This window comes from Colius striatus, chromosome 12, assembly GCF_028858725.1.
Source record: "Colius striatus isolate bColStr4 chromosome 12, bColStr4.1.hap1, whole genome shotgun sequence".
In the NCBI taxonomy this organism is placed as follows: Eukaryota; Metazoa; Chordata; class Aves; order Coliiformes; family Coliidae; genus Colius; species Colius striatus.
In genome coordinates, this window is record NC_084770.1 from 7,992,885 (window position 1) to 8,127,711 (window position 134,827).

At 44.2% G+C, this 134,827-nt stretch overlaps 3 protein-coding genes across 8 annotated transcripts; 2 read left to right on the forward strand and 1 right to left on the reverse strand.

Moving 5' to 3' along the window:
• Nucleotides 1-4,901: 4,901 nt before the first annotated feature.
• On the forward strand, nucleotides 4,902-11,616 carry CLDN16 (claudin 16). Its single transcript, XM_010210406.2, has 5 exons — nucleotides 4,902-5,021; nucleotides 9,373-9,475; nucleotides 9,728-9,892; nucleotides 10,957-11,148; nucleotides 11,477-11,616. The coding sequence occupies exons 1-5, from the start codon at nucleotides 4,908-4,910 to the stop codon at nucleotides 11,614-11,616; spliced, it is 714 nt and encodes a 237-aa protein (XP_010208708.2). The 5' UTR covers nucleotides 4,902-4,907.
• A 7,830-nt stretch (nucleotides 11,617-19,446) lies between these two features.
• On the reverse strand, nucleotides 19,447-23,490 carry TMEM207 (transmembrane protein 207). Its single transcript, XM_010210615.2, has 5 exons — nucleotides 23,398-23,490; nucleotides 21,579-21,616; nucleotides 21,126-21,170; nucleotides 20,536-20,678; nucleotides 19,447-19,595 (listed from the first exon to the last, which is right to left on the reverse strand). The coding sequence occupies exons 1-5, from the start codon at nucleotides 23,488-23,490 to the stop codon at nucleotides 19,447-19,449; spliced, it is 468 nt and encodes a 155-aa protein (XP_010208917.2).
• Nucleotides 23,491-47,781: 24,291 nt separating this feature from the next.
• Nucleotides 47,782-94,475, forward strand: IL1RAP (interleukin 1 receptor accessory protein). 6 transcript variants are annotated; one of them, XM_062005507.1, is made up of 11 exons: nucleotides 47,782-48,115; nucleotides 64,011-64,081; nucleotides 73,974-74,259; nucleotides 75,015-75,204; nucleotides 76,953-77,118; nucleotides 78,082-78,153; nucleotides 79,270-79,399; nucleotides 79,921-80,069; nucleotides 82,315-82,464; nucleotides 83,350-83,493; nucleotides 93,517-94,474. In XM_062005507.1, exons 2-11 carry the CDS (start codon nucleotides 64,015-64,017, stop codon nucleotides 94,245-94,247), a joined length of 2,085 nt encoding a protein of 694 aa, XP_061861491.1. In that variant the 5' UTR covers nucleotides 47,782-48,115; nucleotides 64,011-64,014; the 3' UTR covers nucleotides 94,248-94,474. The 6 variants fall into 6 exon arrangements, with proteins under 6 accessions (XP_061861491.1, XP_061861493.1, XP_061861496.1 ...); XM_062005509.1 differs by having other exon boundaries at nucleotides 64,014-64,081; XM_062005512.1 differs by lacking the exon at nucleotides 93,517-94,474 and adding an exon at nucleotides 86,105-90,562 and having other exon boundaries at nucleotides 47,795-48,115.
• Nucleotides 94,476-134,827: the final 40,352 nt, after the last annotated feature.

Sequence of the window (134,827 nt, forward strand, 5' to 3'; positions counted from 1 at the left end):
GTGTGGGACTGGTTGTGGGCAGGAGGGCAGACACTGATTTTAAGACAGATATTAGCCTCAGATTTCTGCAGCGAAACTCCCCACAGGTCCCTTACCCAAACCCAGCCCACACTCATCTAACCAGGCTCCAAAACTGTCCCATGCTCATGAACTGTGAATCACAGCAGCAACTGTTTTCTCTGAGCCTCAGCTCTTGCCTTCCTTCCCTTTTTATAGCAGGTCAAACATCCTGTTAACCAAGCTGCATTTCTAACCAGGTGGTTACTTTTATCCCGACTGGATGAGTCTCTTAGAGGGTCTTTCATCACTCTCTGATAAGCAGGTTGGTGAACAGGAACAAGGGGCACAGAGGTCTGAGGCAGATGTTTCTTGTGAAGTGAGTCACAGAGGGGCTGGATTTGGCCAGGAAAGCCTGCAGGGTGAAGCACACATACGATGGTCCCTTTTACTTAGGCTAAGCTGAGAAGCCACTGCCAGGGCACAGACATAATGCAAATGCCTTCCACCATGAGAACTCTTTTCCTTTGCTTTTCTGTGGAAAGAGAGAAATATTCACCCTGCTCTGCCTTCCATTCCTTCACCATTGCTATTAGTGGCACAGACCTTGTGCTTCTCTCGCCTTTAATCACCTTTGTGTCAGGGCACGGGAAAATTCAGGCTCATGCTGAGAAGCACACGCTTGGGTGACGATGACAGCATTGGGATGTGGCAGGGCATCAACAGCCCCGGGGTGCTTGGGGACGAGAGCTAGTCACTGGAACTCCTGACATGCCAAGGAAAGGTGTGTCTAGTCCATTGGCCGGCTCCTCTGCCCGTACACGCCTGCGTGAAGCTGGTATGCGGCTGCAGCACTGTGTGTTCTGGTCGCTGCTTTCAGGAAACCTGAGTGGTCACACACACGTTTGGGCTGATAAGGATCTTCCACACCCCATGCAGAGATTGCTGCCCCATGTTAAAGGGGAGCAGGGGCTGTGACTCCGTGCTCTGGATCTAAGGCACTTAGTCAGCACCTTGGTTTCCCCAGCTCGAAAATGGGGTTAGTAACACATCATTGGGATTATGTGTTTCTCAGGTGTGGGATTTCATAGGCAGCTATAAAACACAATTTATGGTACCAAAGAGAAGTTGCCCAGTACTTTGAGAGCCTGAAAAGACTGTATTGAAATGCTTATTTCATTTTTTTATTGCATTGGAGTGATTGAAGAAAGTGTTTTAAAAGAGTGTATGCAAACATCATAACTGTGTGTATTGTATCCATAAACACACACACACTCATACACAGAGCTTTTACTTGCCAATCCTTTAAGCTCATCTCTACTAGCAAGTGCTTTTGCTTTCCTATTTTCTTTTAATCCTATATATTGGCTGCTTGAAAAGTTACAGGTTTCTCAGAAGTCTTACTGTTTTCCTTGGGGATTCCAAGCTAACTCCAAGCTAAATCCCAGGGTTTTGTGCCCATATGAGTATGGCAGAAGTGGTACATTACAGCTGACACACACTGTTCAATAATTCATATGTATATGCATCCCATGTCCAAAGAGCACTGCTCTGGAGATGAAGACACTTAGGGCCCGTGAATGGTGTGTATGAATCTGGAAAATAGAGTGGGTACAGCCAGGAGGGAGGAGCGGGAAAAGCTGGGCAGTCAAGCTAATTGAGGCTTCCACAGAAGCAGAAGAGGTCTTAGGGAAACCCCTCCCAAAGCTCTCCATTACCTCTGACTCCAGAGCCATGCTCATTGGACAAGCCCTGAACAGGACAGTCCCCTCCCTGACTGCTTGCTTGCAGTTGGGTCCATATTTCATGCATCAATGCACAGCATCACCACTTCCCTCTTGCTCAAGGCCCTCTGCTACACTATATATTAGACACTGTGGAATTAGGAGGACACAACCCTTCCCTGCTCATGGGACTGCAACTTCATTGAGGTGTTGCTGCAAGAATAGTTTTGCACGTAGATGGATGAAAACCAGCTACAATCTTCCCAAGACTGGCAGTAGTTTCTATCACTCTCTGTAACATAATGGCTTGGCTTTAACAGAGAGCACAGACCACCTCGCGTTAATGAGTAATAAAAGCAATCGACCCATAGTGCTTTCGTCTCTTAGCTGAGAGTGTGTGTAGTTGAGGTGATAAGGCTGTTACATCAGCAAAGCTATGCTGCATTGATACCATGCAGTTTAAGAGCCCTACAAGGCCAAGCTCTGATAATTAGGATACCCTAATGCTTTTGTTAGTATAAAAGTACTGTAAATGTGAAGTTAGTCAAGAAGATAAGATACAGTTAGCATATATTGTGCACCCTACTAATCCAGTTGAAAGCAACACTGAGTCGTGTCAGCCAGGTTTTAGGCTACACAAAGATGTCCTGGGAGGTTATTTTGGGAGAGACGTTTTCTGAAGCTATGGGGACATCTGTTGTGCTAAGCCAGGAAAGCACAGTATGGTGAGAAACTGCTACAGACTTTGCCTCACAGACATGCTGCCTTGTTTTAAATAAAGTGTATTAAACACATACTCTGCCAGTTTCTACTGAATAAGAATATTATTTTATTTCTAGTAACTAGCAATTTCCATGGGACTGTTTGGAGACATGGACCTAAAGAAGGACCAGATATTGGATTGGCCTCTCTGTCAGGTGAAAATCACAAGCCATCTTCTGTGTGTTGCACACTCTGGTCCCTGGAAGATCCTGACCTACTCTGCTGCTGAAGCCAGGATGCTCCTGAGCATTGAACTAGATGTAAATGGCTGGTGTGAAGTCACTTCCCATCCCCTGGTGACTCAGGGTCAAGGAAGTGTTGGCATCCTGAGCTAGGAAGGGTCACTCACCTGCACTGCCCTGCAGGAAGGGTAACACAAGGAAGTGGACAGAGCAGGGACAGCAATACAAATCTCTGGGCATGTGCAAAATAAACAATGCCTTTGCCAGGACTGTCATGACACCTATGGAAAGATGAAGCCAAGCCCAGGCAGCATTGGCAACTGCACACATCAACTTCATCCCTTAGCAGAATTTGCTCCTTGGGCTGACGTATAGACATCTGATGTGCTAAGCTGGAAGAACGGAGCACGATGTGCCCGTTGCAAAAGCTTAGAAACACCACTGTGGCTATTACAGGGTCCTGCTGTTGCCCTAGGAGCTTTTTACACTCTACTTCAGTCATGCTTGTATTGGACACACTTTCACTGTGCACCAAATGAGGAAAAAGGGCCCTATTCTCCGCAGCTGAGCTTACTGTCTCTGAAAGAGACTTGCATCTGAGTGCAGGACAGAATGAGAAGGCAGAGACATCCCTTTGGCTTTAATACATTTTCTGACTAATTATCTGCTACAGTGAAATTCTGCTCTTGTTAATTCTAATGACTTAATTCTGTTTGTGGAAGGCTCTCACAGATTTTCCAGGTCTTTTCTGAGCCCAATAGACCACTTTTGCTGAGATACTGCTAATAACAACTGGCTTGGATGCCTTGTTTTGAAAACTGATGCAGCCATGGGTTAATTAACACAGTGCAAGCCAAGCACAGGAAAATGGTGCAGACTACCTGCCTCATATCAATGTAATCTGTATTTATGTGGCTAATGAAAGTCACTATGCTTTATAGGATCTGCATGGGCAGTTCCCTATTGGAAATATAACTCTGTCCTTGTCAAAGAAAGCCATTAATTGAAGTGTATAGGTTGTTTTGCCTTATATTTGTACTAGAGTACTAGAAATCTCAGCAGAAAGCATCATACCCACATAAACACATAAAAATTGGCATCTGTCAGAGAAAGAAGAAGAAAAGTTTCTCACTTGTCAGCTTCTAATAATGGAATTATAAAACAGGGAGCAGAAAAGCTAAAGCACTAGAAAGTCCTGCAGACCCCAGCCTTTTGCCTTGGGACTCCTGTACTCTGTGGCTCCCAAAGCATGTACTGAGGACCTCCTCTGCAGTGTGACCTGTAAGGAACACAGCAATCCCAGGATGAAGGCAAAAGACTCTGACAATAAAACTTTGGCATGAGGTTATGATGAGAATTAGACTAGCTAGATATCGTAAGAATCGTAAACTTACTGCTCTGGTTTTTGGAGGGAAATCTCGGGGAAGAGAAAGCAGGTCTGTAAAAGTACCAACTGGCTCCATCTGGAGGTGACAGCTGAGATGACAGCATCGGATCTGAAAAGCAGAGCAAGAATCTGCTCCTCAGCCCTGTCTTGAAGACTTGCCCACTAAAGATGCATCTCCAGTATTTTATGGCTTCTCTTTTCAAAAATAAACGTCACACTGAGGCTGTGATGGTTTCTGTTACATCCCTTTGGGATGGGAGGAATTTCTAGTCCCATTCCTGCTTGGTGTTCCTGGAAGGTGTCCTGGAGCCCAGATGAGTTTCTCAGGGCTATGTGAAAGGTGTTTTGTGAGAAATCTCTTTATAGAGGCCTCGTCCTCCTGTCCCTGGGAGCCTGGGACCGCTGCTCTTCTGAATGTCCCTTAGCAGTGCTCAAACCTGCTGCCTTGACAAACAAGCTTCTATCCTTTTCTTTAATTATTATTTCCTACTTTGCCAAAATCTGCAGTGATGTCTGTTTTTCTCGCAAGTCCAATACTCCAGTTACCTGCATATCACTTCTGCACAGCCCCATTTCTCTTCAGCCAGGCATGACAAGAGCTTTCCCTGTGCAGGGCGGATTGGCTGCAGCAGCTCCCGTGGGCACTCTCACCCTCCTCCTGGCCCCACTGCAGGGAGCATTGCTCCTGCTGCGGTCACTAAGGGATGGCATCTGCAGAGGTGAGAAGTTTCTGCTGTTCATGGTTGCTGGAAGAGGGGAGCAGTGACACTGACACTCTGCGTCTAAGCCAGCTCTAAGAAGAAGGGCTAGTCATTGCTTTTCTCAGCCCCCTGGTTGTGCTGATCACCTGCTGGCATGAGGTTTTTCCTCCAGTATGTGGGCTGTTTTTTTGCATTTTTCTCTACTGGGCTGTTGATAGTATCTACATGGACAGACTGCTGGATGGTGAATGCTGATGATTCCCTGGAGGTAAGGTCAGGGTGGGGAGAGCTTGATCTCTGAAGCAAACATCTCCTAGAGAGAGTTTGGTTACTGGTATCATTGTTCCACTCTCATGTGTTTTTTTTCCTGTTGTGATGGATGAAAGTGGGTGAAAATTAAATTAATGGCTGCTGTAAGAGTAGAAGAAATGTGGTATTTTGTATAATTATCTCTGCTTGACTTTGTTATCCAGGCTGTGCTCTTGCTTAGTAAGTTCAGGAAAAGTCTTCAGGCACTAGGTTTAAATGTACATGAACTTGAGTACTGTTATGCTGTCTCCAGCCTGCATGGATATTTTGGAAGTATTTCTGATTCTGTAGGTCATACTTCTTGGTGGAAAAGTCTAACGTGTACACCTGTGCTCTTCAAGTCCTTTTATTAACAGCCATTAAGGTACAGGCCAGCAGAAATCTAAGGGGAAGGTGGAAATTAATGTCAGATCCAGCACTCAAAAATATCTTCTTGTACTTGTGCAGACATTAGCACTCTCATGTTAGAGAAAGGTATTGGCAAAAGCAAATTGCAAACAACAAAGTAGCAGAATGCTGCCCCAAAGGTTTCAGAGCCCAAACCATCACCATTTCTTCAGCACTCAGTATGGCAAGTTTGTATTTTACTTCCCAGAGTAGCCAAGCACTTTCACTGAAGGGCTGCAGGTCCACACTGGGAGAATCTGCTCTCTAGTAAACTGGATACTTTATGCAGGGAAAGTGTTCACCTTCCAAGACAGTTTGCTGAAGATATCAAGAGGAAACTTTTTGCCCTGTGATCCAGCATGGGAAACCAAGAGAGCTCCTCTGCATACAGTGATTGCAATGGGACATTTAGCTGCACCACATCAAGTGATGAATTATCTGAAGAAAGAAAGATGAAAGTGGTTATAAGAAAAATACCTTTTTTTTTCCCCCTCTTCTCTATGCCACATAAAATCCTGACAATCTGAGTGCCAAATCCTACTCTGGGAGATGGCTGTAAATGCTGAAGTGGTCACTGCTATGAGGTTACTGAGGGTCAACATTTCTGCTTAATGAGCCACTCTTCAGGAAAAACAGTGTGCACTTGCTGGTGCTGGGTATATCACTCTCCATTTATCATCCTAATTTAGGAGATATTTTAGATTACTTTCAGGAAGCTGTGAATTGCCTGGAGTCAGATGAAGATATCAATAGATGCAGAAAAGCTAAATGGATCCTAGATAGTGCCATCATTTCTAAGAACAGAAGAGGGAAACCCAATTTCTGATCAAAGTGAGCCCAGGAAATATCCAGCCCTGAGGCTGTGTAACCTTCTCATCTTGGCACAAAGGCACCTGCACTGTGCTGTCACAAAGTGCTCCATTAACACCCAGTTTGGTTATTAGCAGCCACTACTCTCACATTCCTGCTCTGAGTGTGAATACTAAATAAGGGAGAAAAACGCCCCCAGCCTTAATACCTGACCACTGATCTCCTTAATGGCCCTAATGACTCACTGCCTCTCTAAACTGGGGAATGCAGGCAAATCATCCAAGGCCAGAGAGTTGCTAGTGACTCCTGTTTTCAATTGAAAAAAAAAAAGAGTAATTCAAGCAATTCTGACTGCAGGAGAAAGGATCTCCACACCTCTAGCACAGAAAGACCCTGGTCCCCAGCAACTTCTGGAGGGGCTGTGGAGACTTCGCCTCAGCTCTAAACAGTGCCTCACCTCCCTTTCAGAAAGAAGCATATTATGGCAACACAGAAAGTGTTTTAAGCTGGTGTGTTGGTTGTGAGCATCAAGACAAGCCTGGGTCATTTTTTTTTGCAATAGTCTGTGGTGGAAAAAACTCATAATCTGCTTCCCAACAAGCATGGTATTGTGTACACAGTCCCTCCCTGCTGCAGGCAGATTAAAAATATTACCAGCACTGTTAAACGCTGCCTGTTTTACTCTCGTGCTGGGCTTGTAATCATTGTGTCTTGGCACCTTTTTACAAGCACAGTAAACCACTCTGACTAACATCACTCATGTTTGTCTTCTGTGCTTTCCCCAGGAGGGGAAATGTGTGCTTGTTCTGTAATTTTTCTTTTGGTATTAGAATTATTTTAATATTAATTATACATTATGTATAGGATATAATTATCTATATTACAGTCATTATGTAGTTTATGTTTTACATGCATACTTGTGTTGGGGAAAGCAGGCTGTGGCTATGTGTTTTGCAATCAAAGTGGGAGATGAGGAGTTTGTGATGCTTGGCTTCTTGGGGAGTCCTTGGCTGGACCCAGGGAAGCTGAAGCAGATTTACTTGGGGGTTGGGGGTAATTAGTGTTACTAACAAAGTGAGTGGGTTTGGCCATGGGATGGAGAATCCATGCCCCTACATGACACACAAGCCAGCCCGGATCCCTCTCTCATTTTCAGCAGCAAGTTCCCTGTACCGGAGAGTCTGTGATGTCTGCAAAAGGGAAGATGCCCAAGGGTGGCCTGGGAGCAGGTTAACAACCAGAAGGAACACAGTGCACAAAGCAGAAGGGAGTAAGGGATGGCCAAGAAGCTTAAGAGGCAGATAACAGAAACCAGAATAGTTCAGCTATGGCTCAGGCCATCTCTCCCCTACTCACCCCCCCCACATCTGCATCCCCACCTCTACCCATGTTCAGCAGAAGCAGGAGTCAGTGACAGCTGACACATCCCAAGAAATACAAAATATCTATCAAGGTTTTTCTAGTCCAGGAAGAGGGTTGTTTCACAAGCTGGAGCATGTTCATAGCTGTTGTACCTTAAGCCTTCTGTTTTACTTAGAGGCTGACAAAGCCTGGAATCCTGTCAATCTCTTTATAAATAAATTAGACAAAGATGATGCACACAAGATTCAAAACCCAACACTAATGTGAGCAAGTGAGGACGTAACTGAGAGTACTGGCTGAATAAGCCTATGGTAGTTTGGGAGGAATATGAAATTATATAAATATGAGTGGAACAGAGTGTAGTTTAATAAAAATATGCTAATTTCAAGCCCAGCTTTAATTGTGTTGAGTTAAGACAAAGGTGAGCTGCAGCTAGATTGAGGGTGATGGTAAAAATATACATCTAATGTAAACATGGAAAATCATTTCATATGACATTCTCTTGAAAAATACAGAACTGATAAAATGGTTTCTTTTTTTTTGCCAGCCTGAAGTAGAGAGTCATTTTTGCTCACCTTTCACAGTGGGGTGTCACAGAGGCGTACAGTTTGACTTGGACATTGGATTGTGGAGAAAATCTTGCAGTTGGCTGCAGACTTCAACACATCCTGAAGGAGGCTTTATTAAGTGGCTGAGATATGTTATTATCTGCTTTGTGATTTACACAGTACAAGAAGAATGAATTTACTGCATCATCCAAGGAAGCCTGGTCCCCTTCTGCTGTGTGAACTCATTCTCTGAGAGTGTTTCTCTTTCCATTAACTGCAGTGAGTGTTGCTGGCAGAAATGGAGCAGGCTGGAGTCCAAAGCTGCACCGACATTAACTCTACCCCTTACATGAGCAATTCCAGGAATATTTTAGTGTTGCTTGTTGCCATATTTGCATTGGTAATGAGAATACCTCTCATATTAAAGGGATTTATGGAAGGCTGGTCTGGGAATCGTATCTATGGCTTCAAGAGAGTAGAGACAATTAGCCATGATGTTGCTGCAATGTCTGCCTGAATCTGGATGTCTCAGTGATGAGTGTGGCTCAGGCATGCATGATCCCATAGCCAACAGCACACTGGGAGCCCCAGGGCCAGGGTCAACGCTGTCTGCCTCTCAATTTCCAGCCAGTGTTTATGGATGAGTCATTTGGCCCTCCATACACCTCTAGAGAGGGTCTCAGATCCACATCTCCACTCCACAGCCAAGCCACAGCCACTTCCCAGTTCCTCATGCAACACCTTCCCTGCCAGTCACGCCCTGATCTGAGCTGCTCCTTCATGGCAGGAGGAAGGTGTAAGGGGAGCATGGACAGCAAAGTCTCAGGTTGTCTGGACAATAGCCCTGCCCAGCCAAGACAAACATTTGTCAAAGAGTGATCAAACCTGCTCTTAGATCTCTCCTGTCAGCCACCCTCCAGCTCCTCCCAGAAATTTCCTTTGGAATTTTTATCCTTACCAATAAGAAGGTTTCATTTTTCCCAATGGCTATTCTGAATGTCTTTTGCTCTAGTTTAAAACCACACTGCAACCACCACCCTTTTTTCTGCATCCTGCTGCTTCTTTTTTCTGCTTCAAGCTAAACAGCTCTGTTTTGTCATTGATGTAACTGGTCCAGGATTCCTGTTGAAGGACCTAGCTGACCATCCACTGTGTTGGCTGATATATTATCTTGCAATCTCCTTTCTCTTCTCAACCTCACAGGTGAGTACAAAATGCCGTGGCCTGTGGTGGGAATGTGTCACAAACGTTTTTGATGGGATCCAAACTTGTGATGAGTACGACTCCATCTTTGCTGAACATCCTGGTATGTAAGAGTCAAAGATGTTTCTACAAGTGAGACACTTGACTGTAGACAAAAAGAGCTGCTGTTCCACTCAGTGACAGATAATTTGGTGTTCATACATGTTAGAGCCATGTTTCATTTCTCAGTGAGGTATTGCTCCCAGGGCAAATAGGAGAAAGCTTTACCCCAGAAAAATATGTCCCCCTGGGATCTGATCCAGTTATGCACCTGCAGTTCTGTTCCTTGTGCACTAGAATGACTTTTGTCCTGCAGTGAAGCTGGTGCTGACCAGAGCCATGATGATCACAGCAGATATCCTGTCAGGATTTGGATTTCTCTTCCTTGTGCTGGGACTGGACTGCGTGAAATTCCTTCCCGATGAACCGCTCATCAAGCTGCGCATCTGCCTGGTGTCTGGAGTTATGTTGCTCATTGCAGGTATTCTGCTGCACCCCCATTCTGCAAGATATCCTTTGGCAAAGGGCAGAGCTTTTTAAAGCCTTCTCTTGTTTTGGGAAGAGGAGTTGGTGGTTTTCTAGAGGGTAAACATGGAGGAAAGATCTTTCTCTGCCTTATGTGTGGAATATGGCTTCCTCTGTTCCCTGCCTGCCTCTAACAGCACACAGTTGAGTTTATCTGCTTTCATTTCATGTGCTGACCATGTGACTTGGCTGTGAGTTGACTGATACCCATTTACTTCTGTTTTACCATGAAGAAGTCTGTGTTGTTTATAAGGCAAAGAGATTTAATGGCTTAAGGACTAGAAATGCTCCAGCATCCTGGTTTGGTTCCTGGCTTTGCCACAGTTTGTGTGACCTTGGGCAAGTCACTTATCTCAAAATTTCTGCAGCCAATCTCTAATTAAAGGATATTAACATACCTGTCCCTCCTAGGTGGTATGTACCCAACTGACTGAGGTACTTTGCTATTAGAACCAGTGTGAGAATTTAAAATGCAAAAATATATAGACTGACAACTGGGTACCAAGTAATTTCTTTTGTCTTTATGTCAATATTGAGCATCTACCTCTGCTTCAGCTTAAGCAGATTTAACACATAACTTGCCCCAGCACATGTAAAGTACTTTGAGAGGTTCTTTTAAACATCCTTCTTTCCCCTCCCAAAGTTCATCTGAAAAACAAAGTTCTGAAAGTTAAAACAGATTAGAAAATGAAATTCTTAAGTAACTTTCCAATAAGTTGATAAATGAGCTGAGAAGCGAGGAGCTTTCTGCCTTTTAGAGTGCTGCCAACTGACACTGATGGTGTCTGTGAGTGCCAAGCCATGAGGCACAACCTCTGCCTGACAGCCCCCTAGCTGATATCAGTATGAACCAGGATGGATTCACCAAAGTGACTGAGCAGAGAAAGAACAGGGGTCAAAACCTGTCCATCTTAAGGTCTGACCCATCAGACAAAAGGCTATAGCTCCAGATCTGCTGTTTGTCCATCTGCTTGTGGTCCATCTGGGAGCTGTGTGTGGCACCTGCCTCCTGTCCCACAGGTCTCCCAGGCATTACTGGCTCGGTGTGGTATGCTGTTGATGTCTACGTGGAGCGCTCCTCTCTGGTCTTCCACAACGTGTTTCTGGGCATCCAGTACAAGTTTGGCTGGTCGTGCTGGCTCGGCATGGCAGGGTCTCTTGGCTGTTTCTTGTCTGGGGCCCTGCTCACCTGCTGCATGTATCTCTTCAGAGGTGAGGAACCATGGCAGGGCTGAAACACAGGTCAGAGACAGAGCTGTTGCTTGGGGTCTGCTACAGGGACATAGGGTGGAGAAAGCTCTTCAGGACCATTCTTCAGGATGGTTGCTCATCTTATCAGTAAAATGGAAGCAGTGTTATTTCATCAGCTCTAGAAAGCACATCAGGGTGTTCGGGTGGGCGGTGAGGTATGTAAGTATGACATCAAATGTGTTGTTGTGTCGTATCTTGGAGTGCTGCTTTCTCTGCATTTTGAGACTTTTCAGCTGAAAGTCACCAAGCACTCATTAGCACATGCCATTTCTCTCCCTATGCTTCACAGAGACCAGCTCTGGAAGACTCCATTCCGCTTACTCCTTGAGGAAAGGCTATTCCTCTGCTGGAACAATTGTAACAAATGTGCATTTGCCATCGTCTCAAACAGCAACTGCCAAGATGTATGCAGTGGACACAAGAGTGTGAGCAGGAGGTAACTACTCCAGGAAGAGCTCTACTTCTACCTGTAGTGGATTGCACAGAGACTTAAGCTTCTGCGGTTGTGATACAGATGCAAAGCTAAATCTCAAGGATGGACTGTACTCTACAATGTTTGCACTGAGAGCTACAAAGAAAATCTTTGCCTTAAAGAAAGTGATTTCTGAAGAGATCTTGCTTTAGGGATTCCTGTTGTCTTGAGTGCTAAGCATGGACTGAAATAATCAACACAAACTCTTTCAGCGTTTGGCTCAGCATTATCAGCACAAGTGAGATAAATCAGCCACTCCTGCATCAGCACCCCGTGTTGGCAACATGTTGACAGAACAGACAAAGCAGAAAATGTGGGCAAAGAGAGGGACTGATCATGTGGCCAACATCTGGACCCTGTGCATCCAGCATGGAGGTCTGTGCTTCCTAAAGGCTGCTGGGGAGTTTAGCAGAAGATAAAGAGCTATGTTAAATGCCTGTCTCCTCTTTAGCTCACAAACCTCTGCACTGAGGAAACAGTGCCAATTCAGGTGCATTCTTCCCTGAAAATTACAGTCTTTTGCAGTAAGTGTTAAAATGTACATTACAGATGCTCCAGACTCACTGAGATCTGGAAACTGTCAGTTTCTTTTTGCTTAGTAAAACTTTTGCCTGGATAAAGTGAGTGAAGATCCAAGATCTGATCTTAAGCATGACAGTATGTTTATACCAGTTAGAAACTAGGATAAACAGTAGTAAAATCTATTATCACTTTCTATCAAAAGATATCTTGATCCAGTTAGAGACTGCTGTCCTCTGCTGCAATCCAGGCTGCCAGAGGCTGGATGAGGCTAAAGCATCAGCCATGTCTTCACTAGTGTGGCTAAAAAAATCCCAATGTGGTTCAACATGTTCCCTAAGGATGAATATGAAAGTTCTTCCATGCTTTTAACAGAAAGAGAAGCTGAGACACAGTTTTCTTAGGGTTAGTAGGGACTTCTCAGATCCATTCCTTTCTACCATGAACACCACATCATATGGTCATGAACACCAGGGACTGAGAAAAGCTTTCAGCACAGAGATATGCCTGATCATAAGCAGTGGAGAAACAGCAGTGGAGTCTCAGGAGGATGAGCCCAGCCATGGGTAGAGGCACCACCAGAGGAAGGTTTCCTCCACTGACTGCTGAGTGGGGAAACTGGATGGAGAGACTCCCTTTCTGCACCTAGGCAATAGGAAGTAAAGCCTTATGTTATGAGGGCCAGAGGGAGTTGGGATGGCTGCAGACACAGTGAGCTGTGTCCCAAGAAGCACCTCAGGTAGCCCCTACGATGGAAGATGAAGGGCTGAGACCTCTCTCAGATTATCCTGCAAGAATCATCTTGTGCTGCAGCACAGAACTGATCAGCAACATTGAAACATAACCCAATCCTGACACGGCTCCTAAACAAATAACACTCAGGCCCTGGGACAGACGGGACAACAGCAGGTCCATATGGCTTTGCTGTGGGCTCAAGTAACTCCACAAGGCTCAGATCATAATGCAACCATCTCAGCAAGAGCCCTTGCGGCAGCACTGCTGCCCAGGAGAGTGAGGCTTTGTGCCTGCAGAGCTCATGCTGCTTTGGTTGGCAGACATTTATGTTAGCCAAACTGAAAGCAACTTATTACCAACAGATGAGCTGTATTGAACAGATGTAAACACAGTAGGGGAAGCGACAGAGGCTTTTTTACAAAGTCCTAAGAGACAAGGAGCACAAGAGTTATGAGCCATGTGATGAATTCATGGATTATACCAAGAACGCACAAAGGGATCTGGAGGTGAGAGAAATTTTTGCCTGTTACTGCAGGAAGCTGTATCCAGGGCAAAAAAACCCCCAAAAAAAGCAAACACTTTTCTCATAGTCACATCAGAAACATGTATTTGCTGTGAGGCTTTGGGGGCAGAAGAAGTGGCTCTGGTACATCCTGCCAGGGCAGTGAAGCTCTGGAGACATTTTTGAGTCTGGTTCCTGGGCTATGCCCTTGCTCCCCTGCTTCTTCAGGGACATGCTGGGAAGGAGAGGGAGGGTGAACTCACAGCAGAGGCAGAGCTGTGCTCAGTGTCTGCTCCAGTGCCTGCCTCCCTGCTCCACCTCTGAGAGGCAAATGCCCCTTTGATCCCACTGAGGGAGGAGAGATGCCACAATGCTGCCTCACTTAGTGCAGAGACCTTCCCTGGGTGCCGGTATTGAGCAAAGACATCATCACTTGAATTAAATCCTGAATCAAATCTTTTGCAGGCTGTGCAGCCAGTGCATCAGCCCTCTCCACCAACACTCAGATACACCCACCAGCCTCTTGTTACTGTTTTCTGTAGCTTTTCCTGAGGCATAAAGATTACAGCTTGCTGGGAAGATTTATTTCTTGTTTAACAGAGAAGAAATAGTCTGGGATTGCCTGTTAATGTGGGTGTAATTGCAAATCTCTGATCATTGATTTCTCCTTTTCTCCAGTATGCTGTAGTTGAGGAGACTTCTGGGCCTTTGTCCTAATGGTCTTCAGCTTGTTTCAAGGTGGCAGGAGCTGCTTTGTTGCAATGTGGGTCACACCAAGCAGGGGCTCAGCAGGCACTTTGGGATTGAATATCTATGTCCTGATCAGGGATGAGTGTAAAAGTCTGGTCTCATTAGTCATTCCAGCCCTATGCTCCACCTGTGGGTACAGAAACAGGGCGCATGGATAGCCCAAATACTATGTTGACTCAGCATCCATCATCCCAAAGTACACTTTGCATGCAAAGAAGGTACGTACAAATACTCATTACATACAAAGAATGTTGCATAAACTTTTGTGAGCCTTTCTGTTCTTCATTCTCTATATAAGGGTTAATTCTTTAACCATACTCCTGTTCCAGCCATGTTGCACGACAGCTTTTGAGGAGCTATCTCCTGCACAAGAGGACTAGGAAAAGGTCATAGCAACCTTTAGGTTTGCTGGGTTAATGTTTTGTAACAACCAGTCCAGTATTTCATTGCTTCATTATTCAAATCCTGCTGACAGTCTATTTGATGTTTTGATCAGCTGTTAATATTTAGTTGTTAATCCACTGTTTGATTTGATCTCGACTCTGATTTCATGACTGCAGTGTTCACTTCTCATTAGCTCACTACCACACCACAATGCAGATCTATTCCAGCTTGTTGTTTATTAACAAGAAGCCTCCCAGGAAGTACACTGGACTTATTTTCTTCATTCAAAATCACAACCAGTCCCTAAGGCTAAATACATTGCAGGTGAGGTCAGATATTAAGGTATTTCCTTAATACCTACCTGCATCTTATTCAGCAGCAGCTCACTAGGAGTGACAGTGTGCTGACTTTGCCTTCCTGAGGGCCATTGATGTCTTACCAAGGCTCTTTGCTCAGTTGCAGTTTCCAACAGAGGCCCAACATTTAATCCTTCAGTGCCAACATCCTTTCACGCTTCTCTGGGTTTTCACAAACTTCCAAGGAGTACTTTTATATGTTTGGGCATCTCAGTCTCATTACTTCATTTCCTAGGGAATGGGCAGAGTCAGAGACTTAGCCAAGGGCTGGGAATCCCTCATTTCCTCACTGCTGTACCTGTCCCATTTTGTCTCCTTGAACTTGGGGCTCCCCATTGCCCTCTCCACTGACAGCATACAGCTTGGTGCAGTCTGCCAGGGGTCTGCCTGATTGCAAGTTATGGAAAACAGCAAACTCTTGTAGGTAACCTCTGTGCTAAGTTGATTTCATGCCTTACAAATGGGCATTGATTTCTCATTTTGATATACACAAGTAAGGGAATAAACCAACACCATCTGCAATGACTGCTCTCTTCTGCATACGTTCTACCTCGATCAGCCTTGTTCATAAGGGCTCTTAATAACACAGGCTTTAATTTGGACTCAGTCTTATTGGAACATTGTGAACTAGACTATCTCCTAACCCAGCTGCATGAATGTTTTCCAAAACATGAATTTTCATCTTTTTCACACAGGTTGCACAGTGATTTTTGTGTGAATTCAGTAGATCTGAACAATTATTTTCAGTAGATAACAATGTTACTTCAGAATTGTGTTTTCCTGAACTATTTTAACATTTGTGAGATATAATAAATGCAGTTGTCTTTGAGTGTGATGTTCTTCTAACACCACATCCAAGTTTTACCCAGAAAGGTGCTTTGTCAGGCCCAGACATTTGCTGGTACCTGCAGACTCCAGACCCCACTGCACAGCTGTAGCAATGGCTCTTCAACAGCTGGCAGACTTTATCCCTGGCTTAAGTACATCTACTTATAATCATTTTATAAAGTTTCAAAGAGAGTGAAATAAAATTCTACCAAGAAAACGAGGTTTTCTCCCTCATCTGGGACTGGACTCCTGTGACTTGCTTTTCTACATCTGTTAAATATTGTGGGCAAGCAATTAATAACAGAAATATTTTGTCCAAGCACTGTTACAAGGATTTGTGACATTTTTTTTCTGGTAGCCCTTGGATCCCTGCTGTAAGACGCCTTTGAGCAAGAAAATAAAGAGCCAGGCTTGTGCCATTTAGTGACCTGAAGAGAGGGAACATCCAGACTCTTCAGATGACAATAAAAACCAGATTAATGAGCATTTTTGTTATTTTCACATCTTTTGTGTGCAGCCCTCCTGGCAGCTGGGACCAATCCCCTGTTATGAGTCAGCTGCTTTTCATTTTGCTCTGTTTTGCCTGAGAACCAGTTTATGACTTTATTATTCAGCTCTTGACATGCGGAGGTGAAAGTCCAGCTGTGTGCCTCGCCACGTCCTCTTCATCTCTCGCCTCCAGATCATCACTAAGCAATTAGCTCCTCTACACTGCTCCTGTTTTTCCCTCTAAAGGCTTACTGACAACAGGTTCCTCCACAGATACAGGCAGATTGTTTTTCTGGAGCAGTTTGCCATTTCTTCTCAAAGTCATCGGGAAGTCTAAGTCAGAAGATGAGTGGCAGCCAGAAGGATACAGCAGAATAAGTGCTTTTCCAAAGTAAGCCTAATTCTCAAGGTGGTGAATCATATAGGAATGGCTCATCATTCCTTATAACTGTGAAAATATCAGCCAAACTACTTTATCTGCCCTCCTTAAGGGCTGAGTGCTCACAAAGTCATAACAAGTGAAATCTCTGCTTTTCCTAAGGATAGGAACACAGGTCTGGAGAAGCCTTGCCTCTTAGGCTGGAGCTCCTGAGAGTGAGTGGGCAGGCTGGGAGAAGCAGCTTTTGTAGGCAACAATTGGTTGGTAGAGCTGTCCCAAGTTCATTTGCAGAAGGGAGGAACCCATCCATTTCAATGATCAGGAAGCCAAAGACCAGGGCAGTGGCTACTGACCAATCTCTCTCAGGGTACTCTCCCATCCCACTTCAAGGCAGCAGCAATGTTAATTTATGCACCCTCCCAAGCAATCCTACACAAACTGATTTTTGCAGGTGGCTCCTGGCCATCAGCAGTTTTTGGAAGCTCCCATGGCTCCTGTCATGTTGCACAAGTCCCATAACTCTCAGATCCTCTCAGGCTGGTAACTCCAGCAGGATCCTAATTTTGTGCCAGCCATTAGCTTGCTTTACTAGAAGCCACTTGATGCAATTTTGACAGAATAATTCCCTTCCTTTTGTAAATAATCAAAGCATCTCAAAGCTGAACACACTTGAATGTACACTAGCAGCACAGAAACTTGTTCCTGGGAATGTTTGTGCAGGAGCAGCAGCCTCCTGGGCACGTTGCCGAAAGGCTCGCTTGCCCTCTGTTGGGGAAGGATTTACTGCCTCGCTAACGACTGTACCTTGTTAAAGAGGGATGCAGAGTGATGGAGGCATGGAAACCAAGAGCCGCCCTTGCTTGTTAGCCTCTCCAGCCATCTGATTAGAAGGTGTCGTTCAATGAAATTAAAGGCAGCTATTTATTTAGAGCCAGACAATTAATAAGGGGGAGATGGTAATTGTTTTCTGCAGCACACGGTGCAGACAATCCATGGAGTTCACTTCCACGAAGGGGTCACTGAAGCAAATGCAGAGTGTAGGTGGGAAGGAAGTGATGGCTGATTTAATGCCCACTAGCAGGCTATGCAGGCTGAAGTGACAAACTTAATCAAATCTCATGCTTCAGGGTATAAATTGAAGGGGTTGAGCAGTAGCAGCAGTTATGTATACAAAAGATCTGATCCTGAGAGGTGCTGCTTACCTGCAGTTCTTAGTAAGTTCATCCAGTGGAAGGACACTCAGGAATTTCTTGACTTCTCTGCTGGCTTGAGTCTGTACTTGCTAATTTTCCTTATTAATAAACCCTGTAATATTTTAGCCTGCTGGCACAAACATTCGTTTTGCTACAGTAACATTTATTTCCCTTCACACAAGAGTCAAACATTAAAGCTGCTTCTAAAATAAGATTTTATGGCGATAATTTGCGGTGGTGCTGGCAGAGAATTTGTCTCTCAAAATATGCTATAATTCTTTATCTAGTGAAGGTATTTATATAGCCTCATTATGAAAATATGTGAGCACTTTATAACCTTTAGTGGATTTATCTTCCCAGCTTCCTTCCTGAGCAGGGGAAGTGGTACTAATCCCACTCTACAGGTGGAGAGCTGCTCCCTGGAGCAAACTGTGGGCTTCCATTAATCTTTTGGGGTACTTAAGATGAACCCAGCTGCCCTCTTTTATTGTGAGCTTATGGTAGTAGGTGAGACATTTATCTCCTTCACTAAGAACGGTCTGATTGCAACCTCAAGCCCTTGCCACAGAGAGATTAGAGGTAGAGAGGTCAGGCAGGCTGAATCCAGCCTTCAGTGACCTGCCCATGACAAACAAAGGAAATCTTTGCTTTCATCTGGAATCCAGTTAAGGAGGAAAATCTGCATCTTTCCTCAGTAACTTGAGAACTAGGCAGGCTAATAACTCCTAGGAATGGCTTAGGTAGACCTGATCCTGCTTGGGTATAAGGCAGTTTGAGTGACTTCTTGAAGTCTTTTTCCATCCTATCTACAGTGGTCACCTTGAAGAAAATGACATTCTTTATCCTAATAAATTTCTATAGCTAAGCACTAAATTTGTAAGACTATAATTCACAACTGTGGGGAACTGCTGTGTGAGTCCTGGGCCATTCAGATCCTGAGGGTCTGCAATGCTAGGGCAGGAGTAGTTGGAGAGAGTCACCATGAAACTAAGGACAGCTCAAATGAGCAAACTCACTTTTTTTATGTATGTGCTCTGTAATCAGCTCCTTTCACTGCTACTCCCCCCCTAATCTTCATCTCTTGCTTTTCCTTCCCTGGCCATAAATTTACTGCCTTTTGCACTAGACAAATCTGATATGCTGTGCTAAATATTTTAGATGTGGCAAACGATCCTTCATCTCAGAGTGGCATGATTGCATTACAATGTATTAGAACAACATGACTTTGCCAGAGGGTGTTTGTTGGCACCGTGCCGAGTGAATGAGGCAGCCCAAGTTTGAGAAGTAACTATCAAGCCATTTGTCAACATTCAGTCCTAAAACACATGGGGTTGCACCAGCTTGAGCAGCCTTAGAGAGATAAATCTGGAGGCTGAGACTGAAACCCCAAATAGAGATAGACCTTTGAGGGCTGAAATCCAGAGACTTGACAAAATGACAAGCTGAGCTCCTGTGACATATCCAACATGTGATTTTGGCATTTATTCTGTTGCGTTTTATCTCCCCTTTTAGGTTCAGATTACGTGTGTGTTGTTTATCAGCCTCTTGGTCAACGTGTGGAAAGAGCTAATTTCATCTCACGCTACTGTAGCATAATTGGAAGACTTCTGATGAACCAAGTGGAATCTCAGAAAGGCAACATTATGTAGCATCTAGAGCTTGTTTTCCTTCATAATATCCTCATAGGATGGAGGCAACTCAGTTTCCCCAAGGCTGAACTGTGGGACAGCAGAAGAGGACATCTCTGCAGTCATGCAAGGGTTTGGAGAGCCAGAGAAAGGGTGCTGAGGCCCTTCACTTGCTGGAGAAAAAACAAAGCAAACCGTACAGCAGATAGCCATGAAGAACAAGTGTGGGGGTGAGAGGGGTTAGTCTGGGAGGAGCTGTCAAACCACTTGGAAACAAGAGAGGTGTGGATGTAATTTTTGAAGCATAGCATCACAAAGTCTCTCACCACAAACTCCAGATAAAAGAAGTGAGAACAGAGGAATTTGGGTGGGTTTGGTGTGGGTCCTCCCTTTGGAGACACTGCTCATGACCACTCAACTGACAATATCTTCTCTGGGAAGGGCTTAATCTGACAGAATTAACTTTATTCTTCTTGGAGGGACTGTTGCCTGGCCCAGCCTGCTGACGTTGCTGGCACTACTCCAGGTCAGTGCTGATGCCACACATAGTCACTGTACTCAAGTCCTCAGAAGTCCTGGGGGACTTTTGCTTCTGGGGGAATGCTGAAGGTGGCTAACCACATTGAACAGCTACCACCAAGGCAGCTTTTTGACAGACCCCAGGGTGTATCAGCCCGTTGAACTGTCTGCTGGGGTGGCTCAAGCAGACCAGTGCAGTCTTGCCTGAGTAACAAATGCAGGTCACATCTCGGGAAGGGCTGCCTGATGCAGGCAGTGCCTGTGGCTGCATATGTCGGGCACAGAGGAGAAGGTTTAGCACCTCTCCACTGTTAGTGTGCTAAGCCCCAGTTAGGCACATTTGGGACACATGGACACACAGGAACAGCACTGATTCATCTGAAGATTACTGGGGAAAGACAGATGTGGTTTGCTTAAGCCCTCCCATCCGTGGTCTAAACACCCTTGTAAACCATCTGAGTTTACACACCGTTCACCAGAAACACAGCACCCAGCTGCAGTCTGGCTCCCACTCAAGCCTGGCTGCTTCTTACTGGGCTATGGCTAGCCCACTGTGGCCAGCGGGACCTCGAGGCAGGTAGGGAGAGAACTAACCGCAGAAGTCATCGGAGCTGCTGAGCGCAAAGACAGCCAGGGTGCGTGGGTGGGGGAGGCAGTGCAGCCGCTTCAGCCAGCACTGCAGGCAGCAGCAGATCCCGCAGGACAGCAGCAAGGCCAGGAAAAACAACGTCAGGAACCTGAGGCAGAGGCAGCAGGGGAAGAACAGTACCATCACCATCTGTGGGCAGTGTGGACAGATGGCTGCATGTCTTCAAATTAACATATTCATTAACATCTTTTGCAAATAGCTGTTAAATGTTGCGGTTTCCCCATTAGCGTGCTGGACTTGAGCGAAGTCCCCGGAAACCAATGTCTCGGTGCTGAGCTCTCAGCGCCAAGCACTGGCTGGAAATTCAAACATTTCTCCCTAAAGTCATTCATTTTTTTTTCCCAGCTCAGTTGTCAGTGTACAGTGAGGAGGATATGGATAAATGATTCCCATTAGTTGGTAAAGACAGAACACAGGGACAGCCCAGGAGCAATGCTCTCTAGCTATCACTCTCTCTTAATGCCTTTGTCTCTGTGTATCCATCAAAGAATATTATTTGCCATTTTTTCCCCACTCAAACACATCTGAAACTTACCAAATATACCAGCTACTAAAGTTTTCATCACTCTGCCTGATGCACCTAACAATGTAAAAATAAAAGGAACTGTTAGTCCAACCATACTGGCTTCAATGCACATTTACCAACACAAAGAAAAGCACCGTCACTAAGGAGAAGGTTGAGAAGTTTTCCTCCATCAAGTGAACCCTATGGAAATTTTCTCTGTGTAGATAGGAGCAGATGTAGATGATGTACAAAGCAGTGTGCAACTGGTTTGCCTTTCAACGCTGGCACCCTCCACCAATGCTTTGATTGAAAACCCAAAGTGTTGTCAGCCTCCATTTCCTCTTTTGGAAGAAAAACTAAGCAGCCTTTTCACAGAATCTCTTGTTTCTCTGCCATACCAGTGTATTGGGCAGGAGCACAGCATCCCCCACAGAGCCCAGGGTGGGAGCAGCTGCAGGTGAGGAAATGGAGAGCCACACTCACCTCTCACCAAGCTCACAGTCCGACTCGGAGCCTGCTAACTGAACACACACATGTGAATCAGAGAGGTGACAAATATGTGTTGTTTTGGTTTGTTTTTCTTTTTTTAAATTCACCAGTATAATTACTGATCTTAGAGTGGGAAGTCAAACAGAAAGAGCCACACAGACGCTAGCTCCTGCAGGAATGAAAACCAGACCTCTCCCTAGAGACCAGAGGGCTGAGCTTTTGCCTCTGCATGTCTCTGGTCTGAGCTGTCTTGTATTGAAACCAGGGGATAACCTTGCAGAGAGCTCAAGAAATTCAATAGTTTGCAGATGAAAGCTAGGCCAGGGGGAAAGAATTTCTTTTGATGTGAAAGAGGTAAGGACAAAAGCAATGAGACATGAGCAGGTGTCAGAGACCTGTTTACACAACCAGACTTTGCTATTCAAAGATGTCTGCTGAAAATGTCCAGTGACCAAGTCCCTTTTCTGTAGTTCATTTTCCAGTAGCTAATTTTGAATGTAGCTGTAAATTGTAGCTGTTTTCACGAGACATGTGCTCAACCCAGTATTTTCCTGTTTTCAGATAGCAGTGGTGCATCATTCCCAGAGTCAGATTTCAGGTATTGCAAATATGTGAACCCGAAACTTGTTTTTCAGGTATATTTTCTTCTCTCTGCTCAAGCAAGTTTATTTTTGCAAGCCTTGTTAGTCTTAGCCTCCATTTCAGATTATCTGGGCAAAAAGTAACCAGAGTGGTTCATCAGTATGATTGAATCAAATTCAATACAATTTTTGTCTGACTCATGTTAGGTGTGTCATAACACTTGCCCAACTTTGCTACAAAAAACTGCAGATCGTGCATAGAAGTGCGATGACACTGGGAAGCTGAATGACCAAGATGAAAGAATTTGGATTTATTCCTTGGAGAAAGTTATTAGAATGTAATCTGTAAATCATTACTTTACTTTGGATTTCCTTAAGCTTATACCTAGAACATGTAGAGATTTCTGACACTTTTTGATCCAACATGGAAAACTCTGTTCTGTATTAGAAATTTATATCAAATCTATATAATGGACAGATCTCAGGACTTGTTGTGCAAAGCTTGTGTCACTGTATACAGCACAAAATCACCCCACAAATCTCTACAATGTGTCCGATCCAGTGCACATCTTGTCTTTTGGTCCCTAGTTTCATCAGAGGTGTTTAGGTATGATAAGTCTTTCCTATCAAACATTATCTACAAAATATCATAGGCAGTTGAAACCCAAATGAGGAACAGAGAAGATGACAGAAGCTTCAACTCTTCCAGACGTGTCCTTTTAAAACTGAGCTAATTTGCCATGTCACACATGCATCCTGGTGCAGAATATTTTTTGGTCTTTGACTGATTATTAGAATAGCAGGTCAAAATCAGACAGCTGATTGCTGCGATTACGTGTACCCTGAGTAATCTTCGTGGCTGAATAACAACCTCTGGACTCTCTTTTATCATCCCTCAAACTCCCTCAGCAGAGCTACCTTAGTGTAGTTAAACTGCAGCAAAATCCATCTGCTCTGAGGCAGTAATCTGTCAATGCAGGCAAACACCCACCTGTCCTGTTCCTGTGCTCTTCCATTTCAATAGCCATGGACAGAATAAAGGATTACAGTGGTCATGTTTTATCTGCATTAATTGGAATTGTTGTGAACATTCAATCCTTCCCAAATTCATCAAGTCCTCAGAAAAATCTTCTCCCCACAATAAAAAAGGCTGATGACTGAATTCTATAAAAGCTGAAATCTTCCCCCCACAAAATCCTTAAAATCAGCCTGGTCCCAGGTTGGTTTGTTACCTGGAAGAAGGTTAAACACAGAACTCCAGTTCCTATGATCCATGAAGTGAAACACAAAGCTCCAGGTCTCTGCATCACTAGGAGGAGAAACATGTAAAGAGCTTTGTTTGCTGCAGTGTTTTTACTCTGTAGTTTGGAGCTTTTAAAACTTCCCTGCACATCATGGCTTCAGCCAGAGGACACGTTACCCAATGGCTTCTTGCGCTTCAGAAACTACCACTAGCCAGGGAATGAATTTGCTTTTGCATGGACACACTCAAATGGCTGCTAGAAGTTAAAGGAAAGTTTAAGGTCAGCACCTTGCAGTTGTTTCGGCATTTTCATAGCTGTTCACAAATTCCTGTTGCTGAAGCTTAGTTCGGTATTAACCCACGGCTGTATTTAAGAGGACCTTCTACAAATAATCACTGGAGACCGTATTGTAAGGCCATGCTTTCATTACATGTTGCCTTCAACTGCAATTCTGGCATTACAGAAAAAGCAGAGCTACTCCCAGTCATCTCCTGTGCACTGTGCCTACCACCTCAAGCACATGCACCAAGGATAAAGGAAGCTCTTTCCAGTCTGAGACAACTACCACCAGCACCTCTAGTGCTGTTGCACAGCTGCCAGGGGTTGGTTTGCTAGGAAAATGTATCCAAAATCCCACACATGCCCTGTGATTCTCATAAGGGATACAAAATTCCATTGCACAATAGAAGGACTGATTTGATCCTAATGGATCAGGATCTGGATGATGTAGTTAAAGGGGGGTAGAAGATGGTTTTCACTGCAGCTCTGATCACTGCAGAACGGACCATCCCAGTTTGTTTGGAAGTATGTAATAGATTGTCACTGAAGTTTACAGCCCGTGGCTGAAATGCACCATTAACTATGGTTCTTCCAGATTTAACACAAAGGGTGTTGCTGTGAATATGTTTAGCCATCACTCCAGAAGTTAAGCATTATGTTGTGATGCCATTACTTCAGTAATGATTGACAAAGCTGAGCTGCTCTTGAGACAAACCTCCGTGGTTTTGTTCAACTAAAAGGTCAAAAAGTCTAACCAATTCTGATACACACGCTGAGCCCAGTCCAAACCCTGGTGTTCTCAAATGTTTACTTTCAGTTCTCTACTAACTACTGACAAGCCTCTGAAATTATGCCTTCTGAGAAGGCATCTCTCAAAATGGTGCTAATTTCATGTGCTACACAATATAAACAGTTTGAACACGTTGGTGTCCTGGTTCAGATCAATCCTTTTCAATTTTGTTCAACAGTAAATTGCTAAATCAGGTTCTTTGCTGTTTTCTTAAAAGAAAAAGCTCCTGCAGTATAAAAATGTGCACGGCCTTGCTGAGAACCTTGTGACTCTTACAATTTCAGGCTTCAAAGAGATCATCCATCAGTGAACTAATTTCGGATTTCTTCCTCTTACAATTACTTTCCTCATACCAGCACACAGGATACTTCCAATTTTGAGCTACCAAATGGATCATCCCCAGTATTTCGAGGGACAGGTATCACAATGAGCTCCTGGTAATGAAAAATAACACATAGTATCTGTTCTGGGTCTATTTCTAGAAGAAAAGGGGAAGAACTGAATTCTGCCACTGCTCAGCTTCCTGGCCTCAAGGCAAACTTTTAAGTTCTCTGCTGGTTGGTCCCATAGAGAGGTTTCAAGTGGTGGTGGCAATTTGTGGAGCCCACCTCTGTATTTTCAGTAACAATGTCAAGAAGAGAGTGTTGGCTAAGAGAGAGTCCACAAACAGCCTTGTCTTTTCTTTCAGGCATGATCCTGACACTGAAAAGATCTGCTGCTTCTGCAGGAAAGCTCTCCTTATCTGTGATCTGCTGAGCAGCTTGAATACATGAATGTTGAAAAGAGCCTCAGCACTTGCTCTAAAACAGCCAGGACCTGACACTGAAAACCCAGAAGAGCCCTGCACCGAAACCCCCGGCGGGCTGCAACCCCTCCTGCCCTGTCTGCCTACTGTGACACTGCTGCCTTCAGGGTTTTGCAATACTGAGAGGGTCACCTTCTGGTCAGCTCTCTGCCTAAGGTTTATCTCCAGTCTGAGGAATTTTTCTAGGCTTTTTGTCATTCCCTACATGAGGAGATACACGCACAAATATGTACATACGTACAAGAAACGTACTCCCTACTCCCTCCTTCTCCACTTACTGATAAAAAGTTCGGTATCTCTTGCCTCCTCAATCAATTATGTGGACTTGGGAGGCTGCTCTCTGATAGATGTTAAATCGTGGCCATTAGATTAAAAATTGGTTATTTCCTCATCACCGTATGTCGTTGCTAGGTGACAAATGCATCTCCCAGGCAGCAACGGGGACTACTGCAACATACAGCAATTTATGATTGTCCATTTTCTCTTTGCTTAAAGTGCCTGGTCCTCTTGATGGGAAGAAGATGTGCAGTTCTAGGATCATCCAAAGGGTGACTTTTAGAGTTACCACAGAAACCACCTCCACTGGAGGCTGGCTCTTGCTGGGCTTCACGAGAAAGGTTGCAAGACTGGGAGACAGAAAGAATTTGGGAAAAGCTGATCTAACTGTCAGGTCTGATAAGGCTGAGGTTGGATTAGGGATCTGAATTTCAGGAACTGAGCTCCTTCTTGTGTGTATGTGTGCTAGAAGTGATGGTCTTAGCTGGCTTGAGTATCATAAAATAATTTCCAGTCAAGCTTTTGGTTTGAGTCAGCATTTCAAGGAACACCCTGAGGACCTCTGGGTTATGGTGAATGTGAGAGGGAATTTCCTGGCAAACAGGAGACCACACAGAGCCTCTGACAGTTCATAAGCACAGTCAGCAGTTTAAACATGTTCAAAGCTCTTCCTTAGCTGCTTTCAGAGCATTTGGTGGCTGCTGGGGATGACTTTTGGGAAAGCAACCGCCTTACTAAGCTCTAACCATCCTTCCAGTACAGTCCAGGGAAGGGAAGAAGGAAGGAAGGAAGGAAGGAAGAAAGGAAGGAAGGAAGGAAGGAAGGAAGGAAGGAAGGAAGGAAGGAAGGAAGGAGAAGTGGAACAGACACAGGAAAGGGCATAGGACAGGATGAAGAGCACAGAGCTGTGAAGGGAGATAAGAACGGGCAGAGTAACCCTGTTTTCTACATTAAGGTTGTCCAACAAGAGTTAATTAAGCATGTGCTGACTTTGTGTCACAGTGTTTTCACATCATCACAATCAATTTTTCATCTAGCCCACGTCCAGTGGGAACCCTCTCCTCTCTGCTTGACTTCACCACCGTGACTGGCTCAGTCTTTTCTTTTACAGCTACATCCTCAGGGTCTGGGCTCAGCTAGGCTGTGATTATCCCTCCTGGCCTATCCTGGGAACACTCAGGGCAGGTAAACTGAGTTTAGCCAAAGAGAAGGGTAAAAGGGAAGACTGAAGACTGAACATTGCCTCTCTGCAACAGGACAACTAAAGCAACATCAGTCTCATCCCAGCAAAACGAAAGCTGTAAGGAGCCTCTTGCTCCCTACAGACAGATGAATAAATCCAGTGCCAGAGAGAGCTATTTAAACTAATGGCCAGTGCTGGCATGGAAGCAAATGGAAGCAAACTGGCCATGAATAAATTGAGGCTGGAAGTGAAAAAGAAGGGTCACCCCATCCAGAATGTGGACATGGAAACAAATGTTTCCTGGGTTGGAAGTCATTGAGCTCCCACCACAGGGTATGTAACTACTTCAGTGGGACTTACTGACCCAGGGAGTCCTTTCCTACTCCATGGAAACCACCCCAGTTGGTTCTTAGACCCTCAAACCCATCTGCATGTCCAGGAGTCAGCCAAGCCAACCCTGGGCTTGCATGAGCAAGGAAGGATGAACTCTTTTAAACAAGTCTTGGTAGAGCTGGCACAGCCTGTTGTCTTTCAAAAGGATTATAACTAGTCATTGCTCAGGGATGAATACAGCCCTTTGTGAGCTTGTGCAGGGGACGTGCTGCACAAGGGGAGGGAAAGACTCTGGCCACTGATTTAAATGAGTGCAAACAAGGGTGACATTGTTCTTCTGCATCTTCCCCAGGAATAAGGCTTTGCAGGTCACCCTTGGATCTGAGGCAACTGCAGCTACCTCTGCTGCTTCAGATGGTCCAGGGAGCCCTTTTATTTGTCTTGGTGTATCAGTGGGGAAAATCCAGTAGCAAATGGGGTCAGTGAAGCCTTTTGCCTGGCAGAAAGCTAAAAGAAAAGGAATCTCCTTTTAGGTTAGCTATTTGTAAAAGGGATTTCTCCTATATGTGTGTGCATATCCCAGACTGAGAACTACAGAAAACTTGTTTTCAATACATAGGTGTTCATGGAGTCCTCAAACCCTTAAATCACACATTCATGGGAAGGTAAAACTTTAAAACTACCCAAAGTATAAAGTACACTGAATTGTGAGAAACTGATGTGAGTTATCTCTGTTCCAACCCTACAATGGACACCTGAAATAGATACTGCAACAACTAAAATATTGAACATACATAAAAGGATTTAAGCAGGAGCTTGCTTGCTCTGGAATTCACAGGGGGAAACAGCTTTGAGAGGTGCATGTTTGCAGCAAGCATCTTATATACGCCTGCAACTCTGGTACTGACTCTGCTCTCACTGTCAAAAGCAGAAAACAGTGTGCAGCATTTTATAGAGGTCTGTGTTGAGGTGAGGCAATGGGAAGCTGAAAGAATTTAGAGAAGTGGACTGTTTGGGATTTTCTCCCATTCCTAAGTTGAATTTTGTTTTGAAAACTTAAGTTGGATCCTAAAGTGGCAAAATAACAGACTTTGGGCTAAGTCCTGCAGTTTGGTTTTACAGGAGCATTCAGAGCTGAGAATTACATTTTGAGACTTATTGCACTCAAAGAGTAAATGATAGTTTAGCTTCTCTTATTTCTGACTTGGACGTTAGGACTTGAGGTAATTCCCAGCTCTGCTGTTGGCTTCCCACATAGCCACAAACTTCTGTGTATTGCAGCCCATCTGGAAAAAGGGTATAACAGACCTTTCATCTCACAAGCTCTCCAGATAGTCGCTTCACTTCCCATAGAGTGTGTTGGAAATCAGTTCAAAGGGCTGGATATCCCTTGAGATTTCAGAAACAGAAAAGTAAAATTAAGGGTAAAGTTGATAAAATTAAAAGCAGCTTGAATAAAAAGAAAGTGAAAATATACCCGTTATACAGTCAAAGTGATCACCAGCAGAAATTTTCCCCTTTGGTTTTTTAATATGAGATTGAAGCTGATTACAGCTACTTGAATCCTGAAGCCTGCTGCTGGGGTTCGTTTTTGTGCACAAACAAGTCCTTCCTCTTGCTTTTAATCAGTTAAGATTGTATTTGTATTTTAATCATTAGAAATTATATTTGGGGTTTAATTATTTTTCTTCTTTTCTCTTTTTCAGTCCTTGGTTGCCACAAGCTAAGAAATTACAGTTAAAAAATTAAATGCCTTTTGTATTTTAATCCCTATAATTTACTTTGCTGCTGGATGTACAAAGACAAAAGGAGAATAAATTGCTTGAAAGCAGATAGAAGCTTCATTTTCCCCTGCCTTTGAGTTACAGATATCACATTGGACACCACATGGGAGGTTTTGGCTGAGAAATTAGCATGAGAATATCTGGCACATCCTGAAACACATTTTCAAGTCAATTTTCCAGCAGAACCACTTAGCAATGAATGCTGAAATACATCACACTGCTGGTCATTGTCAGCTGGTACATACATACTGCTTAGCCAAGAAATCCATCTCCTGCCCAGTCCTGAGGTTAGTTCTGCAAGAGGGGCCACATGGACACATACACATCTCTTAGTGCCTCCTGCAGCAGCCAGACCACAAACACCAAAAGCTTTATGTGCCGTGCCCTTAAGTGAAGGCACCTGCTGGTATTTCAGCCTAAGGCTTCTCCAGAATTTTCCAAACACTTCAGTTAATTGCTTATAGCCTTACCTTGCATTTTGAACTCTTGACAGTTGCCCTTTATATGGGCTTATTTTGAGTTATTGGTGGTCTTGGGTGCAGCCTGTCCGCTACCAAGCACCCCTAGCCCACATAAGCAGTGATTTCAGACACTCATTTCTTCCAGGTAGACTCAGGCTGGGCTGTAGCCACATTGAGTTCTGGACTCTTGGAATTACAGAAGGCTCACATCAGCACTTATTGATTCAAGAAAGATTGCAACAGCGGGCTGCTCTCCAACATTCCTCTGGTGACAGAGAAAAATTCAAATACTCTGCCTGGGAATGCAGTGAGCTGATGCTTAAGGTGAGATGTTGTATACCAACCTGCCTTGGCCTCCCCAGGCATGATGAAGCACTGTAGGTGGGATCAGGGTAGGGATGAGATGATGAGGCTCCTCTGGGTTTGCCCTCCCTCCACATCAGCCTCGAGAGCCCTGTATCACAGCCAGGCTGCCCTCAAGCTGCACTCTGGCCATCCAGCGTAGCTCACCTCCTCTGCAGACTGGTGCCAGGGTGAGAAACAGACTGGAAGACCAGATGGAGAGCTTGCATCTTCTTCCCTACTCTTCAGGAGTTTGCTGCCTTTATAAACAGACATAGATAAAGATGGAGGATTCTTCCAGGGCAGGTAGGGATTGCAAATGCCATGCAAGAGGGACACTTGGCATAGTCCTTTTCCCCCTTGACTTGCAAATCCCTCATCAAATGTACAGTTTCACCTAATCTCCCAGTTTTCTATATTCTCCCAGTACTATGTCGGAAGAGCACACTCCCATTTTAAAATCAAACATATTAAAATAGCAATGCTCTATACACTTCTTTTAACCCACCCCTTAAAACTCACTCTTTGACTTACTCCTGAATCCTGTTTCTGCTCCTCAATTTTTCTCTAGCCGAACACCATCTTCCTAGCAACATGCATCTTTGCAGGCTTCTCTCCTTTCCCTAGATATCTAGCTCAAACTCACCAGAAAGTCCTAGCTTGCTCTGGAGTGGGTTTACATAATGCCCTCATCTCCCACAGGTCTTTGCAGCTCTAAAAGCAAAAAGTGCACTCAGGGCTGCCCTTCAAGCAGGTGAGGGTGGTTATGTAGGACCCATTCAACAGGAGGGTAAAACAATCTCTCCCTTCTTTTCTCTGATGATAATCTCTTTCCTCTAGAGCACATGAACTACAGCTGGCTAGTTTTGTAAACTCCTTCCTTGTATTTGCAGCTTTATGGGTTTGGTGGATTTTTTTGTGTTGTAATAGCACTTGAATGGGCAGGGTGCTAGGGGCTGTATAAATGCAATACTCCTTGAAGACATGAGAGTCTGGATGAGAGAGAAATGATGTTCTTCTTAATTCCACCTGGACAGTAATCAGCATTAGATATGGATCTATTTTTTTTAAAACCTCTCCATTCCTACTTCTGCATCAGCTCTCTCCAGTGTGCTACAGACATTGATTAGCTCCAATTCTATGACAGAAGAAGAAAATGTTTAGCTTACATTGCCTCTTGGGATGCCTGGGCACAGTGTTTAAGTGACTGAATAGAGTCTTCCAGGGACTTGCTGGCAGCACTGATACTGGAACCCAGGAGTGCTGAGATTCAGCTTTGTTAAGAATCATAGCTTTCCCCATCTAAAAGTTGTTCCCAGGGAAGGCTTTTTAGAGGAATATCCTTGAAGCAACAGAGCAACACCAATATGAGCACTGAAAATCACAGCTCAAACATCCATCTCATCTCTTCTGTGCAGACCTCTTCTTCCTTGAGGTTCTCATCCACGTTCCTATGCTGCTCTTACTCTTGCAAGCCCTGGTGTCATGGACAGAAAGAATTTGCCTCATCCTGCAAGATGAAGAGTTCACACTGGATGCAGAGAGGGTGGATGGTGCTGGATCATCACAGGGGTGAAATCTGTGCAGTCTGCTCCTGCCAGAGAGGATGTTGCACCAGCAGCCCAACATTGCCCTGGCTACAGCCAGAGAGCAGAGTGGGCCCTGAATGGAGCACAACCATCTGTGAATTTACTATTCCTTCTCAAATGCTAATTAGTTATTTACATAAAACTTTGGAACATTTTAATTAGTTGCATTTATTTAGAATTCACAGAAAGAGAGCTAAAAAAGTCTATTATATGGGACGCTTATTCAAATGAAGCTTGAAATGGCACATGGTGATGTACTTGCAAATCTCCTGCCAACACTGTGAGAAAAAAAGAGGGTGGCCAGGCTCTGAGGGAGGCAGCAGGGACACTGACATTTCTACTTCCCTGGGTAAACCTGAGAAGCCAGTCCTGGTTAGGGAGATGGTCTTTTCCCACTCAAGTTCTCAGCTTCACAGCCTCAGACTCACATTGTCCCAATGTCATTGTATTTGACAAGTACTCATGCTCAGAGGACCATTAGCACTTCTCTCTTTTCCACAGCTATTTTCCCTAAACTTGTAGGAACTCACTATTATGTTTGTTATTTGAGATGATTCAAATCAGACTAAAAATGCTCAGCATTTTGTGGAGCCATGGGAATGGGTATCAAATATGCTGCACTGTTTCTTTAGGAGATTTGGTGATACAAATGCATTTCCAGTACAGACTTCTCAGGTGGGCTATAAGCTCCCTTGGACTGCTTCACAGGTCTCTGCCATTCAGCTCAAGCTACAAGGCAGTAAACTTCCCTTCTGCTCTGCATGGGCTGTGACAGCATGCCTGGACATCATTCCTTTGCCATCCCACCTGGGACTACTGCCTGAACTGGCAATAAAAGCAAAGTGTGGTTGCCTCAGTTGGACCTTTATTCCCAAGGCAGGTGGAGAGGACTTTCTTTCATCAAGTTCTTCCTAAATTCAATTAAAGCAGAGTTGCCTGTATGTGGCTAGACTGATAACTCCGTAAATCCACCTGCCTCAAGTTGTTACAGGGTCTAAATTACACTATCACCATTAATCCTGAGACAGAGAAATGCCCAAGCAGCCATATCAAATAAGAGACACTACCCTAATATTCCATCTGGCAGGGAAAATGATTTTCTATATAAAATACAACACGTTACCTCTTGAGGTTAAAGACTTGATTCAATAAATCTAGAATTACCCCAAGTGTACTTTTACTTGGAAACCATGGTTTCAGCATCACACTCCGTTGTGACAGAGCTGCTGTCTGCCTGAGGATCCTGAGGACAGTATGGAGCAAGGGAAACAAAATGCTATATCAAAAACACTACAAGCAAAATTCTCACATAGTGACATTAAAAGTAAGAGCCACAAACTCTTGTCTGCTCTATAACAAAATACCTGTTCTCTTGAGGCTCACAAGAGGTCCAGGAATATTTTAGTGTTGCTTTCTAAAAATCAACAGAACAGTAGGAACTTTGCATTGAACAGACTCACTCCATTAAAACCAGTTGCTAGTACAAAGCTACTTGTTTTATACCCTCCAGTTCCCTTTTCCTACTAGCAACTGGTTTTAATGGAGCTGGGCTTCCTGTACTACTTTGATGACCTGTAGTCTTGCATTTTTCAGGATGCTGGACAAATAATGCTAGAAAGACCACATTTTCAAACCAGAAAGAAGGGTTGGCTGCATAAAATCCATGGGCATCAATTACTCTGCACAGATATTGGAAAATGAAAGTCATTGTTCATAGCAGGGAAAGATCATAAAGGACTGTCCTGACAGGCAAAAGATCAGGAGCATATGACCTGTTCATTAGTCTCTGAGTTATGCTTGCAGAATAAGAAGCAGGGATAAATCCTACTATCACAGAATCACTGAAGGGTTGGAAGGGACCTTGAAAGATCATCTAGTCCAACCTCCCTGGACCTCCTAGCGTAGGCCACATAGGAACTGATCTGGGTGGGTTTTGAATGTCTCCAGAGAAGGAGACTCCACAACCCACCTGAGCAGCCTGTTCCAGTGCTCCCTCACAGGGAAGAAGTTTTTCCTTATGTTTCTTTGGGACCTCTTGTGTTCCAGCTTGTACCCATTGCCCCTTGTCCTGCCATTGGCCATCACTGAGAACAGTCTGTCTCCATCCTCCTGACACCCACCCTTTATGTATTTGTAAACATTAATGAGGTCACCCCTCAGACTCCTCCAGGCTAAAGAGCCCCAGCTCCCTCAGCCTTTCATCATAAGGGAGATGCTCCACTATAAAACCTGTTAAGAACGGGAGTGGAGAACACATTATAAAAGTCAGCTTTATGCCGTCTGGGAAAGCAGATGGACCACTTAACCTAAGGATAGACTGGATCACCTGGAGATGGAATAACTAACCTGAAGGTGTCTGCTTCCATCTCTGATGTCTTTGACTTCAGGGGAAAGACTGGTGCATAGCTCCAGACTGTGCAGTCCCATGGGAGTAGATGTGTTGATTTGATGGAGGCCAGCCTGGGACTGTTGTTTCACTCTATCGAAGATGAAGAGCCTGAAGATATTTCGAGAATCACTGCCACCATCAAGGCAAATTGGAAATATTTTCTGGGCAAGAGTTTGCTTGATAGCAACAACAGAAGGGAATGAAGCTAGAAGGCATTGGCAGCCAACTTGCAGGCAGTTCATGGGTGTCAGATCCTTTAATCCAACCTTTTAAAGCCCATCAAAAGGTTTTACAGCCAGTATATGAATACCCTGTGAAATACAAGGCTGCTGGAAATTATTGAGGACAAGAGCCAAGCATAATTTAGAAAGAAATTGGACATCACCATGGAAAAGGAGAATTTGCAGAACAATGAAGTATTTTTTGGAAAGCCTTTCCATTTTGATGCATAAACTAGATTCATACTAACAGAGGTGCAGAACAAACATAACTCATAATTACTCTCTTCCTTTCCTCTGGCCATAGCTGGAGCCAGGACACCAGAACTGTGCTCAGCAGAGCAATCCCTATTTCCAATTTTGGGCTCTGGCTGTTTATCCAGAGCTTGCCCATTGACCCATCTTCCTGTCACAAACTGATTAAGTGCACATGTCAGAAAGACTGCCTGCAATATAAAGCAATCAATGAGAAGGAAAAGGGAACTGGAGGGTATAAAACAAGTAGCTTTCTACTAGCAACTTCACTTTGAAGGAGCTGGAAGTCACGATGGGGCAGTGGCACATATCAGGATGGTCCAAAGGAAAGCCATGGAAACAATTAGGGAGCTCAGCCCAGAAAAAGCACCTGCAGCCTTGTCTTGGCCTGAGTATTGATCCTTTTCTCCAGGTATATAGTGGCAGGCTCTCAGGGTGGGCTTGGAGCAGTAAGCATAGCATCACCTCACTGTGCATGTCCACCCCAAACCTCCTTCCTACTGCCACTACCTGTGTTTCTTGATATGAAAGCCTAAACAGAGGACCAGCTTGCAGGAGGGTGGGATATGCCACCTGCACCTCTGCGTGGAGGCAGCAAGGCCTCTCTCATCACCAAAAAAAGGATAGGCTTGGTCTCAGGTGCTGGATACAAACTGTGGTATTAATTAAGCTGAGGAGGAAAGGACAGATGAGGAATGCTAAAATGGGCTTCAGGGTGTGGAGGTTGTGGTTTTGTTTTGTTTATAAGTTCAGTACCATGTGAAGAAAAGTGGAACAACAGCAGAAACTGATGCTGGAGAGCATTGGTTCATAGCATGAGAGTCAGTGGTGTTAGGAGACAACATCCCAGCACCCGACAGCTGGCACGTGCCTCGGGTGACAGCTTTGCCATCTCCCCAGCTGCCCAGAACTCCCAAGGACTGCAGCCAGGGTGAGGGGAAGAGCTTGAACAAAAGGGCATATATTTCCTCACCAGCTGAGAAGGCTAAGTAGATCTAACTTTACACTTCATCAGAAAACAGTTTCGCAAAGCTTGTGTACTCAGGTGGTGAAGAATTGCACTTGGCAGATAGCAAATCACATCCCATCCCATAAATCTTTCCTAAAAGGGCATCACAAATTAATCTCTCTGCTGGAGTTCTTATTTTTTTTTTTTAAGAGCATCATTTATCACTTTAATTTAACATTACTTGAGTTGCTAAGGAGCTGTGATTGGAAACCTCCACCAAAATGATTTCAACTCTAATACCTGGTCATCTAATTGGAAAATATTTGTAAAATATCAAGATAAAGTCTACCCTCTCCAGCCCCACTGCACACAGAAACATGGAAATGTTCTCTGTTATATATAATAACACTGTTTATTAGTCAAGAGTTGTAATTATTGGAGAGAAGAGCAAAATCACAAAAGGTTCAATAAAAGTCATTTGGAAATGAATCTCTTTATGCTTGAAATGGAACCGCTTTCCATGCTTATGGCAGAGATACTGAAATTTCCTGTGCCTCTGTATTGCATTTCATATCATGATGTTTCTGCTTTGCACAATACTGCAGTAAGTCTCCATCAGGCCAGGGACAGGAAGGGGTGTGCTTATGTAGTGATGTGTGAAATGATGAATAAAACTTTGGGAAATGTTTCGGGGAGAGGGCAGTGAGGAGAGAGCTTTATTACATTATCAGGTCAGCATCAGCTCCAGAAATCCATACATTTTGCACATCTTTCAAATAATGAGCATCAAAGGGGAGGAAAAAAGGAAAGGTTCAATGCTGGTTCAAATTTCAGCACATCTGAAAATGTTTCTTCATTTCAATTAAATCCTGACCTATTTTTAATCAAAAGAGCTCGCTGTGTGTTGCTACCTCAGAAGACTGGCATCACCAGCAGGATGCTGAAATCTTGGGTCCCGGCTTGCTGGGATAGAGGCTCTCCTTGGGGCAGCATGGTGTCAGCACAGCACACAGGCAGCTCTGCCTCTGTGGGGGGCCATAGACTGCATCCCATAGGTGTCTGAGACTCACCACCAGCACCACAGGGGAGGGCTAGAGAAGACACAAGAAATGAAACATCTTACCCAATGTTGTACAGCAGGTCTCTGATGTGCCAGCAACTGGAACCATGAGAATGAATCAGGTCCTCCAGCTCTCAGCTGGCGTGGGCTGGGGCAGCACACTGAAGCCCACTATGGGGTCATCAAAAAGGGACTAGAGCTGTCATTGAAAGGGACAAGATGGAGAGAAAGGTCAGTAATTTATCTAGATGAGTATTTTCAAAGGAAAAGATAGAATGATACTTTGAACAAGCTCCTCCAGCATAAGAAACAACTAAGCAAAATAATATCTATATACAGACATACAGACATATACACATTCATTACAAAGAGCTCTTCTCCACTCATTAATTCCCTGTGGAGTTAGAAAGTCACAGCTGAAAACAGCCATTTGTATGAAGAGTTAGACAGAATTTTCTGCTTTTTACTAAGACAGAACTTGTTGGGGAAAAAAAATAATTGAGCCATACTCAATAATTTGTCTAAAAAGTAGCAAAAGAAGTATTTTCAAAAAGTGAAGAAAGAAAAAAGCTGATTGGTTTTTATAGTTGCAAGTTCATAAGCTTTAATTTTGCAACACTGTTCTCAAGACCTGACCAGTTCAACCCTTTCGTAAGTCTTCTAAAAACCTGTGTGTCACCCTGGGAGCAGTCCTGTATGTAATGGGAGTAGGGAGTACTCACCAGGGAAAAGAAAGGCAAAACTCCCCAGATGCTTCCACTTTTTGGATTCATTTTCAAAGCCCCCAAATTTCCAGTTCTCCCAGGCATACATGTGTGTCTGGCAACCGGTCAGGAGGGCCATGACCCATCATCTCTGCTTGCTCCTCACATTCCCTGCTCTCTAAACTGGCAACAGTGGACACAGGCAGTTCCATTTTTGCTCCAGCACTCCCACTTGTGTGTTACATCTTCAGGCCACAAGGCACAAATCCTTGAGCAATAGTATTTGACATGTATAACCTGCTGAGCATACAAAAATCAGGAAGACCAGAATAATGTCTACCAGCAGAATGAGTTTGATGATACCAACTAATTAAGAAAATGACATTATTAAAAAATTAAATGTTTTCCCTGGGCATCAGGAGGATGAGATGCTCCCTAACACTTGAATTACTCTCAAACAACATTTCTCTCTGTTTTCCTGGCTTTCTGCAGCATCCCTTGACTTTATTTCTGATCTTAAATGCCGAGGATTTAGTCACTCATTGTTCCCTTGCTTTTGGAATCAGAGTAGCTGGAAGCACTTGTATTTACTGAATGTCATTAGGTCACAGTGATGAAGTAACTGTGCCTGTTTCCTTAATCCACTCCTTATTACAAAGCAACATAAAATAGAGCTGTCTTTGCCTGGTAGCACTTTACCAAGTAAAGCCCCAGATACTGTATCAAAGCACAATGGTGGGAGGGAGGAAAGGACTGATCTTTCACATTTCCCTAGGCTAATCTTAAAGGTTAATGGAAAGAGGACAACACATTCCTTGTGAATTATTGCTTTGCATATGAAACCTTGTTTCTTGTGTTGAATGCAAGGCTGGGGCATTCCTTATTCTGTTACAGAAACTAGTAGTAGTTGATTTTATCCGTAGTGCCACCAAATTTTATCTACCTCACGCCTGGAGAATTGTTTCAGGAAGAGATGACAGATGCTACCAGCAATAATAAAAGCACATGCCCTTTGGATATATAACTGAGATGCAAAGGACTCACCTAGCTACTTGCAGAAGTACAAGCAGACCTGGCTACAGCAGGAGGGGAAAATAGAGAGCTGCTCCCTGGGGATTTGCCATAGTTTCTTTGCTCTGCAGACAGGCACATAGGAGGCCTGTGTGATTCACCAGCTTTGCTGCACTGGGTGCACATACTGCTGCTTTAGGCAAGTCTCTAGCAATACATTTTGCTTGTTTTTTCACTGTCTAGAACAAGACTCGGTGAGGACTTTTATGACAGTTTTTCCAGAGACTCCATTCTACAGCTGCAAAACTTTATGGTGCCAACACCCCCTTATTAGGGCTCATCTGGAGTTAAACTAACAATAAGATGTGTCACAGGAGCTGGCATGTGCCTTGTGTGACAGCCTGTGTTCTTGCCATGGGTTGCTCTGGTCTGGCACCCTTCCTTCCTTCCTCCTTCTCTGACTGTGGGGCCCACATGGTTGCCTCTATCTTGTACAACTCCTCCACCTCCTCTTCTGCTGCAGGTTTTCCTCCTTAAGAAATCATGGCAGAGGTGCCAGATTCACCTGATGGGACCAAAGGTGGGTCCACCTCAGAGCTGGGGGATGTTTTGAGAACTGCTTATGAGGAATAGCACGATAGCCCCCTCCCCATGTTACCAAGCAAAAGGTGGCTCCAAACAAACCCAGGACCAGGTGTCAGCCCAGGGTCACTTAGAGTCCAAACCACAGGAGTTCTTTCACAAGAAGATGCAACATCTCTGAGCTGTTTTGCCTCAAACATCTGGAACATTTGTTTTGCTTGGGTAAGTAATCAAATAGGTGTTACCCTTGCTATATGTAAAAGAGCATTGAAGCTTGTCTTTAATTTGCAGGGTAGTACTTAAGGTTAAACTTGTGTTTAAACAACAAGCAATGTTTTTCTTTTAATTAAGATTTATACAGGTTTCCATATGTAGACTAAGCAATGAAGTCCTAATGAGCAGAAAGTCTAATTATGATAATTCTGTAATTGAAATAATAGTGTGCTTCAGAATAAGACTATTATGTTGCCAGATAATGGACTAATGAGCTCTAAAGCAGGACTAGAAAAGGTCTGCAAAAGAACCCTGCAGTTCTTATGAGGACATGCCTACTTGTGAACATCTCTGTGTAGCGTTCCAATATGTGTAATGTAGTATACAGTGTGACATGTCCTAAGATTTATAGCAAGGTGTTGGTAATGACTGAAGGTCAAGGGCATGAGAAAAGCAATGGAATAACTTATTAATGCAAATTAGAGAAGAATAAGCCAGAGAAGGATGCATGAAGCGATGTACGAGACCGTATAAAAAGGGAAGTCAGGAGGAGTCAACACTGGGAAAACAATCACATCAGCCACAATATTGGTCCCATCAGCTGAAACTAGCTCTCTCCACACTCTGATTGATGAAATACACTTGAGTGTGATATTTTTTTCTTGCCTAAATGACCAGCTCTAATCACAAGCTCCACACATTGCTGCTTCCTTCATCGTTCAGCTGGTCAGGAAAGAAAAGATAATTATACAATGTTTGTTTAGTAATTGTCTGGTACTATTTTGGAGTTTGCTTCTGGTGCTTACAAATATGACTTCATTATGTCATTTATCATGTGAACAGTCAGGTTGAGGAACATTTTATATCAGGAACTATTTTGGTTTGCATGAGAAATAACCCCACAGAACGAATGACAACACGTGTGAGCAGAATTCCATGCTTGAAAATGATAGGTTAGGTGATTTCACTGGATAAAAAGCTGAAGGAAATCTCTTTTGAACAGCAGAGGAGAGTGTTCATGGGAAAGGGAAGAGTTGCAGACCCATATTTATCCTCACAAGGAAGTCCAGGTTACAAGTTATTTGCTATAAGACATTTGCTTTCAGTTACCTTTTCCACTACCACCCACTGCAAGGGAGAATTTTTATTTAGATCTTGAATGTGCTAAAAATTATACTCTAGACCTGACTTAAGTATAGATGACATAGGTTGTAATTATATCTCAGGTGTAGCAAGGGTGGGAAAATGGATCTAAAGGTAGGCACTAGCCAGACATTATGCACAGACACATCTGGAAAATGATGAGGAGTCACAGCTCTTGTCTAAACAACTCCCTCATTTGCACTAGAAATGTTAAATTCCTCATGTTCTACTGTAGCACCAGGCATACAACTTTTTCCTGACTTAATATGGCACAACAACACTGTACATGTCCATTATGGAGAGAACTCACATAGATCCCCTGTCCTATGGACAAATGTTCTTGGTGAAACTGAGCATTGTGATATGGGCTCAGCCGAGAGAAAGGCAACTGGAAGTACACAGAACCAACTGGAAATTTCTTCTGAGGGTATTTTCAACCTCAAAATAGTTTGCTAACTGATTACACAACTGTGGATTGAGAAACCTGTTTGACTGGTCAAAGAAAAAAAAATATTCATTTAACAAAGTGCCCTCCCAGTCATAGTGGAACAGAAGTTGTTTGACAATACTTTGGTTAATATCTTGAAGATTGTAGGTGACTAATAATAGCAACTCCTTTTTTTCCCAGAAATGTGAAAGTCATAAAAATGATGGTTTAGTGGGACCAAAACTATTTATAAACTGAAGAATTCAGTGAAGAGTTTTGACTAAAAAGGAGTGGAGGGGAGAATTTTAATGTGCTTGAAATAGAAGTCAAATTCTTAAAGAAAAAAAAAATGCAAATCTGAAGTATTTTAAATGGTTTTGAAAAAAGTCGAGTGGCTCAAACATGAAAGGACATCTTTTATTTCAGATTAGATGAAGAATGTATGTTTACCAGGGTGAGTAACCTTGCTTTGAAATGTCCTCTAACTTCAAGCCTTCTGAGGATGGGCAGATGACTTCAATTCACCCAGACTCTTTCATCCATGCCATATACAGAGAAATAATAATACAGAGAAATTTAACTGCAAAAACAATAAAAGTTCCCAGGAGCATTGACTTCCATCATAGGGTTTATTATTCATTTCCTCTTGGCCAATTACTCTCTTCAGAAGTTTCTCTGGCATATTATGAAGACTAAGTGTTAAACCTGGGAGGTCGTTTAACTTGCAGCCTGTCGAGCACATCTTTACATCGCTGGTTAACGACTTGTGAACTTCATTGTCAGATGCTGCTCTGCGTCTTTGCATCTCCCAGCTGATGGCTCTCTGCCATGAGCCGAGCAACTGCCAGGGTTGGAGGGTGCCTCTCGCCCTTGTGAAATTCAAGTTCATTCTTTTTCTGCTCCCCTCGCTTTCTCCCTGCAAATTTATGACTTGCTAACAAATGTGTTGTTCTTGATTCCCTCCTCTTCAGTGATCTTTAAGATCTCTCGTTTCATAAGGAAGAGGCAGGTGGGTGATCTGCTTCCAAAAAAAAGAGTTTCCGTAAGTGTGGCTTGTGTCTTGAGGCTGCTATACATCTGTCCAACTTCCATTGACTTCAGTTGGTATTTTTTTGTCAAATTGCATACCCGTAATTAACTGTCCTAACGAAAACATCTTCCTCGAGGTGCCAGCATTCCTGTGAGAGTTGTGGGTTGTTGTACCCACACATGCAGGCAGCATCCTTTCATCATCCTTCATACAAATTGAATACACCCTCTGTTGATCTTTACAGCTGTTCTCTGAATACCATCCATGGTTAATGAAATACTCCTGTGGCTCACTCATTCCTTTAAAAACCTTTGTCCAAGCCTCTTATGTCCTAAGAGGATAATAACATTTATTGCACCTTTGCAATTTTTGCCTTTATTCTCCTTCCTGCTACAGGAAAAAAAAAGAAGAAAGAAAGGGTTTAAGGGCTTCTGATTTTCCCTTGAAGATAGATGTGGAAACCCAGAGCTAGAAGTGACAAGGAGCATCCTTGAGTCCTGCCCTCTGCTTTCACAGAGCTCCCGATGCCATTTATGATCATACCAACAACCATTCTGAAAATTGATCAGTCTGTTATATTAGCCTCCCAGCATCTTCCAGGACACTGCTCCAGAAACTTTCCGACCTGGTGCTTCAGGAGGCAATGATAAAGTGGTTGGTCTTCAACAGAAGCCATCCACATCCAATCAGCATCATCTCTGTGATGCAGTGCCAGCAAGACTAGGACATTCCGCTTCTCTTCTAGTACATATCCCCGTTCCTCCAGCATATCCCCCTGCTCTTCCAGCACATCCCTGTTCCTCCAGCATATCTCCCTGCTTCTGTCACCAGAGTTGGTCCATTGCAGCTGGATGGGGCTGCATTGCGCTGATCAGGCACCCAGGAAATCAATAGCAGTTGGGGTGGGAGGAAATACAGCACATTCCTAGTAATTGTGCAAATGCAAATTTATTACTTCAAAGTCTTCTCTAATGTAAATCCAGTGAGGTCAATGGAGTTAGAGCAAAACTGGCCATTTCTCTTCATCTGTTATGCTCATTTTTATAATGATGGATAGCAGCTATTAAGAGAAAGGAACTTTCAAATGCCTGGAAATACACTATCCTGGGAAATGAGCTGCAAGGATGCCAGGAATCACTCTTTGTGCAGATGAGTGTTCTGCTTAACCACATTGCCAAAAACCTCCACCAGCATGAACTGCTACAGCTCCGTCCATGCAGTGCCAATTAACAGGGGCAGAGAGTCTTTCCCTTGGTTAAAACACGCCAGCCTGCTATGGAGGAATTCCCAGTTTTGGCAAGTAACAGCATCTCCCTGCATCAGGACCTTGCTAACCTGCAGCTGCCCTCTCCAGGGATTGTGTAAGGTTTTCTGCAGTTTCTTGAGCTTGCTCCTAAGATCTTCCGTTGCTTGTGTAACCTTTCTAAGAAATATACAAAAGGGTTGTTTTCCTTAAGAAATCCTTAACTTATGCACAGATAAACTGAGAGTCTAAAGGTTAATGTTGCCTCATCACTGCCAAAGTGAAATCAAAGATTCAAAAGGCCATTCTGCAGAATGCTCTTGCATTTCTAGGGAAAAATTAAACTGTTATTGATTATAATAATAAGCTTTTGGAGTGTGGTAATGGGGTTTTTTTTTTGTTCAACAAATATGATGCTCTCTTTTTTTTCCCCCCTGTAACTACTGCAGCTCATCCTTGGCCAGCTACTCAGAAAAGCTGAGTTTTGTTCAGAAAAAAGACTATTAAAGCACTAAAACATCTGTATAAACTGCTGTAAATACAGGAAGAGCTTTTATAATTTTAGGTAGAATAAAAACATGATGCACTAAGGCTTTTCCTGGTTTCTTAATAACATTTAATTGGCTCCATTCACCTAGGAAAGACAGTGTATTACTTCAGTGCCTTTTCCCTTTTGCAATGGTGTCAGCAAACCATCAGTCGGAGAAGCAAGGTGACTGGAAACAACTCTAGAGACCACTCTGTGTAGAAATAGCCAGCAGTAAGCAATTGCCTAGATGACTAGTGCTGTATTCAGACTATTTAGGTTTATTAATCTGCTGCCAGCCTGCCACTTCTCACTGGCATCAGTGAGCAAGAGAGGTGAGCTGCAGCTAATTAATGCCCAGGCTAGATGCTTTCTTCAAAGACTGTTTGAGTCAGATGCTGGTCTTTCCCAACTGAAACACCAACCCATTTTAACTGTCCCTTCAAATCCCAGAGTCAGGCAATTTATACAAATTTGGTATGTTTGAGCGTGCTGTGCAGAAGGATATTCAGGCATCCTAAACAAAAAGCACACCCAACATACTTGTGGGTCAGATACCTGCCAAAAGGTGAAACCTTTAACAGGATGAGAAGATATTCCTCTCTGATGTTGACTTGAAATAGTTTTAGCTTGTATGAAAAACAGACTCATAGGACTGGAAAATATCTCTGGCCTTAGGCTGTATCAAAACACTTGTGACAGAGATTTGAATGGACTTAGGTGCAAGTCATGTAAGGTCAAGTTTCCATTTGAGAACCGTTTGCATTAGCAGCCTTACCACCATGGTAACACAGAGAAGAGACACTAACAGTATTTAGCACATGAACATGGACAGAAGCTATTTGCTACATCCTCGGGAATAAACGTAGATGAAATTGTAACAAAGCTGTTCTTCCAAACCCTTCTCATTGTGCAGGGTTTTTATAGAGGTTCACACAATGTGCCTCACTGGGGAGTGAGATAATCTGAGATCTAGTTTGGATGTTGTCAATATGGCAAGGAACACATGATCTGTGTTGGTCAAGCTCACCTCATGCAGCACAATTGCAGCTCCTGGTGCATTTTGGTGAATGAGCAGTGCATACCTGTGTGAAAGCTATATGTGCCTAAGCAGCCAGGCACAGGTTCCTCACTGGAAAATGGTCTCAGCAGAAAATATCCAACCCTTACACCCCTATGTGGCTTCTTTGACAGAAGCAGATGGGAAGTCCATGTGCTGCTATGTTAGAAATGTCTATCATTCTCCCATTTCTTCTATGTCCCTTGTCTTAGGTTATCAGGCGTGCTCTTCTCAATGGCAGTTAAAATGTAGGTGTAAAACACAGAAGGCACGTTCATTTATAACTATACAGACTATAATTACATGTAGTCTAGGGCTTGTTTCCTGAACTGGGAAGGAGGAAAAATGGGTTAAGTGGGTGTGAGTAAAGTAACAAGAAAGAACATGTCTTTTAGAGGTTATGAAACCACCTTGAACACCCCGTATCAGAAATGCTAGTTAAGAACAAATCAGAAAACTGTATGCAGGCTGAGAGTTGGGACAAATACAAGGGAACTGGGGACTGACAAGGGAATAGTAACAAGTTTCTGATCCAGTCTGAGAACTTAGAATTGCAAGCAAAAGTGGAGGAGAAATATGACGTCACCACTATAGCTTATTTGAGGAAAGCTAAATGCAAGCTTCCCATTACCAGGTGAGATGTTTCAGTGAGAAGTGGGGACTTTAATGTCATTGTATGAAGCATCAGTGAGACCTCCTCCCATTTAATACTATAACTGCATTCAGTTGTTCATATGCACTTTAAGATTAATTGAAACTAGAGCAGATGGATAGAAGAGGTCTGAAGTGAATTGAGAGTCATCTAGGAAAGACTGAAAAGCCATTCCTGTGTAGCTTGGGAGTAAAAGGGAGGCAAGAACCATCTCCATAAAAATACCTGAATAAGGAGTGGTGAACAAAGCAGCTACTGAAAAGAGAGCTGATGCTGGTGCCAGAATACATGGCAATAAACCAGTGATGGCAATAATACAAAGGCTCCTGACCATCAGGGATGTGGACAGTCTGGGATAATCTCCCAGAAGGAGTAACATGCAGAAAACACAAACTTGTTTTAAGTCAGATTATGGTCCTTTCAAGTGAAGGACCAGAACCAACATTGTGCCTAATATGGCAGAGAACTAGGCTGTTGTGATCCAGGCTCCTCCCGTGCTTCTAGCTCTAAACTGCCAAATGGGAACAAAACAGCAGCAAACCAAGGCCTTTGGCCACTTGTTAGTGGAGATCTGTGGAACATTTTCTCTGCAGCCACAATGCCAGCAGCTCCAGTATCCTGGCTAAACACCAATACGTTCCTCTGCTACTTAAGTCCCCCCCGTGGTTTCACTTAGTAATGCTACTCTTTGTTCCCTGCCCAAAAGTTGCAGCAAAATGCTGGGGTTTTTGTCCTTAAAAAAATGTTCTCTATTTACTGAATTGTTCTTCAAACTGTAGTATAATTCACTCTGGGGTGTAACTGTGTTGCATTTTAACCTGCACAGAAATAGCATGTGCAAGTGTGGAGAGAGGATGAGAGAAAAATAGCAATGCAAAAATAATCCTTATGACAGCATTGAGCCCAAGTGAGCAATATTACTCTTATTTTACAGTAGGAAATTGTTGATTCTTTTAATTTATAAGCAAAAAGAGTTTGAAATCTTTCCCATGAAAACACAATAAGCAGGTATGCTTTGGGTTATTGCTGTCAGCTGTAGCCTTAAAACAATCTCTGGAAGCTTGGTCTTGAACCTCAATTCATGAGTCTTTCAATGAAATCTGAAGTTGAATTCTGATTTTCCATCAAAATCAGAGAAAACTAATGACACTGGCCTAAAGACTCTAATTTGCACTGGCAGGCTAGAATTTTGGAACAGTATGAATTCCCAGGGTGTATATGTCAATGACTGTTCACCCGCATTACCAGTGTTGCAACAGTGTCTGGATCCTCACAAACAAGAATAATGACATGTCCTGGCCCAGATCTGTATCTGTGGATGGCAGATATTACACAGAACAAGGTATCATTATTATTATTGTTATTTAATTCTTGTAACAGTCACCCAAGCAGATGAGCTACTCCCACAGCTGCATTAAATATCAAGACTAAAATATGCAATCCTTTTGTTATTTCATCTTCTGTGAGAAAAGTGGACTGTCGTGTTTCAACAGAAGATTTTAAGCACGTATTTCTCCCCAAGTATGCTGGAAAATGCAGCTTATAAAATGTGCCTTGCTATTCCAGTTTTGCCTATATTCGGTAACACAGCCAAGTACATGGATACCTCAAGCAGCTCCAGACAAGATAGCCTGCATCCTGGAGCTATGCAGGTAGCATGGAGAAAAAAAGTGGACTAATCTGCCCTAAGAATGACGTAAATTTGTCTACACAGAGTTCTGCCTTAACAAGTTGCTTTAATACTTGGCTGGATTTGGGTTAGAGATGGCTTGAGTAGAGCTGACTCTAAGCACAAGCCAAGTAGGCAGATTTTCAAGGGCATTCACCACCAGGACATGAAAACTGCTGAGATAAGAAACATTGTGCCTAATTTTGCTGTGCCAGAGACACAGGAAGGGAAGAGGAGAGGGGTGCAGGAGGTAGAACCATTTCTGCCAATGCAGCAGGATCTGTGCTGGCCTCCCATCACAGCTCCCTCACACCCTGGGGCATAGCCAGGCCTCAGCCACTCTTCCTTGGAGTGGGAGGCGTGCCCACTTTGATGTGCTGGGGTGGGCTGACAAGGGAAAGGACTCTTTTCACAGCAGCAGCGTATGTGCAGTGCTGCCTCACGTGCCCTTGCAGAGATGTAATGTGTGCTGGTGGTGGCTGTGAGAAGTTGTGCCAGGTGCCCTTGTCAGGCCCTGCTCTTCAGGACAGGTTTGCTGCAGAGGATCTTCATGGGGTGGAGTGAAATTTGGTCTCCTAGATATCCTGGAGTCAACCTCCTGGGGATAACAACTGAAATACTGAACTCAGTCCAAGTCTTGTAGTCAATAGTGCTAAGAAGTGCTGCAGCACTTCGAAGTGACAGGAGTTTCCTTAGCACTAAAGGCTTTGTGTCCAGCCATATGGCTTTGCTGTCAGGCTGCCAAGAGGTGACAAAAGAATGAATAAGCCCAGGTCACTCACTGCCAGGAGGGAAGAGTCTCCTGGACAACCTGAGAGCAGAGAGAGCTTTCCTTCCTGACCAGGGGTAGGGCACTCCTGCACCAGGGGCTGCACTGATTATCGCTGGTCACGTTCTCCAGGAGAAGGTCCTAGCCCACATCTCTGCAGATTCCTCTTCTGCCCCCCAGCCTTACTATTTTTTGTCTTGGAATCTGTTTCAAGCGTCCACTCCTCATCCTTCAACAAATTCAGCCTTATCTGGGCTGCATCTGTGGCAGCGACACAGCCAAAAGGTGCCACTTCTCTGGGATGAGGTGGCATCATCCATGCCTCCTAGCACACCATGGAGGGGGGAAAATCTGCTCTCCTGGGGGGCAAATGAGCTGCGGAGCGCTGAGGGGTCCGCAGCATCATTTACGGCTGCACCGGCCAGTCTGCTTTACCGAGACAGGCAGCGGGCTGGCTCCAAAGGCTCCCGAAGTCCCGCCGTGTGGAGGAGGACGGGGCCCTGACTTGAGGCATCCGCCTGCCAGCGCCAGCAGCTCCGGGCCAGCTCAGCCAGGAGAGGGAGCCGTGGGCCCGCACGCCGCCCAACCCGCCTCCTCCCCGCCGGACCCCGCAAACTGCCGGAGGGACAGCGCGGCAGCCTCCTCCTCACAAACCGCCGCTGCTAGCTCGGCTATCCCCCGCACACCGGCTGCTGCAGGGTGACACTCCCCCCTTCCCAATCCCCATCTCTGCGCGGGGCTCGAGGCCGCGCTGCGGGCCGTCAACGCTCCTCGTCGCTGCGCGTAAGGAGCGCGGCCGGCGGCGAAAGGGGCGGCCGGTGAGCGCGGCGCGGGGCGGAGCGGAGCAGGGACGACGAGGAGGAGGAGGAGAAGGAAGGAGGAGGAAGACGAAGAAGAAGGAGGAGGAGGAGAGGAGAGCGCGCGGCACGCGGGACGTGTCTGCGCGCACCCTCCGCGTTCTCAGGTGAGGGGTGCGCGCGCGTTTCCGCGGGCGCGGGCGGCGGGGAGAAGCGCGGGGGAGCGACTCGGGGCGGCCCGGCCCGGCCGTGAACTTCCCAGCACGCAGAGGGAAAGTTTTTTTGGCGGAGGAGGCGGTTTCTAGCCGCGGCCGCGCGGGGAGGATAAAAGGAAAGAGAGAAGAATCGTGGGACGGAGGCGGCTCTGCCCGCTGAGAGCGAACGTGCGCGGCCGGGGGTAACGGGAGCAAGGGGCGAGCGGCGGCCGTGCCGCTGCCGGAGCCGGAGACCCCTCGGCTGTCCGTCGGGAAGGGGTGAAGGTGAGCCTGAGCAAAGCCGCAGGACCTCAGGTGCGTGTCTCCGCCGCTTCTGCAGCCGGGTTTGGCCGTGTCGCCGGTCCCAGACACGCAGAGTGGTTTCCTTAAATGCCCCGTTTCGGGCGGAGGACATCTGGATGTTCCTCGCCAGGGCGCGACACGCACTGACGAACGCAACTTTAATTCTCGTCCGCGTTGCAAATGCGTGAGCCCCTCATACCTGTTTTCTTCTGCTATCAAAAAGACCTTTGAAATGGAAGGGAGGAAGAGAAAAGGGGTCAGATTTGAGCCGCAGCACGAAAATAAAGTGGAAGAGACACGTCCAAGAAAAACCGTCTGGACGCGATTTGATGCTGGCAGTGCTGTGGGTTTGCTGGGGGCAGCAGCCCCCTCGTGCGAAGCTTTCTGGTGGGATTCTGGATGCTTTGATGGGAATTCTTTCCTGGAAAGGAAGCGAGGGGGAGGGCGTGTGGGAAGAGACAGTCAGGGCTCCAGTGCTTCAGGCGGCCTTTTTCTGTGCCAGTGTCACATCCTTCCCTTACAGTGGCAGTGCTTGTTCCTCAGCCTGGGCTCGTGTCTGTACAGGGCTTGGCACAACGGGATCCTGATCTCAGGGCCTTAGGATGCTACTGTAAACTGGATTATAGATACACTCTCACACTCACACTCTCTCTTTCCATCTAGCCTTCTGCTTTGTGAATAGCTGGTTCTAATGCTTGGATAAAATCCTGGCTTTCTTTACAGATTTTCTTCTCTTATAAAATGGTGGGGTTTGGTCTATGTATTTGGGGTTTTTTTTTTGTCCTAGGAAAAGCTTTTTACTTATGGATGTGGGAGATTGCAGCAAACAACTAATCTTTTCTTTTTTTTAATGAAAAAGTCCTGTTTTCCTGACACTTCAGTTTTAACTACAGCCCCTCTTGGATAAGCAGAACTGTCACTGAACTTACACTTCCATACACAGAAGGATTGTGGACTGTTATTTATTAACTCTGCTGTGGAGAGTCCATATCTCATAACTTAGAGGGCCATTTATAACAGGTTGCTTTGGCAGCTCTAGAAGATTTACTTGCTGTCTTGTGTTTCTTGCAGGAGAAGCCTCTCCTGTTTGCATGGAGAGCATCACTTCAGCCTAAGGACTTTCTGGTGGGAGGGCTTGATGCTGGGAAGGTTTCTTCTTTCTACTTCCATTGCCTGCCTGTAGTGAGTGAGGAAGGGCAAGCAGAGAGGACTAAGCTCTGACACCCAGATACTCTCCTTCCCTGGAAGCAGGTATGGAGTTGTTACTGTCACTGGGAACACCTTCTCTGTAAGAGCAGTTAAGGATGCAGGATAATGATGGACGCGGAATGTAAGGCTGTGAGGACTTGAGGTGGTGGAAGTGTGCAGGGCACTGAAACAATCAGGAGACAATAAGCTCAGGAGGTGGGAGCTGATGCATGGAGGTGAAGCAGGGGGCTGCAGGGTAAAAGGTTCTGTTCCTAGTGCAATGCCTCTGTGCGATGGAGAGGGCAAGTCTGCACGTACATAGCCCTCTGACTCTCTTTCCATGTCTCTGGATGTAGTTTGTGTTCACAGTGTCTGCATGTTACATAGGAAGAGCTCAAGTTTGCTCTTGCTCAAATTTGCTCATGCCTGGTCCTTCCAGAGGCTGTAAAGAAATGCCTGTGTCTGAACAGCTCTGGGGCTCTGAGCAGGTATCCTGCGCCTGAGCATTAGCTGTGTGCCGTGGGGATGAGCACTGTGCTGGTCCAGGACTGAGCAGGCTCTTAGCCTGGGTTGGGTAGTACTCAGGAACAGACAGGTTAGAGAGACTTCAGAGGGTTAGAGTGGTGTAGCAGCAGGTTGGATGGAGGTATGGGAAATGCCTTTTTGCTGTCCCTGGTGCTGTAAATTTAAACCTTGAAGTATACATATAGGAAGGAGGAGGCAGAGAGAGTTTGTCCCAGCTTTACTCCTTCAAGACCTTCATGTGCCAGATGCACTAGGGAAGAGGCATTTCACTCCTGCAGAATTAGAGGACAGAACGTGTTCTTTTATTCCTTTCTCATGTATTGTTCTGTTTGGATTTTTATATTGGTTATTTTGGCAGGCACATGATTCATATTCCTTTCCCCATCTGTCCTGGGTCCCCCACTGTTGTCAGATGTCTTCACATTTCAGCAAAACTGACTTGCAAAAACTTGCCGTGAAGATAACCCTTGCAGCTGGTGGTGTGGGAGAGGTGTCCCAGAGCACAGGTTGCATTGGCAAGGTGGGCAGTTAAGAAGATTATAACCAGCATGTGAATACTTTCATGTATCTGTGAGCATCCGTGCTGTCCAAGCTCTCTTTTCATCATACAGCAACGGGGAATGCTTTGGGAATAAAAATAGCTATATGGAAAAGCCTGCATGAGCTGAAATCTGTGAACAGCACCATGTTATCTGGGAACTCAAACACGTTCTACAGTGGAGCTCACAGTTCAGACATTGCCTGCTCTCCTCCTCCCTGCCTCTCCTCCTGCCTTTCTCTTGACACAGCTGATGGGTTTCACTGTCCCCATAAACTGAGCCAAGAGCTGTCTCCTCTGTGCCTGGTGGGTGAGAGCTGGTGCTCCTCTGCTGGACCAGATGCGGAGGGAGAAGGAAAGTAAAGCTGTACATCATTTTTGCCACACTTGAGCCGCCCCTCTCTCCTGCACCAGCTCTGCAGCCTGGGTGTAGCTCAGGGGCCTGCATGCAGGTGGGTTTCTTTCTCTTCATGTTTTGTAACCTCTTTGTTGTGCTCCTCCATCAGCAAAATGTATTGCTGAGATTTGGTCACTGCTAAATTAGAACAAAACGGCTGCTTCTTTTGGGGAGTGTTTTGGGGTTTCTCCTGCCATCCTAATGTCTTTGCAAAGCAGAAGGATAATCTTGTGTTTCTCAGCCTTGGTGTTGTTATATGTAGGGCTTTTGCCTGTGACTGAGCCATATCTAGGCTCAGAGAGTGTGCAAAGAGGAGGCTGATTTGGGGAAATTAGTTCAAATGGTGCCTACACTTTTGTGAATTTCGGTCTTGGCCACTAAACCTGCTACCTGCAGCCTCAGAGGTCCCAATGAGACATGTGCATAGACTATAATATTCATAAATTCAGACAGAAAATAAAGGAACATAACTGCACAAGCACACACATTTTGTTACGGGGTTCCTTAAAAATAGGTGCTGATATAACAAGATTTCTACTACAAGGAGAGAATCGTATCTTTAGTCAGCCCTTTGTTAATTTAGCAACTCTCAGTTTCGTCACATGGGGGTTAGATCCCCAGGAATTCCTCTGACACAGGTTTCCCCTGAGTCTGGATGATTATCCAATTACAGTTTTAAGAAAATTACAGCAAGGATAACTGGCTAAAGATAGAAGTCTCTAAGAGTGTTAGGGAAAGAGAAGGAAAACATGTGAGAGAGCTTGAGCTTCACTTTCTTGCACAAGTGAAATGAGAAGAATTATACCAGTCCTTAATTTTTGCAGGGAGTGGAGTTGAAGTCCCTGGTGTTGGGTTTGGACCTTCTTGCTCGCTTTCTTTCTTCTATTTAACTCTCTTTTGCTATGTGCTAACTCTATATTTATACGAGAAAGTTCTATTGGTTCTTATGGAACCATTTTAGATTTACATGTGTTAACATAAAGGGACCATTAACGTAAGAGCTCTGTTTGGCACAGAGAATAAGAGGTTGCTGTGAATCCTGGGCTGAATCAGGGAAGTGGTAGGTGCCTTCTTGCCCTGGGGACCCCAGGGAGGTGCCAGAGAGCCATTACCTTGCAAATCGCACCCAGAGCAGGGTCAGCAAGTTTCCTGGAGAGTGTATTATCATGCCTGGACAGAGAGCTGGATGGTCACACTCTCCCATCCCATGTCCATTCTCAGTATTGGGATGCTTGAACTGGTATGGGAGAGTGTCCAGTTGATTCAGAAGCGTTTGTGACCGCCCTTTTACTCTATTGCTAACAACTCACTGGGGCATGGCTGGGCAGGTTTTACTATATGACCCTTGCAGCTTTGGATCTGGCCTGCTTCAGCCAGCATGGCCGTGGCTCAGTGGGTTGGCTGGGTGCAAGCTGGTAGCACCACGTTGCAGCCTGGGAGTACCACAGTACAAGGCTCATTGGTAGCCTCACTTGAAGCTCCTTTGACAGCTCTGTTGGGTGTCTGAAAGGCAAAGACACAACATGAATCGTGCACTCACACAAATACTTTAAGAAGCCTCTTCATCTTTACTAAGCCAAGGTGTTATCAGAATTAGAAGAGGACCTTAAAGAAAGGGGGAAAAAAAAGAGTAAGTTTTAATACCTCTCTGTCTCTTTAACTAGAAAAGCTGCTGTGTGTTGTTTTGGTTTCTTTGATGTTTTTTTCCCCTCCCAGTTTTGCTTAATCCTTTGCATGACTTAAAGAAGTGTAATGGAATATCCTGGCTCTTTCAGGCCTCATCCTGTCCACTCATCAGGATGTGATATGGTCATATGTTCAGAGGATGATTATTATATATTCAATCAGCTTGTGTGTAAAAGCTTGCAGAACTGTGACCTAAATGTTTATCCTTAGTGCAAACAAGATGCCGTGGAGCTCTTTAACAATTATGCTGCTTGGTGAGAAAGATATGATGTGCTCTTCTCAGAGGGAATTTTTGCTTGTTTTCTATGTGTGATTTCTATGTGTTATAGTTGCTTTTCTTTATCAATTTACCTTTTATCTTAGATGTAAATAAAGTGCTAATTACAGTACTAATCTCAGTGCAAGGGAATAAAATTTTTAAAGACTGAAAAATAACTCCCATCTGTTAGACTTTCAGTAGTGTTTTGGGGTTTGCCTTCTACTTGGAAGGAAGCCAAACCTTATCTTGCTTGATTTAAAGTTTTCCTTGCAGTATTTAAACTGGGGTTTTAGTCATTTAAAAAACAAACAAAAGTGGAAATAGCTTTTCAAATTCTCTTTGGCCGTTTTCTTAACGTGCTGGTTGCTAAAATCTGAATAGTTCTGTCATATTCCTACTGAGATGAGTTGATAGCCCACTACCAAATTCTATAGAAACAGGTGTGAGACCTTATTATGGAAAAGCATCTATTTTTCATAGTAGCATATTGCATTTCTCTGGTTTTGTTTTCTGTGCCTCAAAATGAATTGTTTCAAGGGAACTACTGCTTAAGTAGTTCTTATTTAAGACAGACTCTGAACCCAAGTGTTCAGTGGTAGATATGTGGTACTTTTAGCTCCATCAGCTCCAGTGACTGCTGGGTATTAATCTATACATTGCACTTGTATGTTATCTTTCATCTCAGTGTATCTAAGCACTTTAGAGACATTAAGATGCACAGCTGTGGTGTGAAGTGGGGAGAGGCTAGAAATGGCTAGGGAAACGGAGGCACAGGTTTCAGAAGCCTTTACTAATGTGCTTACTTCAGGGGACAGCTATTTATAAGCTCTCTGATGCCTGATTGTCAGGGAAACACTATAATTTTTCATGCACTACAACTGGGGATTGATGCCTCTGTAGGTTTCATGTAGATTAACCAGAAACTCATGTTGCTACCTTAACTAATAGACTGCTTTAAAATCTTCAACCTCAGAGACCTACAGGAGCATAGTAAGTGGCAGTGGCAAGAACCCAAATTCCTGGTGCTGTTTGGTTTTTTTTTCCTGAGGTTGGCTCTATTGCAAAAAGCAAGGTCCACAAGGAACCAAAAGTAAAGCAACCTCACCTCCACCCTACTATGGTAACATCCAGGGCCCCACCTACCTAAATTTATTAGCTATCTGTTGATTCAAAGCTCTGGAATCTGTAGAAAATACTTACTCTGACAGTAAGAGCCATGCAAATTCACTCTAATACAAATAATTGGATTTGTTCTGTTGAGAAATAGCAGCCTTCCCCCCTTCTTTCTTCAAGCACCAACACATCCCAGCCCTTGTTTATAAGGAGGCATTGGATAACGGGAGGAGGATGTATGTGTTGCAGCCCAGTGTGATAACACCAGCAGGCTGTGAAGGGCTTGTAGGACACCCAGTCTGTTTGAACCAGCACAAATGTGTTGCTCTAGCAAATTGTGTTGGTTGCAGTTGAGCTGGACAGTGATAATCTTTGGGGTGACTGAAGGACACAGTAAAACACACAGTCTGATGGGCTATTGTCCCCACGGTCTGGTTGGTCTTTTCCCTCCTCTGTCCTCCTGCAAAAATAGTTGCAGCCTTGATGCACTTGCCTTTCTTCACCTTCCTCATTCTCTTGTGTTGCTGTGTGGACTTTAGACACACTATGTTTAATTCTGGTTCACTGGGAGGTTTTGCACACACAGACACCCCTGGTCCCAGGCCATGGACAGGTGGAAATTATTTTCTTCAGGCTCACTGTGTCCTCCCCTTCTGTTCCACAAGGGAGCTGTATCTTGGTCTTTTTGCCCTGTTGAAGTTCTCTGGCATCTGGCTACCCAGGAAGGCAATATTTTCCCCTTCCTCAGCTTTTTTTCTTTCCCCCCCTGCCCTTGTCTATCACATGCAATGATTCTGTACTTCTGTATGAAGTATCAAAGAGTGAGAGCAAAAACTCAACCCAACTTTCCAGAGACACTTTGTGATTGCTTTCAATGTGAAGAGGTGAGACAGCCCAGGGCCAGGGTCAGTGAGGACTGGAGAATATAAAGGCATCCATTTCTTGGAATTGAAAGTGCTTAGAAATGGAAATTTTGGAGACTTTTCAGATTTTTGTCCCTTTGTATCAGAGTTTTAAGACATAGTGGTATTGCCTCCTGCAACTGTTCCTTGTAGCCTTTGGAAATGTCAGCAGTGCATATATTGCCTTTTGTTTGTCATTCAGATGGAGTAATGAATTCACTGCCTTAGTGAGATCAATCATATTCTCCCCAAATAATTAATATTGATAACAATCACTGCATACTGCTGCCTGCAGCTGCCTCTCAACCTTTGCACTGTGTGGGGTCACAGAGCAGACCTTCTTGTAGGAGGCTCTCAGCCTTCCAAATTCAGGGTGCCATTGGTTAAAGGTTGAATTTAGAGCTGCACTGGAGGGGTCCTTGCAGTCAGAGCCCTCAGCAAGTTCCCTCTGATGGTGCAACCCAATATTTGCAGAAGGAAGTGCTAGAGACATGGGGAACAAATGTGATGCAGCGCTGGAAGGATTATCTTGTTCTGTTTATCTTTTCCTCTTTTGTTTTTTTCTATCTGTACCAATTTTGTAATGCCCTTTGCAGAGCATGACTGTACTATGCTGTCCAGGAAGGGGCTGGCACAGAAAAAAGTTGCCCTGATAGTCAAGTGGGTGGGTCGGGAAGATGGAGGCCCTTGGGAGGGCTGAAGGACCTCCGGAGAGCTTCTTGTAGGTGGAGTGTTGTCCTGGGGGAGGCAGGTGGCTCCTGGGCTTTCAGTGCCTTTGCTGTTCCTTTGTCTATTGATTTAAATGTTGGTATGGATTGGTGTGTAAAATAGACTTACAGAGCAGCCTGTCTGAGCTGGAGGAGAGGGAATGAGGCATCTTCAAGCCTTGTTCTTGTTTGCTTTTCTCTTATAAAGCTAAATGTGATTAAATTAATGTGATTAATACATGCCAGGTGTGGAAACACTGTGTGACCCAAATTTGTAAAGAAAAACTCATCTGGCTTGCTTTTACCCTTGAATATGTTGCTCATCCCAGGATACTTGGAGTCACTTGAGGAAATCCTTCCCTTATCCTGTAGGCAGAATTGGAGATGAGGTCTTCACTGCTGGCAGCTGTGTGGGTAAACCCACTAGCAACTCTGGGGACATTGCAGTCTGCCTGGGCTTTTTGTGGCAATGGCCCAGTAAAAGAGATGCTTGGAAAGGGGAATGAAACACAGTGACGTTGTGCTGTGGAGCATGGTGATGCTTGGAGGCTTTCTGCCTTCTACGTCCCTCTCTGGAGGAGTAAGAAGGGGAAGATGTTGGCTGAATATAGAGCAGCCATCCTGGGGATCTGTTCTGCGAGCACTGAGGGCTATGAGGAAAGATGAGCTGAAAGACCAGGTATGTTGCTGGCAGCAAAGGCTTGAACTTAAGAAAAAAAAGTCTTGGAGCATTTTTGGAGACTGGGGGCCTATTGCAACTAGTGCTCAGCAGGGCTGGGAGCAGCCTCTGTTATGATGGTCAGGATATACAGTGGGGCTGCAGAGCAGGGCTGTGCCAGGCTGGGCTTCCAAGGAGACACCTCTCCTGAGAAAGCTGCTCTGGGGCTCAAGAGTGCCAGGCTGGTCCTTCGAAAGGGAGGAAGGCCAGCTGATAAACCTGCTTGTCTGCATTGTGTTCTCTGGATTTAGCAACTTGGGCTGATGCTAGCTTGGAGTTGCCGCTGTGCAATCTGTTGCACTATGAGGATGTGCTGCAATGTCCACAGGGAACAACCTCTGAGGGAGAGCAGTGGAGTTGCTTACATCTACAAGGAGGCAGAATGCATAAATTAAATGCCCATTCTCAGATGTCTCCAGGTACTCCACGAGAGCTAATCTCTTCCAGAAAAGGGGAAATATCACTCTGGATTCCTTAAGGCTCCTCAGGTCTTTGAGGCACAGTGGTTGCAGATTTCTTTTTTTCCTATGCACAGATTACTTTGTCACTTCATTGTCCTGTAGCACAAGATGTGGGTATTTCTCTGAGTTCTCCTTTCACTGTAACATCGTTGTCCAAAATAGAAGCATTGTGTCTGACTTCACGGAAGGTCTCAGCTCTCCTTGAAGCTCTGTTGGAAGCTTTTCATTCCCTGGCTATTCAGACTTTAAAAAGTAGACTATCTTGGCTGGATACCTTTTGCTGGAGCACAGAAGTGCTCTTGTAGTTCGGTGTTTGAACTGCTCAGTGGCCAGCGTGTATGCATTTGTAATCCATGCTGTTTGATTTCATAGCTGTGGCTCAATCTGCCCCTCTTCAGCCCACTCCACAGATCTCTCTGATAGCCCCAGCTGTTTATTTGTCCTGTCCAGGTGTGCATATATTTCAGAGAGGTGACAGATCATTGAGCTAGTTTATTTTAGATGTATGAAATGCAGCGTGCTCTGCCTGCTAAGCAGCTGCCAGCGTATAATCAGTGGCACCCTGGGCTCCAGCAGAGCAATGTGCAAGATCTGTAGCATTTCTGCTTTGCCAAGCCCTGAGAGAACCCCAGGAGAACTGAAAGGGAAGGAGAGGATACCGACTTTCTTCAGATATATTTTCAAGCCCCCCTCTCGTCTTCCCACGTGTCCATATTGCACTTTTTTCCTTTTCTCTTGGGGAGGAGGGGGGTTGGAAGGGAAAATAGCTTCTTCCTCTGAATTCTGATTATTAGTGTTAGACCTGTTAAGCCAAAAGGATGCCAGGAAATGGTATCTAAATGCCATTAGCAGATCACGAAACCCCTGCCTGGCAGTCGCCTCCATTTCCCAAACATTGGCACTGGCAGAGGCAGATCTTGAACTACAAAGGAAGCTCCCAGAAATGACTCACTGTAGATGAATGTCTCTCCACTATTTCTCCAAGCCTCTGAGCTCAAGGTGGGGTGATTGCCTGCTCTGCCTAAGGGAGCTCTTGGTGTTCCTCAAAGATCAGCGCTGCTTCTGCAATTTGTGCTGCTGTGTTGAATGAGAAGTGGCTTGGAACCGCCTCCTGGGGTGACCTCAGAGTGCCACACTGCAAAATTTTTTCCCCCCCATGTTGGGGATTCAGTAAAAAGTAATTATTAAAGAAACAGCAGACTGTAGCCCTTGGCCTGGATGTGCAGTGCAGAAGGCCACGGAAGTGGGGCCACCTCAAATGCCTGGTGTCATGTCCTCAGCTGGCAAAGAGCTGGCTGAGCCCCTGGCCAAGAGGAATGTTTACAGATTTGGGAGGGCTTTTTTTCTCTTATGTACTTGGTAGACCAGGGTGTAAAGCTGTGTGTGAGCACTGCAGCTCCTCAGTGCTGGAATCCAGTACTTCCAGGTCCTGTGTGATGGTGGCCAGCTCTGGCCAAGGAAGATGTTTCGTGCTAGTGTCAGAAGAAACTTCTCACCAGGGCAGCTTTCCATCATCTGACTCCCACTTAGTTTTTGGTTTTTTGGGTCTTTGAATTCCCTTCTACAAGAGCAAGTGTTTAACATCTGCTGTGGTTCTAGCTGGTGAAAAGTATCGGTCTGTTTCCTTTGGTTCTGATGATGTAAGTTGCTTTTGTAATGGAAACATTTCAGAAGAAATTCCTTTCAGCCTGCTCTCTTTGTCAGGCATGTGATAGCCTGGTGACTACAGCCACCCTGGCAAAAGTGGGACTTGAACATCGATGTTGGAGGTCCCTGCCTTGATGTGTCACCATTAAATGCACTGATTGGGTCACACTTATGGCTCCAGCTATAGCCTCGATTACAGGCCAGGCTTCAGCCCTGGCTGACTCCTGCTGAAATATGCCTGTCTGTTAGGGAGCTGCTGCCAAGATAAATTGGGCTCCTTGCCCTTAGGAGAGATGTTAATGTTTTTTTCCCAGAGGACAGAATTTGGGAGCCCTTTCTCGGTCAGTCTGCCTGTGTTTGAAGTGAAGAGTGTGGTGTGGTGTGCAGGAGAGCAGGGAAAGTGCTCTGAGCACCTCATGGCATTTGTCATCATGCTGATGCTGGTTTCCTCACCATTTGGTTCCTGGAAGCTGCCTGGGAAGGAAAATTGTAATGAACGTATCAATTCCTCCTGGGGAGGAAAGGCTGGACTTCCAAAACTGTCACCTGGCTTTCAGCCCTCATCTCCAGAGATGTCAGTGTGAGGTTAGGCTGCTTGGATGGGCTGTCCAGGCTGGACTGATTGGCTGCTGCAGGAGAAGCTCTGCTTGGGGCCAGTGGAGGGGAGTGGAAGTGCTGATCCTGTAGTAAAGGGCTGTGTATGCGGTGCCCAAATGGCCTGGGGAGCGGAGGCAGGATCAGAAGGACACAGCGCAAAGCCCAGCTAAGTGGCACCAAGATGGTTTATGCTACAGTAATTCCTCCCTTTGTCTGGCTTATTCCTGCACATACTAAAAAGCAAAAGTGTTTCCTGGAGGGCTGAAGGGCCTTTTCGCACTTTCCATTAGTGTTTTTGCTATTGCTTTTCTGCAGCTGCTTTTGCAGGCTGCCCTTTGTCTGCCTTTTGGATTCTTTGAATTGGACTGTATGTCTGTTTTCTCCATAAGAAAACTCAGCAAACTCACTAAGCAGCCTTCTTCAGTGCTGCTGTGTGATTGATACAGGGACCCAGGGCTCTTGGGCATGCAGTGATGTGAGAGCAGACGAGCTATGCAGCTCTCCTGAGTGCCAGCCCCACTCTGCAGCCCATCAGCCTTCAGCTGCACATCTACATGGTACAGAGCAAAGCATTTCCCAAGCTATTCTGGCCTGGTTTTTGCTAGCCTTTCTGTGTCTGCATCCCTTTTCCTGAGGTCAGTTCTGCACTCTTGAGTGCTTTTGACTCACAGGTGCTTGGGACAGAATTACAGAAAGCAAATCATATGTAAAACCTGCTCTGCCCCATGTTATTTTTTTGTCCCCTTTCTGGAACTGTTTTATTTTAAATGCCCTTTCAGCACTAGCACTGTGGCAAGGTTTTGAAGGGTGCTTTTGTTCTGTGTGCAGTAGTGTGACTTCTCAGTGAAAAGCAACAAACCTGTCAGCTCTCCCTGTGTGCCTGTGGTTAGGAAGGACAAAGGCATTTTCTTGGAAAATGCTGCATTGTTCTGTAGAATTGGTACAGTGTCTTTGAGAATAGGCTACAGGAGCTACTTTGAGTGCAGCTCTCTTCATAATTATTTGACATCTGTCTTGGGTTTTATAATCACTTGGAAAGCGCGTGGGCTTTGCAGGGGCCGTGCTGCTAAAGGCAGGAGTGAACGATTCCTTGCCTAAGTCTGTTTGGGAAGGGTGTCTTATGAAAAAAGTGGTTTATATGAAAATATTATTAGTAGGGTTTTTTTTCTTCTGTCATAAAAGCCACTTCTGACCAGTATGAAATTAAAAACCAAACCTTCCCACCACATCTACTTCTGAGAACAGGAGACGCTTCCCTAATTGTGTTTCCCTCACCTGGCTTTTCTTTGCCTCCCAGTGGATGGAAGGTCAAAGTTTGAAAAGGAAAACACTCAGAAATGAAAAGGAAACTATTTCTGATATGAAATGAAATGAACATCGCAGATAAGTTCCTTAAAAAAGAGAATTTCTAGCAACAGCAGTTATATACAACTGCTGTATGAATTATTATTATTAAACTGTTTCTTTATGGAGACATTAAAAATACCTCAGATTATGTTGGTCTCATGGGAAGTTCCTGGAGTGCTGAGGATGTATCTGTTGGAGCTCTCCAACTGCTTTCTGGGCTGCTTCTCCTGCCTGCTTTCTAGCTGTGGTGTGATTGCTGAGCTGGTGTGCTCTTCTGCTCATTGGTTTTATTCCTGCCTCCCTTTAGTGTTTGCTTTTTATTTTATTTGCTTGTATACACAGAGGTGAGGTCTGTGACCTTTTTGGGTGGATGTAAATGGTGAACCTCTCCACTGCAGCCTAGGGTTTGCGCTGTCTAACCCCTGGCTCCGTTCGTTGCAGACAGAGATGCTGGTGTTTCAGTGGTGCAGTGGTATTGAGTTGTGCAAGAAGTTATTCAGACACCCACTGGAATGGCATCATACACAAGCAAAATGTCATCATACTTTCTCATGTAATGAAACAAAGCAGCAGGTTGCAGGAAAAGGCTGAGAGAACTCTTCTGTTCCTGGCAAGACCAGGGTGGGTTGTAGTCCTGTGGTATTGGGTTCTTACAGCATTGCAAAACACACGCTCTCTGCAACTGAGTGGATACAATGCTTTTTTCCTTGTGTTGCTGGTAGAATCACAATGATGACGTTGTGCAACCACAGGACTGCTGTGGAAAGATCTTTCTCCTTGGGGCATATCGCAGATTTTAGGCCATTTGAAGAAAAGCAACACAGTGGAGCAGTACTAGGAGTGGATCCTGTGCTATATTAGTAGTGCAAACCATCACATCCTGTGGCAGTAGAAATTTTTTTGAATAAGCATGTGCTAGAGGAATGGAGCTGGACTGCAGAAGCCATCCTGCCCTAGTCACCTTTATCTTCATTGCATGTGTGAGCTTTCCATTTCTTTACTGAAGGTGGAGAATCCTGTTCCTTCATCTCAGTTGGCAAATGCTGGCATGGTCAGGCTATCCAGGAGGTTGTAATGGCTCCCCTTGACCAGCCCTTGACACTGTGCATGAGCCTTCCACAGCCCCTTGTATTTTGTGTAGTGTGAGGGCAGCCAGGGCTGTGGTCAACCGAGTCCCTTTGCCGTAATGGAGAAATTGCTGTAATCTGACAGACTCTGTGTCCATCTGTCTCCACTGATAAGATCTCTGGAGAGTCTGGAATGAACCAGAAGTAAATCATACTGTGTAGGGCTTCTGATTTTATAGCTGGGTAGAGCAAGAAACAAGATTTTTCCTACTAGGAGGCAGTGCAGGGAAGTCTGAGATACCTTACTCATGGGAACAGAGACCCGGTGGCTCTTTGAGACAGTTGAAAGCGTGTTCCTGTGAGCATAGGTAATGAATGTAAATATTGGCTCCCTGCAGAGTTCATGTATCACTGAGTGAAACATGGTAGTTTATTTTGGCCTCAGGCCACATAAACGGCCTTGCTCCAAATGAGAGAAACTCATCCAAAGTCAGTAGTTGTTCCTGCTTGCTTCAGGGCTGAATTCAGTCTGATCAGTGCAAAATGCAGGAGAGAATCACTGGAAAATAAGGGTGAGTTAGGACACGCTGTGTATTTATCTAATGACAAATGGAGGGGGAACTGAGAGGGATCTTTACTATGGGAGTGATCCACACCTCCCCCCTCCTCAATTTACACTCCCTCTCTTCCAGCATCTGAATTCCCTGAAGTTCCTAAATTGCTACCAGAAGTGCAGCATGATGGTTCTCTCAGTTCAATCTGGTGGCTTATAGATACTTTATCTTTCTTCACCATTTCCAGAGGGTAGAAGTACTTAATTTTGTTTCCTCCCTATGGAATCATAGTAATATTGGGAGCTGGCTGTAGATGGCAATAGAAAAGGGTTTGATTAGCAGGTGGCATTTCAGTTTGGATGAAGGAGGTAGGGGACAATTAGCTCTCTCAGCTGGACCCCAGGGAAGAAATCTCACATTCTTCCTGGCTCCTTGCCTGTTTCTGAAGGCCTTATGGCTTCCGAGGCAGCCTGCAGCTCTTTGCACGGGCTGTGCAGGGGAGAGCAGGCTTGCCCTGAATTTCCTTTTGTCTCTTCGAGATGAGCCCAGCAGAGAGAAAGCATCATACAAAGGCTTTTCAGATGCAAGCATTGTAAAGGAAGGATTCAATATCCGCTGCTGGATTTCGAGTAGTACAGTTCACACGTCCTGTTCTTGTTATCTCTGCAATCTTAGGTGCTCTCTGCTTTCGTGCAGACCCTTTCTGTGTCATGCGTGTATTATGGACAGGTTTATGAGGGATGTGTTTAAGGGAGCTCTGTGGCTGCTCTCCCCACCCTTTTAGCCCACCCTGATGGAGCAGATTTCTCTGTCATCTTATGAGCACACTCCTGACAGTATCACCATGCTCATTACTGCATCTGCCTGGCAGAGCTGAGATGCTTTGATGAAGTTCAGCCTTTTAACCATCTCTTCTCCCTTTGTGATCTGACAGCACTCAGGAATATCAAATGCAACCTTTGCCCCTTTAATGAGAGCATCTAGTAAATGTCAGCTTTCGTGACTACCAGCTTCTAAGTTGCATCCTGGAAAACCTTAGAAACATGGGGAAATTCAATTCCAGTGAGTGAACAGCTCTGAGAGCTGAATGCCAGACACCAGAGCGAGCACGTTTCTCTCAAATTACAGGAAATTGTGCTCTGTAGCAGGAACAGAGAAGTCTGGGAATGTTTTTTACCTATCAGTCTTGCCTTGAAAGTACAAACCTCAGTTCAGATCATTTCCAAAAAGTGTACAAACTTGGTGCTCCTTTGCTCCTGAGAGGTGGCTGTTCTGAGGAGAGTTTGACACGAAACAGCAGCTGGAGCCTTGTCCTGCCTTGACCTACCTGCAAGAAGGGGGTGAAGCAGTCAGGACTCTGGCAGGCAGCCACTTCCCAGGTCACCAGCAGCAGACCTTGCAAATTCCAGCATGGTTGTCACACAGAGCTGTCAGGTGCATTTTCAATGCAAATGTGCTTCAGTCCCATTCTTGGGAATGAGCTTTTGGTTAAGAACCTTGGTGCTTGGAGTCAAAACTTGGCAATTTTTAGCATTCAAACATCTATCTTACTCCTTGTGCTCACAAGGAGCTCACACTGTGCTAGTGACTTAATGAGCTGGGCTGTCCCTTTCTGAGCGAGCCATCACCTCGCAGGCTCAGGGAGCTCATGCAGCAGCCTGCAGGCAGAGAAGTGCTGCTGTACAGATGCTGTTCTTAAGGATTGGTAACCAAGTAAAAAAAGAACATACCAGAATTGAAGGATCACTGGGTGGGTGGAGGAATAAACACATAACACTCAGAGTTTAAAAAAAACAAACTTGTCTGCAGTGATGAAATGGTGTAAAATAACCAGAGCCTCTGTGTGTGCTTTATCTCAGCAGGATGAAGATGGTCGGTGCCCTACTGATTGCACTCTGGCTGGGGTTGGTCACCCTTGGCAGGGGCTCAGGTAAGGACATGGCATGTGGTGAGTCTGCCCACTTATCACAGGAAGAGATGATCTGAGGCCAGAGGAAGGAAACTGACTGCAGTGATTTTTAAGCATGTACAGTTTAGCGAAAGGCAGGAATGTGATGTCAGCTCGGTGTGGGTGTTGTATAATGCTCACATCTGGAGACTACGAATATTAGAATCATTACAGTTGGAAAAGACCTTTAAGGTCATTGAGCCCAACCACTAACCTCACACTGCCAAGCCCAGCATGAAACTAAACCTACTCCATATGACTATGATGTAAATGGATGCATAAACAAAAAACAATGGGAGCCACCTCAGCCTAAAAGGGCTTTGCAAGTTCAAGCTGCCCACTTAGTATGGTTATTCCTCTTCTGTGAGGGCTGCAGCCAGGGCACATGGCATTGACTTGTCAATGAGTTGCAAGTGGGACCTGAGCTTGAACCTGAACTTCACGGTTCCTGGTTAGATCTAGAGGGGGTTGAAATTCCAGCTCTCGGATTCTGACTCATGCCTCAGCAATGCAAGGGAAGAGGGGAACTTCTGGAGTAAGAGAAGCTCTCATACCCATCTCACTGAGTCACTTTCCTGACAGGAAATATGTTGTCATGCTCGCAGCTCCTCTGGCACGCATTCAGCCCAGCTCTTGTGAAGAGGCAGATTGTGTGTGTCTCGGCTCCGGACTTCCTATTTGGGGGTGGAAGGAGACAGCATGATTTGCAGGAGGCGAATGGAAAGAGGGAGGGAGGAAAGAACAGATGCTGGCTTTATAGGGGGGAAATGTTCAGAAAAAAAGGGGGGTTGACAAGTCCCCAATGAGCCCTTGCCCCTCTGTAGTGCTGGGAAACAAGCAGTTATAATACCCTGAGCAGAACAACAGCTCTTGTATCATCATCTCTTGGACCACGCTGAACTGTTGGGGCCATGGATCCCAGCAAGGTTCATCTTGGTGCAGGGTTCATAGCAGAGGCTGAAGGCTGGGAGGTGTTTCTCCTTAGGTGGCTCAAGGGCTTCGGGCATTCACAGTAGGCTGTAGCCTTCAGTAGGGGATCCAGTGCCATCCTGGCTAACAGGGGCCTTGTGGAAGAGGTGAGCAATGGGAAAACAGCAAAGGAGAAAGAACATATGGCCCTGGACTTCTCCACTAAGCCGTAGGTAGTAGGAGTGCCTGGGGGAGGAGGGACCCAGTGATGTGGATTGCTGCTGCTCGCTGGGAAAATCCCCGCTTTGCGTGTGCTTCTGGACGTGCTGTTCTGCTCTCCACCAACGCAATATCCTCCTCCTGCTGAGGCAGCATTACGACACCCCACGTGCACTCAGCTTGGGCTTTTTCAGAAACGGGAGGTAGATGCAGTTGAATCAGAATTGCCCAGGAAGTGTGAGAGCAACTCTAAAAGCTGAGACTGTCAGCTGAGAGCGGTGATACCACAGCGTTTGGGTCATGTCAATTGATCTGGCAGAACCCTCCATGCATTTCTGCAAGGTATTTAGTACTTTAGGAATAGTCCTCCTTTAGCAGAGGCTTTCTGTTCAAGATGGTTAGAGTGCTTATAGAGTGCTGCGAGAACATAAGTGTCAAAGAGTGATGCATGGGATACGTGACCAGTTAAAGTACGTTTCTTCTGTAACCCCCATGTAGTGTATGTGTTTAATTTTCTGACAGATCCACTCTTAAGTTCAGAGCTCTCTGTTCTGTGGACATCATAAACTACTTTGGGCTGTCAAAACGACTTCTGTTATTCATGAAGGGCTTGGATGGCTGTTTGTACTTGGATAGAGGGACAGCCGTCTGTGCAGCCCTCTGTTACACTGTGGGGTTTCCTGGGACTGGCACCAAAAGGCAACTGGAGCTTGTTTCACCATTGCAAAGTCGTGAATATAGAGCAGTGTGGGATACCAGACATGCTCTGATAATATGACAGCATTTGAGTTTGCATTTTCTTCTTGGTGGGGGGTGCAGAGCAGAGGTTATCTGGAGTGAATGCAGAAGGGCTGTGCCCAGGCTGCAGCTGCCCCAGTGAGACACCATGGGGATGAGAAGCTTACACCAGAGAACCTGGCTCCTGGGATAATTGAGATGTGTAACTTTGTAGGGATTTGCCATTTCAGCTGGAACTTTTTCTGTGCTTTGCTCTTGTAGTCATGTAATGCTGTATTGTTGGGGCCAGCTGTCTCCAGCCCAGGCTGGCAGGGGACTGGGGGAAGGCTGGAGGCAGGGGCAGGAGTCCTATCATGGTTTACTGCCACTTTTCATGCCTGCCTCTGCAGTCCTTCCCTGGGGAGCAGTGTGGTCAGCAGCTCTGACCAGGGACTGCCCAACCCAGGGGTACCAGCTCTGCTGAATCCCAAGCTCTCAGGGCTCACAGAAGGGATGAGGAACCAGCACTTAGTAAATTTCAAGTGTAAAACACCAGCCCTGCTCTGGCTATCATGCAGGTGGCCTTTCCATGTAGTTCAGCCAGTATGGCTGACAGTCTCCCTGGCAGTGTGTCAGAAAGCTTCAGCATTGTGCGTTACTTGACTTAACTAGTAAGATGAATCTGCAAACTTTATTTTCTTCCCCAATTTTGCCGATAGCACTGTGGCTCTAAACATCTGTTCTTCGAGCTCTGTTGTTTCTTCTATGTATGAAGGCTGGTGCTGAAAGAAAATAATTTCCTGAAAGGGAACCGTATGCTGCAAGAGGAAAGAAATGTGATCAGAGTAGCACAGAGTAAAAGACTTGGAGTCCGAGGCTGAATTCACTCCTGAGTCTGCTACTCATTCATACTGTATGTGTGGGCAAATCTCTTCTGGTCTTGAGAACATACATGATCTGCAGTGCCTGGGTTTGAGTTCTTTACTCATGACCTTTGGGACCTTGTTTGCAATGGTACTCAGAGCCTTCTGCTTTTGTTGCCTCAGCTAAGCCATCCTTAAGATGGAAATAAGGCTTAGATGTCTGCACTTCTGTTGTAGAATGCTTAATGAGCCCAGATGTCCTGACATCCAGAGGGGGACAGCAAAACCCAGTAAAACCCAGTGAACCCACTCTTGGTCTTAAAGTGATTTGATTTACACTGTCAAGGTCACACTGGTTTAAGAGACATGAAAACCAGTTGGACAAAGAACATAACAGCCAGTATGAGTAGGGAGTAATGTTATCTTCTTGTTTCCAGACAAAGCTGGCTTATTTACTTACCAGCAGAAGGTGCAGCTGTAGTTGTGCTTCTTGTTCCATTTTTCACTCTCTGCTAACCAGGCTGCTCTCACCTGTCCAAGTGTTCCCAGCTATTCACAGGGCTGGAGAAAGGGTCACAGTTAGGTGTATTGTCTTGGGGAATGAGAAAAGCAGAAGAATATTACTGCCAGGAGAAGGAGGAGCAGGCTCATTCTGATTATTTGAAAAACCCATCTCGTGTAAACAGGTAAGTGCTGTGTGTAAATGGTGAGATGGAGCATCATGTTTGCGTAGGAAGGTCCTCTGACAGCTGCTTTGGGGGCTATCAGACAGGCTGTGTGGTAGGATGAGCCCAGGACTGGGGCCAGCTTCTGTCCAGACTGACACCCCAGCATGGCAGGCAGTGACTATAAGGCAGCCAAGAGCCTTTGTCCTAGGAGTTTTATTTTGGTCTTTTCTGGATTTTGAGCGTATCTCTTATACTCCCTCATACCAAAAGCTCTCAGGCACCAGTTTAGTCAACACTGAAGTTGGCTTCAAAGTGCCAGATGTTGCCACTGCTTATGAATTCAGCTGGTGGCTGCAGCTGTGAAGTTCTGACTCCAGTGAGCCAGAAGCTGAGGTCCAGCTCCAGAGGTCAGAGCTGCTGGTCAAGAGTTGCTCCCTGCATCGTCTCTCCCCAGTGCCAGTCTGTGCTGCCTGTCTCTCTCGTGCTCAGCAGAGAGGCAGAGCAGTTGCTTATGGCCAGGGGAAATTTGCAGATTAATAAATTACTGTCTGTAAACCACTTTGAAGATGGAAAGCCCTGTGCAGCTCCTCAGGATTATTACTATATGGCTCTTATTCTACTGACAGGGTTCCAGTGGCCTTATTTTCCTTATGATTTGTGACAGCCCCAGAAGCTGAGAAGCTTATTTTAGTGTGTAAAGTCAAAAGAAAAATAGATTAAACTGCATTATTGTTTTTCTAAGGAGACTAAATCCCTCCCCCATCATCTTCTCCTGGGATTTCCTGACTTCCTCCTACTCTTCCAATCTCGGCTTCTTGCTGTCCTAATTTAGGACATGATTTTATAACCACCCATACCCATCTGTGAGTTACTGCGGTTGTAGAAGTTTATGGAGCTTAGGGACATGAAGTTATTCAGCACTGAGGGTATTGAAAGGTGCATAGCCTTGAAGTGGATGGAAATAAAACCTCCAGAGCAGAGCTAGCCTGGGTGCAGATGTGTAACTGCAGCTGCCAGCCTCCCTCCACACCATCCAGAGTCATGCCTGCTGAGGAAATAAGACCTCGCTTCTGCTTCTTGTCAGCTGAGGAACAGGGTGTGAGGAGTGAGTTCTGTGCAGGTGTCAATGTGAGCTGACCCATCTGCATTGATATGCAGAAAGGTGTGGAGGAAAACAGCCCATTTTGGGTGTGTTGCTGACGTGATATTGGAAGTTCATTTTTGCTTCTCAGTGTGTGTCAAAAATAGAGTATCAGGGGACCCGTCTCCTACTCTCCTTATCCATTGTGTCCCCCTGCTGCAGCTGCACATTTGTACTCTTGGTCTCATAGGCTTTATTGCACACAGGTGACTTTTGCCAGGCTTGTAGAACTTTATGGTGCATTTTACTGCCTGCTGCATTTTTTTTTGGCTCCCATCCTCATCCAACACAGCTGCTTCAATGGGGATTTTGATGTGGATGTTTCTGTGGGTGTTTGTGAGCAGTGCCGACCTGTTGACTCTATTTTAAATCAAGCAATAGAGAGCCCGGCTAAGTGCAATGACTAGTGTTTAACTAAACAAGCCTGTGGCAGAGCCAGGAGTTGAGCTTGGACCTTGTCAAGTCCCAGGCACATAGCAGAGCCCTGCCAGCTTTTTGTGCCTCTCCTACAGATGATTTTGCAACAGGTCGTTCCATTTCCTCTCTCTGTCTCTCTTCCTCACATGCTGCTCTGCTTTGCTTCATGCAGCAATTTCCTCAATGAAGTGGGATGGAAAGTAGCTATTTGGCGCTTTTCTGCCTCAGGCTTTGAAGCAGTTCATACCCTTACCTTTATCATTTTGATCTAGATTTTTTTAAAAAGCCCCCAAGAAGATATGTCAAGCTTGCTGGAGAAAACGAAATGCTTTGCTTTTTTTTTTTTGGCCCAGTTGCTGGAGGTAACCAATATACTCTGTGCCACATACAGTAAACACAGCTTTATGCACAGATAGTGAAGGCATGGAAGGAGTTTTAAAAGATTTAAATAACAATTCCCCTTCTTTACAGGCTGCACTTGATAAGGAGCTCTGCACTCTGAATCAGGAGCTATGAGCTCCATTACAGAATCATTGGTTTTTGGATGATGTGCGTTGGCTGCTTTCTCTGAAGTCAACAGAAGTTTACACAGTCACTTGTTATTCATGAATTTGGCAGAGAGGCAGACCACCCCACCTAGATGGGATGGTTTAAACTAGACTTTCAGGATCTGAAGTTAAACCACCACAACGTATGCGTGGTTTTGGAAATAATGAGACATTCTGCAGTAGAAGGTCCTTTTGCTTCTGCCTTTGTTGTCTTATCTTTTCAAATGATAAAAGCAACTGGGGAAAGAGAGAGACTCCAGCCTCTTGTGAGGCAGCCAGTGGAGCTGTTTCCATGGGGGCATCACAGCTCAGTGGCAACACAGGATAAATATGGCAAGACATGAGAGAAATGTAGAACCACATTGCCACTGTCACTGCAGCAGAAACACACGGGTGGGGCTGTGCTGTGTGTGTTGGGCTGTGTGTGCCAGGACCACTTCCACTTACTTTGCTCTATTGGAGAAGCTGTGGGAGGAAGGCAACAAGGTTATGACAGGCCTTTTTTGATGTGTTTCCAGACTGTAAATTCCTGGAGAGTTCATACAGCTCCCAGGCTGAGCCTTCAAGGCAGTGCTGAGCTATGACCAGTTCTTAGGCATTCTCTGACCACCATCACTGCTGCAGAGATAGTGGGAGCAAATGGTGAGAGCTAGCCTAAATTCTAACCTAAGTTTTCTGTCATTCCCACTAATTTCAGTGTGTTTGGGTCTCTGCCTCTTCTTGCAGCTCAATGTTCTTGTTTCGTTCTGTGCTGCCCTCTCTCTACCCTGTTGTATGGTCAGATGGGATGGAGACTGTGTGGGAAGTGCTGCCCTGCTACACTGCCTCATTGCCCAGCTGCTGAGCAAAGTACATAGCTGGGGAGCCTGGGGTGGTCTTGTGCAGGATGTGCGTGTAAAGGGGAAAACACAGAGACAGGGGAAGAGTGAATGCTCCAGGCACTGGTGTAAATGGAAAGCACACCCACGCATGGCTGCTGGCCACAGCTGGGACCTCCTGTGCTCTCAGCACAGCTCCTCCATTCAGCCTGCTTTCCTCCGCTTCCTTCTTGCTGCTGTGAGCTTGAGGGAGGGTGGAGGGGAAGAGAAATGTTAAAGTAGTAATTATTAATTCTCACTGGATAGCTTTGCACAACCAGTTTGTTCTGCCTTATTGATGCTGATTCTTGCATCAAGCTACAGGCTGGCCTGGCTGCACTCCCTGGCTGGAGCCTGACTCAGATCAGCTTTGCTTTAAGGTAATGCAGCAAGAGTGGCCAAAGAAAGTAAAAAGCTGTTGAGGTGGTGCAGCCTCATCTGATGCTGCTGCTGAAAAAGCGTGTGGAAAAGGGTTCTACTGTGTTATTGAACTGGCAGCAGTGATAGCTTTGTGTCCTCCTGCTGCTGCATGGTCCCAATGTGCATGCAAGGCAGGCCCTCTCCAAAATTAGAGACGATTAAGAAGGGCGTATCAGTTTGGCAAATGGCAAGGTAATTTGTGCCAGCATGATAGATGGCCTTTCATAAGGATGGCTCTTTATTATTTTTTCACGGAAGTTTTAACTAGGGGATGCCTTAGTTTGTAGCCCTGGGGGAGGGTTAGAAGTGATGTGGAGTTGGTAAAGCTTTGGTGGTTGAGAAGGACGTCTTGCTCTCCAGCCTGTGGTGTTTTTGCCATCTGTGCTGTGAGCAATGGGTTGTGGCTTTGCTCCTTGAGCCTTCAGAGCCATGCTGGGCTGGCTTTGCCATGGCAGCCAGGAACAATCCTTGCCAGAAGGGTGTCAAGCACAGCCTGTGATCTCAAGCCACATGGCTGCTCCTGTAGTCTGTGAGGTAGCTGCTTGTTATCAGCACAGTTATGTGTTGTGTTTGGGGTTCAATTCTGAGCATGCAGCACCCCAAAGCAGGAACACATCAGGAGCCTCAGGACTAGCTGTTAAGTGTGACAGTATTCCTGAGGTCCAGCAAATTAGCCAGCTCTAACAAAAAATCTCTAGGTATAGCTTTTCCAGTACAGAACAATAATAGTTACCTCTTACTCAGCAAAGAAGAGAAGGTCCATACATTGCTTTGAGTAATCTAAGAAGGAAAACAAAGAGTTGTATTTATTTTCAGTAACTCATTCAAGTAGAACAGGTAAGTAGTTTCAAAAAGCTGATTTATGAGCTGTTGCAAAATGCAACAGCTTTTCATGATTGCAAATTTCATTGATCTTGACTCCAAGAATTTCAGTACTGTAATGTTTTTCATAGTTTTTTTTTTCCTTTCCAGTCCTGCCATTTGAAGTAATAAGGACAATTTGCCTTCTTTATTCAAGGCTGAGAGGAGAGAGCGGAGTCAGGTGCTGGGAAGAGTACCCAAGTGTCCTGATTTACAGACTGCTCCTTTCAGAAGGAAAGCCTTTCTTTATAAAAATAAATGCCCCCCTCTATGAATAGTAATCTGTGTTTTATCGTGCAATTAGCAGGCAGTCTTTTGCAGTCTCATTTGTCTCATTTACCATTCCATGAAAACTTGACCATGCCTAATCCAGTAGCTTGAACCCAACAGCACAAAGCAGCATGGTGGTTCCATTTGGCCTTGGCCATGGTGGTGATTGTGCACCTTCCTGTGGTACAAGGCTTCCAACAGTGGCTTGGCCTTTCTAAAGGAACTTTGGCACTGCTTGGGACAACAGCTGTGCTGGATGGTGCTATGCAGTTTTGAAAAATCTCTATATGTTTCTGAGGTGATGAACAGTGACACTCTCCAACAATTTAGATTTGGGGTTCCTAGTAGCAAATACTTGTGCTCTGGGTAGCTTCACTGCCTCTTCCTAGCCCAATTCATTCTCTTCCTCCAGAAGCAGCACTCTGTCATATGGTTGTTTGGCATACCGCAGAAGGAGCAGTGCAGTTTGCGTTTACATTTATGTGTAAACCTGCCAGAAAACATTTCTATTCTTACTGGCCCAGATTCTTACTCACTGTGACTAACCATTGCTAAGCCACAGGAGTTATCGTTGCTGCCTTTAAGCACTGTGAGCCCATCTTCTCAAAGGTTTATATATTTGCTTTTTTTTTAATTAAGTATGAATTTGGGGCCAAGCTATATTCCACTGTCTATTTAAGGAAGATAAAATGCCAGAAATCCTGCTTTGGGCCTGTGAAGTCAGTTCAGAAGAATTGGGCTCAAAGAGCATATTGTATTCTGTTTTTCCTCACGGTCCAAGTTCTTCTAATATCTGCAAACCGGAGAGGCTTTGCAGTGTCATCTTTGGTGTGCCTGTGATAAGCCAAGACACCGCTCCTGGGGATCACTGCAGGCAGCATACCCCTCTCCTGTTCTATTCATTTTGGGCTCTTGGATGTCAGGCTGTCCTAGCTTAATGCCTCTCAGCAGCTACAAAAGATGTGCTGGGAAGTGTGCCGGGCAACGCTCTGCCTCATCAGCTCGGGGGGTGGGGACAGGAGATGTGACAGCAGCTTCTCCATGTACTTTAGCTGGTGCTGGCAGTGCAGGCTGCTCTCAGGTTTGCCGACACCCTGCTGCCTTGCTTTACTTGCATCTGGTCCCTTCATGCCTGGGTGTCCTGATGGGCAGGAGGAATGGAGTGGCAAGGAGATGAGTTTTGACTGTGGTGTTTGTCCTGAAACTGTTCATTAATGACAGGAATAAATTGAAAACAAACAAGCAAAAACCACTGCACAGTTGTTTTTTCTCATGCTGCCCAGTTTCTATGTCAGCCTCAGTCTGCTATGAGCCACACTGAGCTGGGGGATGCACCTGGGGGCTGCCTGGGGATCCTCCAGAGAATCTGCTGCCAGTCACTTTGTGTCACTTATTATTGCTTGTACTCTTAGTATTGTTATGGCGTGTACAGGCATTTCATGAATCCATCACAGGAAAGACAGTCCTTGCTCCCAGAGTCCACAGTCCAGCTTCTTCTGGCAGGAGCAATGGCCTATAGCTCTAAGAAAGGGCTGATGTTAGCAGTGTTATTTTTTTTTCACTCTTATTTCAACACCTCTATTTCCATCTTCCCTGGCACTTTGCACGGATACACACACCTCTCTAGCATTGTTTTCATCCAAGTTTTATCTTCCCACACAAGATTTTAGGGTTGAATTTTCTTGGAGCTCTGTAGGAAGCCTAGTGTTCTGCAGAAATATCCCAGTCTATTGTCCTGACAGGACATAAATAACTTGGAAGAAATGTAGGCAGAGGAATGAAAGTGGAGATTTGCAGGTTCTCTAGAAGTGAACACAGTGTTCTTGCTCTGTTTTATAAAAGCCCAGTTTGCTTCCACCAAAAACAGTACACTTTTGCCTCTGATTTTAATGGGGACAGGACCAAAGGCTGTGGGGAACATGGGCAGGACTGGTTTGCTCCCATAGACTGGCAAGCTAAGGTACCTTGTTTTTCCTGGCTGCAGAGCGCTGTGATGACTGGGGTGTGGACACCATGAAGCAGATCCAGATTTATGATGGGGAACCTGCCAAGATCAAATGCCCACTTTTTGAGACCTTTTTGAAGTACAACTACAGCACAGCCCATTCTGCTGGCTTAACCCTAATCTGGTACAGGATTGGGCAGGATCGGGATCTGGAGGAGCCCATTAATTTTCGTCTCCCAGACAATCACATCAGTAAGGAGAAAGACACGCTCTGGTTCTGGCCTGCTCTTCTCAACGACACTGGCAATTACACATGTATGCTGAGGTAGGTTGTGTGGTGCAGCTTCTATATGTCTTCAGCATAATCAAAGGATTTTCATGGAAGTGGGAAAATTGTGCTGTTAGCACCAGGTCTTTCTGTAGGGAGAAGACCATTTTTGTGAGCATTAATGGGAAATGAATGTTACAATTATGAGACCACTCAGTGCTGAGGCAATTTCCATTGTAATAATGCTTGGAGCCTTGCAAGCATTAATGAGCATGCCTCTCCTTGCTAGCTGCAAGTACCCATGAAAATATTATTGCTGAGCCCATGGCAAAATCCACAGGCACTCACCATTAGGAAGCGATATGTATGTCTAGAGTAAAAATAGCTTCATATGCAGGGGTAATGTTTTGACTGCATGCTAATTTGGCAAAGATTCATGAGATTCAGACTTCTAGGAAATTAAAAGTGTCTCTAAGTGTGGTACAAAATGAACATAGCATCTGCTGTGCGCTGAGCACAGGAGCTCTTTTGTGATCTTCCTCACGTTGTCTCCTGTTCATCCTGTCTTTGACCCTATTATCTGCTTTACCAGCAGGGGAGTGGATGTTGCTGGTTAGTCATTTATAGGCTTTTCGGAGCTAGTGTGGCCATCTCTTGTGTTTTATTTCCTGTTTATAAATGAGTCAGCTAAGGCTGTATATACCTCATCAGTGCTATGATGCTCATTATTGGACATGTTGTTTTTATTTCATTCTGCTGCTATAGGGGTAAATAAGTTTCATCTAATCGGCCCTATCCTCCTCTATCTTTAGAAATACAACATACTGCAGCAAAGTCGCATTTCCTTTGGAAGTTGTTCCAAAAGACCAACACTCTTGTGTAAGCCATTCAGTGAAACCCATTGAGCAGATGTTCTACTTGGAGGACGTCGGCAAGATCATATGTCCAGATATTGATGGGTTTTACCCTGCTAGTGTAACACCAACTGTCAAGTGGTACTTGGTAAGGAAGACTTATTTGGGCACTGGGGGCATTCAGTGTTGTATCTGAAAAAGCAATGAATGGTGTGAGAATCGTTTGATGAAGCTGATAATGGAGCTTTACTGATTTTTGGAGGCTTTGTTTCTGTTGAAGGATAAAACTGCTCTTCCAAGGAAATGGAGAGCTAACACTGACACCGTTTTTGACCAGCCTGCACAAGTGGAGAATACCTCAGAGAGATGTAGGAACCTCAGTTCAGCTGCAGGCAGTACACCTGACCTGCTGTGTGCGCCAGTCACTATCCCTGTAAAGCACAGTCCCTGTAAAGCAGTCACTATCCCTGTAAAGAACTGTGATTCATAGTCCATCTTCTGGGAAAAAAAACACCAAAAAAAGCAAAGCCTGCTCATGAAAACAGTATCCTTTCCAAAATCCTTTGAGGTCAGGAAATGAAGCTGTACATCAGGTCTCTATGATGACCATGTTTCACACAATTCAAGCAAACCTCCTTTCTGAAGGTGGAGACATCCCTACCCTCTTTCTGTACTGCTCTGATCATTAGGCTTTCTCCAGCCATCCTCAGGCTCTTGCCTACAGAATCACTGCTCATTTTCATTAAATTATGACCTCAATGTTTTTCTTTAGGTGGATGCCTTTAGTCAAGAGAGAATAAGAATTCTTAGGGGATGTGCAGCCAGAGGGTTATGGGACTGAATTCTCTAACTGCTTATAAAGTGTTTTTGGATTTCTAAATAAAGTTCTGTATGAGTGAATTTAATAATAAAATAAGTTAGCAACAAATCTATCTACTCATTTAAAAAACCCCAAAATATTAAAAAATCACCCTGAAAGGAAACACTCAGCTCTAAAAGTCCTTCAGGTAAAACTTACTTTTGCATCCAAGAGGAGCAGTTTTACTCCAATAGTTGAAATGCTTTACTTGTACCATTCATTGAAATTCACATCTCAGCAATCAATTAGCAGAATGATACAAAAAGCCCAATGGAAGTAATTTTTCAGGCAGCAAGTCATCCCATGCCTAATAAAAATCATTAAATATGGTATATGACCCCTGTCTTAAACTGCCCCATTAAGATGTATCTGATTTGGAAATGTACCATTCAGAAATAATCTCTTAGAAAATGTGCATATCTCTGGGTTTTATGACAATCAAGATGTCAGCTGCCTAACCCCTTTCTGAAAAGGGGATCTCTTGCTTGGTACTTGGCTGAGGTTTCCTGCCTCAGTTGACAGAAAGAGAAGAGTCATTAAAGTTTCTGTACTACAGATTCTTGTTTGCCAGTTGCCAGTTTTGGGGCCTCATCCTCAGCTGAAGTCAGGCAGGGTAGCTTGATTAGTCTTGAAAGAGTTAGACATGCAGGCTTAACAGAGGACATATCCTTTAGTCTTAGTATGCATTCATGAATACATCATCATTTTTTTCCATTCTCTTTTTACTTTCACTCTTTGCTGAGGTGCTCACCTTGATTGCAAAAGTACTTCTGGATCAGAGGCTTCTCTTTTATAAAATTGTCTGTATTTAAGGTGGAATAAAACTATTAGGGTCATCTGCTTCCTTGCCTCATTTTGGAGCTGAACATACCAGTTTGTATTCCAACGTGCTCAGAGTTCATGATACCTAGTCCCGACCTGCATCACAATCCCAAATATCATGTTCAGCATTTAAAACTAGATCTTTGTAGTAGCATTTAAACCAATGCCTTTAGTTTTGAATCCTAAAACTCAAATATTTCTCGGCCTGACTCCAGAACTGCAACTTGGTGGATGGCTTCTATGAGCGGTACCCAGAAGGACCCAAGCTTCATATCGGCGTTGTCCGCAGTGTGTATAAAGGGAATTACACTTGTATTGTGACATTCAAGGACCATGGAAGAACATATAATCTCACCAGAACCATAAAGATGAAGGTAGTGGGTAAGAATTACTTTAAAATGTGTAAAATGCAGGTGGGTAGCTGCAGAAGTGGTGTAAAGAGCTAGAAGAGTCTGTCACAGGATCCATTTTTCGTTGTGCTCAATCTGCATTACCCAGCTGACCTGGTATATTTTTGCTTGCTGGGGCCAGCCTTGTGTGACTGCTCAGAACATGTTGCACTGGAGGTGCAACCCACCACCATGTCAAGTGTCCCAAAAACCACAGAGAGTGACCAGGCTTAGGCTGGTGAGATACAGCCCATGAGATGGCCAGGGGTACCCTCTGCTGGCATGTGAATGCATAACCCTGGAACTCATGCTTAATTTTCTCTCCAGCGCCCTTTGCTCGTCATTTTTTGTGGGATTGTCCCATTGTAGCCAACTTGCCTTTGTCTTTTTGCAATCTCAAAGCTTTGTGTGCTGAGGTTGAGAGTGTTAATCGCCCAGGCAAGGCTCCTCCAGGTCTGCCCCAAGCATAGGGGCTCAACCTACCTGCCAGGGAACTGTAAACAGTACTTAAAAACCTAGTGAAAGATAGAGCAGATGCTGAGTCCCATGACAACTGCTGCTTTAAGTGCTGAGTTAAATACTTGTGACAGGAAATGATGTTTGTATTTTGCTTTTTAGAAGCAGCAATACAAGGAAACTAGTATGGATTATGCCTGGTGGGAGATGTTGAGTGGGAGATAAGAGGGTGATGGAGCTCTCCTGATATGAGAGGCCCAAAACCTTATATCTAGACCAACTTAATCTTTGAAAGAGCCTCAAAATCTAGGTCTGGTTTTGAGTTTGGAGACTAGGATTTTAGTTTTATCTTTGCATGGAACTCTGCAGCAGGATTCTATCACAAGTTAAATTGGGACATATGCGGTGGGGTGTGAGGGTGTCATAAGGGAGGCTGCAAAGACCACAGGTTCTCATGAGGCCCGGGTCTCCATGGGGGACTCTGTGTTCTCTCCCACAGGATCTCCTAAGAAGGCCTTGCCACCACAGTTCACCTCTCCAAATGAGAAAGTGGTCTACGAACTGGAAGCAGGTAAAATGACCCTAGTTGCTGCCTGCTGTCACTGCCCTGGCAGCCTACCTGCTGGGATGGGGAGAGCCAGCCAGGCACAGGACCTCTGCCTTTCCCCTGCAACCCCAGGGCTTTCCCTTGCAGAGCACATGAATGCTGGTTCTTGATACCAGAGTAGGAGAGCATAGCTTTAACAGTTTATTTTTCCAAGCACAAAGAAAGATGGATATTCACACATGGAAATGCTGGAGTGCAGCTGCAGAGACAAATGAAATGGGGACCCTCAGCTGCTTAGAGAAATTCTTGTAGGAGTCTGTCTCAGCCCTGTCCCTGGCTATGATTTGCTCCAGCTCTCTCTCATTTGTCCCCTCAGTAGCTTCAGCTTTCTGCCCACTTCTTGCTCATCTTCTCTCCTTTTTTGGCTGATCACTTCCTAATTAATGACAGCTCTCGTTTTGCTGGCCTCGCAGTATTGTGTAATGGGATACCACACCTCTTCCCCCACCCCATCTGTTTAGACTGATAGCTCTTTGGAGCAATTCCCTGTATTGAATGGATCATGTCTCATTACATTGCTGTAATAAATGTGGAGCCACTGATGGTGATTAGCAGCAGAGTCTTCACTTTAGAGCACAGCTTTTTTGTCTCACAAGGTCAATCTTCTTCCATAGTCACTATAAGATAAATTACTTAGGGGCTAATCACAAAGATATTCATACTCCCAAATCTGATCTTGAGGGGAAGTTTAATGCCTGAACAAGTGTTCCCACACCAAAATGCTTTTGTGGAGCTGGATCCTTCGCTTTATGGCATCTGTCCCCTGTGCAATGACTAACACTGCCCAGCTTTCCAAGGAAGTGGTTGGCGTGGAGCATCTCCCTTCAGGTGGGTCAGTTGGTACAGTCAAGGAATTTGTAACACATTTGAGAAGGCAAGATATTTTTTCCTACTTACTTGTCTGTCATAAATCAACATGTCCAGGGTGTTAAACTGGTATCAGATGTATGAAGGCGGATGCTGGCCTCATTCCCTCCTGAAGGGAAGCAGACTCAAGCTGGTAGGATCACTGGAAAGCACAAAAGTCAGGGTGACGTTGTTCCTGCTTTGCAATCCCTCACCATCTACCTCTTCTACCAGGAGATGATCTTGTTCTGCCTTGTGAAGTCTTCTTCACCTTCCTGAAGGACTCTCGAACTGAGGTGTGGTGGACTGTAGATGGGAAAAACACCGATGATATCGCAGACCCCAATATAAAAGTCACACAAAGGTAACATAGTAATGTGAAAATTCATTTGTATCTAACCCTGTCTTGAGTCCTATCCAAATCAGGTTCAGAGTCCTGGTTGCTGGGTGCAGGATTACATGTGGAAAGCAGTCATTGCCCCAGTTGGTTTGCAAACCTATGGAGAAAAAAGAAAGGCAAAAGGAAATACTGTTATCCCAACTTTGCAGATCATCAATTCAGGCAGAGCGGCACAAAGTGACTCATCCAGGATTCCACAGGGAATATGACATGAGCACTGAATCCTGAGTTCATGAGATCTTGCTGCTTTGTAGGCAAGAACTTTCTTTGCATCTAAAATGCAACATGAAAGAGCTGTAATGAGAAAGTTATGAGTAGCAAAAGAAACATTAAGGAAAGTCCAGTCAGTATTGATTTATAAATACCAGTTTAGGTGTTTTGGGGTTTTTTTTTAAAGGAGTCAGGTTATATGAGGGAAAGGAGTATTTGTCACTAAGAACTTACTGCAGTTTCATGTATGTAATGCTCTAGTTTTTCTCTTGCAGTGAAATTACTAGAGATTTTGAAGACAAAACTATCATAAGGACCCTAACAGTTGCAAAAGCCACACCAGAGGACTTGAAAAGGAATTATACTTGCTATGCCAGAAATGCCAGAGGCGAGGACCATAGCCAGGCCATAGTGCGCATGAAAGGTAAAAGGCTTGCAGAGTACGGGTGTGAAATGAGGCATGCTCAGGGTGGGCTGTTGGTCCTGTCTTGAGCCTTGCCCAGCAAAACAGGAGGGGAACAAAGAATTCTGTTCTGCATGCACTGCTGTGTCACGGCTGTCGCACTGCACTGCTTCTTGGAAGCAGGAAGCCAAGGATGTGTCACGTACCACACCACAGGCAAGTGCCTGGGGAGAGAAGTGAGTAGACCTGTTGTTTTATCCCATCCTTGTACCACAGCTCAAGCAGACCTGAGGGGACAGGCTGCCTGAAATGACTTTAGGTTACTTGATTGCATGAGGGTTTTCTGTGATGCAACAGCTGGTGTTGGCATCCTCCATGAGGCAGACTGCACTCATTGACATGGTTGAGGGAGTGAGACAGTCCAACCATGATGGCTTTACTTCTTGCTATGATGATGCTCCAGTGATGGCTGATACAGCCACCTCAGTATGAACAATATGGACTGATCCAGCTCTGTTCAGTGTGGGTTTTTTTTCTACATATTTCTGTCATTGAAGATTTGGCTCCTGTTTCTCAGAAGTAAGACCTAAAAGTTCACTATAGGTTTGTAAGGTTTCCTTATTAAAATGGATATTTCCACCTCCTTATCAACCTCATCTAGAGTTTCAACACCTGCTTGCTCCAGGTTGGACCACCCTTCTCCCATAGGGATGCTGCTCTGCTTTGTTTAGCTCATGCCAGATACCTTCTTCTCCTCTGCCCTGGTAACACGAGAAGGCTTACAGAGGTCTGTACTGGAAGAGCTCTTTCTCTTCCTTCTTGGTACTTGTCTTCCTTTTTACCCCTAATTCTTCAAGACAAAATGTGATGGATTGCTAGGAAGGAACAATAGGTCAAATACACAACCGAGGCTGAAACCATCTGCCAGTGTGTTCATCCTACATATATAATTCTTCTGGGATGATAATGTTTTGTACATGTGGCAGAAGTGAATCTAAAATCTTCTCTTTACAGATGTACCTAAATTCTGTTTTCTAGTAGACTGATTTGTGCAATCCTCTCTCTTCTTCCCCCAACTGCTCCTGGGCCATTGAGTGGCTGGTTACTCATCACTCCTCCTCTCTGCTCTGTTGCACAGCAAAATCTAAGAACCATCCCCAGCCACTGCTGGCAGAGGAACATCAAGCTGAGCTCACTGCAGACCATCCCACTGCGCATAGGAGCATCAAGTATGCCAGAATCTAACCCCTTAGCACTTGTCTTCCAGTTTTTAGCAAGTAGCTGTCTATGTTGGCTCCAATTCTTTCATTACATTAGGTTATATACATTTCCAGATTTTTCTGGATGATTTCCCTCTCCTTCTCACATACTTGTGCTGCTCATCACCTAATGAAAGTTGTTAAATTCCTTCCATTTTCTGTTTGTAATTAAATTTCTAATAAAAGTTATTAAGTCTTTGAATTTGGTGATGTTTCCACTCCCCACTGTTCTTTTATCATTCAGTTTGCCAGTGTCCAGGTCAGCTGGTACCCAAATTGCCATAAAACTGGAATTGCCCAAGGATACAGTTAGAAGAGTTATTTTCTTTCCTTAATACGAAGAAGCAGCAGTGTTGTGACAGACACTGCATGAGCTGGAGGGGGGTGGGTCTGTAATGTTCTGGCCTGATGTCCACATGCTGTCTTATTTTCTTGCAAGCATTTCAGCTTTTCTGTAATGAAATGAATTCAGCTTTTCCTCTTTTGTGGTAGAAAACAATCAGGCAATGGCTAGTTACATCCTTACTGTCAGTCTGGGACACGGCAGAGGAGCTGTGTATGTTTGGGGAGGGGGGGAATGATGGCCATGCCTTTATTTTGCTTCAGGTGACCTTGGGCTGCCTTTCACAGAAGTAAGTGCTGTTGTGCTGCCACAGGAGTTTGCATACACTGCTGAGAATGTCACGTTTATGAGCTGAGTTTGGACTGTGCAGGTGGTTTCCATCTGGCAGTTCCTAGGGTCTCGCTCAGAGACAAAAGTCCAACCTGTGCTTTGACTTGCTCTGCCAGCCCCACTAGACCTACTAAACCACAATGAGGACTCTAGGGTGGCCAACCATCATGTGTCCTTCCAGGAAAAGCTTTGGTTTTGCCGCCTCTGAAGGGTCATCTTGGCTCTTGGCTGTTCCTTTATGGTGTTTGTCTGCATGTGACACAGACTTGTTCCTGCTTAGCTGAAGGCTCAACCTCTTCTGTAAGCCAAACCTCCTTTTTCTTTTGGAACCCAGTTGTAGCACCGAAGTACACCGTGGAGTTGGCCTGTGGACTGGGGGCAACCATCCTGCTCATCGTGGTGCTGATAGTCATCTATCATGTTTATTGGCTTGAAATGGTCCTCTTCTATCGAGCTCATTTTGGAACAGATGAAACCATTCTAGGTAAGGGCTTGCTTTTATTTTATCCTGCTGCAGGCCAGACCTTTAATGTTCATTGAAAGTATTTTTAACCCTCTTCAAAGCATCATGATATTTTGACCTTCCTTTTCTATACCTGCGTTCAGTTGTGTGGGTCATTTTAGAGCAAGAGGAGTCAGGCTTGGGGCAGGGGAAAAGAGAGAGGTATTCTCTGCAGAGGTGAAACACAGGTTCACAGGGGCACTGCCCTGCTGATGACTAGCTGTTTCATCCTATCTAGATGATCAACATATGTCACCAAGTTTCAGTAAGTCCCTGTTTTCTCTGGTGACTATGCACGAATCCAGGATGATTTGCTTTAAAATATGGGAAGGCGTCCAAAAAGATGGATCTGGAAATCACCCTGCTGTCCTCAGTTCTTCCACAGCTTCCTTGTGTTACTGGCAGTTCACATCTTGGGACTCTGAGCTGAGTTTTCTTCCTCTGTAGGATGAGGAAGGACGTTGGAGTCCTCACAGCTTGTGGTGTGAACCTGCCAAGGGGGTGCGGCGGCTCTCGGAGGGTGTAGGCAGGGTGCAAGTCTCTGTCTGGTGGGACTGCTCTTGTGGATAGGAAGCAATGTCGAAGATGTCAAAAGATAAAAAGACTCTTGATGGAATGGGTTGGTTATCTTGCTGTAGTCTCGTGTCTTTGGCAACCCAGCAGTGTCTGAGTACCTGCACATTCACATTGTCAAAGATGCAGCTCTGCTGTCTTGTAGCTATGGAAAAATTATGTATCTTAAACTGAGGTGTCTGGGCTCAGAGCGAGCCTTCATATCTGCCTTTCTGACAAAGAGAAAGGCTCAGAATGTGCAGTATCACAGTCTCACTTCTGCTGTTTGTGTTTCTGTCCACTCTCGATGCTCAGACGGGAAGGAATACGACGTGTACGTGTCTTACGCTCGCAATGCAGAGGAGGAGGAATTTGTGCTGCTGACACTACGAGGAGTCCTGGAGAATGAGTTTGGGTACAAGCTGTGTATCTTCGACAGGGACAGCCTTCCCGGGGGAAGTGAGTATTTCACAGGGAACTGTGCTCCATGCACATTCTCTCTTTGTTGTTCTTTGAGGTGCTGATAATTGAGAGGAACTGGACTACCCAGATTAACTTTGTCCTTTGGGTCATTTCAATCTCCATTAACGATCTCTAGTTGGTGTTTTTAAAATGTTTTGCTTAACAATGTCACAGATGCTCCAGGCCACCAAAAAAAGAAAGGGATAGTGGTGATTGTTGGTTGTTTCAGTTGCTCTCCCCAGGAGCACAAGAGTGATTGATCTATCACCATGAGGGAACTGGACCAGTGACCTTTATGCAAACCCTCTGATCTGCCTTAAAAAAGAAATGGGATGAAGTCAAGGCTAGAGAGAAAGGAGGCAGGGGGAGTGTGATGCCAGACCAGACTGGTAGCTCATAGAGAGCAATGGTTGAGTGCTTGTAAGAAACAGGAGTGCTTGGTTCAGGAAGGTGTGGAGAGCACTGTGCTAACAGCAGTGAGAAGAGGCCTCCCAGAAGGCCTGTTGCTTACTCTCATTAATTAGAGAGTCTGTGCCTAACAGGTTATACAGTTAAATTGCTGTGATTAAAAGTGCTTTGTTGCAGATAGTGAGACTCATCTCTTCAGTAAGATACAGGGGTTTTTTTGCACTGTATTAAGCTAAATCATACAAGATTCTGAATGCAGTGTCTGCTGAAGAATGCAGGCAGTCACCAAGAATGGAACTTTATAAAGGCATCTGGATATGCATACAATCACACAGGTGCCACAGAAGGGGCACAAATCTGACCAACACTGTTTCCAATGTCCCAGAGGCCAAGCTGACCGTGTGATTCTTGACTACTAATAGTCAAAGCCCGAACTTCTGCCAGTGCAAACTGCCTCACCTTGAATTCATGGGCTGTGGGTCAGGATCCCACTGATGACAAAACTTGTGCTGATAAAGTCCATTGAGATCCCTTTGAGTAGGATGGGAGGGGCTGCTGGAGCCTCAGCAGAGCTTCATGACAGAGGGAACAGAATCAATCTGGGATCTGTTATCTTTATCTCCTAGATCATTGCCATGACACAGCACCTCTAATTTTTAAGACAAATAAATACATGTGCCTCAGGGGACAGGGAGACAGCTGCAATCCTGGTGCTGTTCCTTCTAGAGACAGTGTGGATGACATGGCAGGTCTCCATTAGATTGATGCCAATGCCAGGCTCAGAGCAGGTTTGCTCTGAGCTATTCTCACCAGTTGTTCCTCAAGATGTACATCTCCCTCCTGTTCCCTCTACCTCTTCTCACCATCTTTTCTCTTTGGAGAGTCTCATTTTTCTCCCAGCATAGCTCTCCTGATCTCCCTGCCCTTCATCCTCATCCCCACCCCTGCTCACTCAGGCAGTTACTACCAGCCTCAATCTAGCATCAGCCCTCCAAAGCACTGGAGTGGCTCATCATTGCACTGCCATTTGCAACACTGCTGGGGCTTCCCGGGTGCTTCTTAGCCAGGATTTGACTAATCTCCTTGGGGAAGCACAGCAGGCCAGAAAATAGCTTTTGGCAGCTGATGTCATGCCTCCAGACTGTGCATCTGTGTCATGGGTAGAGAGTTATGTTGCCTGTGATCAAGAAACAGTGGGAGATGGATTATCCTGCAAGTTTGCTGACAGGAACTAATCAAACGTGCTTGACAGCTAAATGAAGTTGCCTGTCAGTGTTATTTTATTCTCCTTTGTATTTCCTGACCAGTCAAGAGCCTTCCCTTGACAATGGAGTGTGGGAGATCCTGCAGCAGAGAGTGCAAGCACTGGGATTCACACTTAGAAGGAATTTTCACATAAATTACAGAAAGATACCTAAGGACAGTCTACCTGCAGGTGTTAGAACATCCAAGAGGATCCACATGTCTCCAGCTCAAAGGGTGTCACTTTTGAGACACTTCAAAAAAAGTCCTCAGAGCAGTTTACTTGTCACTTGAAGTACTCAAATCTGCTTTCATCGATGACAGCCACAGGAACAGCTGGATGAGAAACAGGAGTTAATGATGGTAGCCTTTCCACAGCAAATTAACCCATGAGGACACTCAGGGAGGGTGTAGATTCTCATTATGTGTTTGGCGTGGGGAAACCAAGGCAAGGGGAGTGAACCCAGAGTCATTCTGGACAGCTGGCAGAGAAGGATGTAGGTATAAACATTCAGGCTTCCTCATGGCTGAGTCTTTCCCTGAGGACATGTGTTGTCCAGCTGGTAGTTTTCCTGTTTTGTTCCTGAGATGCTCATTTTCCACTCTCAGTAGAAGGAAGCTGAATCTGATCCTGCCAGAGCAGCCACAGTGGCACTGGGTGGTGTCACTGCCAGGTGGCACGCTGCCTTTTCAATGGAGCTGCCTCAAGCATCTCTGCATAGCATGGGGAAGAAGAAAAACATCTGCAGGCAGCCTGGGGCTGGGACTAGAAGGTGTCTCTGTATGGGGCAGTGGGTACCAGCCGTGGTGTAGGAGGCCCTACCTGGACCAGTATGATCTCTGGAGAGGGCCTCAAAGGGATTTGATTGTCCACTTCAAGGGACAGCTGGTGTCACACTAGCAGCTGAGCAGAGTGTTCTCAGCCACCACTAACCACCTCAATATTTCTTTCTCCCAGTTGTCACAGACGAAACCCTGAGCTTCATCCAGAAAAGCCGACGTCTGCTTGTTGTCCTGAGCCCCAACTACGTCTTGCAGGGGACACAGGCCCTGCTGGAGCTCAAGGCTGGTCTAGAGAATATGGCCTCCAAGGGCAGCATCAAAGTCATTCTAGTGCAGTACAAAGCCATCAAGAAGAGCAAAGTGAAGGAGCTGAAGCAGGCCAAGGCGGCTTTGACTGTCATTAAATGGAAAGGCGAGAAATCCAAGTTCCCCAAGGGCGGGTTCTGGAAGCAGCTGCAGGTGGAAATGCCAGTGAAAAAAATTAGCAGGAGTTTGAGCCTTGAGGGGCTCATACTGAAAAATGAAATGAAAAAGCCTTGAATGCTTGACACTATCAGAAAACAAAACAAAACACACCCCCAAAAGCCACAAGTTAGGCCAGGAAGCAGGGAGGAACTTGTGTTTTTGCCATGAAGGACTGTCCTCCAAGCATTTTGGAGTACTGTAATGCCTCCCTGCAGCTCTTCTACTGCCCTGGCAGTAGAGAAATCAAAGATGCATACATTTCCTCCCTGCAAGTGCCTATCTTTGTCATCAGCCACACAAGCCCTGGGTTCAAGGTCTAAATTTGAGCTATCCAGCCAGCACCTTGTGATAGCATGGTATTTGTACAGGCCAGTACTCCTAGACCTAGTTCCTATGGGACCTTTCTTGGCATCCAGGACAGAGGTCCTTTCCTCTCCAAAGTGACTCTACTCCTGCCTGGTCCCTGTTTCAGAGGCTGGGGAACAGTTTGAAAGGTGGCTCCAATATAGAGCCTTTCATACATGTCACAGCCATATTGTCCTGGTCACTGTGGAGTCACAGATTTGAGCTTCAGGGGGAGGGGGAGCGTAGACTCCTGAGACTCCTCATCTTTGCTCCCCACATTTCTGTAGGAGCAGGGCAGGTGCCTTCAGTTAGTTTGGCCATATGAAATGGCTGTTACAAAAACATTTTTAAGAAAAAAAAGCTCTTTTTTTTCTTTTTTAAAGAAGCTCTGTTAGGTGTTATTTGTACTGTGTTGTTATTTGTATTGTAGTATTTCTACTAACAAGTGGTCAGCCTCTGGGACTCTGTGGTCTCCCGAGTAACCCAGGTCCTTTGGGGCTATAGTACTCATAATCTAGGGGAGCTCTTTTGTTAGTAGAGGCCAAGGCATGTCTGAGACGTGCTTCTTTGCAGAATAAACTCAGGGACTTCACAAGCACTGCAAGGAACCCCAATTTACTGCTGAACCTGCCTACTGTCTCCGTGGTGTTGGCTGGGGGGACAGCATTATGTAAGGTGCTGCAGAGGCCTCTGGGCTGACGCTAGATAGATGTCCAGCTCCCCAGGAGACCCTGCCAACTTATTTGAACTTGTTAAAAACTACTAGCTCTACCCAACTGGGTAAGACTATGAGGAAAGGCTGAGAGAGTTGAGGTTTTTCAGCCTGGAGTGGAGAAAGCTCTGGGGAGACCTTATTGTGGTCTTTTGATACTTAACTTACAAGAAAGATGGGGACAGACTTTCGTAGGGGCTGTTGCAAGTGGACTAGAGGTAATGGCTTTAAACTAAAAGAGGGTAGATTCACACTGGATTTGAGGAAGAAATTTTTAACAATGAGAGCAGTGAAACACTGGAACAGGTTACCTAGAGAGGAGGTAGATGCCTCATCCCTAAATACATTCAAAATCAAGTTGAACACGGCTCTGAGCAACCTGATCTAGTTGAAGATGTCCCTGCACACTGCAGAGGATTTGATTTAGATGATCTATAAAGATCTATTCCAGCTAAAACTATTCTATGAAGACTCAGTGTTCTCTGCCTGGCTGTGAACAACATCACCGTGCGTAACTCCAGGCTCATGTTTAAGTTAGCCTTGGCTTTACAAAGGGAGTCTCCTCTCATCTTGTTTCCATCCCAGTGTTGCAGAACAGAGGATGTATCTCAGCTTCTGCAACCTTTGCACAAAATGGAAATATAAGAAACCACTGTTTCAATGGGAAGTATCGGGCACAGGAGAGGAACTGGTGAGTTCTGGGAAAGAATAACCCCTTGTACCAGTACAGGTTGGGGAATGAACTGTTAGAGAGTAATGTAGGGGAAAGGGACCTTGGGGGTCTTGGTAGGCAGCAAGATGAGCATGAGCCAGCAATGTGCCCTCGTGACCAAGAAGGCCAATGGCATCCTGAGGTGTATTAGAAGGGCTATGGTTTGTAGGTTGAGAGAGGTTCTCCTCCTCCTCTACTCTGCCCTTGTGAGTCCACCTCTGGAATATTGTGTCCAGTTCTAGGCCCCTCAGTTCAAGAAGGACAGGGAGCTGCTGGAGAGAGTTCAGTGTAGGGCCACCAAGATGATGGAGTGGAGCATCTCCCTTATGATGAAAGGCTGAGGGAGCTGGGGCTCTTTAGCTTGAAGAAGAGAAGACTTGAGAGATGACTTCATTAATGTTTACAAATATGTAAAGGGTGGGTGTCAGGAGGATGGAGCCAGGCTGTTCTCAGTGATGGCCAATGATAGGACAAGGGAAAATGGGTATAAACTGGAACACAAGAGGTTCCAGAGAAACACAGGGAAGAAATTCTTCACTGTGAGAGAGAGGGAGCACTGAAACAGGCTGCCCAGATGGGATGTGGAGTCTCCTTCTCTGGAGACATTCAAAACACACCTGGATAAGTTCCTCTGTGACCTACTATCCTGCTCTGGCAGCGGGGTTGGACTAGATGATCTTTTGAGGTCTCTTCCAACCCTTAAGATTCTGTGATACTGTGAGTTAACCCCCAGCAGGCAGGCTTTCAGACCAAGGAGGGGATTGCCCTTTCTGATGTCAGACAATACAAAGCACAGTGGGACCCTGGCATTGACTGGTACTGTTGTTCACAACATTTTCATGTAGAACTACAAGCTCTGGGGGTGTCTCCATACTCCTGTAGCTCTTAATTGCAAGGACCTGTCCACTTAAGTGTGGAATTCAGTATTATGCACACAAAGGGCATGCTTATTTTCGTTGATAATGTTTGTTCCTGAGTCATTGCTGACTCATGCTTTTGCTCTGTTGGTGTCCAACAGGTGAAGCTTATCCTTCCATAATGGCATTAAAAAAGCACAACAATTTGGAGTCTATGCACTATAGGCAAGTTTGAAGGTGTCCCTGCAAACAGCCCAGGCTTAAAGGTGCGGGGCTGAAAACTGGCATCAGTAAAGCCCCTTGCTCTTGGCATACTAGGATTAATAATGTTATTTCAGGGTAGTGGGGAGCTGCAACAACCCATGCCATTAGGCAGGTACTGTACAAATGTGGAACAAATGGAGTTTCTCTCTTACCTTCTTCTTCATCTTCCCTCCCACAAGTAAGCTTTACTTTAAGCAGGTAAAATTGCAGTCAGCCTCCCTGAAGGCAGTGGAGCTTCTCATCTGCTCAGGGGTGCTTAAACAGTTTGCTGTTATGAGGTTTTCTACTGTGGCTGTCTGAAGAGGGACAGAGCTGCCTCCCACACTCCAGAAAGCTTAATTTATATGAGATAGCACCCAAAACTACACTCAGCTTTGTGAACCCATTGCAACCATGTTGTTTTGCCCAGCCTCACCTTTTTTGTGTTTTCAGCATCTCTGTAATTGGCTGCCAGATCTGCAGGCAGCAAGAAGACCCTGAGGCCAAAGCAGAACTGTGTTAGATTCCAATTTTCTTTTTAAAAAATTGACTCAAAAATAGGCATAAATTCAATTAACATCCCAGACCTCACCCCATCACATCTCAACTGTTGGCCGAGGTAACAGGAGAACTTCTGCTGATGGTTTAGTAAGTCTGATTATTTCAGGAAGATAAATCCACCTCATTTGTTTTGCTGATTATATTCAAATTGTTCTCCAAATAAGTAATAAACTCAAACTTTCTCTGGCATACATAGCAGTGGCCCTTGGTGCAGCCCTAGAACAGGACTACTGAGAGATATCAGCAGAGCATCCCACAAGGCAAAAGGTGTGATGGCCTGAAGGGGCCCGAGAGACCCAGAGGGAGCAATGTGGAAGGAACAGCGCTGGGTGCTTTAGCACTGGCTTTTCTGGGAGCTCTTGGGCCAGGGTTAAAGCCCAATGCAAAGCTGTAATGCAGATCTACACAGCACCTCAGCTATGCCATTTCATCCCGTTTCCATTGTGGGATTCTGTCGCAGCATCTGTCTAGTTCAGTTGATTCATTTGAGTTTCTGTGCTCTAACCTAACATTTATCAATATGCAGCTCATACAAAGTTCCTCATTGTTATTTCATGGGAAAACAGCGTGGCACAAATTGGAAAAAATACCTTCCCCTGCCCATGCCATTTGATGTTGAACAGCTGTTCCAGAGTTTTCCCTTCTCTTTTCTGTATGTTTTTGCCCTTGTGTTATTTGGTCTGTGATGTGTCAGTATTCTTTTATTTTACTTTTCAATAAAACATTCTCACTTTTGCATTTCAGTCCTTGTGCATTTCTCATAAGTATCATTTCCCTCCCCATTATGTCTGTGAAAGGCCGTTAAAGATGACTCTATGTAGTCCAACATCAAGATCTTTGGGGACACCTCATGGTGGGGAGGGAGGGATATTTTCCCGGCTGTTTCATCTTCTGCCTGCAGAGATCCTGAGGTGCCCCCACTGCTACCAGGGCCTGGCAAGCCAAGAAACAGAGCGACATGCAGCATTCAAATGTCACCCAACAGTGGACATGCACACACAGAGAGTCTCTGACCCAAAGAGTGCTCATTCAGCAATCACTAGGTGGAAAGGTGGGAAGAAAACACCATCCTTTTTCTTGAGACACCAAGCTGGAATGTTAAACAGAAATCTTGGGGATCTGCCCTGACCACAGAAATCTCACTCTTAGGCTGCTTTGCCCATCACCTTCCAGGTAGTTGGGTAGAAAAGGTTCACTCAGCTTCATATTTTCTCATCCAAGCCACTTTATTGGCTTTTTGCCTTGTTTGCATGCCAGCAGGTAAGCAGAGAGAGGGAAATCACCAGCAAAATGAATACTTATGACTGTGTTTGGATTTTAGGGTCTATGGGGGTGTGGGATCTCTGACCCTCTTCCAGCTTTTATTGGGCTGGGACAAATGTATGGCTCTTACAGTCCTCTTTTACATCTCTGGGGTGCATCAGGGGAGACACAAGTAAACCAACAAAACTATGCCATGTCCTTTGTAACCATGTAGTAAAGATGGAAGTTTTTTAAGTGTAAAGCAGAAATGCAAGAGTATCAACATTCCCAGCTCTGTTGGTGGCCAAGCCCCCACAGTGCTTTTGCTGCCTTTCCCACCCTGTGCTGTTGGTGTCACTGGGAGGCACCTTCCTGCCCACACACTGTGAAGGGGCAACTCAAGAATCTTCATGAGCTGGGATTCCATTGTAAAATGAACAGCCCCAGGTATCCTGTTCAGCCAAGTCCAAATGCATCCCCTTCTCAGACATAAAATCTATCTTTGGGAATTGGAGCATTTTCCCTGCCAAATAAAAAGTTGAGTCTCAAAAAAAAATGTTGTGAATTCAAAATTGGTAAAAGAAAACCATCACTGTCAGCTCAATCAAAACATTTCATTCCAGCAGAGCCAGAATCATTCACATAATTGAACCTGGGCTTTTTGAGCAGACAGGTAGAATAGGTGACCTCCCAGGGGCTGCTCCTGCCTACGTTTCACTGTGATTCTGTAATTCCAGTTTTAAAAAGACCTTTCAAACCAGCAAAGGAGCTTTTTCTTTCACTAAATGTTGAAGCTTGGCTGATTTTAAAGTAGATCTCAATCATTTATAAGAGGTTTGAATGAGGTCTGGACTCAGTAAATTGGGAGATTGCTGCCAATTTTTTGTGCCTTTGAAATAGGGTGGTAAGGACATTTCACAGCATTAAGTGATAATTCTGACAAAATTCACTTTATAATCTAATTTTGATTTCAGATAACCATTGTTTTCCTGTGTGTGTATACTTTGAATACAAGAAAGTAAATACTCCAAGTCATTTGATTTAAATCCCAGTATTATGTAAATGAAACAAACAGTGCCTTGCTTTCTCCGTTAGGATACTGTTGTTCAACTATTTCTCTTATCCCAAGTTCTTGGCCCACAAAATAGTATAGTGAAAAGGAATTTTACAGCTAGTCATGTAACTTTGGAAAGAGAACTGTTCTCTGTGCAATATTAAGATGCATCCAGGTACAACACAATGCACCCTTTGCTGTGAGATAAGAGACAGCTAAGTGCTGGAAGAGCAAGTGGCATTGCCATTGCAGGGAAGGAGACGCAGTTTTAGTTCTATAAAAGAACGGTGTCCCACCAATAGGGAGGGAAGAGAGTCTCTAGCCTGAGGAATCAAGGCTTTAGCAGCATGAAAAGCAATGGAATTTGGAATGGAAGCAGCAGGTAACTCTTCTCCCCAGAACGGCTTTTTGCAAGGCATTTCTAAGGGAAGGTTTTTCTCTCTGAGGGTGCAAGAGCAATGATCCAATGATCCCGGTCCTGCTTGAGCACCAGCTTGTTCTCAGGTCCACCCCATTTCAGGCTCCAGCAATTAGTGAGTGGGGTTTTAAAAAAAGTTTTTACAGTTATTTTAATCAGCTTGTGATAATTTAAGTGCCACAACCCTATTAATTCCCATCCCTTCTACAGCTCAGCCATTAGCCATGACACCTTCAATATGCTTGCTGCATCCCAAGCCCTAGATAGAAGTCCAAGGACATCCTTCAGGTTTGATGCTTTTCAACATTCATAATAAAAGAGATGCTGCCCTTGCCTGGCACTATTCCAGCTGAGCATCTTGCTGAGCTTTACAAACTGCAATTAATCCCAAGAAATGCTTTGAAGGACAGTATTTTCACCCCTCATCATGGCTAGGGGAATTGATGGAGAGGTTTAAGGCTGACATTTTTGCTTTCTAAGTTCAGAGGGTTCCATTTCCAGATGAGAAAGCATAAGGAGGAGGGTGGTGGGTCTTTGCCTTACTGCTGAGAGCTGTAGCATGATGATGTGATTGCATCACATTGTTTCCCCCATGCAAAGGGCTGCCAGATCTGTGGGGACCTGGTTCCTGAACAAGACCTACTCTTTATCGAACACCTGCACTGGGCAGCAGTGAATGCTGTGCAGGGCAGAAGCCAGCCTACGATTCTGGCTCATCCTGCCATCTTGGCTTCTTGTTAACCACTTCAGCCTTCTCAAAAACCCACTGCAAAGCAAAAATGATGCTATTGCTCCTGCAGCCTCTGCCAGTGGAAGTGTGAGCAAGTCGAAAGGCACTGGGCTCGTGCCAGGTTTCCCTCTGTGGGAAGGGGGGAAATCTGTGCAGGTACACCACCAAACAGCTTCCTTCAGCTTGTCTCTCCCCATTCCCTCCCCTCCCCTTTGTGCACCCCGATTCCTCTGCCCTTGCACTCCTAGATACCACTGAAGCTGTGTTCGACTTCATCCAGAGGAGCCGCAGGATGATAGTGGTGCTGAGTCCCGATTACTTGACAGAGAAGAGCATTAGCCTCCTAGAGTTCAAGCTGGGCATCATGTGCCAGAACGCCATCGCCACCAAGCTCATCGTGGTGGAGTACAGGCCTCTGCAGTGCACCCACCCCAGCATCCTCCAGCTGAAAGAGTCTGTCTCCTTTGTCACCTGGAAGGGGGAGAAGTCGAAGCGGTCGAGCTCGCAGTTCTGGAAGGCGCTGCGGCTCGCCTTGCCCCTGCGCAGCCTCAGCGCCGGCACTGGCTGGAACGAGAGCTGCTCCTCCCAGTCAGACATCAGCCTGGACCCCGGCCAGAGGAGAAGGAGCCGCTTGAAAGGGCAGCCTGACCCACGGGGCACTGCAGCAGCAACTCCTGCTCCCAGAGGGTCAGCCCCAGCCCCTGAGTCAAAGGCCAAACACCGAGCCAAGCACTTCTTGACGTGCCGGTGTTGTGGGACCTATTGCAATGGTGACAGCAGACTGAAGCGCAAGCACCGTGCTGTGGCTGAGCCCAGGTGGGACACTCATCTCTGCAGGCCGGGCTCAGGCAGGTCCACCATGCAGGCTGTCCAGGGCAGGAGCCGAGCCGAGCCCCCACCAGCACAAGCTCCCGCTCCCACTCTCGCTCTCTGCCATTACAGCGACCTGTCAAACAACAATGACTTCTACGTACTCTAGCCAAGAGGCTGATGGCACCACAGGTGCTGGGCTGGCTAAAGAAACTCCCTGCAGCCTCAGCTAAGATATTTTTACAGTATTGCAGGCTGGCATGGTGTCACTCACTGTCAGTCCCACGCCAGCACAGAGGACTGCAGCAGTATCAGTGGTGCTGGTGATATGAACCAGGGAGCTGCAGCCACACGCAGAGCAGTAGCTGGGGGCTGCCTGTCCAGGTCCTTCTCCTTAATTTGAATTGCAAAGTGGAGCTGAAAACGTGTTTCTGTGGCATTGCTTTTCCTCAGCTGCGGTCAGGTTTGCTGCAGGGCTGCTGCTGGGGTTGGGTGTGGGAGGGCAGCCCCCAGCCGGGGCTGGGAGGGAGGGAGGAAGGAGAGGGGAGAAGCCCTGCTGCTGGCAGTAACCTCTGGAGAGGGGGCAGCAAGCCTGCATTTTGCAAAGGATAAAACTTTGCTAATGAGGGTAACAGGAGCACCCGCCAGTGCAGGAGTGCACCGTGTGGATTGGCGCATCATCCACTGTGGTTTAAAAGAACTTGGTGAAAGCTTTCGAACAAGTCCCTTCTCGAAATAAAACTGATTTCTTTAACCTCCTGTTGTTACAAGTGCCATGGGAACCAGTAAATGCTGCAGCCTTGTTCACCAGTCGGTGCCTAGGGAGATGTTTTGCCCAAGCTGGCTAAGGTTCCCTTCTGTTCCCAGTGCTTTCAGTGGGCTCCAGGGCTCGGGCCCTCTCCCATCTTCTCCATATGATGAATTTGTCCTGTCAGTTGCATGGCCTGTCACACAGCAAGGAAGAAAACCATTACAAACCTAGGGAGATATGATTTTTAAAATTCCCCAAGTAGTCAATGAGCTTGAGGATAAGAGCAAAGACCTCAAACACTCACAGAAAACTTCAGGCGCTGAAGCTGAAGGGTCAAAACTCAACCACACTTCATTAAATAACTGAAAGAGCCTTCAAACAGTCTCCCTGGGGCTGCTGTTTCATCAGCCCGTTGAGCTGGCTGTCAGCAGTACATCCCACTTGTCTTTCACAATGAAAACTTCATTTACCTCATTCTGTTTTGTATAACCACTTGTCTCCCCACTGAGGAAGGGTGCCTGTCCTGGGGGGCAGCCACTCAGCTTCAGGTGATGCTCAGGCACACCAGGCTGAGTAATACACTGCATGTGTTTTCTCTCCCTGAAGCTTAAAAAAAAAGGTCTCCTTCATCACACTGGTCAGTCTAGTTATTGCCTCTCAGATTGGCAAGTAATTATTTTTCTTCTGCCTTGGAAATATGAACTGAGCCCTTGGGATATAAGATCTGTGGCCCTCAGGACAGGGTCTTATCAGATGTTCTCAGATGCAGCCCTAGCAAAATTGCTGGAACTGTGGGGAAGGAAGGGGCCCTGTCTCACCCATTTTAATAGTGCTGAGGTCAGTTACAATTCACATGTAGCTTTCCTTCCCTCAGCCACACCTCTTCCCTGGTATTGCCCTGAATTTTTAGATCCTTTCTTTCTGACAACAAGCACAGCTGATGGCTCTCCCATTACAAGTCCCTGTGAACTGAATCCTAACAGCCCTGCTGCAACAGACTGAGAAAACAGAAACAAAAAAGCCTAGTGTTGAGTCAATCTAAATAAAACAAGGACAACTCCTCCCTACCAGCTCATAGGAATTAGAAATTCAGACTCTAGAAAATTCTCCAGGTGTGGATTTCTCTGTAATTTCAAGCAGACACATTGTAAATGGCTCAGAAATTTTTGTCCATACACAACCGTTCTCAGTGATCAAAGAGGAGGAGCAGGAATGAGATATTTGGAAAATAAGCTGACAAATTGCAAAATGCTTTGTGAGAAGTAATCAAAATACAATTAAATAGTTAAATGGTTCCAGTTGCCTACAACTAGATGGGAGATGGTACTGTGTTGATGAGTCCAGTAGAGCTGAAAAAAGAAGATAAAAAATGCAAATAATTTGCAATCAATCAACCTCCAGAGTCAGCATATTTGTTATTAGTTGACATTTAAACAGCTTTTATTTGCAGATTTTGCTGTTATTTGGCTGTAGTGTTGTCTCAGTTGACTGCAGCAATCCAAAGGTGTAGGAATCAACGACTGGAGCTTCTAACAGCTGTACAGAATAGCCAGATCCAGTCTTTTGGGGCAAACAGTCATCTCTTAATGAAAGAATAAATGCAAACTGGTAAGAGCTATTGCATCTCCCATTGTTTCAGCAACTATTGCGATTTTGCCACTCCTTTCCCTACCCACCAAAGGGACCCAGGGTTTGGATGGCTCTCTTTACAAATAGAGACGTGGTGGATTTCAGTATGTGTAGAGTGTTTGACCCCCAAGGCCAAGGTCCCAGCACCCAAAGGCATGGATGGGATGTCTCAGCAAGGATGCAGGGACCAAACCCAAGCAATTTCTGCTCTCATCCTAAGTATGTTGCTTAGAAATAATCTCAATAGCCAGTGTGAGATCCTGCTTTAGGACCAGAACAAGCTCTTCCCAGAATTGAATCCTGCTCTCTGAAAATCAGTCAAAATCTGTTTTTGTCTCATCTGAAACTGCCTGGTACAGATGGACTGTAGTCACTGTTCCCTTCTCTGGTACACATGTATTTGTCAGTTGTATATGAAAATGTAATCATCTCCAGTGTTAACAGTCAGTGGAATGTTATAAACCTTCACCCCACCTAGTTCTCTCTAGAAAACTGTTCAGAGTGCAGCAGAGTTAATATATATGGAGAATTTCTACCATATCCTAATATAAAAAAATTCATGCAACGTTCCATATCCTACCTTTGGTATGCAACAGTGCCAGGCTACAAGGTCCTAATGTGCAGAAACATTTGTACAATATTTCCACTGTTACCTGGAGGTTTTTAGTCTGTGGAAGGCTGGTGGTGTCATGAAGACACTGAAGAGAGTTTGCTAGGCAGTCAGGGAACACAGGCAAGTCACTTAGCACATCCCAACATCAGCCTGTCTTCACTTTAGTGACTTCAAAGCTCTGCTACCCAGGAATTCTCTCCCTAGCAAGTTCCACTGATCGTGCCAATAATGGGCTGCTCCTTGCATCTGAAATGTTGGATGAATCATTGCAAGAACTTAAACAAATTCTCTTCCTAACATCAACAAGATTTGTATTCTCATCTATTACACTAGACACTGATCTCAGAGCATCTGATCTAAGAGTATTTATAGCAGACATTTTCCCAAACGATGACAAGATCATGAAGGAACCAACAGATGCCAGAAAAAATGCTTCAGACCTTTAATCCTTGCTCCAGATTTAGATTTTTTTTTGTTTCCCATGGTTGATTCACCACAAATATCTATGATGATGTCTGCCCAGTGTGACATACCCAGAACCATGTCAAGCAAGTGAGGAGAAACCATTTAAGGGTACAAAAGATGATGCAGCCATAGCATGCAGCTGCAGCCTGGGGACATGGGTGTTCCTGGCTCACTATCCAGGCACTCTGCCTCACCTGGAACCCTGGAAAATGTGAAGCTCTTCTGGAAATGGATGGTTTAAAACACTGTGTCAGCAGTAGGGAGAAACTCTAATGAATGACCTTGTAGCTGCCTGCCCAAGTTCATGTGGAAGAGGCAAGGCTTGACTCTTGCTCACGTGGGTGTTCATGCCACATATCATTACTAGTCATGCTGAGGAGGCTGTGGCTCTACAAAGACATAATAAATGTACTGTTCAGGCCCATTTTGTAAAGATGTTAGAGAGACATATAAATGTTGCAGAATGATTTGTAGAAGAACATGACTTTATTTCTTCATAATAGCAGACACAGTAATGGCCAGACATCAGGGGACACAACATTTACACTGATATGCCTGTAATCAGGCTAATGATTTGTACTTTACTAAAACATATCTGCCACAAACTCATTTGGCTTGATAACATCAAAGAGTTTTCCAACTCATCAGTGTTTGTTCAAGTGAATAATCAGCCTCACCCTTCATATCCTGCCTGATTGTTGTTTTGCCTGTTTTTTGCAGACAGGGTTCTTGTTTTACCTTCCTCTGCTGCAGCAAAAAGACTTCTCTGGGATTTTTCTGTCAATAGGCTGTTTGCATGCAGTTGCCCAATCCTCTCTCAATCCATTGGCTGTGAAAGGTTTGTTCTCAAATTTTTCAAAAGGTTATCTTCTTTTTCTATGCCGTTTAATCATGTTCAGATGGTGGCTGGCAGAGATGTCTCTCCTGTTGCCTGGGCTGCGCAAAGAGGTGAAGTCTCTGACCCACAGTTATTCACCGCTTCCCATTGACTCTTTCCTTCACACCATCACATCTCACTGGGACACCAGACCTCATTGCTTGTCCACTCCAACACCTTTTCCAAGGAGGTGTTATGGCTGAGGTGCCTCCCAGCATTCCACCAGCATCGCTTTAGATGATTTTTTAGTTTGTTACACAGCATTTGATGTGCTTGGGGCCAGTTCATCATACACATCAGATCACGTTCCATGCTTGGTGAAGCGGGAAATAGAGACGACAGACAATCCTTGTGCCATCTGCCACACTTATTAGCAAATGATGTTTTATTTATCTCCAGATCAACCATGAAGACACCAACTCCCATTAGAGATATGTTCAATGACGAGTTCTCATCTTTTGAGATCTATAGGTTAATGGATGAAGAACCAAAACCCTGCTGTTAATGGGCACAGAGTGATGCTCTACAAAACACTACCATGTTTAAGTACATACAGTTACCAGCCAAGCTGGAAATAGTAATGATAGAAGAAGGTCATTTGGGAATATCTGCTCCCATTGAACCCTGTTCATTGGCTACTAATTAATTACACTGACACCTTGAAATTCCAAGAGTGGGTAGTTTCATATTGACCAGTCTGTGAATAAGCCTGCAGTGAATCACCCATATAGGTTTACAAAGAACCTGAGTTTCCCCCTCCCAGGAAATCCCACTGTTTTGAGGCTTTTGCTACTCTCCCGTTCTCAAAGAGAATTCAAAGAAAATGAGATTACATCAAAATTTTCCATGACATTTTCTTAGCAGTTTACATCCATAACAAATGGAAAAGATTTGATTCACATCTTATCTTGTATCTTCTTTAACACAGACATGTTTTGAAAAGATTTTTAAACAAAGCTTGATAAGTGCTATACCAAGAGTGTCAGAGATATATTGGTATTTTACTTCTGTCTTGCTTACAGCATCCTTTGTTAAGTCTAGTCCCTTTCAAAACATTTCAACTTAAACTGGCATTTTCCTTTGAAAAACAGCAGCACATACCATGTCAGATCTGCACTGGTTATCAAACTTACCCCTTTTCTGCATATTGGCCCAGTATTCTCAGTTTTCGGTATTTGCCATGTCCCAGTCCTCTGAGATTTAATAAAGAATTAGGTCAGTGATGCCATGAGCTCCTCAACCAACCCTCTAGCAATTGAAAATCCTCCACTGTATTCTTACAACTAGCTGGAAAAAAATCAACATATCAGATCATATCAGCTCCTCAAATCTCACTTATGTTTGTGTATCAGGTCCAAGAACTTGGCTGTGGATACTGCCTTACTACCTCTTTCCTCCTATATATTGCCAACACAAATGGAGAAGTCCCTGAAGACAGTAATCCGTGCCTTCTGCTTTGCTCATGCTCTTTCAGTGCACACTGTTGCCAGAGAAAGAAAATTCTGGTCTGTTCATGCTTACATTTTAATTGCATGCTTCTTCTGGAGACAGGCAAGAGTAACTTCCATGATTTTGTTTTACATCTCTGCCTCAAAAGCATCTGCTCTACTTGTGGTGATGCAAGAGAGAGCAGCTGCTTGCTCCCAGTCAGGATCAGCCTCACTGCTGAGTGTTTGTTTACCTGCATTTAACATCTTCCTGGAATCAGAGAGCATTTCAAGCTCACTCACTATACCCTTCACATTTGCACATATGGAAAAGAAAATAAAACCCAACAAAAAACTAGTTATTGTCTCCTGATATCTGCAGCTATTTTGGCTGGTTTCTTCCACTCCAGCAGCACAATCTGCCAGAGTCCTGCTTTACCCAAGTATCAGTAAATGCTCAGTTGGTCTACTTTTGCCTAACGTTTTGCAGAAAGCTGGACCTGAATGAGGAAAACTGTAAGCATCTGGGCTATGTCAACACCTAGTTGCTAACCATCTCCTCAAATAACCATCTATTAATTCTAGGTGCTATTTTTCTGCTTGCTTGGCTTCATGCTCTATTTTCCCTTGATGTCTTCAAGGATACAGTTTAATAAATGCCAGTAGTGTCAGCAGAATTCAATCACTCTAATTTTAAGTATTTATCGTGTGCATTATAATGGCTATCAGGAAACTTCAGATATAGATAGGCAAGAAAGAGGAATAGCTAAGTTAGAAATGATTATGAGAAGCTAAATTATCTTGTTCTAGTATCTGGACAGTTCAATCTCTACCATACTCTTTCTCTCCATGCCCCATGGGTAAGGAAGTGTGTACCTATGTGCTACATGACTGTCAGGACACACTGTTCTGCTCTGAAGAGGGTCTGATTTTGCATGATCCCACCTGACATACAAAGCCTGGCAGAAAACTTCCTGAAAGTATACTAATTCTCCCCAGTTTGGTCTTGCATATAATGAAGAGGTCAACACAACAGATGCTTTTGAGCAGTGACTCCATGGACAAGCATGGTCCCAATCTATGTGCAGATGCCTGTCTGCCAGTGACCAGCATAATGCTGGAGCATCTGCTTATGAGCAGTCTTCTGAGTGTCATCTCCTGTCACTGGCTCTTTCAGCTTGGTGGGTAACTTATCTTCAGTCTCTAGTATGTGATGGCCAGGAACAAGGAAAGATGTGGCAGAGAAAATCGATCACATCATTCCACTTTAAAAAAATGACTCCTGGCATTGTCAGTTGTAATTAACTCCATCATAAATAAAAGTAACTTTTTTTAAATTTATTTTTTAAAATACAGTACTTGGCAGGCAAATGGCAGCTCTTCATTGTAGCACCACAACGTGAAACTGTGGCCACTCATTTCACAGAATAAAGGTAGCCCATATTATTCTCTGTTTAGCCAATGCTTTTCCAGAAACACTAGGACAAGATGAACAACTTGTCCAAAAGCAAGCTCTAGGGCTATTGTTGAGAATTCACAGCTGCCTGGCTGACAGCTTAGCAGTGTTCCCCATTAGCTGCTGTCACCTTTATCACTCAATTATAATAGCTACTGCAGTAGCTGATTTTCATTGCTTTCCTCTCAGGTTGGCATTTGGCCTTTCTTTTTATATGCCATATGTTGTAACCTCCCTCCCCTTATAGTTAGGGATAGTTAGAAGCTCTTATTACCCCTCATCCCTGGCTGCAAAAGCAGAGCAGACAGGATTAATACTAGACTAGTTACATTTATATTTTCCTTCTTTTTTTGAAAGATAGAAAGCACCAAACAATTAACATTGCTAGCAGGTGGCAGAGAGACCCTTACAACAGATCCCACCTGCAGCAACTCAAGCAAGTCCCTAAGGGTCACCTCCTTAACTAATCAGTCTGTGTTTGTTAATTACAGGCATCCTGTTTGATGAATATAACTAGGCAAGCAAGCCTTCATAGAAATGAATGAGAAGCAGGGTTGTGCTGAGTTGTATCAGTGCTTTAGTAGGTGGTGGATATGAAGGTCACCATTGATCACTTTTCCTATGGATCATGATGGTAAAGTATGGCTTATTGTTTTCTTCAAGAAGAAAACTCCTGAGATGGTGGATATCTGAGTACTTTCAGGTACTTTACTCTAGATAATTGCCCCTGGTTACATAGAGATTTCATTGCAAAACAGAGAGATGAGTTTTGTGTCCAGTAAGCTTAGTTTGTTCAGTTGAAATACAGCTTCTGCATTGTCTCTATGGAAAAATGAAGGTAAAGATGCTGGTGTTTCCCTGTCACTTTCAAAATAAGCTCTTTTGAGGTTCTGGGGATCCACATTCCCAATACTTACAGAGCTGACTAGACAAGACTGCTCTCCCCTGCTCTCAACTCCTTTTACATACCAAACAGATCTTTTAACCAGTGAGCTTAATAGTCTTCTCTCTGCAAGATTAACCCTTTTTATCAAAATCCCCAGCCTAGCTGATGCAATGCACAGGATATTCTGGACAATTCTAGTCTGAATTGTCTCAAAACACTTTTTTTACTCTCATTTTTTCTTTCTTTTGTTCCTGACTACTTAGTGCTCTTTCTCTGCTGTCTCATTTGGTTTTGTTGATGCATGCAGCATCTTGCAAAAGCTTGCCAGAGTGTTCCTGGCTCCCAGAAGTAGTCAGATAATCAGCAATGATAAATGCATGCAAAATCCATAACTGGTTTGTACCTTTCCCATGGTGCCATCAGCTAAAGCTGTTACAGGCTGATTAACACACTGGGAGTATATCACACCTTTCTGAAGTGCCTGTGGTGTGTCTGGCTGAAATGTGAGCAGGTTATTTTTCTTTGTCCTTCATTTTCAGAAAATTCTGCATTCCTAATACGTGGCCTCATAGATGAGCGTGAAGGGCTGTTGGTGGTTCTGTTTGTAGCAGTGTTTTTTATGCTTTTCTTTTGCCTTTCTGTGACTTGAGCCCTTTAATCCTCTGGAAGAGCTCCATGAGATGGGGTGGAAAGACCTACAAAGAGGCCACAATAGCTTACAACAAAGCTAGGTACAACAAGTATGCAAATGACCTGCTTCATTGGTAAGGTGGGACCTCATCAACACTTCTAAGTACCCAAAGGATGGATGTCTAGAGGATGGGGCAAGGCTGTTTTCTGTAGTCCCCATTGACAGGACTAGGATGTAAATTGAAACACAAGTTCCACTGAAATACAAGAAAAAAGCTTCTTTATTGTAAGGGTAATTGGAGCATTGGAACATGCTGCCCAGGGAGTGTCTGGAGCCTTCTAGCAACTGTGCTTCCCTGTTAACCCTTACTGTGTTTCCAGGGCTGGATGGTCATCTATAGAGATTAATGGTGTTTTCTATTGATGGAGTCGGACACTGTTCTTCAGGTGCAGTATAAAAGGCAGGTTATCCTCATGGGAAATGCAGCCAGCAATGTTTACTTCCCTTTGTATTAAGCCCACACCAGAAAGATCAGCAGATGGCTGGTAGGGGGCCCTTCAGATAGGATGGCAACATGGGGCTTAGCTATGGATTGCCCTGCTCAGAGCACTTTTGCTGGCATTCCTTTCTCATGGGTGCTGGATTCATTCACATTTCTGCCACAGGACAACACACCTTGCCACTCTGATAAAGCAGCTCTTTTGAGACGTCTTGCTTGCTCTGGACACTCTTGCACGGAGGCGTCAGCTCCTATTGTGTTAATGTGTGTATCAGAGAGCTGTGGTATTTGCTCTGTGTTCAGTATGGGAGCTCTTCTAGCTTCCCCCACCTACTTCACATGCAGATATACAAACTTCAAGCTGTCCAGTGTATCTTGAGAGCAGAAAGTATTTGCTAAAAATATTTATGCAGAAGTTATTTATGGCCTGGCCCACGTCAACCTTGTGGCAGCCGTTACACAACGCCGCACAAAGAAGCCCTTATCTGGAGGAGCATGCAGCCAGTTTTACAGCTCAAAAGTTCCCAAGAGGAAATTCTACTGACTTTTCAATCAAAGCCTAGGAATTTGAAGCCTGGACATTCAATTTAGATGTCAAATTTAGCTGAGCAGGCTCTGTCAAGCTGTTTCCTGGTGCCTCCCAGTTTGAAGGAGGCTCTGGTAAGAAAGGATCAATGTTGCACCATTCCAAAGTATGGTCCTTTCTCAAAAAAAGCTAGGGGTAGGCAAAGAAGGTCTCAGTAGCTGAAATTTAATTTAGTATTAGAAGTATTTTTCTCTCTGCATGTTATAGAAGGCGTTGGAATGGCCTAGGGAAGGGAATGAGGACTTAGCCCTCAGCTGACACTGGACTTGGACAGGGCTGAGCACAGAAATTGCATTTGGCTCACAAATGCACTCTGCTGTTGGAGTGTATGTCTAGCCTTAGTGGCTTTTGGCTCAATCTCATAAAGGTATGGGGAGTTTATAAAGCCTTATTTTTTCAAAAGGCTCAAAACTCCATGGAAGTGAGATCAAACCTTTTGTTCTGGGCTATCTATACTCTCATATAGCTTTTCAGATGATATGTTCTGCAATGGCCTCACGCTTGCTGATCTATAAAGGTCTGTACTAAAACTTCCAGCTTTGCCTATTGTGGTGAGGACACTAGAAGTAAGTTTCTGCAGGTAAGAAAGCAGAAGCTTCTTTTGATGTAACAATACTGATGGGATGCAAATGTACTAGAGGAAAGACAGGCACATTAGCACTTCCCCACCCAGCTGCTCAGTGCCAGGGCCTGTGAGTCAGTGGTGATTAGAGCACAATTCCTCAGTTTACTGATGAGATGGCAAAGGTTAAAAAGCATTGAAAGCCTTATTGCTCTCAAGGCAGGAGTGCACACATTGGTTTCCCTTTCTCCATAGGGTCAGTCACTTTCTCAGGGAATACAGATTGGTTTCACAGGCTTGTTTTCATCAAATCCCCAGTGTCAGGTCCTTATTTCATTACCTGTTCAGTACTAACGATGAGATGCTCAGCAATCACTTGCATGTCCTGACTCCTGGAAAGTCTAATCTCCAGAGCCCCTCCCTGCCCTCTTTTTAAGTATTACACTTGTTCTTTCCTACTCCTTTGGGACCTGTGCTGTTGTCTTTGCTTCCTCAAGTGCAATCACTAATGGTTCAAAGGTTTAGTTCAGCTGATTCTTTAGGTGCTCTAGGGGGATCTTCAGCAGGCCTTGGCAGTTTGAATACATGGGGTTTTAAAGTCTCAGTATTTATGTAAATCATTCTGCCTCTGTGCCCCTTCAGAGTAACCTAATTCCCTTAATATAAGTAACCATCTTAATTGCCTGGTTATAATTTATTTGTGAAAAATAGAACAAAATTCTTTTTGAATACTTCAGCTTTGACTTTTTTTCTGTTTGCTCTTTTTCCCCACTAAGAAATGAGCTGATAACATCTTTTGCCACAGCCTGTTCCTTTTTCCCTTGCACATCTCCACCTCTCTTCTTGTAGATAGCCAATCTAAAGAGCTGCCTTCTCAGGGCTCTTCCTTGAACAAGGGACACATAGAAACCTTTAGAGATGGAGAATCAAGTGGGATATACACTCTGATAACACCTGCCTGCTCTTGGGAAAACCTTCATGAGACTCTGGGACTCTGTCAGCAGCACCCGGAGGCAGATGGATAATTCTGAAGTGAGTTTGTGTACTTTATGTATTTGCTAACTTTAGTGCTGTCAGATCTGCCTTGGGTAGATCTTGGCAGGGTTCAACTGAACTGGCCTCTGTGTGTGGTCTGAGTTCCCCTAGTTGTGGAGAACAGCATCCTTGCAGCTCCCACCAGGGAGTCATAGGAGCTGTGTCCAAGCCTGCTCTGCAGGGCTGAAACTGCCCAGCAATATCCATGTTTTCTCCACTTTGGACACATCTTCACATGAAACAGGCATAAAATCAGCTCATTTAGATACATATATGAGAACTCCCAGGAGAATCGATTCTGATTGAGCCTTTCTATTGTCTCCTGGCATTCCCGAGTTGCTCTGTGGAACAGCTATCAGCTGCCACTGTTCAGAAAAGAACTAAAAACTCATTTTCTTGGTACTTTTCTAATTCTTGCAGGTGTCAAGAAGATCTAAGGAACACGATCCATGGAAAATCAAGTGATTCAGTTCTAGTTCTCCAGGTCTGAATTGGTTATGAAGCTACTAAGTTCAGTAACAAACTAACATGCAGTAACAAACTGATGTGCAGGAGACTATTGAACATGTGCTGCTGTGGTTTTCCTTCCTGTGAAGCACTTGGTTTTTATCAGAAGATCTTGAACACTGGTTTATAGGTTATGGAACAGCCACCCTCGTGTCCCTAAAGGGTAAAAAAAACCCCCTTCAAAACAGGAAGAAAGTTTTAAAAGCTTCGAAGTCATCGATGTTTTCAGGCTGGTTGGATTTGACCGGAGCCCCTGCGACTCGCTTTGCTCGATGCCATCTAGTGGCTGCTGGGCCAGGAGCTCTCAGACAAGAGCGCAGGATTTATATAGCAACCCATCTTTTGGGATGCTGGCGTTGCAAGCAATGGTTATTCTTGGAGTTAAAAATCGGATGAACCCATTCCTAATCATTTGCTGGCCTTCATCAAACCACTGGATCCATGGTGGAGCCCAGCACAGATGTGGCTCAGCAGAGTTTGGCCAGTTGTAGCCTAGAAAAGCCCAGCAGGAAACAATTGGTGAGAGTGAATTCTGTGTAGAAAAATACAGAAGAGGAGCACCCTTAAAAAAAACCAGATACCAACGTGAAGCTGTTGGTATCTGGCACAGCTATGGGGCAAACAGCCGGACAGTGGTTTCAAACACAGTTATAGCCTTCATGTGAGTCTCTTCAAGTTTCTTCCAGATCCTTCTGCAGTAGGTCTAACTGATTTAGCAACCAAAACCAAACATTTCTTTCCTACCAATGATGTCCCAGCTGATGACACTGATTTGCAGAAAATCCTAATGAAGGTTGAGTTCTTAGGTGAGATTGTAGGTATTGTAATACCCAAAGGAAATATATCTCGAAATTGGCAACCAAGCATCTAACACAGCCTCACCTCTTTCCTTCACAAATTAGTTGGGGTGGACTTTGAGGTTTATTGCCTTGAGGAGCTTTTCTGTTGTGTGTCGTTTTCTTTTAACTCATTCTATTCAGTGGTGTGAGCAAATGGCTTCCAGTCTGCCTGGAATATTCCTGTTAATCTTTGTAAAAAAAATCCCCAAATGCTCAAGAGTATTAAGTGTTAAGAGCATTAAGAGCTTAAGTGTTCCATTAAAACTCATTTATGGCTTCCAGTTTCTTTTGTTTAGTGAACATTAGTACTTAAAGTACCTTTTTTCATGTTCTTGTCTGAGTTTTTGACAGAATACTGACATTTATCCATCAAAATATCCACACTGAGTTTGAGTTTCCATAAAATAGTTCATGTATAAAAGCACAAAGTACTTTTCCACTCCCTGATCATAGTCTTGTTTTCTGACCACAAGAGTTAATTCTGTGAGAGTTTCCAAATGGAAATTTGATTTATTTTCATTTCTGTGATACTAAGGAGTCTAACTCCATTCATTCTCTTGGAATATCTTGAATTGTAGCAAAAGTATCTAATTTAGCAAAGACTGACTAACAATATTAGTATTTATTCCTTCATCTAAAAGATTTTTTTTTATACAAGTCTCAGAATTTACTTTCCATACAGCTCAGTAATTGCAAAGATCTAGACAGCTACTCCAATCCCTCCCTCCCTTCCTAATGTTTAAACAAAGATCAGTGTTATGTTTTTTTCCAACTAAGAGCTCTTTTAATAGTCACTTATACAGACCATAGATCACAGACTATGGTCCCACAGTACACAAAATATGAGCTCATATTCTGATGAATCTTTGATTGTTCCCAAAGAGTTTGTAGGCAACATGGCTTTGGAAAGGAATGTGGAGTTACTATTTTTTGCTTCCATTATTCATCCATTCCTTTTTCCCCCAAATAGCCTCTTTTCAGTTCCAAGGCACGTGTAGACTAGAAATAGCATCAGCCCTGCAGGATTTTCCTTTACATTTCACTCAGATATTCACTCCCTAATTTAGGATGTCTGTTCTCAGCTTTTTATTATAACATCTCCTACCCTTGCTCTGTCCCATATGCCTCTCAGACAGTGCTGGTTAGGCTGCCTTGGGAGAGGGATATTCTCAGTTAGGCCAAACAAAGTCAGAACAACCCCATTGCTTGTCTGCTAGCCAGCAGATGTAACAGGACTCCATCTTTATTAGTTGGAAGAGATGGTGCAAAATTCCCTGTTTTATGCTTAATAATCACTAGAGGGCAAAGCAGGTCTCTGTAAGGCAATCCTGCAGCCCAAAGGGAGAATACCTAGCTCTTCTCTTTGGCCCACGAGGCTCCGGCGTGAGATCCTTCCTGCAGGGATAGAGCTGTATGGTTCTATCCTGACTGTTGATGGACTTGGTTTGACACAGCCAAGCTTTCCCAAAGAGAGCAATTCTCATGTGTTTTGAGTTTTGGAACACGGTGTTGGCATCTTTGATCTTGTTTAGCTTATACAAGAGCGTTTTTTAAGGTCAGGGCAATGGTCCTTGTAGCCCACCATTCACCCAGTCATGCATCTTGCTAGCAGATAATGCCAAGGACAAAATACATGGACCCCTTTTCCCCAGAATATCTTCCCAGCCAACTGTGCTTCAGATGACTTGGGATATAGAACTCAGACCTTTATAGATAACATGTAGATTTCCTTCTGAATTTCTCATTGTTTTTTGCATCCCAGTAACCCTTAGGAATCTACAGTGTTTTTGCACTGAAGGACATTCCAGGAAGAAAATATCTCTTTTTTTTTGTCTCTCTTGAATATGCTACCTGGTTGCTTCATGCCATGTCCCCCCCATGCCCTCTAGGCAGCAAGCTGAAGCCACCTTTTCATTCTCAGAAAACCCATTGTGAGTTAAAGTAGCTCTGAAATGTTTTCATGGGATTTTTGTGGGTTTTTTTTTCTCTTTTGGGGTCAAAATCCGTAATATGTGCAGTAATATGGACATTCATTATCCCACTCATCCTGCATGGCAGGTCAGGAACTACCTCTTGAAGTTAGTGGGAAGCTAATAAGGGGAGAGTTGACTGAGAAGGTCATTGAGAGTAAAACCTAGACATGACAACTCCAGGGCAACAGAACATTTTTCCTTGGCATGTCTGAGTCCTCAACATATTGAGAGCCTCCCTAAGACAAGATAATAAAAGATGCCACTGAAACCTTAAGTATGTCATGTGTAGGGGTAAAATCTGCTGATACTGTCCTAAAAGTAAGCTATTCTCATGTTGGCTTGTGTTAAAATGCCTTTGGAGAGTGCTTATGTAACAAAAAGCCCTGACTCTTTAAACCTGGGGTTTATGCTGCTGAACTTCCCGATTCTCAGCATCTTGGGGAACACTAAAGCTCCTGAAATTAAGAGCAGAAACCCTTAGTTGTTTCTAAAATAAGTAGTGGACTTTGAGATCTCCTGATGAAAAGCAACTTGACTCCAAAGTGTCTAATTTTGGGTGAAACAATTAAAAAAAAAACCAAACCAACCCCTTCTGTTGTTTTTCACAGACCTGAAACCTCATTTTTCAATCAATTTGGCTAGAAGATTTTGAGTACCAAGATTCAAATCAATGTCTGTACCCAGTCTCCATCACTCCATATTGTCACTTGATGATCCCTGCTCATGGATATTGGAGGTCACTATGGTCCAGCTTGAATGGCAGAAGCATTTGGATGTTGGCAGGTGTACCTGGTGCCATGGAGGTAGATGGAGCTCCAGATGGGGGGACCTGCACTGGGCTGAAAGGGGATTTCATATGAGCAGCAGGGTTTCCCTTTACAGAGCGGCAGCATATTTTTTTCCTGGACTGGAAATGCTTTTCTGTCCATAGGGCTTTACCCTGGGATGGCAAGTCAGCTCATAAATAGCAACTCAAGCGAGTCAGTACACCCAACCCTGAGCCAAAATCAACAAAGCCTGTGCTCAGGCCTTGCTGCTGAGAAACTATAATTGCTTTTTGAATTGTGCAAGTGTCCCACATAGAGCCATTTAGCTGAGATCTTTTATTACCTTGAAATCCCTGGAATGAGCAGGGTGCATGTAATACTCAGGGAGGTCTGTGACAACCTAAAGGAGGTTTGAAAGGCCAGGACTTCCCAGTCAATGGGATCACAGCTTTGTACTAGCAGGCATCCAGCTCCAATTGGCACTTTCAGCAGAGACTGCTGAACTATCTGTGGGCAACAAATATAGCCCATGTGATACAGAGTGAGGCCAGAGCAGGCAGTAGCTGCTGAGCCACTGTTTGTAGCTACTCTGGTCTCAGGGAAGACCAGCTCTCCCAGCTCACACTGAGAGTCCCTTGGAAGTCAATGGGAGGGTGTGTGTTATTTTGATGTTTTTACATTGACCTTACTGTGGGAAGGACAAGGATCTGAAGGTTCTCTCTAAAAAAATGTGTTTTCTTTACTTTTACCCATCTAAAATGAGGCATCTGAATGCTTGCTCTGGACTCTTTGATTGCTGAGCAGCTGCAGCTCACACTGAGCTCAGGGATAATTTTAAGTTCTCATCACTTCTGGAAAATGGGCCATTAAATAGGTCATTAAGTATAGCATTAGCTGCCTCATTTCAGCCATGCAAGGTGAAGAAATTTGGCTGCTGAAAGGCAAACAGAGGTTCAGATTAGCACTGGGTGCAGAGTGGCTGGCCATGCTGTTGTTTCCTGCTGTACCGCAACAGCATGAGCAAACTGGGAGCCTTTAAACCTGTGTCATGAAGTCCACGTTGGCATTTAATACTCCACTGTCTCAGAGGGAACCAAACCTTTCTGAAATCATGGTCACAGAGCACAGAGAAGATCCACAGCCCCCCAGGACCTCTGAAAGTGACAGCCAAAGTTTTACACTTTTTGAATCATTGCTGGAGAGCAGCTCTGCAGAGAGAGACCTGGGAGTCCTGGTTGATAATAAGCTAAATATGAGCCAGCAATGTGCCCTCGTGGCCAAGAAGGTCAATGGCACCCTGGGATGCATCAAGAAGAGTGTGGCCAGCAGGTCAAGGGAGGTTCTTCTCCCCCTCTACTCTGCCCTGCTGAGGCCTCATCTGGAGTCCTGTGTCCAGTTCTGGGCTCCCCAGCTCAAGAGGGACAGAGAACTTCTGGACAGAGGCCAGTGCAGGGCTACCAAGGTGAACAGTGGACTGGGTCATCTTCCTTATGAGGAAAGGCTGTAGGAACTGAGGCTGTTTGGTCTGGAGAAGAGGAGACTGAAGGGGGATCTCATTAATAGTTACAAAAATCTAGATAGTGGTGTTAGGAGGTTGGGACATCCCTTTTTTCTATGGTATCTAGTGACAGGACAAGGGGTAATGGGATGAAACTTTAACACAAAAAGTTCCATTTAAACATAAAAAACTATTTCACTGTTGAGGTGAGGGAGCCCTGGCACAGGCTGCCCAGGGAGGGTGTGGAGTCTCCTTCCTTGGAGGTCTTCAGGACCCACCTGGACATGTTCCTGTGTGACCTCATCTAGGTGACCCTGCTTCTGCAGGGAAGTTGGACTAGATGATCTCTAAAGGTCCCTTCCAACCCCTACCATTCTGTGATTCTATGACTTGTGCCTGGTTCAGGTAGGAAGGCAGTTCCAACAGTGACTCTTGGTTCATGCTGAGAAATGAGCTGACTGTTGTCTCTTTTGGAGCCTACCTGTCCACAGGAGAAGGAGTCTGGTTCCTCATGTAAATAGTGTCCTGTGAACATGAGAATGGCTGTACCACCTCAGTCTAAAAGTCCTCTTATCCTTATGTCTTATTTCCAGCAGGAACAAAAGCAATGCACAAGAAAACATGTAAGAACTTGGTAAGGACATATGTTTCTCCCAAATGCAACTATTTGCTGCTCAGAAAGTGCAAGAGACAGAGGAAATTTCTCTGACTTTAGTGACTTGATGCATTTGTCTTTCAGGAAGTTTCTGTCCTCCTTGGTCTCATGTAGACTTGTAGCATCCACAGTATCCTTACAGGGGGATAGGCTAAATTAATCTGAGAAGCCCATTAGAATGGTCATGAGCAACAGATGGAAGCAGCATGAAGCAAGCAAGCCAGTCTTCTTCTGGCTCAATTTCTCTTTGATGCAGCTGTAAGACAGTCTTTTCCCAAAATGCCAAGTCTTTGCCACAGATTTGGATTTGCTGAACCAGTTTGTGAAGAATCAGGAACATACAGGGGAAAAAATTAGTGAGGTATTGAACATAACTGGGAACAAAATAGACCAACTGTGGGACTATGGGATGATCACACCCAAACCCACATGTGTTCTATAGGTCCCGGAAACAAAACTGAGGGCTCAAATGGCATCATTGTGCTACACTGAACTCTCTTTTTTGAAACATTTGATGATAAATGTTTAAACAGCTGCCCTCATAGGATTCAGAGAAGGAAAGCAGCAATGCATTGTCTGGTATTAAAGCCACAACTGGACCTTGGCCAGAGCTGAGGAATTTCTAGGTGACCCGAGTACATTTTTCATGCATTTTGCTGAATCCCCTGCATGGCGTAACTTTCTCTGTGGGAGATTTAGCCAAACAGTCTGAAGAAAAGAAAGAAATGTGGGCAAACCAGCTTCTGTGATTTATTGCCTCAAAGCCATTCAGTAGATTGTCTCAGCTGGTCATAAACTACTTATTTCCTACTTCAATGGAGGAGAAGAAGGGTACTGGATGCACATTTTGCCCAGATAGAGATCTCTATTCTTTAATTTATCTCACACACTTAGGACAAATGAATGGTAGTGTTGATCTTATCCCATGCTTAATTTCTTGTTTATTTTTTTCTCCCCCAACCCCCATTTTTCCACTCCCTCCAAGGTCAGGTGAGATTTCTAGAAAGACAAATAGGACCATCCATTATTCAACAAGATGAGAAAGTTTCTTACATTAGCTTTAGGTGCAGCTGAAGGGTTGATAAAACTCATAAATCAACAATCCTGGAGATCAAGGCAGAGCAAATCTTATTTATCTCATCCTTAGTAACCATAACACCTCATCTGGTGTCATCCCAGAGAATACACTCGAGGAATAGCGAGTCCTTATTTGTTTTCTCTTAGCACTGGAAACTGTGATTTTTCTTTTTGAATATGAATTGAGATTACAGATCTGTTAATTAAAACTCTTGTAAAGACCTGAACATGTATCTGCTTTAACATTTCAGTTCAGATCAGGAGCTCACTTTGGAAGTAGATTGGTTTGCATTGTGGTGCCGTCTTAAGGATGCTTGATTTAGTGTCCCTTTGGTGGAAACTCATCTGCAATACGTGCTTCCCTAATCCATTCCAGTCACTACTAGGAAATCAGTCCCTAGGACTGGACTGTGGATGGCATAAATTACAAAAAAAATACCTACTCCAAAAGCTAAAACAATCCAACCGTGAAATACATTTTCTGTGGATATCAAGCCCCCATCAAGAATTTTGCTGGTTCCTGGCTCTGCTCTTCTTTGTCCCACTTGCTAATGCAGACATAATCTTAGAAAATCCACAGCTGATCCTCAGTGAATTTGAAGGCAAAGCAATCCCAGCATAGTCCACAAAGTAACAGTAAGAAATTAAATGAGTCAGAGGCTAGGTGTGTTGTATATCACCCGTTTGCCTGCAAGCCATGTGAAATGCAACTTTTGCTGTTGTAAGGGATAGAAACAATTGAAAATGTAAGTGGTCTTTTTTTCTTTAATGTCCATCTAATCTTGTTTTTTTTTTTCTACAATATGCTGGGGCTGGAAAACCCACCTTGGAAAGGGAGTGGACCTAGATTTTCTCTGATCTATCTATATGTGCCACAGGATTTCAAGAGCAGCTTTGCATCATACCAGATTTCATGCCAGAACATTTTCCACACTTCCAGAAAGCCATTTATCGTGAAGCTATTTATCCCTACCCACCTGCAGCACCAGCATCCCAGCACTGATGTCAGCTTGTCCTTCAGCCTCAGGGACAACAGCCCACTGAGTATCACAAGAGTGCACCCACGTCTACTCCTCCCACACTCTTCACCTCTGCTGCCCCTTCAGAGGACTGTAATTAAATCCTTCATTCGTCAGAGCTGCCTAAGGAGCAGTCACTGTAGCATTACGGGGACAGAGGGGTGCAGCATGAGGGAGTGGGATTAAGTGTTCCTCACCATTGCACCAGGGTGTCTGTGCAACAGCCCCATGCTGTACCTCAGTGTACACACTTTTTTCTGGTGACAAAGAATTCAAGTCAAATCAACTGAGACTGATTCTTTACAGAGGCGGAGAAAGCTGGTGAAACAGGCTGACACATGTCTGATCCTCACAAAGCTGCTGCACGGGCTGGTGGACAGATAGAAACTGCCAAGCAGCATATCCTCCTCCAAGCTGAGTCAGAGGATATGGAAGTTAAAAACCAGCAGATACTACCTCTGCCACCTTGCCACCCTCAAGGATCCTCCAGAAGAGAGCTGAGGAATCATTTTGTTCAACTATTGGCAAGATCTCTGAGTTTATAGTTGCAGAATGTGAAAGGTTTCTCGGTTTATCCCCTGGGACTTTCCATAAAGCTATTGAATGCAAACTTTTTCTCTCTTGAACACATGTACACAGGTGCTAACACCCCACCTGATGTCAACTACCTTTTGAGTAATATAAGAGAATCACTTTATCCTCATATTTTACCCATCAGTAACTGAGTCACCATGAATACTTGGAGGTTTGTGATGGTGTTGAAAATCAGAACAAAATTTGGTGTCTAGCTCTGCTGTATGGTTTTTGTGAAAATGTTTTATAATTTTAAAAAACCCATTAAATACTGTAAAAGGTCAATGGTTCTACTCTCTTGCCAAAAAATATGTTTGTCTGAAAGTTTGCTTTCAATTAAGATACATTACCTCTTCAATAACTCAAAGTTTTAAAAGTTCTTTTTGAAGAACTTGTAAGGAAATATATGGGCAATTAAAATACTAATAACTCTCAAAAATAATAGCCTACTGGATCTATCTTGTTCTATTTCATTTGTAAATCTGTGAGCCCTGATACACTGAAGTTCTGGGCTACCAGCACTGCAGAAACCTGTGCGTTACCTTCTCTGGTCTAATTTGTAGAGGCTGGTGCATGTAACTGCAGCTGCTTTTTGGCAGGTGTCTGACTTGAGGGAATTAATCCTTTTCCAGACAGTCTTTGTAGAAGCCTTGTCTTGCCCTTGCCCATCATTTTCCCAAGCCATAGTGGATACAGATTTTGTGGAAGGAAAACTGATATAAAGAGAAATAGTCTGACAACCTTCCTTACAGACATAAAATCTGCATGTGAAAATTCTTTATGAACAGAGATCTTGAAACCTGATGTACAGCTCTGGGATTTAAGGGCAATATTTGAACTTAACAAAAATAAGCAACCCATTGAGTATGAATAGCCATGGCCTCTGTTCTGCAGCTTACAAAGCGCTTCTGCAAACACAGGGGTTTATAATTGACTCAAAAGAGAAATACGTCTTGCAACACCCACCAGCCTCTGCAGCCTGGGTAATTTCCAAGTGGGTTTTCCCCCCTGAGTGCCTCACTGATCTGTTTTTATCCCGTGGAGAAGTTACAGCACCTTGCTGACCATGATTTCTTTTACCTAACAGGTACAAGGGATATTTTATTTTGCAGATGAAGCATTTCATGAACTATCATGAGAATAAAGAACTGCTACAACTGAGGGGGAGTGAAATGGAAAGAAGGGGAGGGAGGGCAAAGAATGACTTTGCAGACAAATCCTCCACACTATTGAATCTTTGCTGGCACAGAAAAAGCCCCTAACTATCAGAAAAGTCATGCTTCAATTCTTCACCATTGCATTACCTTTTTCCTTTTCTTTTGCTAGTTCAAAATACATACAAGTATCCTGCCCTTCTTGAAGCAGCCTCTTTGAAAATTAAGTGTACATTTCAAAGACTGTGTACAGTATAAATCTCTGCGTTTGGCTTGGGGAAATATTTGTTGGGTAGAAAAGGAAAAGGAATTTAAGTAGCTGTCAGTAAGAAAACTTTTCACCACTGCATGGTCAAAACACATTGAAAATAAGGCCAGGTCTTGACCATGCTGGACAGGAGTTACATCTTGCAAGCTTAGAAGAGAGATGAAGCTCTTGACAGGGCGTCGCAAAACCAAACACTCCCAAAACCTGTGAGATATACATCCAGAGATGAGTAAGTTCACATCTGTGAGTGTGACAATGCCACAGAGATGATGGTGAAGACTTAGCATCTGTCTGCAATCCTGGGAAGGATTCTGAGCTCCGTGTGGCACTGTTGTACTGCTGGTGGGGCCATTCCTAGCTGGCTTGAAGCGTGCTGTATCTACATAAGGAGCAGCAAAGAAAACATATTATCTGATAACACTCCTTTCCTGTTCTCTCTGCTTCAATCTCTTTATCCTGTCAGAACCTCTGTGAGTCAGAGAAATGAGAGTATTTCATGTGTACAGATGGGGACATGGCCCAGAGAGAGAACTGGAGACTGCTTAAATATCGCCGCCAATTTGTGTTACAAGTTTCTCCTCACCACCCCTGGACTTGCCACTGATGAAAGAACAAGGGTGTTTTTTTGGTTTTTTTCCCCCAACTTCACAACTTGATATTGTCACTTTTTTTTTCTTATTTCCATGCTTGAGCCCACTACTTCCAAAACAAGACTTCTGGTGACCTGGCAGGAGAAATAACAATGAACTCTCACCCCAGGTGACACACTCTACCTACTCTACATTCCCCAGGAAAATCAGGGATCACCTTTTGTTTGCTGAACAGTGTATAGATGAGATGATTAGCTCAAATAAGCAGGTAGGACTGAACTTTCTTTGTATATATTTGTTCTGTCCTCATTTCTTTTCATTTGGCCTCACGTGCCAAAGCACGTTACCATGATGATGAGTATAAGAGCCCTTGGAAAATTAGAATTAAATATGTGTATTTTTTGTAAGTTGAGACATGGTATAAAAGGGAACTCTAAGTCTACTGTAAATAGCTATAAACCTACTTCTGTTTGGTTTTCAGTTTGATTGCCTAAGTGTGCTATGCATTGTGTTTTAAAACCATATTTCAGCTGAGCTGATGCCAGGCTGCCTCTCTCTTCTCTCAAGATACCTAATCAGCAAGTCCTCAGCTAAGAACAGGACAGATTCTGCAGTCTGGTGTTGACCAAAGCTTGGATGCACCACTCATCCAGCATGCTGCCACTCCATGGCTTGGCCAGGGGTGAAATGTATCTAGATATAGTGTCTTTCTTGGGCACGCCACAGACCAACAGGAAAGCCTTGCCATTCTCTTGAGATTGGTTTGTCTGGGTTTTAATCAGTTACAAACTGCCATAATTCTCTGTAAGTTAAAAATTGCCTGGGCATATTTTTAAATCATCTTAATAAATTTGGTTTTGCTTGAGCCAGGACTTGAATTTTTCCATCTACATTCAGAGAAGATGAAAGACTTGCCCTAACTAAGTTTATTTGAAGCCTCAGCTTCATGCAGCTCCCTAAAAGAAGCTCAATGTTATGTATGCAGAAGAGGTACTTCAGCTATTGCTTGAAATAACTTCTAGTGAATGCTAATTTCTCATGATTTGTGTGACCTTCAGCATAGAACAATCTGAAAGTCCTCCAGTTTTTGACTGATTTTGGCCTGAAGCTGTCCCACAGCAGAACTGAACATCTCAGGAGAAGTCATAATTTTGGCATATTTGAATTCCAGATTTAAAAAAAAAAAGTGACTTCCCTTAAAACAAGTAAAAAAACCCCAGATATTAATTCACCTTAAAAAAATGTGGAAGCAAGGAGTTTAAAAAGTGTTTTAATGGTTTAGAAAAACATCATTCTGTTTTTGGTTTCACTACACTGCATTTTCATTTAGATTAAAACGATGCTTTGGTTGACAAGTAGTTCAGTTTTAATCTCCCTTCTCGTTGTCTTTGTGTTCCTCTCCTCTACAAGATATGTTCAGTAGAAGTTACAGGAACAAGGTCAAAATCATCATCTTGATCTGGGCATGCAGAACCTGTATCCTGGGTCCATAATCTTAAAGGTGTGCAGCTCCTGACATGAAATTGCTGCTTTCTTTGTCACCAAGAGCTGCTAGCTGACACAAGGATAGCAGTTTTTTCTGCCCAGGGACCTCTTTCTTGCCTCCATGGGGAATAAACAGAGAAAGAGATGGCCAATGAAATAAAAAATGCCAAGTTCAAAATCAATTAAAACTGTTTTTTCCATTCCAGGTACAATCAGGCTGTGAATTCAGTGTAATTTGACATCACTGTGGTCACAAACATCACAAGATACATAAAAAGTCTTGGACTTGAGATGTATGTTTCTCTGTATGTACATTGACACTTATCTCCAGAGTTATGATAAATCATTCTAATATATTTGCATGTAATATTAAACCTTCTGTCACTATGTTTGTGCCATAAAGATAGTAGACCTTAATCTGTACTTAGGATCTAAGTTCCCATTGAAATGTAGGAGCCTAAATAGGCTGGTTTCCAAATCCTCCTGTTGTCCTACTACAGTATGTGCATTATTCCAGCTCAATTATTTTGTGGCTCCAAGCAGTGATCTGCTGAGACACCCTCAGTGTTCTTGGAGATGAAAATGTGTAAGCAAAAAACCAGGCCCACCTGTTGGCTCACATTTGAGTGGAGAAGGGCCAGGCTGCCTACACTGGCACCATGCCCCTAAGGCAGCAGGTTCCAGTGGAGTTCATGTACCTGGAACCTGCCAAGGATTGTATGAGCATGTCCAAGTGGCAAGTTTTGATGCCATTGGGAAGCAGTGAGTCAGTGGAGGGAGCAGAAAAGGATCTGATAAATTCTTTGTGAAAGGCTTGTTCCAGTTCTAATTAATCACATTCAATAACAATTCAATTAGTGCCATGAGTTAAAAATTACCAAGTTAGGTGCATATACTGAGATGGACACATTCAGGGTTGAGACAAAAATAGCTGGCAGAAATGAGAGGCATTGAATAAGGTAACGATCTCCTGGGACACTTCTGGAAATTGTTCATGGCTCTTTTCCATGTTCTCATTCTCCAAATGCTTCCAGTATTGCTTTCCTTCTCTGACCTGGGCCCTCCCTAGCATGTCTCCCACATGTTTTCCCTTGCTAATGAGAAAGAGTGAAGACCACTGGTATGAGCATGGTGATGTGGTTAGTGAAGCAAACTGGAGCCTTTCTGAGAAACTCAGTCCCACTCTGTTGAGAGCTCTCTGTACATAATAACAAAAAGTCACTGGAGGAACCCTGGGAAGATGAACACAGACCAAAAAAAAGCAAAATCAATACAATTAATTAGTTGTTTCCCTGAGAGTTAATGGTCCCAGCAGCTCAGCTGTCAGCCCTCAGGCTGCCAGATACCACACTCACATTTACCCATAGGAAACACACAATACAGCACCTTCCCTCTGACTTCTCCTATAAGCCATTTCTTTATGTAGTTCACCTCTTTTAGTTGTACAGCTCTTAGAGTGGGTTCATTGCTTATATGGCATAAAATAAAACAGTGTTCTGACTAGGCTTTTTGGCTGGTAAAATAAGAGATCAAGTGAAATTCATCATCCCAGGATTCAGAGCATTAAAAAAAGTAGTGTAAAAAACTATACTGAAGGATGAGAGAAACTCTTTTACCAATGGGAAAAAAGAAACACCAGGCTAAAAATTCTTAGTGATTCTTTTAATAAGACAATAAAAAATTAAGCACTGGAAAGGAATCTCGTCAAGCCAGGTCTGTATTCTTCCCTGCACCTGTGGGGTAAAATGGGTTTTGGTTTTTATACCAGACATTTCTTCTTCCTTTTCTAACTTTTTAAGTTCATTTGGGGTATGCTAGAATGAGATGTTTCACCAGAGGAAAAAGAAGTATAATCAGAATAGCATGGCAATCTGAATTGTTGTGTACAGACACACTAAGATATCCACACCAGCACACCAGCAGTGTGGCATGTATCAAGCTGGTGCAGGTATAGATCCTGTCCCACTTGAAAGCTGATCTGTGGAGCAGGTTCCCCAAAACTTGAAGGTGGTGCTGGATATTTCTTCTTGGCTTGCAGACTCAGTTTTGCTTTGCTCTTGAAATGTAATTATGAAGATTCTTCCCTTGGGTTCCAACATTTCTTTTAATTCCTAGAATCAAGAGTACTGTTTTGTTTCAGCACAGATTTGTCTTGCCTTTATCTGAACTCAAATTTCACTGCTCAAACAACATCTAACTGGAGTGTAGACAGAGTGATTGCTGTAGTCACTGCATCTCCAGAGGGCATTTCATCAACAAGTCAGAATATTGACCTCTAATCTCATTTTACATGAAAAATTGTGAACAAATTCCAGTTGAAAATATCCAGAACAATACACACCATTTTGGTTAAATGATTTGAAAATTAAATGCATCAGAGCTGTTTTGCCATACATCACCAACTGAGAGACAGCTGGAGCAGTGCTGGTGATGGGGCTAACAGGCAACCTGGATATAACTACTGAAATAGGGACACTGGAGAAGAAAGCAGTGGCAAAATAAACCTTTAAGCCAGCAGCCTGTTGAGTGGTGGAATGATTTCTTCAACACACAATGTCCCTGTGGCTCCCAGCACAACAGGTGCTGATGTATGGTGGTTCAAAGTCTACTCAAACCATGGGAAAGAGGCTTTTTGTTAGTTTCTTTGAGCCTTCTGCCCCCCTTACAGAAGCAACTGCTTACTTGTTCAAGCCACAGCTCTCTAGGACAGATTAATATGTTAAAGGATGAGCATCGAGCAGGCAGCAGAAACTCTCAAGGATCCCAGAGTAATTTCATTATTTTCTTCTGGTAGGTAATAGCATTGCTGATAAAAGTGAAATCACAGCCTTTAAGACTATGCTTTTACTCATGAGTCAGGGCCCTAATGGCACTAATAGCTCTTAATTTCCCTGATCCACCTCACCTGGGACCTGCATCCATAGAACTTGTTGATTGGTCCAGGGATCCTATTTAAGCTCAGGCTGGGGCCTCAGCTTCTTGTTTGATTTATGCTGCAGGAAAGTGTTGGTCTGTGGCTTGGCTATGCTCTTTGCTGGCAATGGATGCCTTTGATCCAAATCTTGATGCACAGATGGACTTCTTGGCCTGACCCTGGATATGTCTTTCTACTGAGGACCTGCTAGCCATTGCTGTATCTGTCCTTCCTGATCTGCCTTTAAACTGACCTCATCCCTGTAAGTTTCTCTAGTGATCTGGGTTCTTAGATGCTCTCCCTGTCCTGCCTTGCTTGGATATTGTACATGAGGTCTTTGCTATTGAGGCCCCTGTGCTGCAAGTCAGTCTTTGCAAATATCCTTGATACCTTGCATGCAGAAGATCTCTCTAGCTGAAGCTCTTGCATCTACTCTTTTAGCCATGAAATTGTCCAGGAAGTCTTCAGTGTGGGTAAGTGTGTTAAAGACGTGCTTTTACTTTCAAGGTTTAATCTCTACTGTGATAAATGTGGGTTAAGGCATGTACTGCTCCTGTGCAGACCTTGCTTGGAGGAGTAGTTGCAGCAGTCTGTTCTCAACCTGTTCTCTACCTTCTCCACATGCTCTTTATCTGAGCGTAGTGCAGGAATTTGGCCCTCAACAAGATGCTGAATTCACTGAAGCCAGTCTTGGCAAGGGGAGGATCAGGTCTGTGACACTTGGTGATGTTAGCAGTACAAAAATAGGCTTAACCAAGACCCCACAGTATGCCAAGAGTGCAAACATTTTTGGCAAGGACTGCTTTTTTTCAGTGCATATGGAGTACCTACCTTTGTGTGGTCTTTGTCAGGTTTCCAGGTGCTGTTGTAATGTAAATACTTATTAGAGTGATATCCAAGCTTCAGATGCTTTTGTTTTGCTTTTCATAAACTGACAGACTAGAGAGGACTGGAATTCAAGAGTTACCAATAATAGACCTTATTCTGAAGTGGATTCAGTTATCACTGCCAGTGTGTATAGGTGGGTGAGGTATATTGGCAGATAACAGGTGTGATTGTTCTTGGGAATAAATAGCTGGGAATGCTTCTGTGAATGCCTTGAGACTTTTTTAACCCACTGTACCTGTCCTGCTTGCTGAAAATACTTAGGACTATTCATTAATTCAGAGGCAACTTACTCTCTTCACTGTTATTATCCATTTTTTCCCAAATCTAGCCTTTACCTAGCCAAGTTGAGCTAACTAATATCGATGACAAGGAAAACTGTTTAGTGAAGTTTGTGAATCTGTTTTAATGACTGGTGCAGGGTCAGTGAAGGGAGATGGAGAATTTGAAGCACGTGACGAGCTTTCTCCAATCGTTTCAGGACAATCAAAGTCAGTGAATTATTACAGGCAAGACTGTCAGTAGAGACTCTGAGAGCTACCCATCCTTGATGAAAGGTTTGTAGAGCACCTGGGATAGTAGGTCAACAGTCTTATCTGACATGGTAATATTAACACAGTCCTTCAGGAGCTGCTTGTATCCAGCACTGAAATGTTATAATTTCTGTGTTACAAGCTTTTCTAATAGCTAACTCTGAGAAAAAAACCCTGACATGTTCCTCAGCTGACTTTGCTCTAGTTTGCAGCTTCCATTTCAGATCTAGAAGCTTCTCTGGTTTTGGAGAGAGTGTAGTATCCTTTGCTTCATGTGTCTTTCTAGTATAATTTCTCTTTGACTTTTAATATGTCAGTCTTTTGAGGCTATTATTAGCAATGTATTCTTGCTGCAGCTGAAAATGAATAGCTCTGGCATTTGGATTTTGAAATGGAAATCTGTTCTTTGACTGCTCCTTCTCCTGAGGAGAAGCCTCAGATCAATTTGATGTATGAGCAGATAAAGTTATAGGTATTTTGTAGTAGCACAAGTACCTAAATTGTTTAAATAGTGCTGAATGTATTATCATGCAGAAGGGGCTTTGAGCTCTGTTTACATACATGCTGTTAAACATCTTTCACTGTATTAATAGAATAACAATCACTTATTTGCATTCTAAATACACTCACCACAATCTATACATAAATGTGACCTGCAAATGTACTTGATTTTGGCTACAGAGGTTTTCTATTGATGTAAGTGACACTATTCAGATGAACTATGCATTTGCAAGACCAAATACTGTGTGTTGTGTATATGTACAAAGCTACATGTATGTTTAAGTTTTTACTGTTGGTCTCAATCAGAAAGATAGTGACCAAGAAATTCCTCTAAGAGCAACTTGTGTAATATGGGTAAGAAAAGTGAAGCTGTCATGGTCTTGATCACAGTCTCTCAGTATTAGGAACTGTTCTTGAGCATTGAATGTTATAAGGAACTCTGACTCCAAAACCTACTTATGACACCCTAAATCAGTCCAAGCAAGCCTTTCTCCAGAAACCCCAGCAGAAGTAGACGTCATGTCTTATTTGAAGATATTTTTAGCATTTATGTTAACTCAGGTGGGAAAAATGTGGTGGTGGAGCATGAACAGAACTCAGTGATTGCAGGGTATATTGGCCAAGTTCCTAGCTCTTGGAAGGCTATGTAGTTTGGAAAACCAGTTTTTGTTACAAAATCCATTTTGTCATATGATTTAGAAGAGCTATTTCAAGGGAAAATTATTTGAATCAACCTATTGAATTTTGAGACAAAACTAGAGCCTCTGCTGTGCAAACAATAGAAGCTGCAGTGCCAGCATCTCACTAGCCTTAGCTGCAATAGTCCATGCACCTCTTATGCTGCTCGACTAGAATCTGAACCCTTGTGTCTGAATGTTCAGAATAAGCTTGTTAAAATGGCCTGAGATCAGAGAACAAGACTGAGGAATGCATCCCTCAAGGGAGAGGGATGAATGCCGAGTTTCGTTTTGTCCTTTTGCCTGTATCAAAAGCTCACATGTGATGATCACAGCACTCTTGTGTGCTCCTTCACAGATGTCCCAGGTGATTCCAGTCTTTGATTCACCATCAGCTTAAGGGCTAAATCATGTCTGAGCAAGTTGCTATGTAAGGGAAGACATTTCTTCTGAGCTACTGATTTCCTTTTGTTTCTTCTTCCTTTGACTTCAGATTTTCTTTCTCTCTGCTCTCCCTGCCAAATCCCTATGTCTTTCTTGACTTCTTTAGCTCAAATTGTAGAGCATATGAGTACTTAATGCAGATCACTTGTACACATCCAGTGGCCTCTACACAGTCCATGAATTGTATGCTTGACGACCTCAGTGTAAAATACTCTGCACCCTCAAATTGCATATATAAGCTCCCTGAGCAGATATTTAATGGTCTGGTCATGGAGTCGCCATATCTGGAGATATTTGAAAGCCAGGTAGATGAGATGCTGAGGGACATGGGTTAGTGGTGGACTAGGCAGTGTTGGCGTAGTGGTTAGACTTGATGATCTTAAAGGTCTTTTCCAATTGAAATGCTTCTATGACTCTACATGAGGGTGAAGCTGCTGCTAAGACATGGTGAAAGCCCTAAATTATGTGTTATTTCTTTTCCTTCTTGTAAATGTTGTTTATTTGCATAAATCCAGAGAAGCCTCTTCAACTTCCTCAAAGCTTCAGCTGTTCCACTGGATGAATCTCAACCACGTCAACTTGCTCAGTTTCATCCTGCAGTGTACCAGCACCCATTGCTCTCTGCAAGGCACAGCTCTCTGGTTCATATGCTGTTCTTCAGCTAGCATTTGCAGTAGTCCCCAGTGGTGCAAAATGTTACTAATGGGATTGATCCCAAAACTTTAGACCTTTTAAATGCTCAGAATTTGAACATAGGAAACATAAGCATAAGAAAAAAACTATTTCACTGTGAGTATGAGGGAGCCCTGGCACAGGCTGCCCAGAGGGGTTGTGGAGTCTCCTTCCTTGGAGGTCAAGACCCACCTGGACGTGTTCCTATGCAACCTGATCTAGGTGAACCTGCTTCTGCAGGGGGGTTGGATTAGATGATCTTTAAAGGTCCCTTCCAACCCCTACCATTCTATGATTCTGTGAATTTGGTCTTACAGCAATTTTGTAGACTGTTTATGAAGTGGAGCCTAAACCTGCAGATACAGTGCAAGTAGCAGATAGTCATAAGTGGTATTTCACAAGCAGTCTTCTGGCAAGATGCTCTTGCTATGATGCAAGCTATTGTTGCTAATTATGTTTTCATGGTGAATGATCCACTAATATTTTACTTGCTTAGAGAATAAGTATAAAAAAAGCCAGAGTAACCCTTGACTAGGTCTCTTGCTACTACTTGATCCCTTCAGACATGTTTCTTACTACTGCTGGCTTTCAGGCTCACTAAAAGGAGCTTGTGAAAGTAGCGTGCAGGTGATGTGATGTATTCCTTCTCTAGTGCAATTTATTAAAGGTCTGAGATTTTTTTTTTATTAGAGACTTTTGCTAGATGTAGAAGCATATAACAGTTATGGTTAAGATGTGGCTTGAATCCTTTAACCAGTAACACTGCCTCTGAGGCTTAAACGATGGCATCAGTCATAACAGATCTGATATACTTTCCCACCCTTTGAATAAGTGAATTTTTACAGTATGAATCTCATGAAGAGTGTTTGTTTTATGGGACTTGGACACCAATGTTTATCTAGAAAAGCAGGACCACTAGTGGGTAGGAAGTTTAATTAAAGACTGACATTTGTATCAACACAGAGACAAGTCTGATTTGATTGCAGTGTGAATGCAACCTGATTTCAACATCCTAATGGTATTCTAAGATAGTTCTTGAATAAAAGATAGAATCTCTGAACAAATACAGCTATATATTTGAATAATCCACTTTGTCTACTAAACATTTTCAACAATTAAAAGGGAATCCAAAGGGAGTAGGACTTATCAACCTGCTTTCTTATAAAGTAGGAATTGACAATTGAATGTCACTCATATCCAAGACTCAGAAAATAAATGAATCTTTGAAAATATGTCATGGTTAAAATGAGGATTACAAGGTCTTTTACCAAGATACATGCTGAAGCTATTGAACAAGAGGTGAAAAAAAAAAGTGCAATTCAGATTACCAACAGAACTGGGAAAAGAGCAGCCAGGCTGGGACTGTAAAGACAATCAGCACTCGTACAATAACAGATGCTTAATAACCCAGGAGCTGGAGAACATGAGCATACATGAGTAGCCCTCTCACTGCCTACACATGGTGGTGCTTCAGAGGAAAGACTCTTGAACCATCATCTCCAGAGAGCACAGGGAAAATGGGTTAATAAGAGCAGGAAACCCTGAGAAATTTTCACCCATGTTGTGATATTCAGGGGAGAAATCACAGACCTTCCCAGGGCACCTAGAGCAGCTTTCTGGCACTGTCCCACTCCTTGACTCAGGTGTATTTTTGCAAGAGGAGAAGGGAACTGGGTTGTTACAAATACATAGTGCTATGACGTTTGTGGTTTATTTTTCCTTTATCCTATTCTGGGGTTAAACTTACATAATGTTCATTGCTCTTTTTTCTTGTTCTGTTTTAGGTTCACAGTTAAACCCTTCAGCTTGTTTAACTAAAGGCTAAAGAGAGCAGAGCTTGGGGATTGGCCAAAAATTGTCAAAATTATTGTAGAATCAAGAGGTGTGACATGTAACTAGTCAACTGTTTTCCCATTGTGGTGTGACTCACAGCCACAGGGCAGGTGCTCCCCAACAAAGGTGTAAGCAAGTATAGGAAATCCAGATTTCTCCTTTGTTCTCCAGGGAGAGCTGGACAAAACCTCTCTGGACTGACAAGAATTCCTCCAGATTTCCAGAAAATTAGTTTGCTTAAATGAGCTGCAGGTGAAGCTGCTTGGGACATTGTATGCAAGACGTGAAAACACTGAGAATGCTAATTTTGAGCAACATTCTTTCACAGTGATATGGAGTAAATTGCTCTCAGCTTAGACAAAGGAGCCTTACTTTGCGCAGATGACTACAAAAGCAGAAAGGACCAAGGAGATGGAGAGTTACCTCCCATCCAGGTGTCAGGGTCAGATTTATAGTAAACATAATTTTTCCTGGTACTTAAACATAAATTTTCTGGTTGACCAGGGCTGCAACTTGGAATATTGGGGCAATAGGTACATGGGCAAATCACCACAAGCTGTGGCATAGATATGCTAAGCCAATTTTGCATCTGGATGAGGACTTCATTGTGAGGGTGAGGGAGCACTGGAAAGGGCTGCCCAGATGGGCTGTGGAATCTCTTTCTCTGGAGACATTCAAACCCACCTGAACAAGTTCCTGTGTGACCTATTCTAGGTGGTCCTGCTCTGGCAGGGGGTTTGGACTGGATGATCTTTCGAGGTCCCTTCCAACACTTTTGAGATTCTGTGATTCTGTGTGAATTTAAGCATTGCTCATTGACTACAGAGAAAGGTTTCAGTGAGCTTTGTTTTCAAATACCTTCAAATTTATAACTTTTCACAGAATCACTTTTTGAGCATCCCAGATAGCTGCTTTCATACCCTTCCTACACACCAGCAAGTCACTGCAGCCAAACAGAATTGTTCTTGTGACCTGTCCTTCCTCTGTGCTGCAGCTTTAGTGAGAAAGTAAACTACACCATTCTGACCAGTAGATGGCATTGAGAAATGAGGTTTTAAACTTTGCAGTTCGTTTCTTTATCAAGCGTTGTCTAGGGATGCTTCAATTTTACTTCAGTTTACGTGTCAAAACTTTCCAGGCAGATTAATTTTTTTTAAAACCTCTTCATCTCTATGCAGCTGATCTACCAGGGGGCTGTGGCTGAAGAGCAGAATGCAGTTGGTAGTTTTAAAACAGTTTTCCTATAATTTTTTCAGAACCAGTTTCCATGGACTGCACAGAAGATGAAGAGCCCAGAAATTTTAAGTAGCTTAATTTTAAGGACCCTAAGAAGACCTGACAGGTGAAGCTTCAGCTGAGCACTGGGGTCCCAGTGTACCTCTCAGGACTCTGAATGGTTTCCCAGGCAGGTGGATTTTAAAGAAATTTTTGATTTCTTAAGTTTTTCACATTCAGTAGGAATGCAGCAGCTTTAACACAAGGCTCACTGTCAGAGGTTCCTCAGCCCAACTGAGAACAAAGCTGCATGGTCACCCTTCAGGAGCTGGATGCATGGGAGACCTCTTGTTCCCCTGGCTTGGGGACAATGAGGGTGCTATTCCCTATGTGGCTCTGAACCTGGTGTGGCAGCTGTGATTCCAACACTAGATATAAGCCCCCAAATCACTTAATACTGCATTTCTTTTCAGTCTCATCTCTAGAAAGTCCTTGATTTTTCACACAGGATGAGAAACTTCTGGGAATACTCAAAACTGTTTCCCATCAAGTTTTTGCTATTGTTTCTAACACACTGACTCCTAGTATGTGTCAGGAGTAGCACAGTGAAATTGGCAGAGGCATATCCAAACACAGTGGTTCTTCAGGAAATCTTTCTTCCTTTAGTATTTCTATGCTTGACTGCAAACAGTGTGTATCTTATACACAGACAGTATGAGTTTTACTAATGCAGAGTAACTTAAACTTAGCAATTCCTCTGACCAGAGTGAATTAACAGTTTTCAAAGTTCCCCTCAAATAGGAAACAAATTATATTCCTTTATGTGTTTGGAATCTTTGCAAAGTCACCTTTGCCAATCCTCAGAAAGTTCCAGCAGAACAGACAGTGGGAGACAGCCTGAAACACTGAAGAGATCAGACAATGTGAGAGAAGTAATGTCACCAAGGAGAGCAGGTCAGAAGTGCCAGAGCCATGCTGAGAGCTTGCCTTACTGCCTAACTGATCATTTCTCATGAAGACTCTTCAGAGAGAAAGCTCATATTCCATCTCTTCACAGTCCTGTTGAGGCAGTTCTTTGATTCTTCCTTGCCCACACAAGCTGATTGTTGCTCCTGGACCTGACGTTCTGCATCTCCTTTCTAGGGGAAGAAAGCATTTGAGGCTCTCCCTCTTGGGCAAAGGGGCAAGTCTGTGGTGTATGTTGTGCATAGTGATGGCAACTTCTGTACCAGTGATTTGACTTTTTTTCCTATTTCCTTGTTTGTACTCATTTCAGCTGTTACAATGAAGAATCTCTAGTATGTTCTGTTGTTCTTTAACAACTCAACCAAACCTAGAGTCAACAAGGAAGCAGCAAATCAAAGGCTGTTAGAGTAAATGATCAGATTCCAGGTAACACAACTAGTGCACATGTCTCCACAAGTGCTCCTTGCCCACTCTGGCTTTCCTCAGTTTTACATTAACCTGGCACTGCCATTCCCCTCCTCTATGGGCTGATAATCACAAATCTATCACTTTAAGGGATTATATACATGGAAGTATCCAAGTGCATCTCTTTTTTTTCTACCTTGGCACTTGCAAGAGCTGTGAATCAGCTTTCTATAGGGACAGTCAGCAGAGGCTATGTTCAGTGGGGAGACTCAGGTTAAATAGTCCAAGTTGATTTGTTTCTTTCACGGGATATACTCTGACATCCTGACTCATGCTCGGGTGGGTTTGACTGCAGGGGGCAATGGGAAAATGCAGCATAAATTGGTTTATTCTTCTCTGTTTCTCCAGGCTAAGCCTTGATTTTTTTTTTGGGAAGGATTCTGTCCCTCACTGGTTGCTCAGTGTGTGTTAGGATCACAGGACCAGGACTGTGGAACCAATACTACCATTAACTCTGTTAAGGGTTTAGCCATCAGGATGATGGATGTGTGGCAAAAGCTGAACACTTGCTGCAGTACCTGTGCCCTCTGTCAGAGGTGAGGATGACCATCATCCTTGTCCTCACATCCCCCAGAGCTCTGCAGTGGGAGTGGGAGGTAACAATTGGATAAGAATGTAAAACTGGGGGCTTGAGTGTTTTTAATGCATGCATTCAATATTTTATGTCCTTCTGTACAGACAAGAAATGTCCCTGATCTTTGACCTTCTTGGCACATTTTAGCTCTAGGCTGTGTACTAGGGGCTGTTACTTTCCTAGCTTTATGGGGCTCCAGGGAGGAGACCAATCTGATCAGGGATTTTCTTCGCTAAAAAGAAGTGAGGAAAAAATCAGAGATAAGTGCAGAATGCAGCACCCAAAGGTTTTTTGATAGGAAAACCACCATAGAAAGGTACTACAATATTGGTTCTGCCTTCTTATTCTTTCAGAATTTTTGCCTGTGTTTCTCTAGCTTCTGCTTCTTTACTGCTTGTATACCTCATTCTAGTCTTTCTCATACAAAATGTGTTTTGACTGTAGGATAGAGATTCCAACCTGACATTAGTCTCAGTGCAGCAGGGCACTTACTGGGACTGCTGATCTACTGCTAAAGGGACTGTATGGGGATTCAGCTGTACAAGACACGCACAGAGAAGCATTACAGGTGGATATTTCCTTCAGGTTTTTTTTGACAGAAGAGAGGGAGGTGCCAAGCAATCGCATCCTCTTTACACTATGGCGAGAGATAAATCAAGGCTGTTATATTTTCAGCAGTAGATTGTACAACATTCATAAAGGAAGAATAGGAGTTATGCCAGCCATGCTGGTCATTCATCTTCTCCATCAGTTTAAGCAGTCTCAGCTATTCAAGTTGTTCTTTCCCTCCTTTTATTTCTTAGTAAGCATTACTTTATTTTCTAGGGAGCACAGAAATAAGAATGGGGAATGAACATAATGATGACAAATGGTTGCTTTGGCCTTCTCAGGGAAGATTGTGATAACCTAGGTCTGGTCTTTGTGTGTTCCTTCTACCTCACTGTAAGGGTTCGCTAAGGTGGCCCTGGACTGGCAGACCTCCAAACTGACATGTCTGACATTGTTCAGTGGGAACACTCTGTGCAGACCCAGGCATGCTCCTCTCCTTGGCACCAGAGGAAAGAAAATAAAATACTTTGGTCCCCAGTTTTTTGGCTTTATCAGCATACATTATGATTGTCTCCTCTGTCTTCAAAACCCCAAGACCAGATCATTGGTACCATCTGACAAATACCTCTTAATTTGCCAGTTGTGGACAACCGGTGTTCTTTGAGCTAATGAGTAATGCTTCCCTGCTGTAAGCTGGTTATAAGCATAGAAGAATAGCCAAACATCAATAAATCACTAATTAGTCACCCTGTCTACCAGCTTAAGCTTGATTTTGGTTGATTTTGACAGAGCCTCTGTGGGTTGCTTGATCTTGTGGGTTGATTGTCTCCCACATGAGACAATTTGCAATTGACAGTTCTGTTTTTCCTGTTCCATTTTGGACTTCTAAAGTGAGGAAAGGTTTCTAGAAAACTTTCAGCAGACCAAAGAATATAGTTCTTGAAAATGGAAATACTTCAAGAAATACCACTGATCTTAAGAATGTTTCCACTTAAGGCAGAAAATGCATCTCAAGTAGATTCTATGTCAAAGTCTGACATAACACTTCTTAGTTTTCCTTGTCCAGTACTTTTAAAAAATGAAATCAAAGGCTATAATGAAAAAGTCTATAATGCCAAATGCTCAACAAAATGGAATTATTGTTTTTCAGCTTAACTTTAGGGAGAATCAGTCAAGATTGTTATTATCCGATTTATCAGGTTGATATAAGAGATGAATTACAGGGGAATTGCACAGCAAGCTAGTACAGTTGATTTTTAATCAAATTTGAAGTTAATGAGTAAAACTGCTTTCAGTAAGTCTGAGCACAACTCTCCGCTTGTGAGTAAAGAGCTTGTGTTGGTCTCCCTGTGCTTGCTCTGGTCAGGAAGGACTGTGAGGATGGGACTGACTAGTGACAATAACATTAGAATAGTTAGAATAGTAACATTAATAACAGCTTGTTTCTCTTAATAAAGTGTAAGGGATGAAAAATCTGATGTGAGAAATGCTCATTGTTACCAGTCTCCATCTCACTTCATCCCCTTCTGAGGAAAATTTACCAGCTGTGCTGCAGCAGCAATCTGAGCACTGTCTCCTCCAGGCTGCAGCTCTGGGAAGGATGGATGCTTGTGTCCAAAGCAGTGCTTGTTACCATGCAGCTAAGCCTCAGTGCTGAGCTGGTTCTCTACTTAGGTTTTCTCTTGGAATTTCTTCTCTGAAATGCAATGGTTTAAATTAATGATAACTTCAACTTGATAACTTCAGCTTTGCAGAAGGCAAGCATGTGTATAACATCCTGAGGGGACTCCAGAGTTGCTCCAGAGTAATGACAGTCTATGGTCAAATGATATTCCATATTGTTGTAAAAATTGCTGCAACATAAAGCCTTTATAAAAGCTTTTAACAGAAGGATGACTGCTACTCAGAAGAGAGCAAAGTCCTGCCCCAAGACTCTGAATCATGATACAGTCTTCAGAAGGACTTGCATCCATGCTTAGTTAATGGCCCATTAGGAATAGTGCAAGAGGAGAGGCATCCACTTACACAGGCTTTTTCCAGTGTTGGACCTAGTGGTTGGGTGACCAACTGGGAAGTATTTAGTAGAATCTAAACAGCTGATGCTTCTGATCTGTGTTAATGAGGGATAGAAAGAGACAAACAATTATTCTCCTCACATTAAACATTAAACATGAAAGAATTGCACTAAAATGTCCTAGGAGAAAGGAATTAATGGAGTCTTTTTGATCTGTGGGCATTTCTTCCAAAAGATTTGACCCTGGCATGTTGTCTGACTTGGTGCACTCAGTTATATTTTAAGCAACAATAGGCATTGTTATCCTTTTGAAGGGCAATGAACATTCAGCTGGGGTTAATATAGAAAGTTCACAAGCAGCTGTTCTTTAAGATGCCTAGTTGAAGGGTTAGAGTGGATATCTGCAACTTCTCAATTCTGCTTGCAGATGTTTTTGGACAGAAGGAAGGAAGTGTGAAGTTGTAAGGCAAAACCTTTTAAAGGAGAAAAGTGATGGATCCTGCTCTAGGTAATAATGGCTAGTCCAAGGGAGGTAAGTGCTGATTGATTTTACCTCCAGGCAGATAGTACATGAAGAGATGACTGATCAAGTGTGGATTTATCAGTGAAATATTGAAAATCTGACGTAGAAAGAGACCTAGAGAAATGTATTGGTCCAACTCCCAGCTCAAAGCATGTTTAGCTTCAGACTTCAGTTGGGTTGCTCAGGGCCTTGTCCAGTCACCTTCTGTCTCCAAGGACAGGCATCACCTACCTGAGTCCTTGCTGAGGTGTTTGCTTTTATTGTGAGAAACTTTGTCCTTGTCTAGAAATATATGTATCTTTAGTTGTCTCTGATTAACAAAGATAATGGAAAGACAAAGGCCAATATACATATCTCTGAGGGTTTCCTAAAAGGGACTGGAAAGCACTCAGGAGACCTGAGAAGATTGATTGCTGGTGCTCAGGAGAGGCTTTAGCCTCAGGGCCAGTAAGAACTGAAGGGAAAGATGTACCTCCCTTGTAATTAGATCAAAATGAGCATAAACCAAGAAAGCCAGAGTAAAATAAGCATCAAATACTCCTCACCACTCACTGCCCTTTTCTCTCCTTAAGCATTACTTATCTCCTTCCTTCTCTGTCTCTTGGTTTCTTGTTGCCTTAGTCAGAGATGAGAGGTCCTGGGTAAATATTGCAATTTTTGTCCTCCACTTCAGGGCCTGCCAGGGAAGGCAATGGGCCTCCAGCTGCCTTGAGCAAGCATGGTTTGCTGATCCTATGGGCTAGTGGCCAGTGCATTTGCTTTGTTTGTTGTAGCCTCCGTTGAGATGTGAGTAGTGCCAGCCATGGGTTTCATTAATTCCACCATCAGTAGGTCTGAATTCATTGCCACTAATACAATGCCTTTTTCTATGCACTGTGCCAGGGGTATTTTTTTTTGACAGCATGTGTGACCTCCTGTTATTTCTCAACAAATGTTGGCAGGCACAACACAGCCAGTAGAGCAAAACAGCACAGTGTGCCACAAACTGCTGAGTGTATCCGTGCTGAAATGAACAGCCAATTCCAGAGTGGGCTGAAAAATCAATAATACATACATACAAGTGTTACTCCCTTTTACTCCAGCTTTGACTGTTACTTCCCTTTGCACGTTATCTCTCCTGACTTGGACATGGGCAACAGCAAGAAGAAGGTTATAGTTTTATTTCTGTTCTGGCCTTCCAAAACTTCCCCAAAATGTGCTGTAAAATGGGTGTTTCTCAACTATTCCCAAGCAACTTCCCAATTCCTTCTTTTGAGCTGACATTCATCCTCTACTTTCTGCTTTTTACAGGAGGGTTTGACCTATTCAAATAATATGTTGCAAATAATTATTATGGTAAATGTTGATTGTTTCCATCACTGGATAACTCACTCTTTTCATTCACCTTTCTTTGGGGTTCTGTTCCTCTCCTGCCTGTTGCTGTGGAAGAGGAGAGCAGAGTGCAGTGCTACAGTTCATCATAGGCAGTCTGAGCTTTTCTAGTGACAGAAGTAGTTGTGAAGGTTTTAACTGCTCAGATGCAGGACAGAGGACTGTGTGGTGTTGCAGAGTATGAGTGTTGGGGATACTCAGTTTGCTGCTTTGTTAATAAATCACCTGCATTGTGTGCTAAGGAGCAACTGTGCTATCCTAGGAACACACCCTACCCCAGCCATCCCACAGCCAACACCAGCCTCTCTGTTCATCTCTCTCCTCTGTTCAAGCCACACAAGAGGGGCTGAGTCACTGCTGTCAGTCCAGGGCTCTGACTACTGTAACTGTAGTGGTTTTGCCTGGGCCAGGATTTGGTAGCCAGGGAGCTACAAGGGTGGCTTCTTTAAACAAAGAGCTGCCAGAAGCTTCCCCTGTAGCTGACAGGGCTAATGCCAGTCAATTCTAAGATGAACCCACAACTGACCAAGGCCTGGCCAATTAGTGATTGAGGAGGGACTCACTCAGCCCTAAAGATCTTCAGCTCAGGGTGGTTAATGGTGTTTAGCCTTGTCCTTCAGGGTGGCTAACACAAGCACATTTGGGCTCCTGTCTTCTGACAGGGTTTTATTTAGCAGCTGTAAGTTACAGCACAATTAGCCTGACTTGTCTGGGGATAGCCATGGTAGAAGTAAGTGCTTGTGGAGCAGGTTCATGCTGGGACACCCTCTGTGCTGTCAGAGCCATGCATA

What these genes read in the sequence shown, in the direction of transcription:
- IL1RAP (XM_062005507.1), top strand. Translation starts at nt 64,015, where the DNA reads ATGAAGATGGTCGGTGCCCTACTGATTGCACTCTGGCTGGGGTTGGTC. An exon ending in AATTACACATGTATGCTGAG is followed by an intron (nt 74,260 to 75,014) that starts GTAGGTTGTGTG and finishes CTCTATCTTTAG; the next exon opens with AAATACAACATACTGCAGCA. An exon ending in AATATAAAAGTCACACAAAG is followed by an intron (nt 79,400 to 79,920) that starts GTAACATAGTAA and finishes TTTCTCTTGCAG; the next exon opens with TGAAATTACTAGAGATTTTG.
- CLDN16 (XM_010210406.2), top strand. Translation starts at nt 4,908, where the DNA reads ATGAGGTTTTTCCTCCAGTATGTGGGCTGTTTTTTTGCATTTTTCTCT. An exon ending in CATCTTTGCTGAACATCCTG is followed by an intron (nt 9,476 to 9,727) that starts GTATGTAAGAGT and finishes TTTGTCCTGCAG; the next exon opens with TGAAGCTGGTGCTGACCAGA. An exon ending in CTGCATGTATCTCTTCAGAG is followed by an intron (nt 11,149 to 11,476) that starts GTGAGGAACCAT and finishes TATGCTTCACAG; the next exon opens with AGACCAGCTCTGGAAGACTC.
- TMEM207 (XM_010210615.2), bottom strand. Translation starts at nt 23,490, where the DNA reads ATGTTTCTCCTCCTAGTGATGCAGAGACCTGGAGCTTTGTGTTTCACT. An exon ending in TTTAGTAGCTGGTATATTTG is followed by an intron (nt 20,679 to 21,125) that starts GTAAGTTTCAGA and finishes CCTCTGCCTCAG; the next exon opens with GTTCCTGACGTTGTTTTTCC. An exon ending in CAGCTCCGATGACTTCTGCG is followed by an intron (nt 19,596 to 20,535) that starts GTTAGTTCTCTC and finishes TTTTTTCTCCAG; the next exon opens with CAAGTGAAGGGCCTCAGCAC.